The 142,323-nt window shown below is 41.7% G+C and overlaps 11 protein-coding genes and 1 long non-coding RNA gene across 18 annotated transcripts in view; 4 read left to right on the top strand and 8 right to left on the bottom strand.

The window, feature by feature from the left end:
• Window positions 1-652: 652 nt before the first annotated feature.
• LOC146522837 (tripartite motif-containing protein 16-like) lies at window positions 653-3,328 on the top strand. Its single transcript, XM_085154043.1, has one exon. It carries the CDS (start codon window positions 708-710, stop codon window positions 2,376-2,378), a length of 1,671 nt encoding a protein of 556 aa, XP_085010169.1. The 5' UTR covers window positions 653-707; the 3' UTR covers window positions 2,379-3,328.
• Window positions 3,329-10,037: 6,709 nt separating this feature from the next.
• LOC146522836 (tripartite motif-containing protein 16-like protein) lies at window positions 10,038-11,880 on the top strand. Its single transcript, XM_085154045.1, has one exon. It carries the CDS (start codon window positions 10,066-10,068, stop codon window positions 11,590-11,592), a length of 1,527 nt encoding a protein of 508 aa, XP_085010171.1. The 5' UTR covers window positions 10,038-10,065; the 3' UTR covers window positions 11,593-11,880.
• A 21,667-nt stretch (window positions 11,881-33,547) lies between these two features.
• otud4 (OTU deubiquitinase 4) lies at window positions 33,548-103,019 on the bottom strand. 2 transcript variants are annotated; one of them, XR_014872688.1, is made up of 22 exons: window positions 102,558-103,019; window positions 102,074-102,157; window positions 97,116-97,166; window positions 96,987-97,033; window positions 94,818-94,890; window positions 94,461-94,542; window positions 91,511-91,673; window positions 91,122-91,173; window positions 90,942-91,038; window positions 88,783-88,847; window positions 88,597-88,697; window positions 88,412-88,512; window positions 88,167-88,332; window positions 87,785-87,917; window positions 86,520-86,591; window positions 83,936-84,614; window positions 82,547-83,197; window positions 81,923-81,963; window positions 80,824-81,502; window positions 80,641-80,717; window positions 78,029-80,097; window positions 33,548-34,230 (listed from the first exon to the last, which is right to left on the bottom strand). XR_014872688.1 is itself a non-coding variant. In XM_085152934.1 (21 exons), the coding sequence occupies exons 1-21, from the start codon at window positions 102,696-102,698 to the stop codon at window positions 79,672-79,674; spliced, it is 3,981 nt and encodes a 1,326-aa protein (XP_085009060.1). In that variant the 5' UTR covers window positions 102,699-103,019; the 3' UTR covers window positions 77,074-79,671. The 2 variants fall into 2 exon arrangements, 1 of the variants encoding a protein (XP_085009060.1); XM_085152934.1 differs by lacking the exon at window positions 33,548-34,230 and having other exon boundaries at window positions 77,074-80,097.
• LOC146522835 (tripartite motif-containing protein 16-like) lies at window positions 36,823-41,890 on the bottom strand. 3 transcript variants are annotated; one of them, XM_085153104.1, is made up of 2 exons: window positions 40,384-41,890; window positions 36,823-37,019 (listed from the first exon to the last, which is right to left on the bottom strand). In XM_085153104.1, exons 1-2 carry the CDS (start codon window positions 41,873-41,875, stop codon window positions 36,838-36,840), a joined length of 1,674 nt encoding a protein of 557 aa, XP_085009230.1. In that variant the 5' UTR covers window positions 41,876-41,890; the 3' UTR covers window positions 36,823-36,837. The 3 variants fall into 3 exon arrangements, with proteins under 3 accessions (XP_085009230.1, XP_085009224.1, XP_085009231.1); XM_085153098.1 differs by having other exon boundaries at window positions 36,823-37,074; window positions 40,433-41,890; XM_085153105.1 differs by having other exon boundaries at window positions 36,823-37,117; window positions 40,488-41,890.
• Window positions 42,941-44,192, top strand: LOC146522834 (uncharacterized). Its single transcript, XR_014872986.1, has 2 exons — window positions 42,941-43,149; window positions 43,180-44,192. It is a non-coding gene; the product is annotated as an uncharacterized LOC146522834 (long non-coding RNA).
• Window positions 49,360-52,849, bottom strand: LOC146522833 (tripartite motif-containing protein 16-like). Its single transcript, XM_085153088.1, has one exon. It carries the CDS (start codon window positions 52,761-52,763, stop codon window positions 51,069-51,071), a length of 1,695 nt encoding a protein of 564 aa, XP_085009214.1. The 5' UTR covers window positions 52,764-52,849; the 3' UTR covers window positions 49,360-51,068.
• On the bottom strand, window positions 58,085-61,587 carry LOC146522832 (tripartite motif-containing protein 16-like). Its single transcript, XM_085153165.1, has one exon. It carries the CDS (start codon window positions 60,148-60,150, stop codon window positions 58,552-58,554), a length of 1,599 nt encoding a protein of 532 aa, XP_085009291.1. The 5' UTR covers window positions 60,151-61,587; the 3' UTR covers window positions 58,085-58,551.
• Window positions 61,706-65,765, bottom strand: anapc10 (anaphase promoting complex subunit 10). The gene is made up of 6 exons (XM_085153389.1): window positions 65,618-65,765; window positions 64,966-65,081; window positions 64,618-64,708; window positions 64,324-64,444; window positions 64,154-64,207; window positions 61,706-62,203 (listed from the first exon to the last, which is right to left on the bottom strand). Exons 2-6 carry the CDS (start codon window positions 65,078-65,080, stop codon window positions 62,024-62,026), a joined length of 561 nt encoding a protein of 186 aa, XP_085009515.1. The 5' UTR covers window position 65,081; window positions 65,618-65,765; the 3' UTR covers window positions 61,706-62,023.
• Window positions 65,792-76,511, top strand: abce1 (ATP-binding cassette, sub-family E (OABP), member 1). The gene is given in 20 exon segments (XM_085153036.1): window positions 65,792-65,944; window positions 67,017-67,158; window positions 67,242-67,327; window positions 67,448-67,545; window positions 68,983-68,998; window positions 69,000-69,101; window positions 69,865-70,002; window positions 70,091-70,160; window positions 70,571-70,667; window positions 70,790-70,879; window positions 70,953-71,074; window positions 71,201-71,325; window positions 71,710-71,806; window positions 72,221-72,280; window positions 72,355-72,413; window positions 72,681-72,791; window positions 73,057-73,199; window positions 73,636-73,758; window positions 73,838-73,949; window positions 76,125-76,511. Coding segments are annotated over 19 exon segments (1,800 nt in total). The 5' UTR covers window positions 65,792-65,944; window positions 67,017-67,055; the 3' UTR covers window positions 76,173-76,511.
• A 2,624-nt stretch (window positions 103,020-105,643) lies between the features above and the next one.
• LOC146522828 (uncharacterized) lies at window positions 105,644-107,670 on the bottom strand. Its single transcript, XM_085154162.1, has 2 exons — window positions 106,883-107,670; window positions 105,644-106,765 (listed from the first exon to the last, which is right to left on the bottom strand). Exons 1-2 carry the CDS (start codon window positions 107,186-107,188, stop codon window positions 105,644-105,646), a joined length of 1,428 nt encoding a protein of 475 aa, XP_085010288.1. The 5' UTR covers window positions 107,189-107,670.
• A 4,257-nt stretch (window positions 107,671-111,927) lies between these two features.
• On the bottom strand, window positions 111,928-134,443 carry LOC146522827 (uncharacterized). Of its 4 annotated transcripts, none has more exons than XM_085152969.1 (9): window positions 134,026-134,443; window positions 131,840-132,293; window positions 127,982-128,167; window positions 125,838-126,518; window positions 125,199-125,259; window positions 125,030-125,103; window positions 121,582-121,636; window positions 116,484-116,669; window positions 111,928-116,075 (listed from the first exon to the last, which is right to left on the bottom strand). In XM_085152969.1, the coding sequence occupies exons 2-9, from the start codon at window positions 132,036-132,038 to the stop codon at window positions 115,394-115,396; spliced, it is 2,124 nt and encodes a 707-aa protein (XP_085009095.1). In that variant the 5' UTR covers window positions 132,039-132,293; window positions 134,026-134,443; the 3' UTR covers window positions 111,928-115,393. The 4 variants fall into 4 exon arrangements, with proteins under 4 accessions (XP_085009095.1, XP_085009109.1, XP_085009120.1 ...); XM_085152983.1 differs by having other exon boundaries at window positions 131,840-132,041; XM_085152994.1 differs by lacking the exon at window positions 134,026-134,443 and adding an exon at window positions 125,414-125,493 and having other exon boundaries at window positions 125,199-125,257; window positions 131,840-133,042.
• A 7,814-nt stretch (window positions 134,444-142,257) lies between these two features.
• Window positions 142,258-142,323, bottom strand: part of LOC146522826 (uncharacterized) — a 12,269-nt gene continuing 12,203 nt past the window's right edge. Inside the window, exon 8 of the mRNA XM_085154160.1 lies at window positions 142,258-142,323. This exon is cut by the window's right edge and continues 844 nt beyond it. The gene's annotated coding sequence lies outside the window, so the exon portion shown is untranslated.

The following is a 142,323-nucleotide window of genomic DNA, read 5'->3' as shown; positions in this document are numbered from 1 at the left end:
TATTTTCACTGCTTACCGTGATTCTTCCTCCAAGTAGGCTATTACCTTCAATCCACAGTGCACGGCCATTCGTTGCTAAACATGATCCTTTTCAGTATTCCTTTTCCCAAAAAAGGAGCAAGAGGGTTTTCTGACTAAATGTAGGGTAATTTCCAATAAACCAAGTTCAAAAAAGGGGAGTCTATGGCTGACGCGTGTTCCTGGTTTCCAAAAGAAATGCTTCCAGTTGCATTATGATTTGAAGACTCTTTATTTATTACAAACTGAAGATGTAACAGTGAACTACTTCCTAAATAAGCATGAAAGTTCCAAAAAATAGCAGTTATCCAGAACTACCTGTGCACACGGTCAGAAAACCGTGAGACTCCTAACCTCTCTGTCCATGCTCCTCCCCTTCCCTCTTTTAGGTTCCAATCCCAAAACAGTTACTTAAAATTACTTTATGTAAACACATATATTTTCACATTTATTAATCCTGAAAAGATGACTTATGTAATGAATCTATGAGTTATAAAACAAACATGAACTCAATCGTAAATAAAAATATAAAGCAGACGTCTGGCGCTTACAATTGGTGTAACTAACATGTGGTGACATGTAGGATCTGATAGGCTCCATTTACTGAAGATTTTGTTCAGATCAGAGCTCAGACTAGTCTCAGTTATACGGAAGAGAAACTCACACAGTCACTGACACTGAGAGGAGAAATGGCGCAGAAAGGAGTTCAGCTGGACCGAGAAACCTTCTCTTGTTCAATCTGTTTGGATCTACTGATAAATCCGGTGACTACAGCCTGTGGACACAGCTACTGCAGGAACTGTATTGAAACTCACTTTGATGAAGAGGACAGGAAGGGAATCCACAGCTGCCCTCAGTGCAGGAAGACTTTCATACCGAGGCCTGTCCTGGAGAAAAACACCATGTTAGCTGAGTTGGTGGAGGAGCTGAAGAAGACTGGACTCCAAGCTGCTCCAGCTGATCACTGCTATGCTGGACCTGAAGATGTGGCCTGTGATGTCTGCACTGGGAGGAAGCTGAAAGCCACCAAGTCCTGTTTGGTCTGTCTGGCCTCTTACTGTGAGAAACACCTCCAACCTCACTATGATGCAGCTCCATTAAAGAAACACAAGCTGGTGGCCCCCTCCAAGAAGCTCCAGGAGAACATCTGCTCTCGTCATGATGAGGTGATGAAGATTTTCTGTCGTACTGATCAGCAGAGTATCTGTTATCTCTGCACAATGGATGAACATAAAGGCCATGAAACAGTCCCAGCTGCAGCAGAAAGGACTGAGAAGCAGAAGGAGCTCGAGGTGAGACGACTAAACATCCAGCAGAGAATCCAGGAGCGAGAGAAAGATGTGAAGCTGCTTCAACAGGAGGTGGAGGCCATCAATGGCTCTGCTGATAAAGCAGTGGAGGACAGTGAGAAGATGTTCACTGAGCTGATCCGTCTCCTCCAGAAAAGAAGCTCTGATGTGAAGCAGCAGGTCAGATCCCAGCAGGAAACTGAAGTGAGTCGAGTCAAAGAGCTTCAGGAGAAGCTGGAGCAGGAGATCGCTGAGCTGAAGAGGAAAGACGGCGAGCTGGAGCAGCTCTCACACACAGAGGATCACAACCAGTTTCTACACAACTACCCCTCACTGTCAGCACTCAGTGAGTCTACACACTCATCCAGCATCAATATTCGTCCTCTGAGCTACTTTGAGGATGTGACAGCAGCTGTGTCAGAGACCAGAGATAAACTACAGGACATTCTGAGAGAGGAATGGACAAACATCTCACTGACAGTCACTGAAGAGGATGTTTTACTGTCACCAGCAGAGCCAAAGACCAGAGCTGGATTCTTAAAATATTCATGTGAAATCACACTGGATCCAAACACAGCAAACAGACGTCTGTTATTATCTGAGGGGAACAGAAAAGTGACATTAATGAACCAACAACAGTCTTATTCTGATCATCCAGACAGATTCACTGACTATTCTCAGGTCCTGAGTAGAGAGAGTCTGACTGGACGTTGTTACTGGGAGGTGGAGTGGAGAGGGGGAATAGTTTTAGTAGCAGTCGCATACAAGAATATCAGCAGAGCAGGGACGGTCAATAAATGTGGATTTGGATGCAATGACAAATCTTGGGCATTAAACTGTAACACAAACAATTTAAAAAATTTTCACAACAATGTGAAAACTGTCCTCTTAGGTCCTCGGTCCTCCAGAGTAGGAGTGTACCTGGATCACAGAGCAGGTATTCTGTCTTTCTACAGCGTCTCTGAAACCATGACTCTCCTCCACAGAGTCCAGACCACATTCACTCAGCCGCTCTATGCTGGACTTTTTCTTGGACTTGGAGTCACTGCAGAGTTGATTAAAGTCAAATAGAGAAGACAGGTTCATGTTGATCCCTGACCATTATATGTACTTGTGTAGTTTCTAAATGAGGCTTTACATTTTAGAAGCTGAGAAGTTCAGTGGTCCATTGATGTGTGCAAATAATATTGCACTGATTCAAACTGTACTTACATTTATATACCTTACATCAATATAAATCTGAATTTGTTCTTATGGCTGATAATCATGTGAGTTTAAATGATACTACTCTTCATATTCAGCATGTTTGAAATCTTTCATTAGTCTGGTTAAGCTGGGCATACACTATGTGATTTATTATTATTATTATTTCAGTCGTGTTATTCTGCTCAAACTATACGACTGAATCACAGGGGTTAGAAGTTCGTAGGTCATAATGCAGGGTCTCACACTATACAGCCCGATGCTCTAATGCGACCTGAGTGCTCACACTGTGCGTCCATAACATGAAGCCTATAACACAAAATCTGTCTCAGCACAGTGTAGTCCATCACCAGTATTCAGTCCTCCAGCACCAGCTGGACTTGTTAAAACAGCAGAACACAGCATCCATCAGACAAGTGACTCAGAATGAGTTGGACAATGCTGCGGTCGAGGTACTGCAACTACATGACTTGGATGTGTGTGAAAAAGTACTCTGGAAATCTTCAGAGATACCTGACTCTTGAACGATGGGGGGATATGAAAAGATTGTAGTGACTTAAATGTGCCTGATGGAGTTAGTCAGGATGCAGCTGTGCCTCGAGCTGATGACAGCACCATAGAAACGGATGTGTTAGTGGAGGTTTGGACACACGTCTGCTTTAATGTGTTTTGCTATTAAAAGATGACAGAATGTTTTATTTGTACTAATAGTTGTTAATAAATAGATTTTGCTGAATCAAATTATGTTCTGATATTGTTTTTGTATCATCATTACATAACATCAATATCCACATTGTACACATGCAGCTATAGTGATGACAGACAGAAACAGGGTGTGTGTTGTTAACAAAATGACAAACCAAAGCATCATTACCAAGAAGATCAGTCCCATAAACATTAATCAGGTGTGTATAAGGTTCACCTTTTTGTATCTGGGACAAAAAAAAGCACAATTTTGTCTGCAGGTTGTTGAGAAATCACTCTGAACCTGTCTTCCAGAAAACAACATGGATGTGCAGTTTTTCACTAGAACATGTTTTTTATCTCAGATGTAAATTTATCCAGTGAATTGTTGAAACTGTGAAAAAAACAAACAAACAAACAAAAAACGTTGTTTGTGTTTAGTGATACAAAACACAACCCAGTGTTCCCAGGTAAAGTAGAGAGGTCTGTGTTCACAACACTCATGTGTGGAAATGTATCAATAGTGTGTGTTAGGAGCTGATAACAAGCAAATACAGCCAGGAAATGGGTTTCCTTGATAATTGTTCTTTTATCAGTGCAGGGGAGGGGTGGAGCAGTGGGTTCAAGGTGTGGTGTCAGGAGAGGCTCCTGACAGCAAGCATGTGCACTGCTTAGTTTTTTGTGTGTGATGGGAATGAAATAAGAAGATGTGTTAACACTTACAGTCTGTGTCTCATACACAGCAAATTCAAAAGTGTTAAATGTTTTGGTGTTAGTAGTCTTAGAGTTTTACTCTAAGTAGAGTCACATTCTTTTAATGTAACTCTGAGGTGTAAAATGATAGTAGTTAAAATCGAGTGTTTAAAATGAGTGTTTCTATTTCAAATCTGGAGGTGTTACAATGGAAACATTAACTCTTGACCTCTTAACTCTGAACTCCTAGAGGGGCTATGACATTAATAGAGTAAATTCACAGACTCCGCCCCCAGCACCATAGGCTCCAATCGAAGCTGAAGTGAAGCCGTTTCAGAACATTTTGCTCTACATATTTGAGTTGTTTGCCATGCTTGGTAAGTCATTTTTTCAAAGATTGTTTCAATTATTATTATTAGCTTTTACTTCTGTGGCTCTTTGGAGTTGAGACAAAGCTGTGTGGAAGGCATTAGCCATGTTGCTCACTGATAGCATAATATTCTGTTTTAGCTAGCTGAAAGGTATTGTTTGCGGGCAAATACCACAGCCTTGAAAAAAAGCTTGCATGTGAATTTTTAGTCAATTTTTTGGTCAAATACACCTAAAACAATGTCTAGAATGTGAAATGTTGGTATAATGGTGCTACTTGAAGCCTGAAAACGATCTCCCATAAAAAACCGAGCAAACAGCAGTAGCAGACGTCCCGACTGAGTTCTACGTTAGCACTTAGATTCCTCCAGAGTTTTGTGCACACGGTTTAGGTAAAAATGAAAAAGGTTGAGGTTTTTAATTTAGTTCAGTATTACGTGTTGTCTGTGTCCTTGTCTTTTGGGAAAATACTTTACACAAGTAATGGCTCAAAAATGATTCCTTTTTTTACTGTGCTGCAATTAATTTGTGCCATTAATTAGTGTCAACTAATTTTTATTCAATCTCCACATAGGATATGCTCGTGAAGATGGAATATGGGGGAGAGCAGAAGTGCGTTGAAGTTCCACAAAGTGATGAATGAAGGACATGCATATTGTATTGAAGAAATAAGTGATGAGAATGCTGTTATTTGCATTTACCAGCTCACCTATGTCAGACCTTTTGATAAACAAAATTCTAATGAAAGTGAGAACATGTACACTGTTACATCTTTCAGAAAATGTTTTGAAATTGTGGTGCACAGTTCAGAATAAATGTTTTTCAAAAACCATTGCATCTTTTTAGTAAATGTTTATTTCCAAAAGAAATAAGTAAGAAATAAGAAAGTTCAGAACAGTAAAATTCCCACTTTTTAGAATTAATTAGAAGATAACTCTTACGTAGTTAAACTAAAATACTCTTTGAGAGTTAATATATAAACTCTTAACACCAAGTGTTAAGTTATCAACTCCAGACAGATTTGGTGTTTAACACTAAATCAGAGTTAAGGTACCAACTCTCCAAACAGAGTTAAATTAACACTCTCTGGTGTGGACCCATATAGACACTTTAATAGTGTTGAAATCAAATCTGACAGTGTTAATTCGGACATGCTGGATTTGCTGTGTAGTGATCGTGGAAAACACATGACATAAATGAAATCATGACCCTGCTCACTTGGTGGGTTTAGGCAGTGTGAATAAGCTTTACATTGCTGCAGGGGAATCAGCAGGTGTAACGCCGCCAAACCGGAGGTGAAACATTGTTTAAAGGGGGGGACTTAGACTCTTCATAACCAGCAAGAAGACATTTTTCCAGAAATAGAGTTTTGATTAGTGGACTCGACAAACAGTTTGAGGCTGATTTGGCTGATATGGGTGAATATTGTGCAGATAATGATAATGTGAGACACTTACTGACATGTACAGATGGATTTTCTAAGTATGCATGCAGGTGTCTTCAAACCAAGGCAGGAGCATCTGTTGCATCTGCTTTTGAGGATGTTCTGAGTGAGACACGTGTACCTGTTAAACGTCCAACAGATGAAGGCGAGGAGTTTAATAATAAACATTTCCATCATCTGATGGTTTGATTTAAGACCTCTGTGAAAATCATTTACAGTATATATCACAGAATTTAAGGCCTTTAAAAATCACAGAGCACACAGAAAAGTACTAAACTGAATCAATTTCAGCTTTCATTTTTCATGATGTATATTGTATCAATAATTAAATTTCATTATCTGTGTCTTTACCACACATTTGCCACACAGATGTAGATACTATAGGTTCAGTGAATGTTTACATTGCACTGATGAGAAAATACTGGACATTCAAAGCTAACAGTCAGCACACTGTGTTAGAGGCTGGGATTTGATGAATTCATCATATATACAACCTTTGATCATCATTTATGTCCAGTTCAGAATGAATCTGTTCACTCACATATTAAATGAACTGAAATCAGTAGTGTGATCTCCAGTCTTGATATATTGAATGTGAGAACTGACAGCTGTTATTTTAATCAGCCTGTCTCAGTTGTTTTAACTCTTAAGTATCACAAAGTAATGTGGTAACATCTGGACTGACGAGTTTACTGTCAGCATTTTAATCGCTAGTTTAAAGGCTGTAGGCTGCAGCCGTTGCTCCAAAACTGTATAAATGTAACAGGGCTCAGTGCTGATTCTAACAGTCTGAGCTGCTTCCAGCTTTATTTGTGAAGAGCACAGCATCTTACAAAACTCGTAGCTAGCTCGTACAGCTGCCACGTAAAACTTTCATAAGCTAAGATGACCTTAAAATAACGGGGCTACGTGCGGTGATGCTAGCGTTAGCCACGTTACCTTCAACGGGTGGTCAGGCTGAGTAAACTGGCACTCAGTCAGAGGTTGCGCTCTCCGTTTTGCTGCAGGGTCCCTTCATTCTTCACATATCCGTGTCGAGCCGAGTGTAAATCCTGAGGCTGAACGGCCTTTGTACAAGCACACACGCTTCTTAGCAGGGCGAAGCTATGAGCTAGAAAAATCCAGGCAGACAGCCTGTATCTGACCAACCAATCAGAGAGCTCCTTACATCCCACGGTGTGGCTAATTTGAATAGCTGCAGGATTTTTAAAATGAAATTGTTTATCCAACTGCTAATGCAAATGTTAATCCCTGAGCGAACAGGAAAGGCAAATGAATTTTGAAATGCAGTTTATTAAAGTGCAATTGGAAAAAGGATTTTGAAATGAAGATTTAAAAAGCATTTTAAAAATCAGTTTATTAAATTGGAATTCAAAGATGAATTTACAAATGCAGAATTTATTCTACAATTCATTATTTAAGCACAGAATTCTTTATTTCGGTGCACGTGGCTCCTGTGGTCCTCCATAGTTACTGTCCCTCCATTTAGAAAGGCAGAGGCATCATGGTGTAATTATTTTACGTGTAGTTGTTTTTCTCTTGTGTAATAATATTCAACATTGCTATCAACACATTTTTCAAAAAATGCCTCTGTGCAAAATGGGTTCAAAAACATAAACAGCTGTGGGATACTGTTTGTCCGTGATTTGAACCGGGGGAACAAATCGTGGCAGGAACAGCCTGATATTATTTGTATCCCGCTGTAACTTTACTGTATAAAGAAGTGACATCTCCAAAAAGTAGTTAGTCATTACAAGAAGTGTTTGTGAACTAAAAATCAAGAATGTGGGATACTGTTTATCTGGGATTTGGAGAGCCCAGCGCGTGCTCCCCACGAAGGGAAAACAAATTCTTCAGGGGAGACCTACCTTGGCACTTGCGCAGGTGAAACCAGTGGAAAGATATGCTTCACCATATTTTCAAGTCTTTGGCTTAGAATGAAGTTGGTTTGGAAACGTATCCAGCGATGCTTCATCTCCTGCTTTGCGTTTGTGTGGGAGCCTGGTGCTAGCACTGTCCAAGTGTTTTGGGGTTTTTTTCCCCTTTTCATACCGCCCCCCCCCCCCCCCCCCCCCCAAGGGGGCAGGCCCCACACTTTGGGAAGCTCTGAGTTAGTCAATGATTAGAGAATTGATTGTTTTATCAAGGCCGATTACGTCACAGCGACGCAACAAACGCTGTTCCAATTCAAAGGCTGCTCGAAATGTGGCCCTCAAATTATCAATAGTTATGTTTTTCCGTTGTCTCAGCCTCAGATACTCAACAAATCACACAAAGCTCATGTAGAAACAAAAACACATGAACAAAAGATTTTCTCCTTCATTTCTGCCAAACAAAGCTGTATGAAACGTTTCCAGCTGTTAATATCATGGTTGCTAGGCAACCTGGGCAGCGCGACAGAGGCTAGACAGTCCCATTTCACAAGCCTCTCGCTTCCGGCCTTAGCGGTCTTTGAGTACGCGGCCCTTGTAGACCGTTAAGGCTGCGTACTTTAAGGCTGCAGACCCTGAATTGGGATACAGCCAACATCTCTTGGCATGTAACAGCACTACTAATGTAGCGAGTAAAAGCCACCAAGTAACCGCTAAGGGCCTCTATACTACTTGTGCAAACTTTCAGGCCCAAAGCTCTTGCTGGAGCAAGCCCAGAATAAACAGGACAAGAGGGTCAATATCAGCCAGATATGTTAAAATGTATTATTTTAAAAGAAAACACAAAGGGTTTGCAATAGGCCTAAAACATCACAATAAAAAGGTCACTAACGACCACAATATACTCATTGGTGCAACCTGCCAGCAATGCAACTATCACCTGAGGGCTTGCTCTCCCCCGGTGGTCCAAGATGCTCGTTGCTTTAAAAGAAACAAATCCACCCCAAATAAATGCGAGTCCAACAGAACACTTATCGCATGCACTAAGTGCTTTAGTTCAGGCAATAATTGGTGGCACTAAAATAAATTCATTATTTTAGTCATTAAGATAAGATGGGGCCTGTCTTAAACAATCAGGCCCCATCTTATCTTAATGACCTTGTAGTACCATATCACCCTATTAGAGCACTTCGCTCTCGCTCTGCAGGCCTACTTGTTGTTCCTAGAGTATTTAAAAGTAGAATGGGAGGGAGAGCCTTCAGTTTTCAGGCCCCTCTTCTGTGGAACCAGCTTCCAGTTTGGATTCGGGAGACAGACACTATCTCTACTTTTAAGATTAGGCTTAAAACTTTCCTTTTTGCTAAAGCATATAGTTAGGGCTGGACCAGGTGACCCTGAATCCTCTCTTAGTTATGCTGCAATAGATGTAGGCTGCCGGGGGATTCCCATGATGCATTGAGTTTTTCCTTTCCAGTCACCTTTCTCACTCACTATGTATTAACAGACCTCTCTGTATTGAATCATATCTGTTATTAATCTCTGTCTCTCTTCCACAGCATGTCTTTTATCCTGTCTTCCTTCTCTCAACCCAACCGGTCGCAGCAGATGGCCGCCCCTCCCTGAGCCTGGTTCTGCCGGAGGTTTCTTCCTGTTAAAAGGGAGTTTTTCCTTCCCACTGTCGCCAAAGTGCTTGCTCATAGGGGGTCATATGATTGTTGGGCTTTTCTCTGTATCTATGAAGCGCCTTGAGGCGACATTTGTTGTGATTTGGCGCTATATAAATAAAATTGAATTGAATTGAATTGAACTAAAATCACTCTTAATAAAACTTATTCCCCAAAAATTCACACGGAGCACCTCTAAAAGACCTAATTCCCCTAAGGTAAGAGCCCAGCTCGGGGATTGCACATTGCCCGCCTAATACTGCACCAGCCCAGTAGAAATAAAAACAAACCCAGCATTAAAAAAAAAAAAATCAGTTTTAAAAGGTGACCCTACTCTAAAACCAACTTGGGGGAAAAAAAAACAGTGACAAATTCACATGTGCAGCCTGTCTTGCAGGAGGCAATACAATTTAAATTAGATTGTAGTGCATAAATATCCTTTTTTTTTATGTCAAATATATTAAGTTAACACACCTCCAGCAGACAACTGTGTGTGCTGCACACCAGGCTTGTCTTCTGAAATCACTACTAAAAACATAAAATACAATAAACATCAAATACATTTCAATGAATTAAAAACAAAAGAAAAACAGCCCTCCCTTGGGTCCCCTGGGTCCTAAAGCCTTCCAAGTTACACTAATAAAAAAAAGAAAAAGGGTTAAACACACAGTATTGCTCTCAAACCGCTCCTCTTCCTGGAATGAAGTACACCCTGATAAACCTGACAGGCTCCCTTCACCGCAGAAAAAGAGGTTCTTGAGATCAGAGCTCAGAGTAGCTTCATTTATAAGGAAGAGAAACTCACACAGTCACTGACACTGAGAGGAGAAATGGCGCAGAAAGGAGTTCAGCTGGACAGAGAAACCATTTCTTGTTCAATCTGTTTGGATCAACTGAAGGATCCGGTGACTACAGCCTGTGGACACAGCTACTGCATGAACTGTATTAAAAGTCACTTTGATGATGAGGACAGGAAGGGAATCCACAGCTGCCCTCAGTGCAGGAAGACTTTCAGAGAGAGGCCTGTCCTGGAGAAAAATGTCCTGCTAACAGTTTTAGTGGAGCAGCTGAAGAAGTCTGGACTCCAAGCTGCTCCAGCTGATCACTGTTATGCTGGACCTGAAGATGTGGCCTGTGATGTTTGCACTGGGAGGAAGCTGAAAGCCATCAAGTCCTGTTTATCTTGTCCAGCCTCTTACTGTGAGAAACACCTCCAACATCACTATGATGCAGCTCCATTAAAGAAACACATGTTGGTCGACCCCTCAAAGCAGAAGGAGCTCGAGGTGAGACGACTAAACATCCAGCAGAGAATCCAGGAGCGAGAGAAAGATGCGAAGCTGCTTCAACAGGAGGTGGAGGCCATCAATGGCTCTGCTGATAAAGCAGTGGAGGACAGTGAGAAGATGTTCACTGAGCTGATCCGTCTCATCCAGAAAAGAAGCTCTGATGTGGAGCAGCAGGTCAGATCCCAGCAGGAAACGGAAGTGAGTCGAGTCAAAGAGCTTCAGGAGAAGCTGGAGCAGGAGATCGCTGAGCTGAAGAGGAAAGACGGCGAGCTGGAGCAGCTCTCACACACAGAGGATCACAACCAGTTTCTACACAACTACCCCTCACTGTCAGCACTCAGTGAGTCTACACACTCATCCAGCATCAATATTCGTCCTCTGAGCTACTTTGAGGATGTGACAGCAGCTGTGTCAGAGACCAGAGATAAACTACAGGACATTCTGAGAGAGGAATGGACAAACATCTCACTGACAGTCACTGAAGTGGACGTTTTACTGTCACCACCAGAGCCAAAGACCAGAGCTGGATTCTTAAAATATTCACGTGAAATCACACTGGATCCAAACACAGCACACAGACATCTGTTATTATCTGAGGGGAACAGAAAAGTAACATTTATGGAACAACAACAGCCTTATCCTGTTCATCCAGACAGATTCACTGAATATTATCAGGTCCTGAGTAGAGAGAGTCTGACTGGACGTTGTTACTGGGAGGTGGATTATGGAGAAACACCAGTTTATGTAGCAGTCGCATACAAGAATATCAGCAGAGCAGGGATAGGCAATGAATGTGGATTTGGATACACTGAGAATTCTTGGGCATTATATTGTGACAGAAACTGTTTTGAATTTGTTCAGAACACTGAGTTTAATAGCTTCTCAGGTCCTCGGTCCTCCAGAGTAGGAGTGTACCTGGATCACAGAGCAGGTATTCTGTCTTTCTACAGCATCTCTGAAACCATGACTCTCCTCCACAGAGTCCAGACCACATTCACTCAGCCGCTCTATGCTGGACTTTGTCTTTTAGCTGATGGATCCACTGCAGAGTTGATTAAAGTCAAATAGAGAAGACAGGTTCATGTTGATCTCTGACCATTATATGTACTTGTGTAGTTTCTAAATGAGGCTTTACATTTTAGAAGCTGAGAAGTTCAGTGGTCCATTGATGTGTGAAAATAATATTGCACTGATTCAAACTGTACTTACATTTATATACCTTACATCAATATAAATCTGAATTTGTTCCTATGGCTGATAATCATGTGAGTTTAAATGATACTACTCTTCATATTCAGCATGTTTGAAATCTGTCATCAGTCTGGTTAGTGGTTTTATTCTGTAGTTGCTGTAGTGGGTTGTCAAATGCAACAATATATTGGAGCTGCAGTGATTCATCAGTTAGTCAATGATTAGAGAATTGATTGTTTTATCATTATTTTAATCACATTTAAAGCTGGCCAGCATGTATTTGCATACATTATAGAGGCCACTAGTGCTGACCAAGCTGCCATCTTTCTGTCTTCCCATCTTTCAATGGCTGGTTCAATTTCAGCTTGACCCTCCAAACCGCAAGTAAGTAATCATTTTTTGTCATCTTTCCTTGCTGTCCCACTGGACTGGACATTAGTTTAGTTTTTTTAGCTACATCTGGTTAGGGTTGCCAACTCCCTGAGAAATAAATAAGGGACACCTCGTGGCCAGGGCCGGGCGACCCAGTTGTCTTCACCCTTCCCAGTGTGGTGAATTTTTTAGCTCTTTTTTTGTGTGTGAAATTATTTTTTTAACCATTTGACTTGAATTTGATTTAAGTAGATGCGTATTCTTTGTGATATCAAGACATGGGAAACAAAAATCATTTAGGCATTTATTTTTAGCTCAAAATGACAACATTAACACAATAAAACAGGTCTCTTTCTTAAACAGAAGCCTGTCATGCTTAACTTTTGAGAATAAAAGTAAATCTTTCTTTAAAAGAACTCTGTCCTGCTTAACTTAAAATTATATAAATTAATAGAAAACAATAGAAAGAAAAATATTCTTGTAACAGTGCACATTTAGTGCATTTAGTGCAATTGGCTTCAGTAGAGGCATTATTTCAGCTTCTGCTCCCGTTTGTAAACCCACTTGTTCCCATGATTACGCATCATAACTCATCATCATTATTCATCTATGTATTACTTTTATGTATTACTCATCTATTTGTTGCAATATATCCTTGCAGTTGTTTATTACACAAAATAAATTATATTATCACACTTCTGGCCACATAGCGCTGATATTCACTGCACATGCCCATTTTAACCTTAACCAGAGGGTTTAAAAACAAACAAACCAGTGTTTACCATATCTGCTTCTGCCGTGGCCTGGTGGACAAAAATTGGTTAAGGGTTCCCCGAGCTTTCATGCCCCTACTGTTCTTCATGTGCCCACCATTAGAAGCACGCCTATGGAAAAAGTGCGCCGGCACACAGTGCAGTGCGCTTTATAGGTGTTTTCCTTTTCCCATTCCTCCCTGTTCTTTTGCAGCCTTTTTTTCTTTCTCTGAGAGGAACAAACATTGCTGGGCTCACACTCTGCGATTTTTGGCCCATTTTGAGCCGATTTTTGAGTCGTGCGACCAATTTGGTGATCGGCCCGATTTTGGCCTTCATCGTGCATCGTGTAGTATACGTGGGGTAACGAGAAGCGATTAACACCTCACGACCAGCTCCCGATCATCAATCGCTCGTGAGGGTGTCACCACAGCTGCTCACACTGCGCACGCGGAAACACGTAAACGTCGGTGAAAAAGACGGAGCAGCACGGCTGTGCAGCGTGTGATCTGGACACAAGCGATGGAGGCACAACTTGTAGAACTTTGGAAAGCTCATCCGAGCCTTTTCGATGTGGCATCACCAAATTATCACGACCACAACAACCGTGAAAATAGTTGGATTTACATCGCTGCTCAATCACAGCTGATCATGTTTTTCATTAGCAATTTAGCAAAGCTGATGGTGGTGTGTGTCTGTGTGAGTGAAAGACAGAGAGGGAGAGCGAGCGACAGATTTTCTGTTATAACCTTCATTTTATGGAGGCACAGTGTGACTCAGGTCGCATCAGAGCATCGGGCAGTATAGTGTGAGACCCTGCATCGTGACCTACGAACTTCTAACCCCTGCGAGCCAATCGTGCAGTTTGAAAATCGCACAGTGTTTGCCCAGCTTCAGGTGTACTGTCGTCTGAGACTTGCACCGCAGTGTCGGCGTTTGTTTCCCTGTTGGCCATGCTTTTTGTTGTGGTCATCTGTTGTCTTCCGGTATTTTCTCCGCAAGCGACCTTTCCTCAACCAATGAGATGAGCGGTAATCTGAATTGTCATACTCGAATTGTCATAAGTGTGCTGTCAGCTCATTGGTCACAAAGCAGGAGCGGGGCTGGGAATTATGTTTTCAAACAAAGCGTTAATTACATTACAACTTATAGACTACTTTTGATTCTCACTGTATTACGGGACAAAGTGCGTCCCTTTTCAGCTCAATACGGGACGTGTACTTTTGTTTCTAAATACGGGACGATTCCGTTTTTTAAGGGACGGTTGGCAACCCTACATCTGGTGAAGTTGTGGTAAAATGCTGGTATTAGCCTATTCGTCATAGCAAGCTAGCCTGAAGCTAATATTTGCTAAATTTAGGGACACTCGTGTCTCTTTAGGAGTTGGAGGCCGGTGTTTTAGGAATGGCACAAGATCTCATCAACAGGCAGTGTTGGGCAGTAATGTAGTACATGCACCGGCGTTACGTATTTAAAATACAAAATATGAGTAAATGTATCTGTTACAGTTACCGTTCAATAGGTGATATTGAGAATACAGTTAGTTTGTTGAAATAAATGGATTACATGGCGGTATTTTCCTGTTTCATATGTTAGGCTATGGTCTCTCTATTTTTGGTAATTCCACGCCAGTGGAAACCCAAACAAAACAGGCAATAAGAGCCTCTAAAAATTATTATACAAAAATGATTTAATATGAAGGCAATAGCAGGGTGTTACAGGCATCGCCCTAAACAATGTAGCCTCATAGGCAGTGTAGTCCGTGCTGCAGGGAGAATGGACTGTCATACCCGTTATGTGTCTGTCAGCGAGGGAGGGAGAAAAAGGAAAAGTACGAGCTGTCATCGAGCAGAAACGGGAGCTGGAAGCATGTAAATATAATAATAACCACTGCAGCCAAGAAGAGTGCCTGACGAGCCCAGTTGTAAGTAAGCTGTTAAGACTCGACTGTACACCGTGTTCGTGTTTTCCTCCAAAACAATAAGTTCTGTTGGAGCAGCCTTTCAACGCCTCTCTCTGTCTCTCGCTAGCAAAGTTGACCCAGACAACAAAGTAAAGCTAGTTTTCAGCTACAAGCCCGACACGACGTATTAGCCAGAGGTCCCTTTACTACGGTTCGGAGCCGCAGACCTGTTTTATATACGCGCGGAATAGTTTTCTACACGAGTGCAGCCTTACCTAATGTCCACCTACTGTTACTCATTTATATTAAGATTTTAACATCTAGTTGGTATTGGTATGGCGAGTAGCCTTCAGTAATAGTAATAAATCACACAGCAATAGTACATTCATGTAGTTGTAAAGTATTCAGAATACATTACTTCTATAATCTTTGGTGGAATACATTTTAAAATTAACCTTCCCAACACTGTCAACAGGTTAGCACCTCATACCACAGTGCACCAAAAGCAGTCTCATGAGCGCTGGGAGGGACAAGCCCAGAGCCCAAAACAGACAGTGCAGGAGATGACAAGGTTAGTAATTGTATGGTGAAAATTATACTTCTAGTTATCTTGATTGGCAAAAGAAAAGTAAATACAAAATCTGCTTCTCACATATAGGGCATTTCCAAGATTTTTTTTTTCCAAAACTTCTTCAATTTCTTTCATTACAGCTGTCCTGTGCCAGATGTTCTGTTGACCCGCAGTGAGAGGCATCATTTCAGAAACACCAGGAAGACTGAAACTCATCGCAGGGATCAAGCAGGGCTCGTGATCTTCACCAGCAGCTCCATCACAAGAAGGATAAACCCAGCATTTCATGAACACTGATGGAGACCTTTGCTTTGTGTAATGTTAGAAGTACTCAGATAATCCTCAGAAGGTCTGGACTTTTACATAATATAGCTTTAAGTCCTGTAGAAAGTTAAATATATGTTGTGCTCTCTGGTTACTCTGGTATGAATGACTCTGAATTACTTTATGATAAATAACACACTATTGTCAAAAAACAGTGAAAGAATTCCAGATCACAAGTTTTTACTTCAAATACAAGTAACAACCTTTGACTTTAATCAGGTTTTATTTAATTGTGTCAGAGAAAACATCATATGCTCTTCATGGAGCTGAGTACATTCAGTGTTTAAAACAGAAGTTGTGCAGGTCTGAGATCAGCAGTTTTCTGAAACACCAAACTGAGGTACTGTTAATGCTGATGTATAGTGACACAGTTACATGAGTGATTAATCCTTTTGACTTTTTGTCTTTAACTTTATCAATAAAACAGCTGCAGCTTTCACTGACAGCACATGTGGTACTTTAACCTGTTTTGTACTGTTTTCTTCAGTTAATTTTGGAGTTACTACAAAGATTGAAGATATAAGATGATCTGTCTGCTGTCACTGGGTGGTGCTGAGGTCTGAATCTGAGGATGGCTCCTGTAATCACAAACAGAACAGAATCATCACAAACTTAAATATAAGGTTTATCTCTCAAATCTGAAATAGAGCTGATCCTTCTCTGTCCTCACACACTCGGGATCTGAAGTTGTTCAGTCCTACAGTTCTGCTGACAGCTGTTTATTTTTTATTTGTTTTAAAGGCCTTATATACTAACACATTTTCTAATATCATGTTTACCTTTGAGTTGTTGATGCTTTATAAATGGACATCTGCAAAGATGAGATGATGGAACAGGTTTCAGTCGAGGTTCAGTCTGCTGCTGCATCCTGGTCACAACATACGGAGGTGTTATCAGCAGTGGTTTTGAACAAGAAATATTAATGTTTCAAATTATTTGTCCTAAAGGATGCAAGCTGTATAGAGTACTGCACATGTGACTTTGTGAACCTAACTCATTAAAAATAATTCGGGCAGTTTTTTAACCTGAATATTTGTAACAAACTCAGTAAAAAAAAATGCTAAAAAAAATAATCAGAGGAAAAATGTAACATTTTAACTTAAGCTGACAAGCGGAAGTAGTTGGTTTCAGTACATAAGTATCGGGCTTTGCTATTTAATCTGTAGCTATTGACTAATGAGGGGTTACTGAAGTGCCAGGTTTTTAAAAGTTGGCGTTAATGTCGTTCCACATGTGGAAAGCGACAAAAAACATGCTGCTGTTTGCATATATTTAATAATCAGCTCTGCACAGGAGCAGAAGCAGACTCCAGCCTGTTGCTCTTACAGTATAATACTCATAATAAAAGTACAGTAACCGTGGTTAGTCACTAAGCAGCCCAGTGCGTTTCTCTTGATTTCTTTAGTCAGGGTAAATTCATTCACCTGCACGGGTTAGCTAAACGAACTTTACAAAACAAGTTTCCCCTACTGCCGAGTGCTCATCTTAGCTAGCTAGGTAGCTTAGATGCTAGGTAGCTAGCTAAGGACCTAAATTACGGATTAGCTTACAAACACATTTAACTTACCAAAAATAATGCGGTGGGGCCTCAGGTCTTCCTGTCCTGTAGTCCAATTTACTGAAGAACACCTCAGGCTGTCACTTTGAAATAGTCGGTAATGTAAACGCTGGACCTCTCAGCATCTGCCATTCCCGAACAAACACGTGCAAGTTTGTCCGTGACCGCAGCCGCGTCGTCAGTGTTTTCTGCAATCATTGGTCAGCATTATAATATATGCAAATACATGCGGGCTGGAATTCCCCCAGCGCGCCCCCGGACGCCAAAACAGTGCCAGCAGAGTGAAACTGAAAAATGGATTGAAACCGAAAAAAATGGATTAAAACTGAAAAAAAAATTGTAAGCGAAAACAAAAAAGTTACAGTTTCAATTAATTGTTTTTCACTATAAATTTTTTTTTTCAGTACATTTATTTCAGTTATTTTCGGTTTCAATATTATTTTCGGTTTCGTTTCAAGGTGGCATCGTTCTGATTCCATAATCAACCACATAACCTAGTGTCTGTAACAATCAAACCTATGTATAGTGTATAGGGTACCTAAAACTTACCTGTCCATCCTCCCACCAACACGCTCTGATTTAACATACACAGAAGCCTTCATCAAAAGTTCCCCATAAGTCAGAAGCCACCCAGCTGGCCAGGGAGCTGCTCTTTTTGTAATGATCCCTGGCAAGTCATTAGCCTACTTTGCCCAGACCAGCCGATGGACACGTGCCAAATAAACATTGAATTGGCCAATAGGTGGAGGCTTGACACCCGAAAGATAAAAGCAACAGAAAAACAAGGCAACGGCTATATCCCAATTCAGGGTCTGCAGCCTTGAAGGCCGCATTTTAAGGCTGATTACGTCACAGCGACGTGACGAACGCTGTCCCAATTCAAAGGCTGCTCGAAATGCGGCCCTCAAATAATCAATAATCATGTTTTTACAGTCCCGTGGTCTCAGCCTCAGATACTCAACAAATCACACAAAGCTCATGTAGAAACAAACAAACACATGAACAAAAGATTTTCTCCTTCATTTCTGTCAAACAAAGTTGTATGAAACGTTTCCAACTGTTAGTATCATGGTTGCTAGGCAACCAGGGCAGCGCGACGGAGGCTAGTCCGTCCCATTTCACAAGCCTCTCACTTCCGGCCTTAGCGGTCTTTGAGTACGCGGCCCTTTTGGACCGTTAAGGATGCGTACTTTAAGGCTGCAGACCCTGAATTGGGATACAGCCAACATCTCTTGGCATGTAACAGCACTACTAATAAAAAAAAGAAAAAGGGTTAAACACACTGCTCTAAAACCGCTCCTCTTCCTGGAATGAAGTACACCCTGATAAACCTGACAGGCTCCCTTCACCGCAGAAAAAGAGGTTCTTGAGATCAGAGCTCAGAGTAGCTTCATTTATAAGGAAGAGAAACTCACACAGTCACTGACACTGAGAGGAGAAATGGCGCAGAAAGGAGTTCAGCTGTACCATTGACTGTAGAAAAGATGGACGACGCGACACCGCCTCCTACCATTGTGCAAAAATGGAGCCAAAATATCCCGCTTGTGGAGGCTGCCATCCCATACGGTAAAAAAAATGTATTTTAAAATATATTTTGAAATATATTTCAAAATATACAAAAAATGGCCAAAAAATATATGTGCTAAAATACATTTTAAAATATATTTATATATTTTCAAATGTATTTTAGCACATATATTTTTTGGGCATTTTTTGTATATTTTGAAATATATTTCAAAATATATTCATAATATATTTTGAAATGTGTTTTAACGCATATATTTTTTGGCCATTTTTCTATATTTTGAAATATATTTCAAAATATATTTCAAAATACAATTTAAACTTATTTAAAATCATCCAAAAATATATAAATTTAACCCTTCATATATTTCTAAGAAAACACATTCACATGTAACAGCTGAAAGAAATCTTTATTTGATGTCTAAAACATACATATAGCATATCAATCAAGCAAGGAATATTCATTTTACAATTTTATTCTCATTACATACTTAAACATTCTAAAAGAAACACACACACACACACACAGACACATATACATACATATTGGAACCCCGACCTACGAAATTAATTCGTTCCCAAGGGTCTTTCGTAAGTCGAAAATTTTTGTAAGTCGAAGCACCCATCGCGCCTGTTGAGTGAGGCGATGCTGAACAAGAGGCTATAGGCTAATTGCTAACTAGAACAACAATACATCGTTCAAGTGGAACAGCGAAGCGCAATTATGAAAGCCAAGGGGTTGTCACATGATTCGGAAGGCATTGTGGGCTTAGGCAATCAGAGCCAGCGGAATTCGTTACACAGGCATTTTGCCATAACATGGGCAGAAATATTGCCGTTCAGTGCCTTCGTAACTTGAATTTTTTGTTAAACGGGGTATTCGTAAGCCGGGGTTCCACTGTATATATATATGTATGTGTATATGTGTGTGTGATTGTATGAACATAAGTCAACATACTTAAAATGTCATTTCTTTTCCTTTTCCAGCAGTCTCAGTTCCCCCAGCTTTCACTGCAATCCTCAAAGCCCTTCTGGACATATTGGGAAACCTCGTCCTTACTGCCACTGTAACAAACAAAGGTCACAGTTCTATTACTTTTATCAGATTTAATATAAAAATATGATTTATGTTAGCTGGCTTCATTTAGCAAACAGATAATTCTGTTTATATAGATACAGATATTAATACAGATATATTTTACGCATAATTTTACCTCTTTTTTTTTTTCCTAGATGGAAAGTCTATCCAGTTCACATTACAGTAATACTAACACCCCTTTTGGTCAATCTCCTTACCCTCCAGCATTCATAAATCGGACCTTCTTTGTCTGAGACCACCCACTACAATGTATCATCACCTACTTGTGCAATTTTTTTAGTGGTTGCAAAGTAAGTTACTTGTGCTGTATGCAATTTTAGATACACAGAAAGTCTTCACTTACTATATATGTCTGTCATAGTGTCCTTATCAAGGGCAGTTCTTCTGCGCCGATGTCCGTTTTGCTCTGTCCTCCTATAAAAAGCATGAACATTTGAGTGTCTGACTAGTTTTAGATTTCCAAAAATCTGATATTTGTACAACTAAACATTTGAACTACAATGATATGCTATTGAGAGATACTTTTATGGGTACATATTGGTAAAGAAACTGGTGACAGAGAAGTAGGCTTTTTAGAATACTATTAGCTAACCATTTGAACTGACTTTCAAAGCTGTTTACCTTTTAAATTGCTGTGGATCTACCCGGTAGGGGAGATTTATTACCCCGGTAGGGTAATAAATCTTGATCGATATATCGATTATTGTGACAGGCCTACTGTTTTGGTATCATAACAAGCTTGCCAAACATGTATGACCACTAAGCAATGTCTAAGCAGTAGTACTGGTCTGAATGACAACAAACATAGCTAGTGTTTGGGGAAATCTGTTAGAAAACAGTTATTATTTCAATAATTATGCTTAGCATGTGACACAGACACTGCATAAAAAACTACAACAACAAATACTTACTTGAGGAGGATGGGAGAGGGCAGCATGAGGTTGACACTGTTCCCTGCTCAGATGCAGTGTACAAGGACAATCAGGGCTGTCACAACAATGGGGTGGGGCCAAGTGGCTGCAACCCTAGGTACAATGTACAAGTATATATAATTACATATAATATATGTGAATAAAGCAAGAATCTGTTTAGGTTAGTTACTGTGCTGACTGATGCTTGCTAGGTTTATATGATTGTAAACTGCACAAAAACAACAACAGCAACAACATTAATGATAACGACAAACAAAATTACTTAGATTTATGTAAATCTCACATCAGGAAGATCTGCATTTGATTTCATGGGCTGAAATAAATAGGCAGAAACATTACTGCTAAACAACCAAAAAAACTCTAAAAAGCCTAAAAATGACTAAAAAAGCAAGGAAATGTGGAACATTGTAATTACTGAATATTAATAAAGCTTAACTGTGCTTTGTTTCTCACCTTGGTAAGTAAGTGCTCTGTAGCCAGAAGGAGAGGTGGGATTTCTGTAAAAGTCAAATTAAATGTGAATATTCGATATAACAAGTGTAAAAAGTTTTATTTGTAATTTTTTTCCCTTTCTTAGAAGGCAGAATAATAAGAAAAGGCAAAAGTACGTCACAATATAATTAATTAAGTTACATATTTTGATTACCAAATGATGGAAGCGTGGAGCTGCCACCCAGGCAAAAGCAAAATAGAGCTATATCACGTTATAACATGAAAGTTTATTGTTCTAACATTATGCTTTTCATGTTTGTATAGTATAGTATTACGTTATTATAATATACATAATTATCACATTCGCACAATATTGTACGAACGTGAAAATTATGTATATTGTAATAACGTGATATTACATTGTTCAAACGTGAAAAGTATATTCATCCAGAAATCCCACCAGTGGCTGGACAAAGCTGGACTGAAAGACGGCACAGAGGCACTAATCATGGCAGCACAAGAACAAGCACTGAGCACAAGATCCATAGAGGCTGGGGTCTATCACACCAGGCAGAACCCCAGGTGCAGGCTGTGTAAAGATGCCCCTGAGATAATCCAGCACATAACAGCAGGGTGCACGATGCTAGCAGAGAAGGCATACATGAAACACCATAACCAAGTGGCCGGCATAGTGTACAGAAACATCTTTGCCGAGTATAACCTGGAAGTCCCAGGATCAAAATGGGAGACGCCCCCAAGGGTTACCAGAACTCTAAACACATTCTCAAATACAAAACACTTAGCAGGGTGGTGCACTTGGTGCACACAGGCTACAGAAGTTAAACACAACTAACACACTGTTTTCATCAATAACACACTACCACTAAAAAAAGAAAACACATGTTGCACCCTCTTCTTCTGCTTTTTGCTAGACTGAATACAGCTTCATCCACGAAGAGGTATTTATGAGGCCTAACTATTGAGTCAAGCTCAAAGATTCTCCTTACACAACAAACTAATTTTAGTTCTGTAAATGAAATAGTATGATGTATACATGTGTTATTTATACAAGTATACTTAAAGCTAAATGGTATTTTGTTTAGAATTGAATGATGGCCACATGAGGGTGGAAGAACATGCATGCACTCAACACCAGGAGACACTTATTGTGGATATGGCCTGTCAGAATAATGCAATTTGAGTGGGTACAAGTGCACCACACTGCTAAGTCTGTTTTGTGTTTGAGAATATGTTTAGATTTTTTGTAAATGTGAGATTCATATTTGCAAATGGTGTCCTAACCAAATGAATAGTGTTTCAGATTTTGGCATCTGTGGGATTGATTTGATGAAAGAGTTTTCATAGTTGACAGTTTAGTTTTTACAATGGGATTTAGTGTTTTAGCTATTCAGAAAAACTGTAATTTGCAGAGAACCAAACTAGAACATCAGATTCTCAAAAAACCTCGTAAGAAATCACAAAACGGAAAATCCATTAAAAAAACAAAAACAAATCCTAGATCCAAAACCCAGTGGATCCTAATATTTTAGTTGCAGACTTTGGTAGCTAATGTAATTGGGGGAGTTGGCACGTGTACTTCTAGGTGTTAAAAGAGCCGTGCAGGGGTTAGCTCCAGCAGTTGTTTTGTTTAATGTTGTTAGTTGCAGTGGTTGAAAATATTGTTGGAGTTTCACCAGTTTGCTAGTTTCAGAAGTCAATTTTATTTGCATGTGTTGCTGTAGTTGAAAAGGCTGATTTAGGGAACTCTTCTTTAAAAACAGTTTACCCATTGGGCAGTGCAATGTTTTTAAAGGTTGTTTTCTATATGAAAAAGAGGTTAAATACAGTATCTGTTTCAAACAGCTTTTGCTCCTGGAATGAATCACAGCTTGATAACCCTCCCTCTTCTTGCTGCTCGTAAACAAAGCATATAGACAGACTCTGTCCATGTGTTTCATCGTTCCCTCTTTAGATCTGCACTTTGGAAGATGGGTGTAACCAACATGCGGTGATTTTTAAGAGCTGAAAGTTGCCATTCACTGCAGAAACAGATATTTAGATAAGAGCTTGGACTAGTTTCACTTTTCTGTGGAAACTCACAAAGTCACTGACACTGAAAGGAGAAATGGCGCAGAAAGGAGTTCAGCTGGACCGAGAAACCTTCTCTTGTTCCATCTGTTTGGATCTACTGAAGGATCCGGTGGCTATTCCCTGTGGACACAGCTACTGCATGAACTGTATTAAAGGTTTCTGGGATAACGAAGAGAAGAAGAAGGGAATCCACAGCTGCCCTCAGTGCAGGAAGACTTTCACACCGAGGCCTGTCCTGGAGAAAAACGTCATGTTAGCAGCTTTAGTGGAGCAGCTGAAGAAGACTGGACTCCAAGCTGCTCCAGCTGATCACTGCTATGCTGGACCTGAAGATGTGATCTGTGATGTCTGCACTGGGAGGAAGCTGAAAGCCATCAAGTCCTGTCTGGTGTGTCTGATCTCCTACTGTGAGAAACACCTCCAACCTCACTATGATGCAGCTCCATTAAAGAAACACAAGCTGGTGGCCCCCTCCAAGAAGCTCCAGGAGAACATCTGCTCTTGTCATGATGAGGTGATGAAGATTTTGGATTGGCTTGTAAAGAGCGAGAAAGAGAGGAAGAGAGAGAGACAATGAGTGAAAGTAAGAGAGCGAAATGGAGAAAGAGAGAGAACGACAGAGAGAAAGGCAGCGAGAGAGGTATGCTTCATGCACTTGATAACGTAATGCTGAATATTACTGCTAGCCACTCACAACTTTTACAAAACATTTTTTACCAAAAGTAGTATTTTAACCGACTGTTTTTGGATCTGAAGTTCACAGCTGTTGCACTGCAGATTCAAATCTGGATCTCTGATCATGTAAAAGGGGCGTGGTCTGCATGTAAAAACAAAGGTCAAATGAGGACAAGTGAGTTTGCCTGCAGTTAAGCTTAATGTGCATTTCTGCTGCTTTGCGTAATAAATGAACAATGTAATGATGCTATTTCTGACACCTCCCACTGTCCTGTTTCAGTCACTGTGAGTGGGTCAGTGTTTATATCTTATTAATGTACATCATCTTCACCATCATCATCCTCGTGGAAAAGCCTGGTAAATAATAATCACAGGGAAAGAAACACACACAACTAATAGGTACTATCTAACGCCAGTGCAGAAGATGCAAATTCATAGAAAATATCAATATGACTCATGTAATGTTCAGTAGAAAACTGGCGTGTCTCATGGAGTAGCCCCGAGAAAACATGAGTGAATGTTGTATATCAGTCAAACAGGAGATCTTCTGTCACCATCAGGTGACACAGTTATTAAACAGTTAATTAAACGTCATCAAAGTTGTTACTTTATCATTTCTATTAGTGTTCCCTTACCAATGTCTTTTTTTTCTGAGTATTTCTACTATGTCTACTTCTAGTTGTTATATGGCAGTCTATGATGGTACTGGAGACTGTTTTTGGTGCATATATCTGTGTTTCTCATGTCTGTTACCGGGATTTTGTTCACCTGGCTTTTATCCTGTATGTTTCAGTTGTTTGTATTAAATTACACTAGTTTTCTTTTCCTCTTTAATAAACATGTGGAACTATTTTTTTAATAAGATAGCGCTGGAGTTTTCTTCCTTTTTGAATTTTTCAATGCATTTTTGTCATGTTACAATGCACAGCTTATGGTGGAACGGGAACATGTGATATCAGATGGCGTTGATTTGTGTTATTGTCCGACGAAGATCACGAGTGCTGGAAACATTTGCAAAACAACTGGTAAAGTTGGAAACTTGCAGTGTGCGAGCTGTTGATTTTTTTTTTCATGTACATTGTTAGCTATGTTTCAGCTCAGTAACTGCCTCATTTGTTTGTTTTGCGTAGATGTGCATGTATTTAGTTTATTGTTGCTCTGTTTTGACGTTGCTAGTTTGAGATGCTGTCATCTCTGAGATGACCATTTCTGTACCTGAACCCTGGGCAGAAACAATAAACTTGACTAAACTGATATTAAAAACACTGATTTGTTCTAATCCAGATGTAGTAGCTTTATGATGGTTTCTGCAGGTTGAAGAACAGCTGGAATCATCATCTGAACATTTACATCCTGTAAGAGCAAAACAAAGATGCAGAAACAGGCTCTCTTTCAGTGTCATTTTACAAATGTTACAGCTGCAGTAAAAACAAGATGAAAATAATCAGGGTGAATTTAATTGTTACTGAAACAAAATGTGAGGTCTTCACTAAATGCCTCACCATCTACAATTTCTCTCTAATCAGTCGTGTTGATAGGCTGTAAAGCTGTAAAACCATAAAAGTCCACAAAAACACCACTGCAAGCATCACAGGGAAACATTAGTGCAGGCACACAGTGACTGTTTCGCTTTCAGCTTCTGCAGCCAAGCAGAAAATATGCAAATGAGGAACAAAATCGAAGAGATTTAACAGAAGTAATGACCTTTTCTTTCTGTCCTGCTAAAACACATCACTAATAGCAGAAACATTAGTCATGCTTGTTTAACTAAAGGAGAATCAGGACACCAGCACTTAAGCAGCTAACACATAATAAAGGGAGCTGCAAAGGAAAAACAGGGAGAATAAAAACACCATAAACAACATCCTGACTCATCTGCATGAATCACAGCAGGTTCATCTGGAGTGTGTTTGTTTTAATTGTTGCTCTGAGTTCACACTTGAGCACCTGTGCACACAGAAGCATCTCTGTTGTTTTGTACCTCTGGTCACATTAAGATGGGCAGTGGGAGACTTTGGAGGGGCTTGCTCACAAAAAAAACAAATACAGTTGACATAATCTTCCAATAGCAGACTCTTTATTTCAGGATAAATCAAAATCAAAGACTTGAACACCTACACAGCATCTGAACATGTACATACCGTCCTCACAACAGTCCCAAAGCTCATTATCTTGTTATGACTTATGGTTCCATAACAGGGTGTCAGTTCTGGAGTTTCCCCAAAATTACTGTTAACAGTACATATTCAGTCATAACCACACAGGCACTGCCTCTAAATAAAACTCAGTATCTGTACCCCAACTCTGACAGTGTATCCGCTCATTTCCTGTTGTTTTCACAGAGAGCTGGATTCTTGGTTTCCCCCCCAAAAAACACCCCATGATGTGAAGATGATAGTAATGAGTTACACACACCATCAGAGGGGGCAAAAGTACAGACGTTCTTTACTTAAGTAGAAGCACAGATACCTGTGTTTTTAAAACATATTCTCCAGTAAAAGCACTTAAGCAACTTCTTTGAGTAAAAGTGAAAAAGTACAGTTTACAGGTTACAAGGTAATTAAAGCTTGTGCTATATTAATATAAGAATATAATCATAAAATATTATTAGTGCAGCAAGAATACAAATATTATTTTAATCTAAATTCTAATTCTAATGAATGTGCTTATTTTGATTTGAAAGATTTCAAAACAAAAACTGTTTCCTGTTTCCTACTTTGTAGAGGGTGACTTTGCCTCTAAACAGGAAAATGAGCAGTCAGGGGTTAAAGTGAATTCAGCAGTTGGAGGAGCTCTTAAATTAGTAATGGCGCTCAGTGTGGGGAAAAATGATGGCCCACAATAATTTCTGATGTAAGCTTCATAAAGTTTTCTTAGTGTAAAGGCTGCAATCAGCTGACCTGCTGCTCTTTGTGGATTTACACAACTGAACTTAACAACATGTACGCAGTTTCACCAGCTATCATATCTGATGTCCATCCCCTACACTCGAAAAATGTAGTTTATGCTGTCTTCACACTAGACAGTATACAACTGGTACAAAGTTTCAATTCAGTTAAATAACCTAAGCATCATTATCTTAAATGCACATTCATTTCTGCCACACTTGATGTAATCATAAGCAGTCCAACAGTGTTTTATAGTGAATTCACCACATGAATGCAAACAAACCTGTTTTTCCAGCCCACTTTAATCCCTGAGTATAAACACTAGATGAGCTTAAAGGAACAAGTCTGCTTTGGAAATGTCAGGAGTAGAAAGTACAGATATTTATACACAGTTTAATAATGTAGGGAGTAAAACTAAAAATAAATACTCAAGTGAAGTAAACATATGTGAAAAATCTACTTAAGTATTTGTACTATGTTAACTTTCCACCTTTGTAAACCAAACCAACATCAATAAAACCTTATTAACATCCATCCGTAAATATAGATGGCACATGGAAAAACAATCAAATGATGAAATGATTTTATGTGCAGATTTTTCATTGTTTTAGTCTCATTAACATGGACTCACAGCAGCTCATAAACTGGTCACAACTATCGATCTATTAATAATTTTTCTCTCTCCCTTTGTTGTTTAGGCTTAAATAATTAAAAGACAAAAGTGTGTTTTCATCAGACTGCTCTCACATCTACAGGATAAAGTGTTTCCCCTTTTTAAATGGTAAAAGTCCAGAATGTTTCATTTGACTGTTTTTCTACACGAACGAGTACTTTTTAAAATTTCTACAGGTCTACATATATTTCAACACTAATTTTCTCTTTGCATCTCTTTGCAAGACAAACAGACAAAACCACAAATAAATCCACAAGTCAAGAAGTTTTCATTAAGAGGAAAAAGAAAATCACACCAGACAATATAAACCACATATTGTGGAATTTCTATCAACAACTAACAAACTAATGAAGTCAGCAGGGTCTCCATGATTGATAAAAAGTCCAGCACAGAGCAGCTGAGAGGCATATGGTCTGGACTCTGAAGAGTCGTGGTTCAGCTGTAGAAAGACAAAATACCTGCCAAGTATTTTATGAATGTAAGCAGTTTGAGACATTATGTGAGAAAAGCATATCCATCCATCCACTTCTCCTTTCCAGGGTCGCAGGGGGCACTGGAGCCTATCCCAGCTGTCATAGGACAATAGGCGGGCTAACACATAGAGACAAAGACAACCATTCACACTCACATTCACACCTATGGGCAATCTATGGGCCTGATGGTGGAATTGAACTCAGGACTTTCTTGCTGTGCAGCAACAGTGCTAACCACCATGCCACCGTGCTGACCGCATAACAATTGTTTATTTAATAATCATTAATCAATTTAATTCAATTTTTTAATAAGCAAATGACCACAACAACAGTTGCGTCATGGTGCTTTATGCAGGCCTGGGGATCTGAAGACCATTTAAAGGTTCCTGGATGAACACTTCTTGTTTTTTAGGAATTTAACTGAATTTTTAGGATTTTACTGTACTAATAAATTATGTTCGTGTGTTTTTGTAGATTTTTATTATTTTTATTAAAAAACTTGTGGTGAAAGCACCATGAGGCTCCTCGGTAGCAGAGTGTGAAATGCTTCCTGTTTCCCAGTTATTGATTGTAAATCTCTAAAATGGTCAGTACACTGTGTTTAAAGAAGAGATTTAAGAAAGTTCAACAAATCAACCAAGTGAAAAATTCCACTTTAATTACCACAAGTCAAAGTGGACACAACACTATCCCCAGAGACGAAAACAAGTGTTATACCAGGCAGTAAGCATGTTTATTTAACCTTCAGACCGTATTATCATCAAACATTATATAGTGTTATTTACAGTGATTCATTTCCATGTACATTATTTTCCAGTCCCCTTCAGCCTCACCACCGTTATTATGGAGGAGCAGTGGTGATGAGCTTCTGGGTCTGCTGAGCTCTAAAACTAAAACTGGTACTCGGAACCTGAAGTTTGAACAGTGGGGCAGCCACACAGCTTGTTATGTCCAGGTTAACAGTCCTCACAGCTGCAGAAAAACCAGCGAACATGTTCCCCTTGTGTGAATCTGTTGGACTGTTGCTAGTAAGTGAATTAAGTGCCTGAAGATGAACACTAACAGCTAAGTGTGATTGAATTAAGACAAACACTTACTGACTTCAGTAGATTCAGTTACTACGGCAACAGTCCCTCCTCCTCCCCCTCTGCCTGTTAGTGTTGAATTCAAAACAGCTTCTCTGGCTCCCTCTGCTGGTTAAACTGTTGAACTGCCACATTAACTTGTTACCAAAAAGTTGATTCTGTGACCTGTGAGGTCAGTTCCTTCATCATTAATATGCAATAATACTAATAATACCAACAATAACAACTTTTTCTAATGATTTTTCTTATCTCTATATTTAAAATATAGATATAATATGTATAATACAATATATATTAAAAGTAAATAAAATAAATAAAATAAAATCATTTAAAGTAATTAAATATTTAGAATAATGATCATCTGAACCTTTGCATTAAGAAGTAAGAAGTCTTTTCATTTTTGTCGAATATCCCCGATTTAAAGCAACACTTACTGTTGGCTTCATCATAAATTCCAGGGCATTCCTAATATTTTGGCCAGTGTATCACCATACATGAAGGGGAAATCAAAAAATACAAAATATGAGTAACTGTATTCCGTTACAGTTACCGTTTAAAAAGGTGGTATTTAGAATACAGTTACTTTGTTGAAATAAATGGATTACACGGCGGTACTTCCCTGTTTCATATTGTGGCGGGTCAGGCCTGTTTGGGTTTTGTTTGACAGCTACGTTCTGTTGTTCCAGGCGGCAGCGTTACGGTTACCATGGTTACAGGGTGACGCTCTCTCTCTGCGTGTTTCCTGGGTGAGAGAGCGACTTTTTGTTGTTGTTGTGCTAAGCTAATAGGCAGAATGCTACAGGCATAGCTCTAAAGAATGTAGCATCATAGGCAGTGTAGTCCGTGCTGCAGGGAGAATGGACTGCCATACACGTTATGTGTCTGTGAGCGAGGGAGGGAGAAAAGGAAAAGTACCAGCTGTCATCGAGCAAAAACGGGAGCTGGAAGCATGTAAATATAATAATAACCACTGCAGCCAAGAAGAGTGCCTGACGAGCCCAGTTGTAAGTAAGCTATTAAGACTCGACTGTACACCGTGTTCGTGTTTTCCTCCAAAAACAATAAGTTCAGTTGGAGCAGCCGTTCAACGCCTCTCTCTGCTAGCAAAGTTGACTCAGACAACAAAGTAAAGCTAGTTTTCGGCTATGAGCCCGACATGGAACCCGCTGTATTAGCCAGAGGTCCCTTTACTACGGTTCGGAGCCGCGGACCTTCAGTAACAGTAATAAATCACAGCAATAGTACATTCACTTAGTTGTAAACAGCATGATAATATATTAAGTAATCCAAAGTATTCAGAATACGTTACTCTCATTGAGTAACGTAACGGAATACATTACAGAATACATTTCGGGGCATGTATTCTGTAATGGAATACATTTTAAAAGTAACCTTGCCAACACTGCATTTAAGGTACAAGTTTCTGTTGGCCAGCAAAGTGTTGGTGGAAACTGTGCTACTGTAGTCCAAAGATGAAGCAAGATGAGAGGGGGAAGTTTGTTAGGAGGCAGAGAGAGATGTTAAAGGAGCCTCCAGGCAGGCGGAAAGGAAGATGAGTCAATCAACATGCTTAAGTTATCAGTTTAAAACAACAATCATTTGACCTTAATCCTTGATTTGCTTTGTGACTGTAAGGTCTGGCTAATAGTTGTAGTTTGTTTGTTTTAGCTCAGCTTTTCAGCTCAATCTTTTCACCACTTCTTTCACACTGAACTTTTCCTATAAGCTGGGGATGGGCTGGTCAAGTTAAGAGATTTGATTGGGCAATCCAGTCTCAGTAATGAAAATGAATGAATGGGCTGCTGTGAGTGGTTGTACAGCTGGTGCAAGCCTTTCAGGCTTCCTCTGATAATTTCAATGACAGATGACAAATTATATGAGACATCAAACATCAATGTCGTTTAATAATTACCACTGTGATCCAACTTTCCTGTCACTGGTTTAAAGGATTTCTCAAACCAGTTAATGAAGATTTATATACACAACAGGTTACAATTGCACAAGTGCTGCTGATTGGCTGAGGAAGAATAAAGTAGTCATGGTAAACTAATCACATGGCCAAGTTAAGATGACATAGCAACAAGATGCTACCCAAGACAACCCTGAGTGTCCGGACGATCTGATATCCTCGTGTTGGTGTTGTTCCCTCGTCATCATAAATAATGTTGTTCCAGGTTCAACATTGCAAGTGACCAATCACCTTCTCCTGACGTCATCCGCGACCTCGAAAAAAACAAACGCCTTCAAAAAATCTACTTCACTTGCAAGAAGAGAAACCACCTCTGTAAGGACAATATGTATAATGCTTACCGTTTATTAAAGTATCCTGAAATTCAAAGAATTCAAGTTCCTGGATCAGCGGACAGAAGCGGTTTCTCCATTTCTGTGTTAAAAGTGTGGACTTCAAACTACCAGTTTTTAAATTGTGTTGATAGGTAACATAAAACCAGAGTTATGATTAAAAATATGCGCAATGTTTTTTTCCCTGAATACTAACGTTGTGTTTACAGCGGGAAGGGAAGCACTTGCAAGTATTCTCTGCTTGTGACAAAAAAAACAAAACAAAACAAAACAGAAAGAAAAAACCTTGGTTTTCTATTAGTGGAAAAAAAATTCTACTTTTTTATACTCGAGTTTTATGTTTTTTGTCTGATTTGAGATCAATTGTTTTAATATAGTATTTCAAAATGAAAAAATAGCTGTAAATTTTGACATGTTAAGGTGTGCTGAAAAGAATGATACCAAACAAGACAAGATAAACGGTTTTTAAAGGTGAAATGTAGAAGTAAAATCCAAAGCAGACAAAAATACCTATTATACCTAGTATTCAGTCACTTTTATAAAGGTTTTATGAACCCATAAATTGAGGGAAAAAATACTGGGCCAAGAATGGACCCCTGAGTCATTCCCCATAAGAGCAGGGTTTATATGAGGAAATTTGTACCCCAGCCTAACAGTAAAGTTAACTACTGTGACATTTCAGTTCTATGCTGTGCTTTATAACTTTAAATAATTTGTAATATTTTTTCTAATACAAGTTTCAACAGGACTTAAGTAAAATGGAGTTTAGAAATCTGTCTACAGTTGGATAAAACTTTTGGAACAATATTTATGGTTAGCAGGAACAGTGTGAAGCCTTCTATAAATAACACTGCGTGAAATATCTTTCAATTTGCGAGAAGGAACAATGTCCTGGATTGATTGTGCATCGATCGTAATTCCTCAGGGCTCCACTAGAGGGATTCGCGCCTCTTGTCCTTCACTCTGTAGACGAGTGAAAGCGAGCGCTTTGTGTCAGTATCATCATCTCTCCTCACCGTTTCCCATGTTTAAGGTAACTGCACGCACAGAACTCTGTGAACTCTGTGTATTACAGTTGACTGTTAGCCCATCATCATTGTTTATTGTAAGGAAAGAGGTGAATTGTGGACAGTTTTTGCTGAGAAGTTTCAGCTGAACTTGCCGTTGCTGTTTAAGCTAGCTTTAACTGGTGTCCCGCCTTATTGAATGACAGTTTTTCTGCCACTATCTGTATTTAAGTTAACTACTGAAATACATATACAGCGCATAAAGTATTATTTCATTACTGTTGAAAGTCAGCGAATGTGTCAGCTAACATATGTGAGTTAAAAAGATGTATTTACCTTATGTTACAGTTCAAGTTGTGCACTGTCTAAATACTCTCATCAGTTAAAACAGGGCAACTTACTTTGGAAACTGTGGTCCTGAGACTGAGTGTATCCATGCAGAGAGAATATGGTTTGGGTTGTGTTGTTTTTGTAACACTCAATTAGAGATGGACCGATCCGATATTACGTATCGGTATCGGTCCGATACTGACCCAAATTACTGGATCGGATATCGGCGAGAAATAAAAAATGTAATCCGATCCATTAAATATCAAAAAAGCACCTCACAAAACTTGCTACACGGAGTAACTCGGCTCATAACTGTAGCACGTTGCAGCAGTGTGCATCACGTGATAGAGCCGCTGTGTGTATTTGTAGCTTTGCTAGCAAACCAGCATTTCATCTCCGAGGAAGTTTTCCCAGAGAGAAGTAAAGCAAGTGTGTAAGTTCATCTCTGAATGTTTGTAAAGCATTCCCATGTTAAGCTTAACAACAGATATATGGAGCGACTGCCTCTCTCTCTCTCTCTCTCTCTCTCCTGCTGCTACTTCAATCGTGAAACTGCTTAATGATCAGCTGATCAGCTTTTCTGTCGCGAGTCTGTCTCTCTTCTTTGTTTTTGGCCCACTTTGCACCAGAAAGAGGAAACCAGCGGCTGAACAACAGCAGCACGTTTAACCTTGATAAGCTGTTGTTAGAATTTATTTAATATTACTTTCTAGACCAGGATCTTTTTCTACGTAGCTGACGGCTGGTAACTGTGCAGGGGCGGATCTAGCAAAGTTTAGCCAGGGGGGCCGATAGGGCATGAACAGGGAAAAGGGGGCACAAAGACATACTTTTCTTTCTTGTTCTCATTTAAAATGTCTAGCTTTTAATAAATAATTATCTGACTCTTACACCCAAAGTTTTAATCTGATGTAAAATACATAGAAGTCCATTACTGTATATAGTAACTGTTAAGTCTAATATACCCTAGTAAGCTATAGTACTTTTTCCTTTGGGAAGATACCATCTGTGCAGTCTGCAATTCTGTTGAAGAAAGATGTTGAATCTATTTAATTATTCTTGAAAAATAATTTCTTTCTGTGCATTTTCCCCCTGCATCAAATTTAATTTGATTACATCGATTAAGCATCATGAGCTGGAGGGTGGGGGGTGGTTCCCTATTTTTTTTTTGCTGGGAGTTTGCAACCCTATTAGTTAGGTTGCTTGATATTTCTGCTAAGTACTCTTTAAAATACCAGAATAGGGAGGATGGAGCAGGTTTACGTTTATTAGATTGATCAGTGTTGCTGAACTATGAAATATTTTGGGCGCAGTGTATTTTTTACATACAGGTATAACAGAATAGCTTTAGTGTTGTTATTTATTTAAACTTGAGTATAAACTTATACAAAATGCAGCAAGATATTAAAAAAAAACGTTTATTGATTAAAAAACACTATATCGGATTCATATCGGTATCGGCAGATATCCAAATTTATGATATCGGTATCGGTATCGGACATAAAAAAGTGGTATCGTGCCATCTCTACACTCAATACAGACGAGTGAAAATGAGATCTGCGTGTCACTATCATTCATTCAGCTCTCATCATTATTTCCACTTTTTAAGGGCACAAAAATACCAGCAATCTTTACAAAATGTTTTGTAAATTCGCACTAATGGGAATAATGGCGTTAAATGTTTTTCAGTAACTTGTAATCTAACTAATTAGTATTTCTGTCGTTACAATGGTGTTGCTATTACTAACAAGCAGTGTTGGGACAGTAACTACGTTATTATTGTGGTAACGAGCACGGTAACTAGTTATTATGCCAAAACCGGGAACGCGTTACTCGTTACTGGGATTTAGATAGGCTCGTTATTCGTTACTTCGTGTGGTGGCTATCGTGGAGCTTCCACAGATTCAATAACATTAGCAAGTGGTGGAAGCCAGCAGGTGGATGAAGGAAAAGGGAGGCAAGAGGAGAGACCCGAAGCAGCCGCTGGTCCGAGAGCGTCAGGTGAACTGAACTTCAGGTAAGAAGTTATAACCTGCAGTCCATCTGGGTCAGATATGAACCAAGTTTAGGTGGAGTTTATTTTCATTATGCTGACTTTTTCGTACTGCGTGCTAGCTAGCATGACGGAGTTTCTATACAGCTGGGTGAGTGCTATGAAGTTACTGATGTTGAACTTTATTTTGTTCATACGGTTAGTTATTAGAGTTGCCAACCGTCCCGTAAAAAACGGAATCGTCTCGTATTCAGAGAAAATATTACGCGTTTCGTATTGAGGTGAAAAGGGACAGTTTGTCCTGGACTTCAGCTACAATAAAAAAAGACACAAAGCTGGAGTTATTCTGTCTTTGCTGCACAGCTGTCTCTTCTTCTCTCATTCTCTTCCCCCTCCCTCTCCTGTTTCTACTTCAATCATGAAACTGATCAATGATCAGCTGATCGGCTTTTCTCTCTTGTTTGTTTATCGCCCACTTTGCGCCAGAAAGAGGAAACCAGCAGATGTTGCGTTAAACAACAGCAGCACTTTTAAGCTTGATCAGCTGTTGTTAGAATTTATTTAATATTAATTTCTAGTATCAGCTGATGTTTGCTGGAGCCACAGCTGTAAACCTGCTGGTCATGATATCGGTTTGGTTATCTGGTGAGAGGGAAACATGAAGATGAAACCAGGAGATGTCCTTACTGAATCATCAGAGCTGAACAGGTGATGGAGAAACAGGTTTACCTTTTAGGTGACATGAATGAGTTGAAGGGAAGTTATGAACTGTTTCTGAGAGACAGATAACACCAGGATCCTTTTCTGAGTAGCTGACAGCTGGTAACTGTGCAGGGGCGGGTCTAGCAAAGTGTTGCCAGGGGTCCATGTAGGACATTAAAAGGGAAAGGGGGGCACAAGGAAATACTTTTCTTATTCTCATTTAAAATGTCTCAAAAAATAATTATCTGAGTCTTACAACAAACAATTGATAGATTGATACATATATACCATCAGAAAAGTGAACATCACTGTCACAACAGCGTTTGTTTTCATTCAAAGGCTTTATGATTTTTCCTATAATGGTGGGCCGGTCTCTAGTCAAAATGCCCGGGCCGATTTTTTGTCCCTGTCCAGCCCTGTATGCAGCTCATCTGCAGTCTGGTGTTACCTACATCTTCCTATTCAGAAGGCAGAATTTCCGAGTTCTGAGTACAATCAAAGCACCACGACTGCAGTTTTTGTGTTGGATGTAAAAAGCAGGCTAGGATAGAATCAGGCGTGGGATTTCTTTCGTGGAAATGTGCACATTATCTTTTCCTTTCTATTGGTAGGTGGCACAGTGCACTTGTGGCAAGTAAGCAAGCTAGAAGACTGGCAAAGTTATGGAAGCAACACATTAACAAGAGCATTCTGAGTAAAACCAAAGTTACTTTCCCTAGTAACTAGTTACTCTGAAAATAACAAGTAACTTGAAGTAACTGAGTTACTTTTGATAGAAGTAACTAGTAATGTAACTAAGTTACTAATTTAAAGTAACTTACCCAACACTGCTAACAAGAAAATGCAGTGCGGTCAACACACAGAGGGTTGAAGCTGTCTTTAGTTCACAAATATTTAAGAGAAACCGGCTAAATTATAAGCCTGAAGACAAGACGTTATTGAAGAACACAGATGTAAGAGCGGTCAGACTCAGGACAGATAACTGGCAAATTTTTATTATAACTCTGTATGTTGGAAAGACTGAAATAATGTTTCAGTATCTAGCATTTGATCTGTGAGTTTATTCTCCCAAAACAATACTTTTATTGTTTTGACATTTACACACTGAGGTTATTTTTTATTATGAATATGACCTTCTGAATTTACTGTTAAATAACTTTTTGGTGCCACTTTGACTTCTTTCTGATATATTTAACATTTAATTAGTACAAGAACAACATTTAAATTGCATATAAACGTAATGTTAGGAAAATATAGAAAACGGATAACAAAAGGTCAAAGGAGCATCTATTCAGTGTGACTGACAGGTGATCTCCGTGCAAAGTAAAAACAGCACAACTGTGAGCTCTCGGCAACTCCCTTCTCAGCAATGATGGAGACAAAAAAAGTGGAAAATAAAACACACATTTTAACCAATTGTCCATCAGTGGCTTCTGTCTATTTCAGTGTAATGAACTCTGCAGTATCTTCATGATCCAAAAAATCAAGTCCAGCATAGAGCGGCTGAGTGAATGTGGTCTGGACTCTGTGGAGGAGAGTCATGGTTTCAGAGACGCTGTAGAAAGACAGAATACCTGCTCTGTGATCCAGGTACACTCCTACTCTGGAGGACCGAGGACCTGAGAGGGGAGTTTTCACATTGTTGTGCCAAAATATATAACTGTTTGTGTCACAACAAAATGACGAAGATTTATCATTTAATCCAAATATACATTCACTGAGGCCGTCGCTGTTAGCCTCTATCTATAGAGAACTATCAAGGACTATGAAATTAAAGACTCAAGAGACAAAAGAGCAGAGCTAACTCAGTAGGTAAAGTGTTCGCCTCATGATTGGAAGGTCAGGGGTTCAAAACCACCAATTTTGGTACCTTGAGGTACCCCTGAGCAATGTACCGTCTCTACACAGTACTCCCGGGGTGCTGGATTGGTGGCTGCCCACTTCATCACTGAGTGAATGGGTTAAATAAGAGAAGTAATATTACGGGATTAATAAAGTATACATTATTATTATTAGGAGACTTGACACAGAGACGTGGAACCAAAAATACATGAACAACAATAATCAAGGAAAATAATTACAATGACTGACAAGGCTTTTTGCGTCAGGATCTGTGCTCGCTCACATAACAGTGAGCATTTACTGGTTTGTGCCTGCATAGGACTGCTTTGTTCACATAGCGGAGGTAAACTGTGGACATTGTGACAAGACTGAGCAGGTGGATGGCAGTGCCTTTACTCTGCTCATTATTCCTTACGTTTTACAGGACTGTGATTTGTATTCACGACCAGCGTAACAAGGCCTTTTCTACTTGTTCCTGTCAGAGAAAATTTAGAGGAATGGGTGATAGAGATCTACAAATAAAAAGCAAAAACAAAATCTTTTTGCTTTCAATAATATAAGAGAATAATGCTGCAGAGGTTTGTTCATTTAATCATCACAGTGCATAAAATGGTAGAATACGCCTAAACATATGAATGTATCTACAGGGTGGGCCATTTATATGGATACACTGTAATAACATGGGAATGGTTGGTGATATTAAAGTCCTGTTTGTGGCACATTAGTATATGTGAGGGGGCAAACTCCTGAAGATGGGTGGTGACCATGGTGGCCATTTAGAAGTCGGCCATCTTGGATACAACTTTTGTTTTTCCAATAGGAAGAGGGCCATGTGACACATCAAACTTATTGGTAATGTCACAAGAAAAACAATGGTGTGCTTGGTTTCAACGTAACTTTATTCTTTCATGAGTTATTTACAAGTTTCTCTTTGTTCACAGCCATTGACATGTCGAAGAAGTTAACACGTGAGGAGCGGATCGAAATTGTGTTGATATCTGGTGAACGCAGTAACCGGGTCATTGCAGCAGATTTCAATGCAAGACACCCTACGACACCACCCATCTCCCATGCTACAGTTAACAAACTGCTTGCTAAGTTTCGTGAAACTGGTTCAGTGTTGGATTTGCTAAAATGTGGACGCAATAAAACTGTCACTAATGAAGAAACATCAGTGGCTGTCCTAGCTTCATTCAGCAAGAGCCCACAGCGTAGCACTCACCGCATGTCACTGGAGAGTGGCATTAGTCAAACATCACTTCGGCGGATATTAGCTACACACAAATGGCACCCTTACAAACTCCAGCTACTGCACCATTTCAACGAGGATGACCCAGATCGGCGCACAGAATTTGCAGAATGGGCAAAACAAAAATTGGAACAGGACCCTCAGTTCACGCAGAAGATTTTGTTCAGTAATGAGGCAAACTTTTAACAAACATGAAGTTAACAAACAAAACCACCGCTATTGGTCTGACACTAACCCACATTGGATGGATCCCTCCAAGACTGTTGGACCAACAAAAGTGATGGTTTGGTGTGATATATGGGGTACAACGATAGTGGGTCCATTCTTCATCAATGGAAACCTCAAGGCCACTGGATATTTGAAATTGCTACATGATGATGTGTTTCCCTCTTTATGCACTGAAGCTGGCACGTTCCCTGAGTTTTCCAGCAAGATGGTGCACCACCTCATTATGGGTGCCAGGTCCGAGCATTCCTAGATGAACAGTTTCCTGGAAAGTGCATTGGTCGTCGTGGGCCAGTTGAATGGCCCCCAAGGTCTCCCAATCTGACCCCCTTAGACTTTTATCTTTGGGGTCATCTGAAGGCAATTGTCTATGGTGTGAAGATACGAGATGTGCAGCACCTGAAACTACGGATACTGGATGCCTGTGTTGGCATTTCTCCTGCGGTGTTGCTATCAGTGTGTGAAGAGTGGGAGAAGAGGGTTGCATTGACAATCCAACACAATGGGCAGCACACTGAACACATTTTATAAGTGGTCAGAAACTTGTAAATAACTCATGAAAGCTGATACACATGATATAATGACAGGATGGAGGAAGTAAAACTAGATACAATGAACTAGGAACAAAAGTCTCTTTCAAAATAAAACAGGAAACATGGAGACACAAAGACAACAGAAGCTTGACAGACCTAAATTACAAACAAAAGGTGCCAAATAACCCAAAACCTCTGGGTCAGAGACCCAGTGACACATGCTGGGGTTAACTGGAATAAAGCCAAAGCAATTACCTCTGATCATGGAAAGCATTGGCTGCTCGATGCACCGCAGAGATTACGAGGAAATAAGTGCTAAGTTATCAAAACACTGTTGTTTTTCTTGAACTAAATCAGTTTTCAATTAAAAAGCTTTTCATTGTTATTTTACCTAACAAATGCATATGATTTATCTTTAAACTGTCTCTTAACCATGACCTCTAAGTCACATAAATGAGGCTTCCATGTTTAGATGACAGCAAATACCTGGTTCATATCTACTCTCATCTGTCTCATTTCATTGTCCTATTAATCATAGGAATGCAAATGTACTCAAATCAATCCTCTCAAAGGAAATAAAACAAGAATCAAACGTAAAATGATTTTATTTACATATTCCTCATAGTAAAACACTTTGACACAGTCAGAACATTGATTGAATTTTCTTTCTTTAAAACAGAGAAAACAGTTCCTTTAATTTGAACAAAATTTCAGATGAATGTAAATATAATTTAGACATTTCTCGGTTAAAATCAATTAATTTATTAACTAGACAACAAACAATATGATGTCAATGTAGCACCAACAAAGTGTGACTGACAAGTGACGTCTGTGCAGAGAAGAAACAGAACAACATTGAGCTCTGAGAAACAATGTTGGAGAAAAAAGACACTGAAAAGTAATCCAAACCAACTGTTCTTAAGTAATTTTTTGTCTATTTCCGTTTTGTGAACTCTGCGGTGTCTCCACCAGAGTACAATATAATACTGCGAAAAAACCAAAGTCCAGCATAGAGCGGCTGAGTGAATGTGGTCTGGACTCTGTGGAGGAGAGTCATGGTTTCAGAGATGCTGTAGAAAGACAGAATACCTGCTCTGTGATCCAGGTACACTCCTACTCTGGAGGACCGAGGACCTGAGAGGACAGTTTGGACTTTGTTGTGCCAAAATATGTAACCGTTTTTCTCACAACGTAATGACCAAGACTTGTCATTTCCACCAAGTGCACATTCATTTGACCTCCCTACTCCGCTGATATTCTTGTATGTGACTGCTACTTCAACTCCTCTCCCTCTCCACTCCACCTCCCAGTAACAACGTCCAGTCAGACTCTCTCTACTCAGAACCTGACACATTACAGTGAATCTGTCTGGATGATCAGAATAAGACTGTTGTTGTTTCATTAAAGTTGCTTTTCTGTTTCCCTCAGATAATAACAGATATTTGTTTGCTGTGTTTGGATCCAATGTGATTTGACATGAATATTTTAAGAATCCAGCTCTGGTCTTTGGCTCTGGTGGTGACAGTAAAACATCCACTTCAGTGACTGTCAGTGAGACGTTTGTCCATTCCTCTCTCAGAATGTCCTGTAGTTTATCTCTGGTCTCTGACACAGCTGCTGTCACATCCTCAAAGTACCTCAGAGGACGAATATTGATGCTGGATGAGTGTGTAGACTCACTGAGTGCTGACAGTGAGGGGTAGTTGTGTAGAAACTGGTTGTGATCCTCTGTGTGTGAGAGCTGCTCCAGCTCGCCGTCTTTCCTCTTCAGCTCAGCGATCTCCTGCTCCAGCTTCTCCTGAAGCTCTTTGACTCGACTCACTTCAGTTTCCTGCTGGGATCTGACCTGCTGCTTCACATCAGAGCTTCTTTTCTGGATGAGACAGATCAGCTCAGTGAACATCTTCTCACTGTCCTCCACTGCTTTATCAGCAGAGCCATTGATGGCCTCCACCTCCTGTTGAAGCAGCTTCACATCTTTCTCTCGCTCCTGGATTCTCTGCTGGATGTTTAGTCGTCTCACCTCGAGCTCCTTCTGCTTCTCAGTCCTTTCTGCTGCAGCTGGGACTGTTTCATAGCCTTTATGTTCATCCATTGTGCAGAGATAACAGATACTCTGCTGATCAGTACGACAGAAAATCTTCATCACCTCATCATAACGAGAGCAGATGTTCTCCTGGAGCTTCTTGGAGGGGGCCACCAGCTTGTGTTTCTTTAATGGAGCTGCATCATAGTGAGGTTGGAGGTGTTCCTCACAGTAGGAGGCCAGACAGACTAAACAGGACTTGATGGCTTTCAGCTTCCTCCCAGTGCAGACATCACAGGCCACATCTTCAGGTCCAGCATAGCAGTGATCAGCTGGAGCAGCTTGGAGTCCAGTCTTCTTCAGCTGCTCCACTAAAGCTGCAAACATGATGTTTTTCTCCAGGACAGGCCTCGGTATGAAAGTCTTCCTGCACTGAGGGCAGCTGTGGATTCCCTTCCTGTCCTCTTCATCAAAGTGGGTTTTAATACAGTTCATGCAGTAGTTGTGTCCACAGGTTGTAGTCACCGGATCCTTCAGTAGATCCAAACAGATCGAACAAGAGAAGGTTTCTTGATTCAGCTGCACTGCTTTTTGTGCCATTTCTCCTCTCAGTGTCAGTGACTGTGTGAATTTCAGTTCCTTACAACAGAAACCAGTCTGACCTCTGATTTCTGCAGTGAATGGAGCCTTTCAGCTCTTACACGTCACCACATGTTGGTTACACCCATCTTTAAACTGCAGATCTGAAGGTAAGGGAACGAGGAAACGTGTGAACAGAGAGGAGGTGCTTTGTTTCGGTCAGAAAGAGGAGGATTATCAGGTCTGACTTCTTCCAGTGGTGCCTTATCCTTTACTGCACCATTAAGTTACCTTTCAAAGGCTTCAGCAAATCTGGAGAGGAGAGTGGTGCAAGTTAAATAAGACAACTGGTTTCTGAGATGTAGAGAGAGGAGTGAATGGAGGAGATAATGTTAAAGAATATATATACACATTAACATAACAGAGAGACATATCTCAACATTTTCTCTATTTTCAGGCACCAGTTCTGCTTTTAAATTTAAAAGCTAAAGTTATTTAGCTACATCTTCTTCATTTGCGGAGCTGCTTTTATCAAAGCTCTCCAAGAGATAATGCGTCTGTGATGCATATATGTAAAAAAAGTTATAGATGAAATCAAGGCTGGATGTTAGGACACCTGTAGGTGCAGGTTTGAGTTCCTGTTCAGATACTGACAGCTCTGAGGTGACTGCTTTTTTACATTCCTAACAAAAATAAGAATAATGCACAAAAACCTGACAAGTTAATAAAAAAAAACACTCATTCGTACTGGTCCATATATAGCATCTGCAAGATGGCTTCTACAGGCTGAAGAACAACTGGAATCAACATGTGAGTGTTTACAGTTTTTTCTGAATGCTTAAACCCTAACTGTGATTCTTATAGCACAATTCCTAAAACTATTAATACTTATAGCAAAACCACTCACTGAGTTTGCAAAACTAAAAGCACAAACACTGCTTTGCACTCAATTTGCAATTTTGTAACACACACTTTGCAAAACTGTAGGCACAATTCACTGCACAACACTCTTTTTGCAGAACTTTAAACACAACTCACTGCTTACACTCAATTACCAAATTTCCAACACACTCCTAGCAAAATTATACAAATGTATGGGTATCATTAAAACTATTTTGCCAACTGTCTGGCACACTTTCACATGTGAAAACTGTTTTAGATAATTAGTCCACTTTGCAATCAGCCTAAGCACTATAAACAGGCCACAGGTAAGCTGTCTATGTGGAGTACAATGGAAGGAGCAGTAAGAGTGAGAAGAGTGAGAATCAGAGGAGGCCGAGGGAGAGGACGTGGAGGTGAAGAAGTTGGAGGAAGAGGATGTGGAGGTGAAGAAGTTGGAGGAAGAGGACGTGGAGGTGAAGAAGCAAGAGGGTTAGAGGAAGTTAGAGGAAGAGGACAAGGAGGAGCAAGAAGAGGACGAGGAGGGGGAAAAGGAAGGGTAAGAAGAGTAAGAAACAGAATAACTGATGACATCAGAGCTACAATAGTGGACCATGTCATCAACCATGGGATGACCCTGAGGGAAGCTGGCCAACGGGTTCAGCCTAAACTGAGCCGCTACACTGTGGCAAGCATCATTAGGACATTTCGAAATGAGAATCGGTAAGTACTTTGTAGCACTGCCATACTCTAATGAGAAACACAACAGTACCATACATGCAAAAATACTGAAATTGTTACTTTACAGAATTGCTAGACGTCCAGATGTTGGGGGCAGAGGCAGAATGTTCACTCCAGAGCAAGAGACCCATATAGTGAACATGGTGATTGCCAATAATGCAATAAGACTGCGCGAAATACAGCAGCGCATAATTGATAATGACACCATCTTTCAAAATATACACAGTGCAAGCATTTCTGCACTAAGTCGTGTACTTGCGCGCCACAGAATAAGAATGAAGCAAATTTACAGAGTTCCTTTCAAGAGAAACACAGAACGTGTAAAGCAACTGCGATATGACTATGTGCAGGTAAGCTAGTGTCATTGGTTCTGAATTTGGAAGTGCATACTGTAGTGCTGTGCATGGGCCTGATGTGTTGCATTTGTTTTGTCTTGTCCAGAGAGTGATGGAACTAGAAGCAGATGCAACGGGACATGAGCTACTTTTTGTAGATGAGGCTGGTTTTAACCTCAGTAAAACCAGGAGACGTGGCAGGAACATTATTGGACACCGTGCCATCATCAATGTCCCAGGACAATGTGGTGGTAACATAACCATGTGTGCAGCTATAAGCCAAAATGGTGTTGTTCACCATCATGCAACCATAGGCCCATACAACACTGCACACATTATTGCATTCCTGGACACCTTGCATGACATGCTCACTGTTCAGAGACCAGAGCAGACCCGATATGTCATCATATGGGACAATGTTAGTTTCCATAGGGCTGCTTTGGTCCACAACTGTTTACAGACCACCCATCCTTCATGGCACTCAACCTCCCTCCATACTCTCCATTCTTAATCCCATCGAGGAGTTCTTCTCTGCCTGGCGCTGGAAAGTGTACGACCGTCATCCTCATCAACAGGTAGCCCTTTTACAGGCAATGGAGGAGGCATGTGGAGATATTGACCAGGCATCATGTCAGGCCTGGATACGGCATTCAAGGAGATATTTTCCCTGGTGCCTTGGACTGGAGGATATCGCGTGCGATGTGGACGAAATTTTGGGGCCGGACCCAGAAAGACGACATGATGTAGGCTGATTGTCTTTTTTTCCCCTTTTTTTTGTGAAATTCCTATTTTGTGTTCTGACTTTGTCTTGGTTTTGATGAGTGTGAATAAACACCAATACTTGAAGTTTGGATCCTTGTATGTTTACATGACACTATGACAAAAGTGTGACCTCAAATTGACATCTGTACACAGAGAAAGCAAAAGCCAGATGTGTTTTGTATTCATACCATCAGTGTGCAGTTGGCGCATTGTGTGCTTAGTAGATGATGGCTTGTGTGTACTGTTTGATACGAAAACACCATTTTTACGAAGGTGTGAAGAGTTAATCTAGCTGTGTTCGCTTTTGCAAGAGAACTACAATGTTTTGATAATTGGGTGACAGGTTTTCTTATTTGTGTGTAGAGTTTTGCAAAAATAGCCAATAGTTACAAAAAATGTGCTTAAGCAATCAGAAAAAACTGTATTTCCTTTGAGAGCGCCACAGATAACAAACAAAAAGACAGACACTCTGTAAGCCATCAGAAGAGCTGCTCAGTTTTTTAGTGTATATAGAAATGTTTTTATAAATACTGCTGCAATTAATTAATTCTGCCAGAATTGCAGTCAAAGCAAGATGAAAACAATCAGGGTTAGGGCTGTGCGATATGACCATAATCTCATACCCCGATATAAGACATCTATCATCCCGATAACGATATAAATCATAAAAAAAAAAAATTCTATAAATTCTGTGAATCTCGGGCAGCTCGACTTGCGTGAAGTGTTTCCAGCTGGGCGTCATGTAGCTGGAGTCGATGCATGAAACTATACATTTTTAGACATAAGTTGTAACGGCCGCCGTTTTCTTTGTGAGTATTGCGCGGAAAAGCCTGTTCTAACGTTTGAGTCTAAGGTTTATTTTTTAGCACCCAACAGCTCTTTTTTGCTTCTCATCCATAAATACTCAGCACACTCTTTCACGTGGTTCAGTTTATTTTGAAAAGTCTCAACAGGATCTTGAGCTTTATTGTGAAAGGTTTATGTGGAAAACAAACAAGCGGACACACGATGGTTTTACCGTCACGACAACGACAACGCATAAAAACAGCCGCTTGTCCGTCCGTAGTGTGGTTATATAAAATATAAGAGAAAGAGAGAACTTTAAGAAATGAATATAGCCGGTACAGTGACCATCAAAACCATGAATAAATATTGCCGTAAACTGTTTATTTTGCGACAATAGCATAAAATGAAACGATAGACGTTTTTATATCGTCATCCAATATATATCGTTATATCGAACAGCCCTAATCAAGGTGAAGTTAATTTTCACTGAAACCGTCATGGTCTGGGTGAGTGGCTGGAAATTTCCTGAACTTCCCTGGTATCTGCCAGTGGGCAGGGCTGTCACACCCTCTTCTCTTAAGGGCTCTAGAGTGCGATCAAATTTTTCAATGGTGCGACTAAAAAAAATCCTAGGTGGCATCGGTGCGACCAACTTTTCGATAAAATAAAATTCTCTGCAACTCTGAAAGTCTCCATGTGGTCAACAACTGACACACATTATGCCTATATCATGGTCTAAACCAATCAGAGATAGCCAGGGGCGGGCTCTCTCTGATTGGCCGTGGTCCAGATATTCGTGGAGTTCTATGCATGTGTACGTTTGAAAGTGTAGGCAGATAGAGGGAGGTGAGTAGCTTGAATAAAGCGATATCTTTTAAATATAAATGTATTTTGCCAGAAACGCCAGAATCTCAGGTTAAAGCTCACAAAACTATTTCAGCAACCACCAAATGTATCCAGATAGAGCAGGTAAACAGATTCCACACAAAGACATAAACACAGAGCGCAGACCCGACACATCAGAATCAGCTTTCTCTTTCTCAACTTTCTCACCCGACGGCACATACACGGACACGCCATCAGGGCTGAAAGCCGACAGCTCACTGATTGTGATGCTTTGGCGGGTCCGGGCTTTTTGTTTAGGTCTTTTTTGCACTGATTCTGAGCTGCAGGTTTTGTCTCTCTCCATCCAAAATTCACTGAACCAGCAGCAAAAGAAGATCCAAACTACGATTCACATTTGATAAATGTCGTCATTAATTCCCTCTGACTTTTGCTGTTTTGCTTCCAACACAATAAAATCACACTTCATGCACAGCTCTCTCTCTCTGTACTTCAAGAACAGTTTCCCATTTCAAATCTCTGTTTTCTGCAATATTCATTTGCTACTTACCCACCAGTCTACCGTTGTTTACAGCGCTGTCGGCTGCTGTATTTTTTCTTTTTTTTAACTTAAATGACCTCGGGCAAGAAAGCCTAATTTCTGCTGTTCAATAATGAAGAAATTTAAACTTTTTAAAATTATGCAAAATTGCAGAATATTTTTAAGGTTATCTGCTATAAAAAGCCAGGCCAGGAAAATCTCCTTCATGTTTTTCTGTGTTTTATTCTCAGTTACTTTGACACAAAGGCATCTGCTGTGATGTTCACACCTCTGATAAAGTCTCATAGTAAGTCTCAGTACTGATAAATCATCAGAATTATAATATTTCTGACGGTCTGAGGCAAAATTGAATCGAATCAAATTGGGACCTTGTGAATCAGAATCGAATGGATTATAGAAATCAGTGATGATACCCAGCCCTTGTGAGTAGCCTTGGCCCGACAGAAGTGGATGTAGCTGTGAGTAATAAGAAAAGATAAAAAGAACTATTGATAACTTTTTTGCCAAGTTAAGGCCTGATCCATCTGAAATTCATAGCCAGCTCTGACACGGAGCCGTCAGTCTCTGAATGCTGAAAAAACACAGTGTATCGAGAAAACACATTATATGCTGCAATAAATGCACTGCCCAAGTGTCCCCTCTCCCCACTGCCTTTCAGCGGCAGGCAGCAGCAACCAGGTCGTCAGAGGGGGCCGAGATGATGATTAAGTTTAACATTTTCTACAATATTGGCAATATTTCTACAATATTGCCAAAGAGTGCCAAAGCACTTTAAGCACAAGCAGTTTTCAGCAACTTATCTTTCTTGTGGAAATGTGCTCCAAATAAAGAACTTTGTGTTGTCAAGATTGTTAGTTAATCATTTACAAATCAATATTGTCTGTATGGACAGCAATTTCCCCCCCAAAAAAAGTGCACATATAAAACTGCGGTTTTAAGCGATGCGGTTGAAAAATTTGGGTGCGCTTAAGTGCAAACGTGGCAAAGAGTTAGTCTACGACCCTGCACCTGGAGCTGGTTGAGGCAATTAGGCTGGGAGATTTAACCTCTTAAGCCCCAAGCCTACCTGATCTCCTGCCTTTTGCCCCCGTATCAGGGGGCGTTGGGGCTTAAGAGGTTAAGCTCCACACTGACATCCCTTCTCTGCCAGGTATGGACTACTATACGTTGGTAACCAGGTCTTATGGGTCATGTTTCTTACCTTAGGTGCTTTACTTTAGGTGCTTACCTTGTTGTTTTGTGCTTCAGTTGCTCCCTGACGCGCCACGGTTCTGAACAACGAATCCTTTTGGATTGTGGATTTACCTCTCTGTTTTCTGGGATTCACTCCTTGCCTCACCTGCCTGCCCTCCTGCTGTCCCTCGGCCTTGGAACCAAAGGTCCTCAGGTCAGCCAAATCCACATCGTCAAAGTCACCCGCACCTACGCAGCCTCTCCTTCATTTAATCCATTTCCCTCCATTAAATGTGACCTTATGTACCAGTCCCACTCCAGTAATCTTCTCAGTCCTGCCTCTTTGTTTTGCCTCAGCCACATTGCCATGCCACATTTACCAAGCCCCTGTGTTGTTTGTCATTGCTGATCAATAAAACGCTGTTGGGACTTTCCCTCAGCCTCTGCTCTTGGTTTTCTGTGCTTGGGTTCAGTTTCAGTTACCAGCCTTCGGCCACCTGTGACAGAAACAAGACATCATGTAAAGTAGATAAAATTTTATGCATTCAGTGCCATAAAGCACATCAAAGGGAAAAGTTGATGCATGCACAGACACAGTGACAGCTTCTCTCTCATTGAGAAATCATGCAAATAACATTAAAGCTCGAATGAATTTAAGAAAATGACCAACATTTTAAATCACTTTCTTTTCCTTTACATTTACAGGAATCATTGTCTTAGGTTAAAGTCACCTGTACCCAACTGAGCCTGTCAAACTCGACTGATGAAAGCAGGTTGGAGAACTCGTGTAGGAGATCAGTCAAGGATTCAGGAGGCTGGTAGATACACACACCAACCTGGATTTTCACAAATGTAATTTTAGACAATAATAAGTCAAACTGGCTGTAATACAGTTTAAATTACATTTGAAAACAACTGCTATTCCCCCACCACAGCCCGAGGACCTCTGGGCATTCAAGAATTTATAATCAGCAGCCCTATGGTTTCAGCTAAGTCTCTGTAACACAGAAGATTTCTAATTTCTTATAATTATAGGGATTGGAAAACTGTTGTATCAGGAGAATAAGTGATTTGGAACTAGGCATAGCACGACTGTGACAGTGGTCATACATGTCAGTAGGTGAAAGGCTGTTTGATAATAATGGTAGGAAAACAGCTAGACCTGTACTGGAGAGACAATGGGTGGGAATTTCAACATGTCACACTGTGGTGGTCTCACCTGAATCAGTAAAATCATCAGTAAACACAATCAGAAAGGACTCCCAGATAAGAGTTTATTTAAAAGGAGCTTCAGAAGAGTTTAATTACTATGTTAGTGCAGGCAGCTAGCTAATAAATGGGCAGCTAATGGGAACACAGGAGGTAGGAGCAGCTGACTAGTTGCTGGTTTGAGTCCCTCGGGTTGAGGAACTTAGTGTTCACCCTCTATAATCCCTATATACCTTATTTCCATCTTGTTAGGCTGCTCATTTAAAACAGTAGAAAAGTCCACAAAAACACTGTAAATAACAGCTCAACACCATAACGCACGCACAATGGAAAAGTTAATAAAGGCACCCAGTGACGGGTTCTGTATCAACATCCTGCAACCAAACAGACAACATGCAAATCAGGGGAAATCTTCAACTGAAATAACGGGAATCTAAAAAGCCAGAAGCAACAACGACAAATGAACAGCAATATGAAAGAAACCACAATCAATATACTGAGTCATCTGCACGAGTCAGAACAGGTGTGTGTGTGTGTGTGTGTGTGTGTGTGTGTGTGTGTGTGTGTGTGTTTCTCTGAGTTTATAGTTGAACATACACACAGCAGACTTCAGAGACAGGCTCTAAGCTGATGACTCAGTTAGATGTTAGAAAATGTACTCGTGTTTTCTGAGCTGAATTTTCATCCACTGGCTGAAAAAAAGAAATTATTATTTTTCTGCACTTTTGATTAGATTGTAAAGATTATGAGAAGTAGCTTAGCAACAGGTTTTTGTGACTGAAAGTCATGTGTACCAGACACAATCTTCCACAAACAAATTTTTATTTCAGCGTAAATCAAAAGAAAATCAAGAGGACTTTTTTAATACAAGCCTCATATCACATTAAAGTTGTTCCATAACACACCGTCCAGGTCTGTAATTTCCCCCAAATTACCGTAAAGCATACATATTCCTGATACCCATTCACAGCCACACCTGACTTAATTAAATCCTTATAAATGATGATTAATACACACTTTAGAAAAAAGTCTGTTATACCACACATGATATAAAAATACAAGAGTAATGAGTTACATAACCACACCAACATCAATAAAATACACAAAAATCCCCCAAATTTTAAAAAAATCCCCAAAAACATTTTCTCAAAGAAAATCAGCATGCATCCGTTCAGAATATGTAACAAACTCCACAAAGCAGGATTTACATTTAATAACTCTTCAGACTGACTCTCTATAAAATCCTTTACAAAGAAACAACAAACACTGAAATTTTTTCCATCACTATACGTGTAACTCTGTGTGAAATCATTTGTCTTACTCAGTGTGTAACATGATCTGAGCTTCATGTGTTTTAGTTTTCACAAAACAATGTTTAAAAAACAACAACAACAAAAATCCCCCGAAGGCCAAGGTTCATTTAATAACATTATGATCTTCTGCAGAGTACAAATACTCTTTGGTTTGGCAGAATTTACTTTCTGGTGTCACTTTGACGTCATTCTACAATGTCTTACAATTTCATTTAGTACAATAAGAAAATTTTTTAAAGAATGTGATTGTAATTATAGATTTATGTGATCAAGCGCAACAACAAAAAATGAGCTATGAAACACAGCAGGTGCAGTGTGACTGACAGGTGATCTGCAGAGAGGAAACAACAATGAGCTCTCAGTGACAATGAGTGGTACCGTGCACCTCGCTTCTACTGGAGCTAAAATCTGTGGACACTGTTGATATTGTTAAAAAGAAACTTAAAATTTGCCTGTGCTGGTTTGGTTTTATATAGTTTCATCTGTTTATGCTGTTTTAATTTGGTCTATACCTATTTCTGTATTGTAAAGCACTTTGTGAATTTTGTTCTTCACATGAGATAAATAAATCTTACCAAGAAACTGGAAAGTCAGACACATATTTTAACGAATTGTCCAATACTGACTTCTGACTATTTCACTTTAATGAACGCTGCAGTGTCTCCATGATCTAAAAGCCGAACTCCAGCATAGAGCGGCTGAGTGAATGTGGTCTGGACTCTGTGGAGGAGAGTCATGGTTTCAGAGACGCTGTAGAAAGACAGAATACCTGCTCTGTGATCCAGGTACACTCCTACTCTGGAGGACCGAGGACCTGAGAGGTCAGTGTGGATATTGTTGTGCCAAAGAACATAGCTGTTTGTCTCACAACATAATGACCAAGATTTGTCATTTCCACCAAATGCACACTCATTTGAGCTCCCTGCTCTGCTGATATTCTTGTATGCGACTGCTACATCAACTCCTCTCCACTCCACCTCCCAGTAACAACGTCCAGTCAGACTCTCTCTACTCAGGACCCTCTCCCATTCAGAAAATCTGTCTGGATGATCAGAATAAGATTGTTTTTGTTTCATAAATGTTGTTTTTTTGTTCCTGTCCGATAATAACAGACGTCTGTGTGCTGTGTTTGGATCCAATGTGATTTGATGTGAAAATTTTAAGAATCCAGCTCTGGTCTTTGGCTCTGGTGGTGACAGTAAAACATCCACTTCAGTGACTGTCAGTGAGATGTTTGTCCATTCCTCTCTCAGAATGTCCTGTAGTTTATCTCTGGTCTCTGACACAGCTGCTGTCACATCCTCAAAGTACCTCAGAGGACGAATATTGATGCTGGATGAGTGTGTAGACTCACTGAGTGCTGACAGTGAGGGGTAGTTGTGTAGAAACTGGTTGTGATCCTCTGTGTGTGAGAGCTGCTCCAGCTCGCCGTCTTTCCTCTTCAGCTCAGCGATCTCCTGCTCCAGCTTCTCCTGAAGCTCTTTGACTCGACTCACTTCAGTTTCCTGCTGGGATCTGACCTGCTGCTTCACATCAGAGCTTCTTTTCTGGATGAGATGGATCAGCTCAGTGAACATCTTCTCACTGTCCTCCACTGCTTTATCAGCAGAGCCATTGATGGCCTCCACCTCCTGTTGAAGCAGCTTCACATCTTTCTCTCGCTCCTGGATTCTCTGCTGGATGTTTAGTCGTCTCACCTCGAGCTCCTTCTGCTTCTCAGTCCTTTCTGCTGCAGCTGGGACTGTTTCATGGCCTTTATGTTCATCCATTTTACAGAGATAACAGATACTCTGCTGATCAGTACGACAGAAAATCTTCATCACCTCATCATGACGAGAGCAGATGTTCTCCTGGAGCTTCTTGGAGGGGGCCACCAGCTTGTGTTTCTTTAATGGAGCTGCATCATAGTGAGGTTGGAGGTGTTTCTCACAGTAAGAGGCTGGACAAGATAAACAGGACTTGATGGCTTTCAGTTTCCTCCCAGTGCAGACATCACAGGCCACATCTTCAGGTCCAGCATAGCAGTGATCAGCTGGAGCAGCTTGGAGTCCAGTCTTCTTCAGCTGCTCCACTACAGCTGCTAACATGGTGCTTTTTTCAAGTGCAGGCCTCGGTCTGAAGGTTTTGTGGCATTGAGGGCAGCTGTGAATTTTCTGCTTCTCATCCTCTTCATCAAAGTGTGTTTTAATACAGTTCATGCAGTAGCTGTGTCCACAGGGAATAGTCACCGGATCCTTCAGTAAATCAAAGCAGATTGAACAAGAAAAGGTTTCTCGATCCAGCTGAGAGAAGGCGTCCAAGTCCAGCTTAATCCTTTTTTGTTCCATTTCACCTCTCAGTAACTATGGCTGTGTGACTTTTTCTTACAGAGAAATGAAAGTAGTCTGAACGGGAAAAAAAGTTTTCACACGTCACCACATGTTCGTTACACCCATCTTAAAATGGCAGGTGTGTGTGTGTGTGTGTGTGTGTGTGTGTGTGTGTGTGTGTGTGTGTGTGTGTGTTGGGGGGGGGGGGTGCAATGAAGTGTGTGGAAAGAGAGGAGGTGCTGTGTTTCAAGACAGGAAGCTAATAGAGTGGTTATGGTTAATATTTTCTTACACATATATATATATATATATATCAATGAAGGGAAGCAAACACTGCAAGTATAAAAATCTGTAAATCAACACCTGGAGCTAAACCAACAACTAGATTACAGCAACATTTGCAATAAAACATGGTAACATTTGTTCCATCTACTAACCAGTGAAACCATAGAACTACCAACAGCTAAATATGGTAACTATGGCAACCGAACAAACTGCATCATCTGTTAATAGACATGACAACTTCTTCATCTCAATTTCTTCAGCTAAGCAAACAAGGTAAACTACAGCAACATCTGCAGTAACACATGGCAAATTCTGCAACTGAGCTAATGACGAAAACAAAAGCATCAGCTTCTAGTAAATTTGGCAACAACTTCAACTGTTAGCCAGCATGACCAAGCATGACAGCCACGGCAACTAAACAAACCTCAAATCACATCAACATATGCTTTAAGACATAGCTACTTCTGCACTGATGCAACAACAATAAAAAGTAAGAACTGCTGCAACTAAACAAACTTCAAACTACAGTATCTCCCATAACACAAAGACACTTAAGTTAGTAAATGAATGACTGAAACTACAGCTAGATCTGCTACTAGACATGGCAACCTCTGCAACTCAGTCAGTGACTGAAACTATAACAGCATCTGCAAAAAACAAAAAAGAAAAACAAACAAAAACGTGCCAATTTCTGTTTGGTTTAGCTGATGCAAAAAAAAATTGACAATTGAAACTACTACTACTGAAACTTTAGCAACATCCACGACATGGCATGGGAACTTCTACAACTAAATAAATGACTGTAAAATAGCAACATCCACCACTACTAATAACCCTTCAACTACTGCAACTACCACTAGAACCACTAGAACCACTACAACTACAACGATGTCTGCTAGAAGATGTGGCAACTACTGCAACAAAATGAAAGCCTAAAAATACACTAACAACTGCTACTGTGCACGGCAAGTTTTGCAACCAAATTGGCATATGAAAATAAACCAGCATCTGGTAGAAGATATGACGAGAACTGAAACCACAACACCCCTCTGTGAATTGCTACCTTATAGTGGCTTGAGGGGTTTGTGTGTCCTAGGGATGTCAGAGGCTATGCTGTCCAGGGGCATTTGCCCCCTGGTAGGGTCTCCCATGGCAAATTGGTCCTGGGTGAGGGATCAAACAAAGAGCAATTCAAAAGACTCTTATGAGTACATGATCAAGGGAACTGTTCTGGTCTCAGAATCTCATCTTTGCTGGAACCAGCACTCCTGGAGAGGAGCTGGACTCTGTCTCTGTCTGGAGTTGCCCTTGGTGAGAGACGACGGGCTGGGGTGGGTATCCTAGTATCCCCTTGGCTTGCTGCCTGTAGGTTGGGGTTTTTCCCAGTGGACAAGAGGGTTTGTTCCCTCCATCTTTGGGTTGGGGAATTAGTCCTGACTGCCGTTTGCCATTATGCGCCGAACGACGGTTCTGAGTAGCCAGCCTTCCTGGAGTCCCTTCTTGGAGCCTCCCGGATCTGAACTCCAGTGGTGTTTTGTCGTTGACCATTACCATGCGGAAGGACCCATGGGAGAACAAATCAGGGAGCGCTAAGTCTAAACCATGGCATTTCCCCATTAATAGCCAATCACACATTACCTGTTTCCATGTGTCCAATATTTACTTTGAATTATGAACTGTCTGGGAGTTTTCCATGCGCAAACTGCCTGACATAGAGAAGTCCACAGCTTTGCAAGCCGAAAATTTAACTGCCTGATAATAAAATAATGTGAACTGCTAGATTGTCTAGATTGTCTCTTGAACCTTTTTTAGCAAAAAAGAACTCCACAGTAGCCAAGTGGTCGAAGGCTTTGACTTTGGGTGGTCTCAGAATCTCATCTCTGCTTTTCGCAGAAGATATGGTTTTGGTGGGTTCAACAGGTGATGGCCTCCAGCTTGCACTGGAACAGTTGTACCCGAGTGTAAAATGGGGGGAATGAGAATCAGCACCTCCAAATCTGAGGCCGTGGTTGTCAGCCAGATCTGGCTGTAGTGTCCACTCCGGATGAAGGACAAGTTCATGCCCCAAGTGGAGGAGTTTAAGTATCTTGGGGTCTTGTTCACGGGTGATGGAAGACGGGAGTGGGTGATCGACAGACAGATTGGTGCTGTGGCTGAAGTGATGCGGACGCGTACTGGTCTGTTGCGGTCAAGAGAGAGCTGAGTGTAAAAGTGAAGCTCTCCATTAACCGGTCAATCTACACCCATACCCTCACCTATGGTCACGAGCTGTGGGTAGTGACTGAATAAACAAGATTATGTGGGGCTTCCTCTGAAGGGTGGCTGGCCTCTCCCTTAGAGAGAGGGTGAGGAGTTTGGCCATCCGGCTGGGGCTCAGAGTAGAGCCGCTGCTCCTCCGCATCGAAACGAGCCAGTTGAGGTGGTTTGGGTATCTGACAAGGATGCCTCCTGGGTGCCTCCTGGGTGAGGTGTTCCCAGCATGTCCTATCGGGAGGAGGCCCTGGGGCAGACCCAGGACACACTGGAGAGATTATATCTCTCGGCTGGCCTGGGAACGCCTTGGTGTCCCCCTGGACAATTTGGAGGAGGTGGTTAGGGAGAAGGAGGTCTGGGTTTCTCTGTTTAGGCCTAGATAAGCGGAAGAGGAAGGAAGGAAGGAAGGAAGGAAGGACGGAAGGACGGAAGGACGGACGGACGGACAGACAGATACCACAACATCTGCAGAATGGCTACTTCTGCAACTCAACCAGTGACTAAAACTATAAGAACATCAGCAGAAAACAATGAAGAATTCTGTAACTTAACGGATCAATGAAACAATAGCTGCTATAAGTATTGTCTACTTTTGCAACTAAACAAACCTCAGACTACAACATCTCCTGTAATGAATGACTGAAACTACAGTATCATCTGCAGGAAAGCATGGTGACTTCAGGAATTAAATCAGTGGCTGAAAATATAACATCTACAGGAAAGCATGGATAATTCTGTAACAAATGAATGAAGGAGACTACAGCGATATCTGCTATTAGTCATGGCAATGTCTGCAACTCTGCTACTCCAAGTATAACAACATCTGCTATATGACACAAGAACTCCTGCAACTAAATTTAAAACTAAAACTACAGCCACACCAGCAGCAAAGAGTGATTTTAACTAAACAAGCCTAAAACCACAGCAACTTCTGCAACTAAGTTAATAATTTCTTTCTTTTTTTTCTTTTTTTTTTCTTTTTGCCTGTCCCATTTGGTTCTTTTGCCATCAAAATTATTATCTAAAGGCAAAGAAAGATGCCCAATGGATTTACTTTACCAAATGGACCATCCCGGCCCTGCCGTATTGGTCTATTTGATTCACCTTTGCTTTTATTGTTTATTTTATTTTATTTTGTTTTGTTTTATTTTCACTTGCTAAATACGGGACAGACTTGACTGGGGGAAAGAAAGAGGGAAAGAAAAACAACAGGGAAGAGGAACGGTGATAAAGGGCAAAAAACAAAAACCAACAAAACAAACAGACAAAAAATACATATATCAATCACCTGGATCACCTGTTGAGAAAGAAAAAAGAGAAAACAAGCAAAAAAAGAGAGCAATATAATAAACAACAACATCACAATGATCTATGTGAATATAACAGTAAATACTAAATATTGAATATTATTGTGCAGCACGTAGGATCGACAGCGCACAGTGTGCTTTGAGGTAGCAGCCAAAAAGGGTGTAGTTTGTGTGTGTGAGCACCCGTGTGTACACCTGTGAGCATGGACGCGCTTGTATTTAACAGGTTCCTTCATGTAATGATCTGCTAGAGGGTGTGGGGGGCCACTGCCCCGTCCTCCAGGGCATGAAGCAGGTATGGAGGAGATCAAAACTCCAGACATCCAGAGGCCCTCAGAGCACAAGAGACCAAGGAAGACCAACGGAGGGGCAACCGCGCCACTATCCCAGAAAGAGCTGAAGAGAGCCCCAGATGAGGGGTCACTCAGCAGCCGCGGAGCAGAAGCAGACCGCCCCGACTCCGCAGCAGCAGGGAGGCCCCACATATACTTTGTTACTATATTTGAATTTAAGTTAATAATTTCAAATATAGTAACATCTGCTACTACTGTTGACACTGGAACTACAACCAAACAAATCTATCTATGATAGGATACAGCAACTACTGTAACCATAAAAGTCCTGGATATAACAGTCAGGTGGTGGAAAAAAAAAAATCATACAAGCACGCAGTGACAGTCTCTCCTTCAACTTCTGCAGCCAGAGGAAATTTGTAAATGAGAGACAGTCTCCAACAACATATTTTTGTTTGTTTGTTTTTTGCTAAACACGTCACTCATGACCAACGAATCAAACCTGTTTGCTTAACCAAAGCAGAGAAAGAGAATCAGGATTCGTCCAAAAGCAGCTAAACAGGAAGGACACAGAAAGATACTGAATCATCTGCATGAGTCAGATCAGGATTTAGAGTGTGTGTGTGTGTGTGTTTCACTTGTTGTGTTAAGTTCATGGTTGAACACCTTTGTACTCTCGGACAAACACATCAGTTTCCTCATCTGCGTAATCACTGGGAGACTTTGGAGGCGGGCTGTAGGCTGCTCACCCAATCACATGTCAGAAACACTACATTGTGCCTTCTGCTGGTTTTTCCAACATGTTCTCATCCCAAAACGTAACATACTACGCTATGAGACAAATTTTTGGTATGTTACGCTTTCGGCCACTCAACACGTCTCTATATTATGCGTTCAGAAACAGGAGAGAACATGAGAACCGTTTGGACTGAATCTACACATGTACATTTATTTTACTTTTTTTTTTTTTTTTATCATGAATCGCTTTGGAAAACACTATCTAACATGATTACGGTTGTGGTTAAGGTTAGGGATAAGAACACAGAAAACAGACCAGCAGAAAGTCTGATATAAAAAAAAATACCAGTAATGAGTTACATACGCCACAGCAGCAGATGATTCAAATCAAGATTTTAATTTCAATATGTCTTCAAATAACCAAATAACTCCTCTGTGTTAAAACACAAAAATCAACAACAAAAAAAGAAAGAAAATCAGCATGTATCAGTTCAAACATGTAACAAACTTCACACAGGAGGGTTTACATTAAGCAAGTCTTCAGATTGAGTCTCTATAAAATCCACATCTTCTCTAGTAGAATACGTGTGACTTTGTGTGCTGGAAGGACTGAAATTAAAAGTCTTATTCAAAGTGTAACATTTGATCTGTGAGCTTAGACAATACTATTCATAATAAAACAATGATATTTATAATACTAGTGTCTTCTTGATAAAAACTGAGGTTCATTAATGTTTGTTCATTTTTATTAGATTTTATGATCTTCTCCATACAAGTTAATTAGAAATTGTTTTCGGTCTAGCAGAATTTACTTTCAAAGAACTTTCTGGTGCCACTCTGACCTCTTTTCAAAATCTCCATCACTGTTGACAACAATGATGGAGACCAAAGAAACAGGAACTAGCTGTCCCTCAGTGACTTCTGTCTATTTCAGTTTAATATCTCTGCAGTGTCTCCATGATCAATAAAAAGACAAAGTCCAGCATAGAGCGGCTGAGTGAATGTGGTCTGGACTCTGTGGAGGAGAGTCATGGTTTCAGAGACGCTGTAGAAAGACAGAATACCTGCTCTGTGATCCAGGTACACTCCTACTCTGGAGGACCGAGGACCTGAGAGGACAGTTTGGACTTTCTTGTGCAAAAATTTGCAACTTTTTCTGTCACAGCTCAATAACCAAGACTTGTCATTAAATCCAAATCCACATTCATCTGACTCTCCTGCTCTGCTGATAGCCTTGTATGTGACTGCTGCATCAACTCCACCCCCTCTCCACTCCACCTCCCAGTAACAACGTCCAGTCAGACTCTCTCTACTCAGGACTTGATAATAATCAGTGAATCTGTCTGCATGATTAGAGTAAGTCTGTTTTTGTCTCATTAATGTCACTTTTCTGTTCCCTTCAGATAATAACAATTCTCTGTGTGCTGTGTTTGGATCCAGTGTGATTTCACATGAATATTTTAAGAATCCAGCTCTGGTCTTTGGCTCTGGTGGTGACAGTAAAACATCCTCTTCAGTGACTGTCAGTGAGATGTTTGTCCATTCCTCTCTCAGAATGTCCTGTAGTTTATCTCTGGTCTCTGACACAGCTGTTGCCACATCCTCAAAGTAGCTCAGAGGACGAATATTGATGCTGGATGTGTGTGTAGACTCACTGAGTGCTGACAGTGAGGGGTAGTTGTGTAGAAACTGGTTGTGATCCTCTGTGTGTGAGAGCTGCTCCAGCTCGCCGTCTTTCCTCTTCAGCTCAGCGATCTCCTGCTCCAGCTTCTTCTGAAGCTCTTTGACTCGACTCACTTCAGTTTCCTGCTGGGATCTGACCTGCTGCTTCACATCAGAGCTTCTTTTCTGGAGGAGACGGATCAGCTCAGTGAACATCTTCTCACTGTCCTCCACTGCTTTATCAGCAGAGCCATTGATGGCCTCCACCTCCTGTTGAAGCAGCTTCACATCTTTCTCTCGCTCCTGGATTCTCTGCTGGATGTTTAGTCGTCTCACCTCGAGCTCCTTCTGCTTCTCAGTCCTTTCTGCTGCAGCTGGGACTGTTTCATGGCCTTTATGACGAGAGCAGATGTGCTCCTGGAGCTTCTTGGAGGGGGCCACCAGCTTGTGTTTCTTTAATGGAGCTGCATCATAGTGAGGTTGGAGGTGTTTCTCACAGTAAGAGGCCAGACAGACTAAACAGGACTTGATGGCTTTCAGCTTCCTCCCAGTGCAGACATCACAGGCCACATCTTCAGGTCCAGCATAGCAGTGATCAGCTGGAGCAGCTTGGAGTCCAGTCTTCTTCAGTAACTCCATCAACTCTGCTAACATGATGTTTTTCTCCAGGACAGGCCTCGGTGTGAAAGTCTTCCTGCACTGAGGGCAGCTGTGGATTCCCTTCCTGTCCTCTTCATCAAAGTGGGTTTCGATACAGTTCATACAGTAGCTGTGTCCACAGGGAATAGTCACAGTATCCTTCAGTAGATCCAAACAGATCCAACAAGAGAACATTTCTCGATCTAGCTGATCTCTTTTCTGCGCCATTTCTCCTTCACAGTAAGAGTGACTCTGTGAGTTTCTGTTACATAGTGGTGAAACTATTCCAGAAAATATGTGGACAGACTGGAGCTGCTGTGCTTCAGGTAGAAGAGGGAGGAGTTAACAGACTTTAGCTTTTACCAGGAAGAACAGTTTGAAGTAGAGACTGTTTAGTAACTTTAAACATTATAGGTCTGTTTGTAGTTTGCATTTTTATCCGTTACCTCTTAATCAGTTAAAAATCTGTAAATACATAATCAGCAAATGCAAACAACACTTGCAAATAAATATATATTCAGCACCCAATGAGGCCACAGCAATATGTACCACTGCAACTCCTGCAAATGAGTCAGCCTCTGAAACTACAGGAATTATAAAACTGTATCTACAGTAATAGCTAAAACTAAACATGGCAAGTATCTCAAGATTTGCACCTACACTAACGGGTGAAAGTACCACTGCAATGAAGCAACCATTGACACTATGCCTGCAACTAACAACACCGACATTGTCAAGTTAGTGAAACTGAAATGACAAACTGGTGCAACTAAATGAAATACCCAAGCTACATCACCATCTGGTGGTAGTTATGGAAACTTCCACAACTGAACATCTGAAACTACAGATGGAAGGTTAGGCAGCTAAACTGCAGCAAGATCTAGTAAAAGTAAAGCTAGAGCAACTACTGTGACTACAAACTGCAGCAACATGTGACTCAGGCAACCACTTATGTGACAATAAAAAACAGAGATTTTAAGTTTATGCCTTGCTGCAGAGTTTTGTTCCAATGAGTTTTTGTTTAGACATATGAACAGTGAGTTACAATAGTCCAAACATGATGAAACAAATGCATGTATGACCACCTCCACTTCAGTGTGTGACACTACAGGACTTAATGTAGCAGTGATAAGTGATAAAAGAAAGACCGAACCAGAGATCTGAACATCCAAAGTGAGAGCAAAGTCAAAAGTTACCCCAAGGGTCCTGATAGACAATTTCACAAATGTCGAAAGGGGACATAGAGCTTTCATCATCGTAAGTGCATGTCTGTCAGGAACACATACAAGGACTTCGGTTTTTCCTTCATTAAGTTGGAGGAAGTTGTCAGTCATCCGACCTTTAATGGAGTCTAAGCCCTTATTCAGAATCTTCAGCTTAGAAACATCTTGGGGCTAAAAAGAAATGTATAACTGAATTTCATCTGCATAGCAGTGATCGCAAATTTCCTCAAAGGGGCTCAAAATATGCTGAAAAGGAAGTAGATATGTTAGAAACAATAAGGGCCCCAATACAGAACCTTGTGGCACACCATAGGTAAGGGAAGTGAAGGATGACTTGCACTTAGGAACCGCCACAGAAAAGTGGTGGTCAACCATATCAAAGGCCGACGTGAGGTCCAACATCAGCAGAATAGAACATTTTCCTGCATCATCAATGTATTACCGTTTTCAAACCTCATTTTCTTCAACTAAAGCAACAACATCTGTGACTAAACCAAGAAGCATAAGACTGAGCACAGCTACAGAATAAAGTTATAGTTTTCTACACGAACACAGTCACATTCTGGATTTTTGAAACATTTATTTTTACCTTTTTATTAACAATCCACAACAGGAAACAATGTGTAGGCACAAAAGTTTTTTTTTTATACTGCGAGAGACAAAAAGGTTAAATTTAGGAACCAAATTCATATCAAAGCATTCACTCTGTGTGGAAACTCATTGTTAAAGCATGTAAACCAACACTGACTGGGTCAATGACTCTGACTGAACATCTTTAAATATTTGACACTGGCAGCTTCACTGGTGTTCCTCTCATTGATAATGATCTGCAGCAGCTCCAGATATAAGTCTGTTGGGGTTCCTGGGTCACGTCCAGATCACCTGATGGTCCGGTACATCATAAAGTCGACCGTGGTGCATCGTGGAAACTTGCCGATCGAGCTCTCCTCCACGGGTGTGTAAACTTTGATCTGCCTCATGTGCGTATCTCTCCCGTTCTGGTGGTTGGCCAGCACGGCGATCTGGATCATGAATGTGCTGATGGGCTCGTTTGTGCGCTGAAAAACACACAAACGCACACACACAGAGTGACCGATCATCAAGCCACTTCTTTAAAGATACTTATAATCTGCCAATTTTAACTACAACTTTAACCACCGGAAGGCAGCGTTTTACCAGCAGCTGCTGTTCTGTTTAAGTTCAATGTTTCTGTTTTAGGTGCTCCCATTGAGAAGAATGTGCTGCTTAAATAAATATTACAGCAGCAGTCCCCAACCTTTTCTATGCCACGGACTGGTTTATGTCCGGCAATATTTTCACGGACCGGCCTTTAAGGTGTCGCGGATAAATACAACAAAATAAAAGCAGTACCATTACCAAAAAAAAGAAAAAAGAAGATTTATACATAACACATGGGAAAAGACCCAGAGAAACAGAGTTAACCATAAAAACGATGAAAACCATAAATTTCACACCTGAGCCTCAACTCTCGTGGCCCGGTGCCAGTCGGTGGCCCAGAGGTTGGGGACCGCTGCATTCATTAGACTGACTCACTGCTCCATCTTGTGGTACAAACTGGTATTACATCACAACAACACTTGCTTTTCTTTTACATTCTGTTAATGTTGTAATGACATTTTAAACATTTTAACCATATTTAAACACAAGAATTTACAAAAACTTATCTCTAGCTCCCCTGAGTTGAAAAAAACAAACAAACAAAACACTCAAGTTTATATTCACTGTCCAATCATAAGAGCTGTAGGTTACTGCACTTGGTGGTATGTAAAGACCCCTACAAGTCTTAGGTGGAGAAGCGCTGCCTTATTTTTCTGCATTACGTCTATTTTTGCAGGAACAGTGATTCACAAATTTATCAGACCACCGGCCAGAGTAAGGTTTATGCCACCCTAAATGAACAGTATTTATAATTATCAAATTCACTTTTTATGTTTCTGTAATGGTTAAGTCACCAATGTGTACAAGCAGAAGCACCCAGTGCTCATAAAATGTTCATTTTATTGCTAAAAAATAATTTTTGCTGCTATCCATGCATTTTTTTAAATTTACTGTCTTACCAAAAACAAAGAATAAAAGTGTAAAGCACAATATTATTTTTGAATCAAGATTCCAAACTACATTTATTTGCTTGCATTCATAAAAACCTTTTTATAGTGCTCGAATGTTATGTCTGAGTTCCGGCTCAAGTTTAGGTACAAAAACATGAATTCAGTCATTTTTAGTTTTGTTTGTTTGTTTGTTTACATATTTTTACAGAACTTCTTTGTTCTCTTGATTTTAAGATAAGATAACTCTTATTGTCATCGCACAGTCACGCTTTGTACAAAAATACAGTGAAATTAGAAAACTGTTGCCTTTCAGCACTAAACACAACACAAACTTTAAAGTGGATAAAAAGTGCAAAGAAGGTATGAATTAACGAATGAATGTTGATTGCACAATGAAGGAATAATTTTGTTATCCGCTGTACATCATCATAACCACAAACCCTTCTGAAAGCCTACTTCTACAACCTGCACCTCCCTTGAATGCCAACTACACGTCGGCTCAGCACAGACAATGAAGGCAGCGATTAAACAGTTCAGTACTGTTGTTTTCTTCTATAGAAACACTGAACAGTCGCCTGCGGCGGGAAATCTGTACACTTTCTAATCAGTAGGTGTAGTAGTTAACTGCACAGCGACTTTAGTTCCCTGACTTATGGGAAAGAGTCAAAATAAGGGAACAAATGTCTCTCTCCGTCTTTCAGTCACTGTGGCTGGTTGTCAGTATTTACAAATACACGTTTATACAGATGGTAAGCCTGCAAATGTTCCACAGTGAGTAAATGACTGGATTCTGTCCCCTGACCGAAGGCTTTACATTCAGTTACAACCTGTCGACCAGAGACAATCAGAAATGCAAACAGAGACCACAGAGCAGGATGTTACAGAGTCCTGTTTTGGTAAAATTCAGCATTTAAAGGTTGGAAAAATATTAATTCTTACCGGATTCATGAGAGAGATGTGAATCCATCCACTGGGCTCCACCATCTCTAGCTGCTGCAGAGGGGAAGACGAGGAAGAGGGGGTTCTGAGTGGTTTTGAAACCTCCGGATGAAAATCAGATTATTTTTATTAATTATTCATTTTATTGAGATATATACACTAAGCTTTACCCTGATTTCTTGAAGATTGTGGAAGTTGTTGCCGACTCGCACCGAGATCTTACTCGGGGTGTAGCTCTCGTCTGACTTATAATCAGCATAAATGCACAACATCTTCACTGTCGTCCTCCTTCTTTACTCCACAGGTCACATATTAAAGAAAGTGAATTAATGACAAAGCAAAAGAGTAAGGTTCTGTCAGCAGCAGCACACACAAATAAAATTAACAACACCTTCCAGTTAAAGATAATGTACATTTTCCAGGTTTACTTTAACTTCTCTTGTACAGAAGCTGGAAAACGTTACCTGAACTGTATGTTGACCAGGTGAGGCTGCGACCCATCCGACTGCCAGTAGGTCTCCAGGTTGTCATCCCTTAGCTGATCCACTCCAAAACCTGGACACGTAGAGGGCAAACACATCAGACTAGAATTGATCCCAACGGCCACTGAAATTGATCCAAACGTGGCAATCGTGCAGTAAGGCAAACTGCTTACTGCGCTGTGAAAATGTGGATATGCATATGAACAGCTCCAAGGAGAAAGATAACACAATTTCTGAGATTGTGTCCACTTCTGAAAGATGTTTACAGTCATCTGTTCACACAGCAGACTGTATGCAGGGGTGGGGGTGGGGGGCTGAGGGAGTAGTTACCAGGTTTACAGGAAGAGAGGGACCACACCGCCTGGGAGCCGATCTCCCGAACCGTCCCGGTCCGCTCCAGCTGCTTTGGGTCAGCTCCAGGTGGTGTCTTGCTCGGTGTCGCCATACTTTAAAACAAAAAAACACAAGTTCAGCACACTCTGATGGAAAATCTGACGCGTTTTTCTCAAAAGGTTCATGGAGATCAGTAACCTAACACCAACGTCTATTCATGTTTTCGATATTTTAAGGTTTATTCACACTTAGTAAATACAACTTAATCAACGAAGCAAATATAACTGTATTTTAGTAATAAGCTGACCATTAGGTAAAGTTCGGCTTATAAATATCACTACTGGTACCATCTATTTTAACTAGATTATAACCAGACGCAAACCTTTATGCATATTTTAAACATTTTGAGCTCTAGTTCCATTTAATAGAAAATACAGAAAATGTAAGTCCTGTTTAGGAATAAGGGGACCTTTTGGTAAACTTCTTCGTATAAATGACAAAGCTAGAGCATCCATTTCAGCTAAAAGGTGACTTATTTGGGAGTTATTTATGACACTAGCTAGTCGCCAGCAGCTGACACTTCTCAACTCTAAACGCTCTCAAAACCACTAAAACTCAATCTACGCCACAGTTATTGAAGCCGACTCACAGACGAGTTAGTACAGGTCTCCGGGGTGTCGTGTCAGTGCATCAGAAATACGGCTGCACGTCCAAAATAGTTTAAATCCGTTTCTATTTACACACTTCGAATCTCCCACTTTTTTGCGCGAAGCGTCGCTTCTTATACACGTCACCAGCGCTGAGCAAGCAGTCGCATGCTATCTGCGATACTCCCGCCATCTTTCCTGCCGGCTTCCAGCCCGTGAGAGGAACACGTTGCTGGAAAAAAAACAGAAGTTTCACCCCACAGTTTTTGTCTCTAAACGTGTCTTCTCTTCTAATCCCTTCTTAACCGGGTAGCTGGAGCCGGATAAGGGTGAGTTTGCGTACTCATCGCCCTGGAATTTATTGCTTTTGACGTTTTTATTGCCACAGAAACGAGCAGATGTCGGGCTGCTGGGCCTCCGCTGCTAATATCGTGAAGCTAGCCGTTAGCATTCTCCAATGAACATCCTAAACTTCGCTTCCACCGGACAAGCGTCTCTTTATAATTGGTCCGTTATCCAGTGTAAGTGTATGGTTACAGCTTGTTGGGAGTCAGTTAGTGTGGTCTCCCCTGTTTGCTTGTATTGCTGAGAGACGGGCCCTGAAAATATTGCGTTTTCCTTTAACGACAGGATCATGCGCCAAATTCCATTCGTAAATCTCCCAAGTTATGATGTTTCACATCACTCACCGTAGCAGACAGTCATGGGATTGTAATTCCAAGACATTTTTAAGGTGTTTATGGGTAGTTTATTAATTCGGCATATGTATGCACCACAAATCAGCACGTTATCTGAGGAGAAATCCCTAGTTTGATGCTCATCGCCACCGCCCGTCATGGTAGAATACAGCTAGTTAAAATAATTAATATTATGAGTTAAATTAATGCCGAACTAAAAAGAAAGTTGGGCACAGATTCTTTAAATGAGTTGAAGCGGGTGTTTCCAGACACATGCGTACAAACGTGACGCAACGATGAAAGGGCAGAATTTTAAATGAACACTGGTGTGGCTCGCTCTTTCTTTACAAAAGACTGCAAAGCTCAAATGGGCCCGACTCCTGGGGGCCTAGATACGCACACACCAGACCAGGATCAGAATTAAAGACTGCAGGTATTAAATGCAGCCAGAGGCTGGTTTAGGCAGGAGATCTGCAGCACTCTATTGTTGGATAAAAAGAGCGTTTGTTCAGAACCGAATGTGTTGTTTCAGCAGAGTTAACATTGTGCATGTGGACGCAGGTTTGACCCCGACTGCTGCACTCTACATTTAGAGACTTTTTGGATGGTTTTGGGCAGCTGCATGCTAATCATGACTCAGTTTATAAATTGTTCCTGTTTCTCTTTGTATGTTTAATCACATTTTCCCAAAACCAGCTCCTCAGATATCAATTTGTTTCTCCAGCTCCACAGGTGCTAACGTCCATCATTCCCGCCCTCAATCATGGCAGATAAGAACACCAGGATCGCCATCGTCAACCATGACAAATGCAAACCTAAGAAATGCCGTCAGGAGTGCAAGAAGAGCTGCCCGGTCGTCCGTATGGGTGAGTGTGGAGATGATCGCACAGACGGCACAAACTAGAGTGAAAGAGAAATGTGTCTAAATGTGAACCGTGTGTGTCTTCAGGTAAACTGTGTATTGAGGTGACTCCACAGAGTAAGATAGCGTGGATCTCAGAGTCTCTGTGCATAGGCTGTGGCATCTGCATCAAGGTAATCTTAGCGCCTGAATATCTAGCAGGAAATGATCTTTTCAGACTGCTTTTAGTCACAGTGCTTAAACTATTAAGAGTGTGTTTTTGAAGTTTGTTTTGTGACTTTTTCTCCTTGCAGAAATGTCCGTTTGGAGCACTGTCGATCGTCAACCTTCCCAGCAACTTGGAGAAGGAAACCACACACAGATACTGCGCCAACTCCTTCAAACTGCACCGGTATGGCGATAAACCTCCAGTCTGTTTACCTTCACTTCACAGCTGAGCAGTGTTTCCTCTGATATGTTACAAAGGCCTCGGGAAACAGGTCGGAATTAAGTTCCAGCGTAGCTGTTATTCTTGGATCGCTCCTTTAGTTCTGATCACCTCCACCATGTGCTATGATTTTAATTTTAGTTATTACTGGTTAATAGATAGTGCTTTCAGTTTTTGTTTGGAGGGTCCACAGATTCTTAGCCTGGAGGCTACACATCAGGTCAGGTGTGGTTTTGCAGCACTGTCCAACACGGACTTCTGTTGGAACATCTCGCGGGATCTGAGGAGGAGAAACAAGTTGTTTTGTTCACACAAATAAAAGAATCTCCTTGACTTTACTACTCCATGGAGTTGAAATCAAAAGTGAAGATCGCTCTTTTGATTTCCTGGAGGAGATTTAGGATCCGTGAAAGGGGCTCAAGCTCCACGTGATGATCTCAACAGTAAACAGAAGTTTACATCCACTCAGGTCTACAACCCTGTGAGTGTTCTCCTCACTTGATGCCCTCTGGGTGGAAGCTGGACTCCTCAACTGAGAACCTGCTACTGCTCATAGCTGGAGAGCCAGCTCTGATGATCCAGACAAGTTGATGCTCATTCTCTGTACAACAAGAGGACCTTTAAAAAGTGAGAGGTTGACCTTGGAGGGGAGAATAATAAAAATAATGTTTCAACTGTTAATGATTTTTATGCTTTAAATAAAAGCAATAATCAGCTGCCTCTCCACTGAGGTCCTAACCCAGGGCTGTGATGGTGCTGTCCGAGTCGGTACGACCACCATACTCTGCATATACTCTGTTGCAGACGCGAACAGCTGGAGAGCCGCTGTCCATGTAGTCATTCCTGAGAAGTTGCTGCGCTGTCATGTCAAGTTCTCTGCTGACAGGTCTGCGTGGTCACTGAAACAGAGCGGCATTCAAACGTCCGCACAGACCCTCGTCTTAACCGTCTGATGATGACATTTACGTCATTTTACGTAAGCGGACCCTAACGGGCTCATGGAGCTGGACAGAGTAATTCCTGATTAAAGAGAGGCAGCTGAATGACATCGAGGATCGTCACATCATGACAGGAAGCACAGCTCTAGTTCAATACCAGCAACTGGACTTTCAAAATAAAAGCATGGGAAGTGACAAATCAGTCTTTAAGTCTCTGAAGTACACAAACATACCCAGGTAGCCCATCTATGTAAAGAAACACTGCTAAGACTTTGGGTTTAAGTAAGAGCTTATTATTATTGCTCAGCAATGAAGTCATTTTAGAACCATGGCAGCAAAGAAAAGCCGTCAAACCAAAGCAGAAACACCTGAAAGGAAAGCTGATGAAATTATTTGATTATTAGCTTATGTTAAAGTCTGTTATGGTGGGTCAAGATGTTTATAGTGTGTGTGTGTGGTGCAGGCTGCCTATCCCCCGGCCCTGGTGAGGTTTTGGGGCTGGTGGGGACCAATGGTATCGGCAAGTCCACAGCTCTGAAAATTCTGGCCGGAAAACAGAAACCAAACCTGGGGAAGTTTGATGTGAGTGTTCACACATGACACACACACAGGCCAGCAGTCATGTTGCTGCTGGCCTGAGAAGATAATGTTTGGGTGGAGTTGCCATTGTTGGTTTGCTGGCCATCAGTTTAGCAACAGGAAAAGATTAAGGTGTGGCTCGACCGACCGGTCGGGTAACTTTATCAAATGCTCTTCTCACTCCTAATGATGGTTGAAATCTTTAGCCAAAGCCAAAATTCTTGATTAGGTTCTAAAGTTCCATTTAAAAACAAAACTCCTCGCTTGTAATTCAGTTTGACTCATTTACTCATGTTGTTCAGCTCATTCATTGTAAACCCACAACTTACTGATACTTACTATAGCTTTTCTTGAATTTTTGTACTTTTGTTATTAATTTTCTTTAAGTATCCTTACAAATCCCATATTTCCTGTTAGTAAAGTAGAACAGATGTGCAACTGTTCCATATGACAGATGTGTTGCAAGGAACAGACTTCAGGGACATTTACATGATAAACCTTTTTGCTTGAAAAGCTACGAACAAATTAACTTGTGCAGGACAACACACCAAGTTATGGTTACATGGACTCTGTCAGCCCAGCTTTGCATGATTCACATTCAAAGTAATGCTTCTTTTTCTTATACTAGGCCTCATTGCAGACACTCAGTTCATCATCCTGGATCTGATACAGATCCTGGAGTTTTTCGCCCTCAGGGATCATTTCCACACATTGACCTCGTTGTCAGAAGTTTTGTGTTTTAATGATCCGTACTTTGAAATCCCAGAATCCTCCAGACTGGCAGGAGATCCTGACCTACTTCAGAGGGTCCGAGCTGCAGAACTACTTCACCAAAATCCTGGAGGACGATCTGCGGGCCATCGTGAAGCCGCAGTACGTCGACCAGATCCCAAAGACCGTCAAGGTTCCCGACTTTTCCTTGAATATATCGTTCCTGTTGGTATGGGCGTTCACGCTGATGGCCGGTTGTAATTCTTCATCTCCACCTACAGGGGTCAGTAGGGGCCATCCTGAGCAGGAAAGATGACACAGACACGCAGGACCTTGTCTGCGAACAACTTGGTACACACACACACACACACACACACACACACACTCTTAATTACAAGCTGAAGAACCTTCATGTGGAAGCGTTTACACGCCGACTGTAAACAGTTTAGTGCCGTTATGAACAAACACAGTCGTGTGTTAGTATTTTTAGGTTGATACACACTATTTACTCTTGTGAGGACCATGTGACACATCACAGGACCATTCATTGGAACAGACTTATTTCATGGGTCATATTTAAAGAAAGCGTGTGTCTCCGTGTGGAGCTGATAAACCAGTTTGTGTGCAGAAACTATTCCTATTCTTAAAATAATCCCACAAAAGCAGCGTTTAATCCCAGGGATCTTCCCCCTGTTTTGGATTTTTTTTTAAAAGCTGCGTATAAACAACATTTCTAATTGTGTCTCTGTGTTTGTCTGCAGATCTGAGTCACCTGCGGGAGAGGAACGTGGAGGATCTGTCCGGAGGAGAGCTGCAGAGGTTCGCCTGTGCTGTCGTCTGCATCCAGAGAGCTGACATGTGAGGAAACAGCTCGAAAGCTTATTTATTTAATATTTAACAAACGTATTGTTTTGTCTGTGAGCTGAGAGCCGAGCTCGCAGACTGACCGCCGTCTTCTTGTTTCTGCTCTTCTGCTGCAGTTTCATGTTTGACGAGCCGTCCAGTTACCTGGATGTTAAACAGAGGCTGAAGGCCGCCATCACCATCCGCTCACTCATCACCCCCGACAGGTTTGTCACTTCAAAGCTTCGGTTTGATCCCTGGAGGTGCACCGCCGCTCTTAAACATGATGTTGCGTTGCAGGTACATCATCGTAGTGGAGCACGATCTGAGCGTGCTGGACTACCTGTCGGACTTCATCTGCTGTCTGTACGGAGTCCCGAGCGCCTATGGAGTCGTTACCATGCCCTTCAGCGTCAGAGAGGGTAAAAACATTATTGCACCACACCTCTGTAAAAGTGTGAAGAAACAAGTGGTGGTATTTGTCCTTAATATCACCGTCGCTAAGTGGACCCAAAGCATGTCCTGATCTTCCTGCATCCTTCCTCCAGGTATCAACATCTTCCTGGACGGTTACGTCCCCACGGAGAATCTCAGGTTTCGCGAGACGTCTCTGGTCTTTAAGGTGGCCGAGACGGCCAATGAGGAGGAGGTGAAGAGACTCAGGCATTACCAGGTCAGTTTATGTGCCTAATCTCTGAATCACTGCTCATTTGCTTTGGCTCGTTGTTTTCTTTTTGTCTTTCCTCCCCTACCACTTTCATTTCCTGTCATGTTTTTCTTTTCAAAATAAAAGCTTCATCACACGGGGCTGTAGTTCTATCTGCCGATTCCTTTTCTTTCTTGAGCTTTTCTGGTCTTGTGGGTTTAGAAATGTCGTCATTAACCCTTTAAAGCTCACCACAGGACCAACTCCGTTCATTATTGAGATACACAAATTTTTATGAAGTGCAAGAAAAATGAAAATAAATATTATTGTGCAGAATTTGCAAAAAAGCAGCATAAGAAAATGAGCCGAGTTGCTTCTTTGTTCAGTGTTTGATTGTTTGTTGTCGTTCAGTATCCGGACATGTCGAAGACGATGGGCGAGTTCACGCTGGACATCAAAGGAGGAGAGTTTACAGACTCTGAGATCATGGTGATGCTGGGAGAGAACGGTGAGCTGCGCTGAGGGTTTTAGTCTAAATCTCTGTGGTCAAGGTTTAAAAATGTTTTTAAATTTAACTTTTTAGATGTTTCATTTAGAAGCAGCTTTGGAGGCCGTCACACATTTGATCATTTCCAAGCCAATTTTAAAAAATCTAATTTAAAGGGTGTGAACCTGTAATTTTTCTTATTCAGTTAATTTAATCTCAGAGAAGAAAAGTTGCAAAATATGAAAAATCTCGTAGCTCAGACGAGCTCATTTAAAGTGGCACTAAAAGAAAATAATGAAAATATGAAATATAATAAAAATATGGATCATCTTGTTTCCTCTGACTGTTTCTCTCTAACGTCAGAACAACTGCATTTCTCACAAAAATGAAAACGCTGACATGTGCACGTCTGAAAGTGTGTATGTGTGTTTCCAGGCACAGGGAAGACGACCTTCATCAGGATGTTGGCCGGTGGGCTCAGACCTGACGGAGGAGGTGAGTCTCTCTCTCTCTCAGATGAAGCCGGATTAAACCGGACGCACCCACTGACCCTGAGCTCTGTCTTTCAGGCGAGATTCCCATCCTGAACGTCAGCTACAAGCCTCAGACCATCAGCCCCAAGTTCAAGGTCAGCTCTCGTTTTCTAACCGCAGACCCATGACAGGATCATCCATCCGCCTGTTTCACAGCTTTCAGCCTGCTGATTATTTTAGTCAGCAAACTGAATTTACAGAAATCCAGGGTTCAGAGTCCAAAAAGTTTAAATAAAGTCGAAGCAGACTTTGACCATTGTTCATATCATGAAAAACAAACTAAAATTTGATACATCAGATTAAACGTCTGTAGCGACCAAGGTCCGGACTCTGATGGAGTCAAGTGTGTTTTACGTTTTCAGGGCAGCGTCCGAGCTCTGCTGCACGAGAAGATCAGAGACGCCTACACACACCCGCAGTTCATCACCGACGTCATGAAGCCGATGCAGATCGAGAGCATCATCGACCAGGATGTAAGAGAGACACAAACATTCTCGTTTGGATATCTTAGTGAGGACATCTAATTAACCTAATGCTTTCCCGAGCCGCTTACCCTAACCATCAGCCTCACTGTAACCCTGACACTAAAACCACATCAATCTTTTTCCGTTTTATTTTGTTACTTGCGTGTCATCAGACTCAATTTAAACGTAATTAAAATAAAATGTAATGAGAAAGCGTTTTCTAATGAGATACGATGAGGACGGGGTAATGAAGCTGCCTCTGCTCCGCCCACAGGTGCAGAACCTGTCTGGAGGTGAGCTGCAGAGAGTCGCCCTCACGCTCTGTTTGGGAAAACCGGCCGACGTGTACCTCATCGACGAGCCCTCTGCCTACCTGGACTCCGAGCAGCGATTGATGGCCGCCAGAGTCATCAAGAGGTATGCGCTCCTCACCCTGCTCCTCAAGCAGCTCCCCTTCCTCATGTTTATCCTCGAACACAAGCGTCAACGAATCCACAGCGAGCGGCTTAAAACTCAGGATTTCTTTTCAGTTTTAGTTTGATACAAAGTCAGACGAGAGCGCGTCTTAATAATCATATTTCAGGTAATCTCCTCGTTTCAGCTTCATTCTTGGAGTCTGTGAGTAGCTTTGCATGATTTACAGCTCAACAGTATTTTTGTTCTTTGTTATTTGAATGGTTAATCTTTGCAGCAGTGGAAGATGGTAAGAAGTGTTTGTCATGTCTCAAAATACGTAACTAAGGAGGAAAACTTCCACATTTGATGACCTGAAACGGTCTAATTAGAAGGCCTCGTTGTTGTCGCGTGTCTCTGCCCGTGTGTGGCGCTGTTGTGACATGTCTTTTATTCGCAGGTACATCCTCCACGCCAAGAAGACAGCCTTCGTGGTGGAGCACGACTTCATCATGGCGACCTACCTGGCCGACAGAGTCATCGTGTTTGACGGGATTCCCTCCAAGAAGACTTCAGCCAACACGTAAGATGAACCGCCGAGTCTAAGCTGCTTCGTCAGCTCGCCGGCCGCCGCCACAGTAACGTGATGTTTGTTTTTTCAGGCCTCAGAGTCTGCTGGCTGGGATGAATCGCTTCCTGTCGCTGCTGGAGATCACATTCAGGAGAGATCCGAACAACTTCAGGCCGAGGATCAACAAACTCAACTCCATCAAGGTAACGCCACGACCCGACCTCCATGTTTATTTGAACCTTTATTTAAACACACTGACCATCACACACGGACGGACTCTTGACACGAAAACGCAGCACTGAACTAATAATATTAAAAAGTAACTTTAATGACACATTAACACTTTATTTTCCATCACACTTCAAACGTAGTAGAATTGTCGAACGAGGTTTAATTGAAACATTAAACTTAATTTTAAAGGTTTTTCCAACAACAGCAGAGGAAATCTGTCTTTGAGCTTCTTCAGCCGGGTTTTTGAGTCTGTGTGAACATCAGAGTATAAACAAGTGTCCATGATGACACAGACAGATGGCATGTAAGATTTCACGGTCAAAAATGTATGTAATGTATGTAACATGAGATGAAATGTGAAATTATGAACAACCCACCATCAGCGCAGTCGCGGCGAGACTCGTGGGACATGAACAAATAAAACGTGTAACGGCCTCGTTAGAGCCTGTTTACACTCGCCGCACAACAAAAATGACATCTTGTCCATCTGGATGTCGTTTCAGCCAGTCCTGCATTTCCTGATCTTTGTAACCTGTCACAGGTGCCGCTGCAGCCAGTTTGCTGACGCAGTTTATGATTGTAGTTGTTTTTATCGGCGCTTTAGTGACGTCAGTGCAGACGCTCAATGATCGTACTGAGGGGCACCAGTGTGAGGCTTCTCCGCCTCCTCCGGGGTGATGTGGAGGTTTTATGTCAGTGGTGACACATGACGAGTCCTCGCCCGTCAACACCGGTATAAATGATACAGAGCTGTGGTGATTTCACCGTGACCTGTGCCCTGCCTCATAGGTGTCAGGGATGCACAGAGCTACACACAGCAGAGTCCAGCTGTGATTGGTGCCGTGCTTCAGCCAGGCGGAAATCAGTTTTCTTCAGATCTGAGAGTCTTACATGACAAAGATGCAGCGGGTCGATCCATAAACTCGATTTATTTTGATTTACAACATTTCTGATTCAACCCAAAGGACGTTTCTTTAAAGCTGATCTAACAAATAAAACCCATTTGTTAAAAAATAAATCAAAGAAACTAAAATACAAATCTAAACCAGTACACTATAGAGAGGGAAAGCATTATTATATATTATAAATATATTTTTAATAAATATATTTAAGTTCAGGCTCATTTCCAGCTCCGTGTTTTTATTTCTTGGAGACCATTAGCTTTGCAGGTCAAAATAATCCTAATTTATCTTGGTCGCACATGCTCATGCTGCAGTGTGATTTGCTGTGTTTTAGTCCATTGTTGCCAGGCAACATGATGACATCATATGTCATGCATAACAAGTTTTGTATCAACAAGTTTTGTTGAAATTGAACCGATGCGATGCTGTTATAAAGTGTTGCCGGTGCATAAATACTCCAAATGGGTCATTTTAGCCCACTGGAAGGTGGTTGCTAGGCAACAAGATGACATAACAGCTGCATACACGCTGGAAGCGACAGGGCGACCAGAGACCATAAAGTCAGTGACTTTCGACGAAATAACAGCTGGTGACATGAGAGGGGTGGGAACCAAAATAGACTTGACTCAACTTACAGGTGAACCAATGAGAGCGAAGAACACAGCTGACCGACATACAACCTGGTAGTAAAAGTGTTAGAGTTACCTAGGCAACTGGACCCTGGAATGTTCTCGGGCAATCGGTTGCCGGCTTCAAGGCGACGTGCGACTGGCTGCCAGCATGAAAGCAGCTGAAGAACCTCGTCTTGAACGCGAGTTTGCAGAGACTGAGCACTTTTAGCTCCGCCCCTTTAAGCAAACGTTTTTTACGATTCACTGTTTTTGCCCAAAGCCTTGGATTTGAGCAGACGGTTCTAATCTCTTGACCCGCTCAGAGGCATTTAGCATTTTCTCTTAATCTGTTCAAACCCGAGGAAGCATCACAGTGCTCCTCCGGTTTAACTGAAGACTCTTCTACCGTTACATGTGATCACTTTAGAGCTTTTACTGTGCTGAGCTGCAGTCGTCCACTCAGCTGTGGGGTTATTTAGAGATAATAATTAGAAAATGTAGCCCTCCCAGCATTATATATGCTGCTGCACTACATGGAAGTCTTTATGTAGGGGGGTAGACAGAAAAATGGGAACGGTGATGTCAGTGAGGAGGAATCAGTCCGACCTTTGACCTCTGCCTCATCTCTCTGCAGGACACGGAACAGAAGAAGAGTGGGAACTATTTCTTCCTGGACGACTAAGACCCACCTGACCAATGGCGACTACCCAGCCGCATCTTGGAGCCGGCGCACGCTCAAGCGTTATAACCTCACCATTTCATGGCCGGCCTGCCAAACAGCAGACATATTAAAACTTTAAATAAAAAAAACATTTAAGAAAAACAAAGAAACATCAGCCTATATGTACCGGACTGCGTTCAATAGCCAGCAATGTTGTGAAGTGTTTAAAAATAAAGTGCATTGCGTTGTGTGTGTGCGTGCGTCAGGCTGAAAACGCTTGGCTGAATTCAGAGGCGGCGAGAATATTTTAACACCCGTACATTTACAATCAGAATAAACTGATGCTTCCTGAACCAGGAATGCTCCGTGTGTGTCTTTGTTTGTAAACACCTTACAGACTCGAGGCTAACACAACTCAATTCAGTTTTTTTTACAAAAAAGATAAAGACCCTACAACAATACAGAGGAAACCCCCACAAACGCTTTGTGACAATGGGAAGGAAAAACTCCCTTTTAACAGGAAGAGACCAGCAGGCTTGGGGAGGGACAGCCATCTGCTGTGACCATTTGGGGGTGAGGAGAGGAACAGAGAGTGACAACTATTCAGACTGTGCTTGACACCTACACGCAATTTAGATTCACTAGTTAATCAAACCAGTCACTGCAAGTCTTTAGACTGGAAGTAAACCAGAGTACCCAGACACACCCCAGGATTTGAACCTTGTTGGTGTGAGGCAGCAGTGCTAACTGTGGAGACACCTAGGAGCTGAAATATGGTTTAAAAGCATTTTCATGAACTCTACACCCTTTAGAGCAGAGGTGATCAATCAATTCTACAAAGGGGCCACATGAGAAACTGGGACTGTTGTGGAGGGCCTCACCAATAAGCTGGACTGTTTTTTTTTTTTTTTGGGGGGGGGGGTTTATAGTTGCAATTTACGGACGTTCCCTAAACACGTCACGTTTTAGTCATGGAGAAAGGGCAGCTATAAACAAACAACTAGTGTATGCCTGTTACCAGTTATCATTTCCTGAGCCCACTAGTTAAGTCATGTTGCCGCACATGGTGTGCAGAGACCGTCACGTTTGTTTCATGTTAACTGGATGATGTGACTGTGACCTGTTATTGGCATGTTGAGGTCTCCAGAGTAGAGATTAAACAATGTGTGGGGTTATTTCAGCGTTTATTGTGACAGCATGCAGTCATTGGCCTCAGGTTGGATTCAAAGCAGGCCTCTGAGTTAGCCTTGTGGCAGACAGAGAAAAGGAAATGGTAATGTTTGCGATGACTTCCTCCTTGACTTCAAGGAGGGTCCTTGGGCAAGACACTTCACCTACCGCCTACTGGTGTTGGCCAGAGGGGCCGATGGCGCGATATGGCAGCCTTGCTTCTGTCAGTCTGCCCCAACTGTAGGGGCAGACTGGCCTCCACCAGTGTGTGAATGTGAGAGTGAATGAATAGTGGCATTGTAAAGCGCTTTGAGTGCCTTGAAAAGCGCTATATAAAATCCAATCCATTATTATTATTATCACTGTCACAAGAATTTCAGAAAACTTGGCATTGAGGTTATGGTCACTGAGATTTTTAGTATGAAACTCCTACGTTCCCTTGTTCTCAAGTTGAGCCTGCCCAAAAGTGACATTGAGCTAAGCTTTTCAAAACAAGGTAGTTAATCAGAGATTTCATTGCATCATTTAAAAACTGCACATTGTACTTACTTATGTTATCTTTGTCTAATAATAAAGTTTGATGGCCTGAATCAGTTCTTCACGGCACTGCAGGCGATGATCAAAACCCACGAAACCTCTGTGGTGATTACCCCCCCTTCCCCAATATTTTTGTAAAGAAGTTTGTTATGCATTGCAATAGTTACTACGATATGCTAATAATATGCTAAAAGATTCTTTAATTTTATTCACCCAAAAACCAACCAACAGCTCCAGAGGCAGCATCTGAGCCAAAGGTTTATTTATTTAACCACATAGAAAATCAAATCCAAACAGCACGTTTTTGTTCTATACAGCAGTGTTTCTCCGAGCACAGAGAAGTAAACTCAGCAAACATAAGGCACTGGATCTGAGGTTAGACGACCAGAAACCAGCAGACGGACCTGAAAGAAAAATGTCCAAGCACAACTCACAGTGACCAACAGCCTGATGGGCGCTAACAGCAGCAGCAGTTCTTACACTCCTTTCCAGCCCGCTCCCCTTGGCTTTTTGCTTCCCCGCCCCCGCACTGATCCACTGAGCTCCCAGTATTTATAACGACATAAAAAACAAACACGACAAATTTATCTTTGACTCATCAGAGGAAGACTTCTGCAAATAATTTTAGAGAGAGGAGCAGACAGAGCGCTTTGTGTCTGTGCTTACCTTAGCATAGAGACATGGGCACAAACAGCTAGCCGAGCACGCCCATTTAAAGCTTGTTACTGTATGCAAAAACTGAATCTGGGGATTGACGGGCTCACCTGTGCTAAGCTAGCTAACTTATTAGATGTTATTTATATACAAAAATGCTAACTTTCTCCCGACAGTCATGGCTTTTCCCACTGCTTTGTGCTCAACTAACTAGCATAATGTAAAAATAGGAGTGGAAATATTTTTTTTAAAAAACATATGGTTTTAAGAGAGTTACTAAAAGATTGATTTATATAGGAAATAGGAAAATGCTACTTTATACCTCAAGGGTTTTTTGCTAAGCTAGCTAACAAGCTTTGCTAAGCTGTGCTAAATAACTATATGTACAAGTGAAAGAGTATGGTTTTATGCAATTTTTTTATGGATCATATAGAAAATTATACTTTACAGTCATAACTGATTTCCCGCTGCTAGCATTAAACCGTGATAATAGAAATAGAGGGGAGAGTATGGTTTTAAGAGAGTTACTAAAATGTATTTATATAGCAATTGTAATTTATGCCTTACTGATCCTTTTTTACTATATATCTTTATGAAATGAGTATTGTTCTATGCCAGTGTCATTAGATTGTTTTTTTTAATGCAGCAAAATGCTACTCAAAGTCTTCGCTGATTTTACCTTGCTTTATGCTAAGCTAAGCTAAACTGCCACAGACATGAAAGCGTTTCCTCTCAGGCAAGAAAGCTAATAAACATATTTCCCAAAATCTCAAACACAACCAGTAAAGAAACCCATACATTCATCATGTCAACACAGTGGGTAACTTTTTTAAATCATTCACAATCCTCGTAAACAAACTTTGAGCTCGACATTCATTGAATCCATTCGTCTGAGTGATAAGAAATAGTGCTAACATGCTATGCTAATGCACTTAAAAGAAAACAAGAGGATAGTGTTTATGTTTTGATACAAAGCAATAAGCTTGTTGATTTAGAGGCAGCAAAACACAAATGGAGTTATAGATTTTCCGACTCGGGTCCACACTGCATTTCCATGGCTGCCGGTCTACACCAATCAGATCTCCAGAAAAAAGCAAAAGAAAGAAAGAAAGAAAGAAAAAAATCACCACCTGTGTCCTCTTCTCTCATTGGCTCAGAGCTAATACCTTTTCTCACGAGCCCATCCCATGTGGGCAGGGTTAGGCTGAATATAGTTAAACCCCACCCCCATATCTCTTTCCTGTCTACTCCTGTACACGTCCCTGGTTGGATCGTAGCCACCCCTTCCTCTGCCTCCTCTCCCTCCTCTTCCTCTGTAGGGCCTCCTCTGCCCTCTGTAGTTTGGCACCATCGTTTTAAACCCCTCCACCTCCTCCCAGTCATCCTCCGTGCTGCAGCCCACAGAATGATTGTCCGTCATGGTGACAGGTTTCATGTAGCTGCCCCTCGGGCTCTGTTCATACACGTTGGTGGCATGGACCGGTTTCCGGGGACGGTATTGCGACGGAGAGCCGGGGCTGCTGCTGCTGCCTTTCATGGCTCCCATGGAGACGTCCTTAAAGTGCGGATCAGAAAGCAGAGCAACCTGAGAGCGAGACAGAAGGAGGTCCTGTTACAAGAGGATAAGATGCAGCATGACTTTCAAAATAAAACACCTAGTAATAAAAAGCTACCAGGAACGCTCTGGAATGTCAGACTTTCTAAATAAAAGCCACAAGATAGAGAAATTTAACTGGTTTCTTTAAACACTCAGATTTACATACTAAGAGCCAGTTAGTTACCAGGATGTTAAAGGATGGGTTTTAGTGTGTGTGTGGGGGGGATCTCAATTTCTTAAGATCTCATCAAGATGAGTTGTAACAATTTTTACGTTGTAACAATTTTTAAAACAAATCACTTTGTTATGAAAAGCTACCAGGGAGTTCAGAAATGTGACACTCTTCACATTATGGAAACTGTCAGATTTCCATAATAAAAGCCAACACCTGCTTACAGGAAATTGAAGGATGCCTTTCAGTGATCTTTTAAAGATAAAAGCCACTTCTAACTACTTATTAAATATTAGTTTCAAAATCAAAACTCAAAGTTAATTTGATTACGTTATCAAGTTGCTCAGAAATATACGTACTATGGGCATGTCGTTAAGTGGTGGATCCACCAGGAGCACTGCTCGTGGCAAACTCTCCCCCGGATCTCTCTTGAAGCCTATCAGGAAAACAAAATTAATTTAAAAATTTTTCCACGTGACAGTTAAAAGAAAGCCATAACACCTTGAAATGTAAGGACTTCATCTCCCAGAATTCCTGCTTACTATAATTGGATGGGACCATCACTGATCGGTTACTGTTGGTAGTGGGAATGTTGGGCGCAGCGGCGCTCTCCAGAGGACTGGAGATGTGGATGTTCCCGTGGCCAGGCATTGTGTCCCCGTTGATTGCCTGAAGCTGGTGCTGCTGCATCGCCCCCTGGCTCACCTGGAGCTCCTGGTGGGTGGATGCAGTTTGGTATGCCAGAGAGGAGGGGCTGTACGGACCCATGGCTGTGGGGTACACCGGGACCCCCGCGCCCTGATTTGGGTGGTAACCCTGAGATGAAGGCGGGGGACCCGGGTACGGCGGAGGTGGGGAAAGATACCCAACTGAGTAGCTTGGGTTTCGTGGAGGCATCTGTTGCCATGGCATCCTGGGGGGTTGTGGCTGGGTGATGGGGTACCTGGCCTGGTTGAAGGAGGGTTCAGCCGGACCGGGGGGCTCATCGAGCGCAGCCTGGTTGTCATACTGAGAGGGCACCGGTGCTACAGTGGGAGGGTACTGGTGAGGCGGATAGCCCTCCTGCGGGTTGGTGGGGGTGTGGCTGGGGGTGTTGCTGGGGGTGTTAGAGGGAAGGCACTGTGGGGACGGGGAACGGGAAGATGGCTTGGGCTGCATGGCATGGGCCTGCTGCAGGGGGACGAGGTACAGGTATGGTGGGTATATGGGCATGGAGTAGGCCTGTAGAGGAAGAGAGCAGAGGCAGGACTCAGCATCAGCCACTCGTTACTTTACTTAAAAGTGCATCAAAAATAACTTTTAGCTCTTAAAAAAAGTTTTATTATTTTAATAAAATTAAAGTACATCTTGTAGTGCTTAGCATTATTTTTACATAATTTACCACATTAAAATCTGTGTAAACAATACCTGTTGCTAAGCAACTGGGCATGCTGCTTCAGAAGTCATTGTTTACGTGGTTGCATTTTTTTGTTTTTATTCCAAATGTTCCCAAAATACAGCACACGATGAATCAACTTGTTAACAGGAAATGTGAGATGATGGGCTTTTATTTTAACACAACCCTCCATCCTCTTCTCCAAACCTGGTCTGTGTCTTGTGGGTGTGCGTTTGTGTGTCTGTTGGTCCAGGCTTACGTCTTACCTTAACGCCCAAGTTAAAGAAAAACCTCAAGATGTTGACATCTGGGGAGAAAAAAAAACAAAAAACACACAAGGATACAAAATCCTGATCAGATCTCTCTTTCATGGTGTTGCTCACTGCGCTGACACATCGCAGCCTCTACCTTTGCTCCATGAAAACACTGACCATTAACATACAAAACTAATCTCTAGTCTATTTCAGCTGCTTCGTCTCACAGGGAAGCACCAGCCTGTTCTTTATGTCTAACCCTGCCTGTATGGTGGCCTTCGTGCACATCTGTGATCAGAACAGAGTATTTTCTTTGCCTAAATGGTTCAAAAGCAGTTTTTGTGGAAGGACAGGTGTTTCCCGCTGAGGGAGTCCGTGTAGGACGTCCAGTGCTGATTAAATTAAAGCATGTGGATATTTTCTCATGTTTTCAAATCTGCTGAAACACTTCTGTCATGCCTAATTTTTTTCATTATTTCGTTTTACTTTGACAGTCAGCACCGTCTTTGAATATAGAGCTGTGAGTCTCAGAGTACGACACAGGCATGGCTCTGATGGCTGATCTGATTGTTCAGTTTTCTATGGCGACAGTTGACGTGGTTATTTATAATCTTAGGACTCTTTGGTGTGGCTCACCTGTGGGCAGGTCGTCCCCGGACTTGTTGGAAGAAAGGTTTGGAGTCGCGGCTATCTCGCCTCTCTCTCCCTGGGGGAATCCGGGATAAAGGAGGTCCTGGTAGAGCTGGGACATCTGCTGCAGGGGGACGGGTCCGGGGAGGGGCTGAGGAGGAGCAGTATGAGAGGGGTGAGGTGGGGATGGCTTCTCGGAGGCAGGTGGAGCTTGAGACTCGGGTGCAGACTGGTGCTGTTGTGGTGGGGTTTCGGTTTGAGTCTGGGGAACAATGGTGGAGGCAGAGAGAGAAAGGGAGGGATGTGGGACCTCAGAGGGGTGAGGAGCCTGGGCGGGGGGGTGGGGAAGGGAGGCCTGGGGGTAGGAAGCCACAGGAGTGGGATAAGAGGTCTGAATGTGGGGCTGGAGGTCAGTCTGAGGCGGGACAGGCGCCTCTGTGCCAGACTGCAGCTGATCCTGGGGCTCGTTCAGCATCATGGGTGGGCCCGTGATTTGTGGTAGAGAAGCCTGACTTTCAGTCTGGATTTGGGGTAAAGAAGACTCTGCTTGTTCCTCAGCTGAGGGCACAGAGACCTGGGTCTGGACCTCAGGTGGAGGAATTTCACTTTGGAAAGCCTGAGATGCCATCAGAGGGCCTCCAGATTTTGGTAAAGAATCTGAAAGAAAGAGAGAAGACATGAAGACCAAAGTAAATTACTGACGTGCCAGCTGCTGATACATTTACCAATCTGCCTAAAAAATACAAAACAGTCAAAATTAAGCACAAACTAAAGGGTGAGAACAAATATCTTTCAATTAAACTTCAAATATGTTTGTTATCTGTTAATCACATTACTGATTTTCACTTTGTTTATTAAAATCTCGCTGAAAACTGAAAAACAATCTTCAAGTTCCCAACAACAGAAATAAACCTGTTACAGCACAGTACAAAAATCCAATTCAGCTTCTTTGGATCATTTCACCCTTCAGAACAACTCTACCTGTATTTTCTTCTTTCATACGTCACCTGCTGGAGTTTTATAAAGGCTTAAAGTTGAGAATTATAAGGGGTGTGGCCACTTTCACTGTTAGCTGGGTGGGTACAAGCCCCAAAAAGCCTAGTCACACTGGCTATAGCCATCATTTAAATTGTTTACTACCAAACACCCAGAGCCTGAAACACCTGGGCAACCCTAAAAATGCTGGAATGGTAATAAACAAAGCTCTTATTTTGAAAGGCACATATGATTCAAAAGGATTTTAACCCCCAAAATAAACTTAAAAACAGTTTTTACTGGTTTAAACTGAAAATCGGCTACTCAGTGTCAGTCTGGGAATATCTGTGTATTTACTTCTGTGGACAGCCTGCGGTCTAAACTGTGACACGAGCCTGAAACTGTGAACAGATTTCTTACTTGTGGTTGGAGGTGGAGCAGGTGGAGCCTCCAGGACTTCAGCTGAAGGATGAATTAAGGAGGAGGAAGAGGGTGGAGTCTGAGAGCGGAGGAGAGAAGTGATAGGTGGAGAGGAGCGGGCAGCGGGGAAGCCTGGTGCAGCTGTGGGTGGGGAAGCGATGGGAGTGATGAAAGTGGGAGGAGGAACTGAGGAGGAAGGAGGAGGAGAGGTGGTTGGCTTAGGAGGAAGAACAGATGCAGGGGGGAGTTTAGAGGAGGAGGAGGAGGTGGGTGAAGCTGCGGGGAGAACGGGTGTGCTGTAGGAGAAGGCGGATGATGGGACAGAGGGAGGCAGCGGTGCTTCGCCTTTTGGAGAAGGTTTAGCAGCAGGAGGAGTAGCAGGAGGAGGAGGAGAGCCCGGCGCAGCAGTGGCTGAGGCGTAGGAAGGTGTGTTTGTTTTAGCAGCCGGAGCTACAGAAGTGAGTGGCAGGCTCACAGAGGGGCTCGCATTTGGCATCAAGGCCTTGACAAAATTCAGCCCCGAGGGGGTGGAGTCAGAAGGTTTAGCAGCAGGAAGGGCGGGGCTGGTCATAGTGTCAGGTGTAGTGGTTGTAGAGGTTGCTGTAAGAGGTGGGGTGGAGGATTTGGGTTTGTCCCCGGCAGAAGGAGACGGAGCTCTGACATCTTCAACGGGGCTCTTCTGTAAAAGGACAGAGCAGCAGCGATCAGACTCCAGGTTTTAAATTCCAGACGGTCCCTGAAGGTCTCAGGTAACACTTCAACGACCAAATGCACAGAAAAAACAGCTGCTCAGCTTCAGATTTGATAGATCATATATGGAGTGACCACATTCTTCATAGAGCTTCCTTACTGAAGTCCCAGGTATGAAGCAAACTAGTTCTGGAGAATTTGTGCACTCATAGGCTTTTTCTCCTTTTCAGAGGTTTTTTATTGATTTAAAAATCACCTCATGGTCTCACTCTCACATCATTTCTCGTTGGAACGATTGCCGTCTCTCTTAAAGAGCATGGCAGCACAGCTTATGTCACATCTGAACAAAGTCAGCGCGGTGGTGGAGGGATGATGATTTGGGCACCAGTCATTGAGTCATACATGAAGCCATCTTTATACAGAAGTGTTCTGGTGTAAATGTAGGACCCCCTGTCAGGTGTCTGACACACAAACACTGTCATGCAACAGGACGATGATCCAAGCCAAATTACAACCAAATGGCTAAAAAAACAAAGCAACCATGAAGTCCATGGAGGGCTGTGGTGAAAACTTAAGAGCTTTGCATAAATTACCGTCTGCAAACCTCAATGACTGGAAGCAACGTTGTAAAGAAAATCAGGTCAAAACTGCTGCACAGTGATGCGAGAGAAGGACAGTGTCAAAGAAAGTTTGTCCTACAAGCTCCTGAATGCTGTGGTGTACGTAGTTTTCGGAGGACTGCGAACGCCTCACGAGCTGACAGCATGTGATTAGTTATTTTAATTTATTTTCTTTATTTTAACTTATATTTTGTATTTATCTTCTATTTTATTGTTTTTAGTTTCTAAGTATTTTAGTTTTTATTCAGCAATCTAATTTTCTTACAAAGCTTCCCAATAGGCTTTTTAATTTGATTTTCTTTATTAGCATTTCATCTCATTTTCTTATTGTTCTCAATTTAATTTCATGTACTCTAATTCTACTTGCAGGCTTTTAAATTTTAATTTAATTTCTTTGATGTTTTGTGTTTTTAATTTGAGTTTCGTGTCACTGCTAATTATTTTGTTTCATCACTTTTTCTTCTGTCAGCCGTCTGTGTGAAAAGTGCTTTACAAATACAGTTAGCATCTGTGTATCACTGAGCCTCGGCACCAGGATGCTTTTAAACCTCTTAAATGAAGACACGAATGTTCACCGGCTGCTCCCATTAGCAGTCATATACGCACTAACTGAGCAGGCGAAATCATTCACAGCTGAATGTGAACAATGTCACATACCATGCGGTGCCTTTTTGTGCTGGTGATTAATGTTAGGGTGTTTTAGCACCTCTGCGGTGTTTAGTCTGTTTAAATCAAACTCTGGTTAGTTTTCCCCTTTTGACGAGGCTGTGCAGATGTGAACAGTGTACAGAGAATACCACCTCCAAAGTACAGTTCAAAACGAACAGAGCAGTTCGTTTATGGTGTGAACGCGATCCAACCCCGATCCAAACCAACTACTATAAGCTTGAGCTACAGCACGCCCCATAAGCTTGTGTTCTTTTGTATTCTCTGCTGGAAGGTCCTACAGATGTGCAGCGGTCTGTGCGAGATACCAACTAGCTGGGAAATGAATCAATCCTCCATTTTCTCACACAGCATCTTCTTCCTGTATTTACTTTAGTTGCTTCCACACCAGACGCATCAGGCCAATAAGCAGACTGAAATGCTCTCACGTAGTTTGTAGTGATGCATTCTGGTCCGCTTGGACTTCACTGTGTGCAAACAAACTAAACTGCGAGGGAAAAGCTGTTTACAAACTCATCAGCTGATTCGGACCAGAGGAAATGGCCCTGAGAGCGTTTCTGCATCATAACATGTCTCCCTGTTTGTGTCCGTTTGTGGTCTGAACTCACCGTCTTGTTCCTCTGAGATCGTTTCTTCTCTCCTTTCCTCTTCCCTCCCTCTCCCTGCGTCCCCAGCTGAGACTGAGGGGAGAAAAACAAACAGAAACATTAAAACCTAAAAAACATCTGCTGAACAAGAAACCGCGTGAGCATGATGAATTAAATCTAAACTCTCATCCTTCCCGGAGCGTCGTGTATCAGCCTCTGAGGAACATTTTCAGATTTTGTCACCGATACGCAGCCAACAGCAGCTCTGATTCACCGGCTTTTACATGTCCTAACAGCGAGCCTGGAGCTCATTAAACATTTTTACCATATGGGCCACTTGCTGTGTGTTTTCTCTGTATCCCATCAATGCACTATTCCCCAAGTCCACATCAATACCTTGACAAAGAAACACAACACCGAGGAAAATGAAGGAAAGGAAACAAAGCAGTGAAACAGTGAAAATAGTGTCTGTAAATGTGAGTAACACTCCTGTCTGGCAGAGAGGTGAGCGAGGTAGAAAATAAACATAAAACTCTCAGTAAACTACGACACGGCGCCTGTTGCTCCACGACAGGTCAGAATCCATGTCGGCTTCTGTTTCTCCAGCTTACAGATGAGTTTCCACGTCTTCTGTTGACCTTGCTTCTGTAGGAGACTTTGATTTGTTCTGCTTTAACTTAATGTTGAAGTTTTCAGTAACCACCAGCGGCCATGCTTAGTAACACGCTGCATCAGCGCAAACAAAAACAAGACACTGCTGGTATTTACAAAGAGAGCACAGTGACACGATCACGTGTTAGAGGCACTGACCCCGTTTCATATGCATGTCTGGGTGTGCTTTTCTCTGTAGGCTCCTCTTGTTGGTGTTTTTAATATTATTCACATGTGTAAGACAGCAAAGCCAGAGCTGACAGGAGGAGCAGAAGCAGTGAAGAAAAGAAAAAACAGGAGAAAAATAAAATAAAAGTGTGGAGGAGAATATTTAAATCACATTTGCGACACACATTTTTTTCTGCTACTATTAATGTAATTAAAACAAAGAAAGAAAAAAGTCTCATCTTTTTGTTCTCGATATTAAAATGAACCGCCCGCGTCTGCATTCAGCCGTAAAACTGAACACACCTCTCTGCGCTGTCTGGGAATCATCAGTGAATCTGGCCCAGATGTTTAAACATCAGCTCGCTGCCTTTCTAAAAGGGTTAAGTGATCAAACCGGGCGACCCAGCCTCAGCAGGACGTTCAGGTTTATCTGGATCTATCATGAAATCAGCCTCATGTGAACTCACGCCGAGTGCGGGGAAGCTGTGCTCGTCTCTGAGCTGGATCTCCACCAACGCCACGTTCCTCTCCTCCTCCTCTTTAGCCAATCGCTGCTCCTCTGTCAGGCCGAACGCCACCTCCGCCGTACCCATGGACTTCCTGTAGAAAGACACAGAAACGCAGAAGAACTTTATTTAATCTAAAGAGCAACAACAGCAGCGTAAAATGAAAAGAACTACAAAATAAATAAATAAACTAATAATCGAGCTCAAAAACAGTCAATGATAAATTGAAAATGATATTTATGCTTTATATAAACCATAGAGGAAGATTATGAAGGAGGGGTTCAGTGATCCAGCACTGATGTATACAAACAGAGATGACACACACGTGATGACGCACACTGACCTGCTGGTTTTGGCCCCGCCCTGCTCCTCTACATTGGCCTGCGGGGGCCAGGAGTGCTGCTTCAGCATGCGGCCACCTGAGCCCGGCGCCGCTGCCTGAGAACCAGAGGACGATGATGGCCCGACGGACTTCCCCCTTCCTCGGCCTCTCCCCCGCTCCTCCCACTCTGAAGGAGAAAGAGAGTTTCCACAGACTGCACTCATGCAATAAACCTGTAACATACGTGTGCGCGCGCACGTCTTCACCTCCTCCGTGCCCGTTGCTGAGCCTCTTGTCACGGTTGCCCACCTTGCTCCACCCGCTGTCATCACTGGGAGGACGGACACTCCACAAAGGCACCACCTGCCTTAAAACACACATAACAAGATTTGTCACGTCTGTGCAACCTCCACGACACTGAGCGTGTGCGCGCGCTGTTAGTGCGACCTACTTCCTGCCCAGATCTTCTATGTAAACGGTCACTGGCTGGTTATTGGCCGGCACCTCCTTGATGACGGCGCTGTAGAGCCGATTGGTTCCCTCGAGACGAACCTGCAGGTGACGCACAAACAGCGTGAAACATGCACTCGAGGAGGATCGATCCCACACACACACGCACACACACACGCACACACACCTGGCAGCGGTCTCCTACAGTGAACTGCATCCCAGCAGCGATGCAGTAATCCATCTTCTGTTGGGCTAAAAGAAAAAAATAAAGAAAATAAAACGTGAAACATTCACTTTTAACTTTTGTTTAAAAAAAATTATTTTCTGATCACTCTGAGTCCAAAAAGTGTTCAAAGTTCCCCTTCAGATCTTTTATCCCCATCCTGACGTCTGTTTTCAATCTTCCTACAAAATCCAAAAACACAGCTGATTGTCACACTTTCTGCTTCTGCACCACCTGCTACACTGCCGCTGTTTTGCATATTTAAACACAGGTTATCACATCCAGCTGCTGCTGCCTGCCAGCAACAGCTGTGTCCAGCTAAGTGGAGCAGTGGTCCTCCGCTTTAACGATCAGTCTGAGCACAGACGTCCCGCCTCATCGACAAGCCGGGACGGCGCTCAGAGCCAGTACCAGTCATTCTCTTAGTAGATGTTAAAATTGTACACAGCCTCAACACTTCTGCCCTCTGACCTCATCAGGATTCATGCCTTGTTCTCGCGTTATTGCATTCAGAAACTCAGGTGTCCACCTTACTTGCAGGTCCACTGGGGTTGTGACTACACCTGATCAGTTACGGCGAAGAGGTAAAAATGTAGTCGACATCGAGCCCCGACGTGCCGTGAGGAAGTTTGAACTCTTGTTGGCAAAGAAATAATTTCAGAGAGCCGGCTGACCCGGACTTGTTGCCAAATGCAGCGCTCTGATTGGTCAGATCTGTTTATTCTTGTGTGAAAAAAGGATTAAAAAATGGTTTGAAAAAATAAATGCCTCAAATCTGTCCAGTGAAGTGACGCAGTCAGCGTTAACAGCTGTAGTTAAGATCAGGCGAGTCTGAAAATGATTTTAACGCATGAAACATTCACACTAATTTTACATGTTCGGCATGTGAAGGAGTTTAGTTTATATTATATAATCACTGATGTACGAAGGACGCAATCCAAAAGTCAGTAGAGGATTTTCAAAGCAGTGAATGACAGCTTTGATAAACCGTGTCAGCATAACTGGCGCTTCACAGCAGGTTTATAGCCTCAGGTGTTTTCCCGTCTTTTGGAATTCTCAGGAATCTGGAACATCCCAACAGAATTCCATTGGTGTGCAGAGAGTTAAATACAAAGTCCATAACTGAAAGTTGTCCCAAACGTTCAACTCTGTAATAAAGTGTCCACATTGAACATTACAGTCTGACGATCAGCAGGCAGCAGCAGCCCTGAAAGAAAACCAAGCCGACCTCGTGAATTAGAAGACGACAAATCTCAATAGTGAGTCTGCGCTGCTATTTTCAGTCTGAGTTAGTTTAATGAATATAAAACTGTCTCCTTTTGAGTCTATATTTATACGTAATGTGATTGTGACCTCTGCAGCTGACAGGGTTTCCCAGCATTTATCCAGCACCACAGTAACACCTGAGAAACCTGAAACACTTCCTGCAGACAGCTTTCTGTGGTTTCAGTGGGAGCTTCCCACACATTACCAGCACTCACTCAGGTGTGATGCACCAGCACAGATACACATCATGCACTCCCAGCATATTTCTAACAGTGGCGTCCCTGCAACACCACAGGAACCAGTGTCTGTCGGCTTCTCTCCTCTCTCTGCTCACATCGGTTTGCTTTCAGCTCAGCCAAATTCCCAACTAAACTATCCTCGCGTTTGCTTTTGTCAGACCACTGTAGGAAATAGTACCACCAACATGGCCGGTTATAGCCGATGCAAACCAGCCTGTACTTTTAAGCAGTCTTCCGGTCTGCTTGTCTTCAATCACCCCTCCAAGGTTCCTGTTCTTGACCCATACGTGACCATCAGACTCCTGACTGCTGCTTACACCACTCACATTTTTAATGTGCTGCATACCACACATCCCTCCAACCCACGCACATGTGTAAACACAAGAATGTGTATTTAATTTTTACTTAGTTTTTAAACTCATGTTGCTCTAGTTATTTTTATCGTGTGAAAATGTTCAACAAACATGTTTCATCGCAACGTTGACCTCGCGTGAACTTACACACGACAAAACTGATAGTGAAGCAGGTCGTTTCTTTGGACATCGCCCTGGGATCTGACTACTTTTAGACGCATGCTTTGTTTTTCTGTGTGTGTGTGTCTGTCTCTGGGTGTGTCACCTCTCTTGGACTTGTGCCAGACATCGTACTCCACATTTCTGAGCAATGTCGGGTTCAAAGATCGCCTCACCCTCTGAGGCAGCCCACGCCCACGGCCCTGTTACACACACATACACACACAATTCAGTGACAGTACTACCCTGTGTGGTTGTTATAAAACATGTGTTTTATGAATGTTACCCTGTAGCTTTGGTTGTGTTTTGTGGAAGTAGAGCTGGTTCCATTTTCCACCCTGAGCCACAAAAACAGACATCATGAGATTATTAAAGCCTTAAAGTTTTACTGTGTTTGATAAAAGGAGCTGAGAACACTTACAAAGGAAATAAAGTGTCAATATGTCCAAATAAGTAGGTAATCAGTTTTTAGTATACAAAAGTAAATCAATAACGATGAGGAAATTAAGTAAACAAAACCAGCAGCCTGTGAATTCACTGCCAGTAAATAAAAATGAAGTTTGAGTGCTCGTTTACTAAAAATCAGGCACAAGCTGCTGGATTCTGACTCATTTCCCTTCACAGTAAAAGTTATCATGCAGGTGAATAAACCGTTGCTTGATGCCAGTTTCCTACCACAGCGCCTCGTCTACATCCAGGTCGGAGTCGTCGCTGCTGGCGCAGGCGGGCATGCAGTCGTCGCTCAGGAGGTCGGCGGGTCGGCCGATCCGCTGACAGGAACCCAAATAGCTGCGGTCCACCTTAAACACGCCTTCGTACAGCAGCTCGTACAGGACGGCTGCAGGAGAATCACAGGAGGTCTAATTGTAGACTGAAGTCCAACTTTTGATAAGAGGCGAGACAGAAATTCAATATTTGAACTAAGAAAAAAAATGAGTGAATGGGTAACCCACGCTCTGTGGGCTCATTCAGTTTCATTAAACTGTAATCACTGACTTACTGTCTTTGTAGGCTGCATTTAAGTGGATGGATTGATTATGATGAACAATCACATAATAATAAAAGACTGTCATGTTGGGCGAGCCTCTACTTTGACTGCCACCTTTTTAACAAAGCATCAGACCCCTGCTGTGGGCCTATATGAAGAATAGCCTGTAGCAGAGATGGGCAGTAACGCGTTACTGTAATCCGATTACTTTTTTCAGGTAACGAGTAAAGTAAGGGATTACTATTGCAAAAACAGTAATTAGATTACCGTTACTTTCCCGTAGGAACGCTGCGTTACTGCGTTACTAAAACCGTGATTTTTTGCGAGAATGTCTCATGACAGTGACGTAAGCCAGTGCGACGTTCGTGACAACAGCTGTGTGCAGATCAACAATGGATCATATATCGAGTGCAGAGAGAGTATGAGCGTGCAGCGTTTAAAGCGTGGAAGTACTGACCTTACTTTGAGTTTGATTCCATAAAAAGTGACAAAAACATTAGTGTCCGTTGTGCGTGGGAAGAAAACTTCTTTTTACAGCGAAAAAACCCCTAAACTTCCAAGCAAGCACCGAGTGCGCTATGATGTAATGGGAAACTCACAGAGAAACTCGCGGATTCTTCCACTGACTGCTGCGGCACACCTGCACCAGGGTAAACCTCCGCCTACCCCACTCCTGCTTTACAGGTGAAAATAGAGCAACAGGACCACTGAGTCTTTGACTTTATTTATTTTCTGCTGTGTTTTACTTGCATCTATTTGAAAGACTGAGTGTAAACACACAAAATATTTTATTTTATGTGCTGGAATGTGCAGAAAATAGGTTTAAATGTTAAACTAATTTCTTCCAGTCAGAGAATGTTGCAGATAATTAAATTTTTGCTTGATGCATAAAGTTAAAAGATTAAAACTAATAAAACAAGTTTTAAAAAGAGACTTTTCCATTTGATTACATTTTGTATGATGATTATGCAGAAAAAGTAGAATTGGGCTGAAAGATCTATCACTTTATCACCTATTCAGGTTGTAAATCGTGTTTTTAAAAAGTAACTAAGTAACTAAGTAGTTAATTACTTTTGAAAATAAGTAATCAGTAAAGTAACAGGATTACTTTTTGGGGGAAGTAATCAGTAATTAGTTACTGATTACTTTTTTCAAGTAACTTGACCAACACTGGCCTGTAGTCTCTTTTCCACTGGCATCTACTTGGCTTCACTCTACTTTGTTTCAGTCGTTTTCTATTACAACTGAGCGAAACCTCAATGTAGGCGAAGCAGTTATAGCAAGGCAGCCCGAAAGCCCCACAAGCTCTTTGTACGCGACACAAACACAACAATGGAGGGCATCGGGGTGTCGGTATACCTGCTGCTCGGTCCATGTGGCGATTAGCTGGTATTATCCGGTACCTACTCATGTGACATCAAAAGACGGAACGTCACTGATTGGCCAAGAAGTGAAAACACCATACGGGTCATGAGCGTAACGCCTTCACAAGAATTTTTGAAAGCCGACGATGTGGAAGACGGCTGCACCACAACATCGTGGTCCAGCAACAAGGTGGATTTTAGCAGCAGGTGTACCATCACCCTGATGTCCTCCATTGCTGTGTTGTGTTTCTGTCGCACACAAATGACGTCCGGGGAGTTTCGGGTTGCCATGTTGAACTATCTTTGAGCTGGTACTCAGTGTGACACGCTGGGTGGATGTGGGCCATGACCCAACTCTATACCCCTACAAGGTCTCACAACTTTTAGAGATATCGTGTTCACAGACAGAACGCTACATAAAAAACTTGACCTTCACGTCAGAGGTAACAAATACGTTTGATAGATGATCCCGAGGTGAAGATTTAAGGGGGAAAGTGATACGAGGGCTCATCTAAAGCATCTACCAACCAGAAGATCGAAAGATCAATCTGTTCCTTTGGTCCAAGTATCCTGAACCCCCACGTTTTGACTGTGTTGTAATGTTAGATAGTGCTGCATGAATGTGTGTCTGTGACAGGGTGAGTGAAGTGAATCAAGTTTGTAGTACAGAAAACGTTCGAGTCAGCAGACACCTGCGAGCTGTTCACACACTGAGTTTAACTTCTGTGTTTATGCTGCAAAGCGTCAGTTTAGTCGGGTCGCTGGACTTCAGAAACTTACACTACAGGAAACACTACAAGCTTCTGTTACATCAAATTAACGGCCAGTAATTAGACGACAGCTACTGTTAGAGATGTCAAACAGAGACATCAGTGTTAAACGCTGGACACACAGCAGCATGAATCTCAGAGGCTTTCCAGCCTCTCCTGTGATTGTTCACCTTTAGCAGAGTTAAGACAAAACCAGTTTGTGCAGCGTGGTTAATGACTCACGCTGCTCCTCTCGCACACTGACTAAGGGAAGTGTTATGAAGATTTGAGCTGAAAGGGTTTCCTCGGAGTGCCGCAGCCTTACACTGACTATGTGGTGTTTGGTTTATAATGTGGTCTCTGTTCTCTCATTTTCTCTGCTGAGTGCCCGCATTTTGATTGATGTTCTCATCTGTTTGTTATGAATTCACTGAGACTTCTCTTCAGTGATGATTATCCTCCCTGAGAGGATCTGCAGGATCGGTCTTCTTGTTTTACAAACAAATGAAATCACAGACACTCACACTGGCAGAGTGCGGTGTTCTTGATCCGGCTGATGGGATAAACGCTGTCATAGTGATTCCCGTTCAGGAAGCACAGCTGCACCTGTAGAGGCAAACAAACGGTTCGGCTTCAGTAAATAAAAGAGTGGAAATTGAAGTGAGAAGAGCCCGAAAGGCTTCGGGATGTACCGATCTTTCTTTTTCCTGCTTTAAAATGTCCGGTAAAGACAAAATAACAAGCTGTGTCATTTGAAAAATCGCCGTTAGCGTCTCAAAGCTTCCGCCTGACAGCTTGTTGTATTTTCTGAAAGTTTTCCTCCGACAGGAAATGCAAATCGTGTCTCTAACTAAACGCTCGGCCGAACGCGTCCATCTCACCTTGTCCTGGAAGTTGTTGCCTGTGATGTTGACGGCTGGCTTGCCGGGCTCCTGGAAGATCAGAAAATCCCTCCTGCAGGAAGAGATCAAAAGAGACGAAGAGAGAGAGAGAGGAGAGGATGAAATGAGATGACGAAGCTTTGGTGACTCATCGTTTTCACCATGTGATGCTAAACTCGGGGGCAGGAACGCAGATTCCTCCAACTATAAATGAGGACGAGCTTCCACACGTTTGGACCCAGAGAGTCAAAGCTGTCACACCTCGGATGAGTTCACCGCCACCTCGGGATGCTGCTTCATATCTGACTGAGATGAGCATTCCCGACGGGCTGCCCTTTAAAGCCTAACTCAGGGTTTAAGTGTTGCCGTGTCGACAGACTGATGGTCGCTCCCGACCTGTTAAGACCCCCGAGCCTCATTCACAAACATTTCACAAGCAGATCATCGTCAAACTCCGTGAACGTCTCAGACTGTGCGTCCAAACAAAAGGTGAAGGTCTGGGTGTCTTAGAAAACTTAAATGCACATCTTTAAACTAAATAAAAATAAACGTTATTTGTCTCATTACGTGCAGTTTCCCAAAACAGCTGGCAGCGCTGCCCCTCAGCCTCCGTTTAGATGCTAGTGTCATTTGAAAGTGAAAATCTTTGGTGACTTCCTTCTTCAGTTATCGCAAGATTTTCAGAAAACCTGACCTTTGACCTTGAGGTCGAGGTCACCAAGATACAAACTCGTCCAAGACTTGTCATGACAACAATATCCCATCAGTCTTTTACAGCTAAGGGGTAAAAACCCAAATATAATCCATCTATTCTCTTCTGCTCATTTGCGTCCAGGTCATGGGGGCAAAAGATTTTCATCAAGTTTAGCTTCAAAACCTTCTAAAAGTAAATGTGGCGCCTCTTTACAGCCACAGACAACGAGTTACGACCATTTTCATCAAAATCATCGGAGCTGTGGCAGTACAGTGTCACTAGGATCATTGCACACATCGTTATCGGAGTTTAGAAACTGCACTGCCATATTATCAAAAACACCTCACACGGCATTGGTCCTCTGTTCAACACCTGCACCAATGAAACTGGAGGAAGAAAGCTCGGAGCAGCACACACTCAAAAACACTAGTTTGAAACCTGGATGCTGACAGAGGTGATTTTAGCTTTTAATAACAAAACAAAACATAAATGTCTCATAAATTAGTGATTATTGTTACTATGTGAATAAAATATCCAAGTATCACATTTGCACTGGCCACTATATTAGATACACCTTGTTAGTGCCAGACTGGACCCTGTTTGCCTTAATTCTTCGTGGCAGAGGTTTAAAAGGCTGCTGGAAACAATCCTGTGGCTTCAGTGACACAACAGCATCACACAGTTACTGCAGAGGTTTCAGCTGCGCGTGTAAATCTCTGCTTCTACCACGTCCTAAAGGTCCTCTGTTGGATGTCTGGTGACTGTGGAGGCCAGTAAGTATAATAAACTGATTCAAGAAACCAGTACCATCTGGAGGGGAAATTGAGACTCATCAGGCCAGACAATCGTCTACTGTCCAATTTTGTTCAGCTTGTGTGAATTTCAGCCTCACCTTCCTGTTGTTAGCTGGGAGGAGTGACACCCAGTGTGGGCCTCTGCTGCTTCATGGTTTAATGTGTTGATGCTCTTCTGCATACCTTGGTTGGAATATGAGTGCTTATTTGGGTTACTGTTGCCTTCCTATCAGCATTTTCCTCTTAAATCTGACATAAACAAGGCGTTCTCTGCATATTCTGTCAGTTTTGAATTATTCTCTGTAAACCACAGAGATGGTTGTCGGGGAAAATCCCAGCAGATCAGCAGTTTCTGAACTACTCTGACGAACGACCACGCCACGCTCAAAGTCACTTAAATCACCGTTCTTCCTCATTCTGATGCTCAGTCTGAACTTCAGCAGGTCGTCCTCACCATTTCTCCACACAAACAGACAGAGCTGCTTTCATGTGATTGGCTGATTAGACATTTGTGTTAACGAGCATTTAAATAGGTATACTTAATGAAGTGGCCAGTGAGCGTAAAGCTTTATTATCCACAGTGAATACTTAAATAAATCTCAAACACTGTGGGAACTCCCACTAGGCTTTCTGTCGAGTTAAAGTGCAGCTCTCTGTTCGGAGACCTCTGATCTCACTCACTTGTACATGGCGGCCAGCGCGTTGATCTCCACCTCTCCCACCCATTGCTGGAAAACAGAGAAACTTTATGAGCTTTCATATTAAAATGACCCAGCATGTGAGAACAATAAGAGCGTGTGGTGTTTTTACCTGTGGATCCTGAAGCTTGCACAGGTAATCCTCAAAGTCACCTTCAATAAACTGCAAAACAAAAACAACAGTGACTTTTTAGGCAATTTTATTCCTCAGTTCTCCCAGTTATAAAAAAAAAAACCCAAACATGATGTGTGAGGCTGAAAACAAAGCCAAAATAAAAACGCCAATTCCTCTAAAGGATACGCGAGTCTGTCCCCACAGACTCCAGTGTTACCATGTTTAACTCTGCAGCAGAAATAAACATGTTTACAGCCGACCAGCCCACACAAAACCTAAAACACCGCAGTCAGAGGTAACTAAATTTACCCGTTTAGCCAATGACATGCTGTCGAAAGATATTTTTAACCTCCTAGGACAGGGGTCGGCAACCTGCGGTTTCAGAGCCGCATGCGGCTCTTTTGTCCTTATACTGCGGCTCCAGGTGGTTTGGGAAAATAAATGAGAAGTATTTAGCTGAAGTGTATTTTATTTGTGTTTAGTTCTTTTTTTTAACTTGTAGTTCTAAATTGGAAGATTTTGATATTAAATATAAATAATAAAATTATATTTTATTATTTTTCATCGCTCAAAATAAGCTTCACACTCGCGGAAGTCGGTATACCTGCCGAAACGCCGTGTATTTATCGAGACGTTCAACCCCAGATAGGCCAATATGTTAAAAACAAGCACTGCTCACGCCTCACAGATAACAGCTTACAGTGCTGCGTAAAGATGAAAGCGACTTCGTAGAGGCCTGATTTGCAGATGCTATGCTCAGAGGTTGAGGAGCAGAAGTTCCATTGTAAACATACCACGGCAGACCCGCTGCTTTTCAGCATGTCTTTATTGACCACTTTTCACACACGGTTGCTGTACGCATACAGCCGGCTGTAGCTTTTCAGCTCACAGTCCGACACACACCAACACAACAGCAGAGAGAGCACAGACTTTAAGGCGGCGAGGCGTGATTGCGGGTGCCGCTCAGGTGCGTCCGCCTCCCCTGCAGCGGCGCTGCAGACCACGCCCCGCCACACACATTAACCAGGTAAAATACATATTTAGGCAGAATTTTGCAAATATCTAATTTTCCTTTTTTAGCAGCATAGTGCTTTTTTTCCAGTTATTTTTTAAAAGTCAGGTCAAGGCTCCAAAAGCCCAAAGGCGATATAAGGGCGGCTCACAACAGTTTTTGTTTGCTGGATCATTGTAGTTCAGCTGGGTGTCTTTCCTTTTGTTATATTTCTTTAAGAGTTCAAAATGTGTTAATTACATAAATAAAATGTAATTTTCTCTGTAGCACTTTATGGATTTCATAAGCAACACACTTTAGTTGCTCTGTGGATTCTTTTAAAAAGCAGTTAAAAACTTTTCTGTTCAAACAAGCCTTTTGTTGATCTACGTATTTTATATTCTTTACATTATTTACATTTGATCTTTTACATTGTGTATAATGTCTATTGATTGTATTGTTTATTTTAATATTTGTGTACAGCGCTTTGCGACTGCCTGTCTGTGAAAAGCGCTTAATAAATAAACTTTACTTACTTACTTTAGTTGTTCACACAAAGCATGAAGGTAAAAAAACAAACAAAAAAACAATATATACAGTGTCATCTTCAATTTAAATGTAAAAAAGTATTTGTGGCTCCAAGTGTTTTCTTTTGGGCGGAAACCAGGTCTAAGTGGCTCTTTGGGTGTTAAAGGTTGCTGACCCCTGTCCTAGGACCTGCTGTCCACATATGTGGACATCACATTTTGGGTTATTGAGACCAAAATACTCAATATTGCTCTACAAGGACCTGATATCCACTTACGAGGACTTTATACTGCCACTGTCCTATAGAAATTTTAAATGAATATCCTCATATGTGGATCTAATTTTTCTTAGAAACAAATTTTGGTAAAAAAAAAAAAAAAAAAAAAAAAAAGGTAATTCTTTGTTTTTACATTCATTGGGCCCCAATGTGCCCAAATATCAAAGAGAAATTAAAAATGCATGCTGTGGAAGAGTTCGGGTCTTAGGAGGTTAGGCATGAATTTAGAAAAAAAAAATCTATCAGACTGTACTCCCTCCATCAAGATATTTAAGAAGTAAACGTGAAAAACAAACAAACACACGCACACAAGAAATTATTTTAAAGTTTTTACATGAAAAGGGACCTAAAACATTTCCACTCCTTCAGGAAGTGAAGACAGCAACATGACAGGTGGAGCTTTAATGTTGTTGATCCACCTCTATGCCCCATTCTGACAGCAGCTCGCAGCTCCTGCTCTGCCAGCTGCCCAAAAGGCACCCTGGGAAATGTAGTAAAGCCCTGCAGCAGAGCGAGTTTGATAACCACTATTAAAAAAAACACCAGCAGCAGCTTTTGCTTTCATTTTCTCCTCATGTGTCACTCAGGGAGTGAAAACCCGCAGAGTCACTCAACCGTGATCTGTGATTCACAGAAGAGTAAATCGACTCCTCGACAGCAGTTTGAGGGTCCAAAAACAGCCAAAAATCTGCTCTCAGACAGGAAACGTTTGAGCCTTTTCTGTCTCACATGTGGTGTGAACTCACTAACTTTCAGTTCTCAGCTGTTGAAAACAAAAACATGACATTTAAAAAAAAAAAAAAACTTGGTAATTTATATTATTTATCGACTTAACTAAGCACCGATTAGTGTGAAAAATAACGAGCAGGATCATGATTACGTGCAGCTCATGCATTAAAACAAGACCGAAAGCTCGAGCTTTCACACGTTTTCTGCTATAAATAGAGAAGTTGCAGCTTGTGTGAGAGGCAAAAGCAGCTTCTTTTCTCAATGTTAGGCCACAGGGTGACGTCATTATAGAGAATAAAGCTAAACTAAAGAAACAAAAAGAAAAAAAAGTTAAATTCTCTCATGTTTTTACTTGTCTTACTTTACAGACTTATGATTAACTCGACTGCAATTGAATAACAGCTCGGTCCGGCTCTTTAAGAGGAAAAACAAACCCTAAAAATACCAGAAATATTAACTTTGCTCAGCGTCGTCACATTTGTCAAGACAAACAGTGTCGGGAGGCTTCGGTACATCTGCTTATTGAGACTCGGGACGCATTTGTTTTGATTTATTGTGAAGTCCCCGACAACCACCAGCCACACCATCATGAAGATAAATTACAACTGAACGTCTCTGAATAGTGAAAAAAACGTTATTAACTAAACTTAGATACATTAAAACAATATAACAACCTCTCAGTTACAATAACAGGTTACAGATGGAGAATGCAATCACATGCTTAGTGAAAATTACTTCTAAATATAAGTTCAAATTCTCAGTGCTGAGCAAACATGGTGTAAGCACCTGTTACATCTACATTTATTATTCATGTAATTTATTAGTTCGAAGTCTAATGTTTACACCTCCCAGGATTAATTATAACACACGGGTGGGACAAAACCGAGCCGCCTCATTGAAGTATATATATAATGTTTAACAATCACGTTTGTTTGAATGCTGTGTGTAATCAGTATGAACGGGTCACCAGCTGAATTTATACTCACTGGCCACTTCATTAGGTACACCTGTTTCCTGCTTGTTAACACAATTATCTAGTCAGCCGGTCACATGACAGCAGCTCAGTGCATTCAGGCATGTACACTGGTCAAGATGACCTGCTGAAGTTCAGTCTGAGCCCAGGGATAGGGAGGAAAGTGGATTCAAGTGACTTTGAACACAGCATGGTTGTTGGTCTGAGTATTTTAGAAGCTGCTGATCTGCTGGGATTTTTCAGCACAACCATCTCTGTGGTTTCAAGGTCCGAAAAAACAAAAACAACAAAAACGCAAAATATCCAGTGAGCGGCAGGTCTCTTGGTAAAAATGCCTTGGTGATGTCATGGACAGCCTGCTTCATATTGATAGGAAGGCAACAGCAACTCAAATGACACCCTTAATACCAAGACATGCAGAAGAGCATCTCTGTATGCAGAACACATGAAACCATACCGAGCACACTGGGTGCCACTCCTGTCAGCTAAGAGCAGGAAACTGAGGCTACAATTAACACAGGCTTGCCAAAAACGGTAAACAGAGGACTGGAAAAATATCACCTGATCTAATGCGAGTCTTGATTTCTGCTGCAACATTTAGATAGTGGGTTCAGAATATTTTCTCAACACTTTTCCTCCACAGATCTCAATCCAGTAGAGCACCTTTGTGATGCGGTTAAGCAGGAAATCAGCATGATGCCATCATATCAACATGAACCAAAATCTCTGAAGAATGTTTCCTGCTCCTTGTTGAATCTGTGCCACAAAGTATTAAAGCAGGTCTGACGGCAAAAGGGCAAAACCCTGTACTACCAAATAAAGCAGCCGGTAAGTGTATACATGGGTAAATGTACAGATAAAGAACTGAAATTGTCCGTAATGTACAAAAATATACACAGTGTCCAACCTATATGATATACTGACTCTAAATTCTGTGGTTTTTGGTGTCTTTTCATAGGTATGAGTGCAGTTATTGAAGTTTTACCCTTTGACTTTCACTTTAGTTTCCAGGGCATTTGCATGTTTCAGTTTAGTTTGACTAGTTTCAGTGTTCGTTGTAGTCGTTTTTTAACATCATCGTGTGAGTGTCATTTTCCAGGAGCAGATTTAAGAAGTTTACAAAAGATATTACAATGAAAATAGATTATCTCACGACACATGGACATTCCAGTGTCAATAAACATCAACACCAAAACCTCCCGATGACTACTGGGTTGACAAATTTGCTTAAACCAATAAACCTGTTTATTATTTTCCTTTAGTTACTTTTCAAACCACACAATATGGTTTCAGTTTCTTTTTAATACAATTTTCTCCTCCTTCCTATGAATTCTAATTCAGTAAATAAAAAATACTCCCTGGCAGCTATTTTTACCACAAATCTACTTTCTAGTTCGAAAAGTAAAACCACTTTGCTCTCCCATGATGTTGTTTTATTTTGGTGACACTGTACATACCGCCTCATAGGTGTCTCTGTTCTGCTTCAGAAACTCCACACACTTCGCCCTGACTTTAGTATGAAGGCTTTGGCAATGCAGCACCTACACAGGTGGGGTCAAAGTTCAACAATAAACACAAACAGACAAACTTAATATCAATATTCTCACATATATTGTGGAAATATTACATTTACAATTCGTTAAGAAGTTGTAAACAGCTGACCTTTGCAGTCAAAAGCCTAGCAGAGACACTTTTGGGTAAACAAGCCGGAAGTACGATTTTAAAAAGCCGCAATTAATTTTTTTTTCATCATTTAAAGTTTATTCATTTGTACATGTAGGTCTGAGTCTAAGCTGAAACCAGAGTTTGTGGGCATAACTTTTGTTCGGCTAACATTAGGACATCGCAGCTGCACACCAAACAGACCAAGCCCAGCTTCTCACCTGTGCTAAGCTAAAAACTTACTTAACGTTAGCATTTTCTGTAGTTTTCCCGTTTTACCTGCTCGGCGACAGCCCGAAACAAACAGGACCCGTCTTTGGCTATCTTCTTCCGATGCAAACCGATCGATTTCAAGTAGTCATCCATTAATTTCTCGACACCCCTTTCGTCAATACTCTGCATGCTTCCGCCGCCGTCCATGCTAGCAGAGCGCTAGCCGCTAAAGATACCTGCGTGTTTTGGACGTCAAGCGGGGCGAAACTTTGCGCTAAAAGTTGTCAATATCGCCACCAAAAAGAGTTACATAACGACATCTACGAGCTAAAATGAGTTAGCGTCAGCGGTGACAGCGTCCAGTTTCGTTTTCCTGGAAGCCCGGTTCATCCCGCTGACAGAATCCCAGCTTCAGAAAGTGAAAGTCAACTTTAGCTCTCACGGTTAGCACGCAGGCTAACAGCTAACAACACGCCCCCTGCACTGTCAAATTTGAACGGAACAGACTCTACAAAGTAAAAGCCTCCATTTGTCAATAACACTCGATTTATTCATCGTGAAATTAACTCTAAGACTCCTCGGTGTATAAAATTCGTTACTGAAGTGATGAATTTAATAATAGTACATTAGTACAACATAATAAAAAGTTCTGTTCGCAGGTTTTCTGACATAATTCATCATAAAACAAAGACTTCCACAGTTGATATCAAAATAAAAGGATACAGGATACATTTGTGGAAACATAAAAAAATAATAAAAAAAAACAAACTCAATAAATACCAATGAAATGAAATAAAAATGTATAATAATAATAATAATAATAATAATAATAATAATAATAATAATAACAACAACAATACATTTAATTAAATCGTTAAAAGTTAAATATAAATAAAACCTCTTTTTTATAAATTCAAAGGAAAACGGAGTCTTTCAGAGTCACGTTTTATTTTATTACTGGACTAGGTTCAGCTTACTTATGTCTTAAGTACTTGAGTCATCTATCCTAGGTGCATTCACTGACTGTATACAAAACGCAGAATTAAGAACACACAAAGGCTTCACATCGTCTTGCGTATAATTTAATTAAACTTTGATCAATTAGGTGATAAAATTACTTAATTAAAAAAAAAACAAAAAAAAAACGTGAAGGTATTTTTTTAATGTAATTTCTGAACTGAGACGGGTGGGTATGATTATGACAAAGTTTTAGAGCCTTTAATTGATTTATCGTTTTTACAAAGAAAGATATATAAAAGCCTAAAATTATTTAGTTTCAAACTCTTCTTATGAAAAAATAGAAAGCTATTAGCAATAAATAAATAAATAAACAAAATACTCATATGAAAATGATTTATTTCATCCTGTTCGATTTAATTTAAAACCTGTCTTTTCCTTTATAGAACCATTTTTGTTGTGTTGTATTCAGCTTTCTCCAGGGCGTTTTACTGTCATATTTTATCTATGTATTTATCTATGACCTGGACCAAATGTAAAATGTGCAGATCTCAGCAGTTCAGCATAGTCTTAATAAAGTATATAGAAATAGCAGGAAGCGCCTCAGTCACTTGACTCTTTCTTTTCTTTCTCTCAGTCCTTTTGAGTCCCCCTTTCACTTTTTCAACCCTCAGCGGTTCTTCATCTCTTCCTGTGACTCGCTGTGGTATCGATTTCACTCCAGTAGAGTGCTCAGAGAGAGGCTGCATGTTGACTGGCACTCTGTTCATGACTGTGCCTGCAGATTGCCATTCCAGCCCACGGATGCCTCTTATTTAGGCATGCGTTAATTTAAAAGCCATGTTAACAATAAGCATTCTAGTTAATGCTAACCACAGTGCATGCTGTAGGTGCTCAACTCCACCAGCCAGCGGGGAACACCATATCTCCAACCTCTCACGCTTAGCAGGAATCCCAGTTAGTACATTAAAGCCTTGCATATTTACCGTTAGGAGTCTATCCCAGCAACCACAGGGTGAGAGGCAGGATACAAACTGGTCAAGTGTAACTCAGAAATACAGACAACCATTCACACCTATCGGCAATCTAGAATCACCATTTAAACTAAACCCACTAACTGCATGTCTTTGGACTGTGGGAAGAAGCCGGAGTAGGGGAGACCGGGGATAGTTGTAACATTTTTGACATTTCTGTCTGTAGCTTGGAGCTCTTTTAAGGTAGTGGATTCAAAATGTAATGCAAAGTATTTACATATCTTGGCTATTAAATAGTGCAGCTATTTTCTCTGCAGCACAATTACCCATTGCATGGTATGCTCTCAAACACAAAGAGTGAAATGTTACAATTAACCCCATAGTCTGGGTTAGTTGTAACATACCCTGGGGTGAGATGTAACACAATGAAATACTGACAAAATCTTAAGATGTAATCTTTTTTTATTCAACACCTGAATGCACTTATAAACATTTATGTAGCTATTTATGTGTTTGTGAGTGTGTGTAGGAGTGTGTGACAGAGTGCAGAAATATAAATTTTGAACATATTGTAACAAAAAAAGACAACTTTTCACCAACTGAATTTTTCAATAATTTTGGTTGACCTTCATTGAGTCTTCATTGGCTAGGTGGGGATTATCACCGACAACTCTTGCCACATTTGAACATAATAATTAACCTGAAAAAATGTAGCTGTGCACCAGCTTCATGAAATGAACTGTATGTGTTTTTGTCAAGTTTTTAATCACCATCAGAATCACAGTGGTGACAGATGTATGGCTGTCCTGGAGTGCAGGCCTCATGAGCCCACAGTGCACAGGTCAGGCACTTAACCCAAGCTTCTTTTGGCTTTGAGTTATTGAAGTTTTCCATGCACACAATACAGAAATTCTCATCAGCATCTGAGGAATCTGTGTTGTCCTGTTCAGTGTTATTCATTTTCTGATTTTTCTTTCGTGATGTGGAAAGCTTGGATTGTTTTAGGTTTGTGGGAGTGGATTTGCCTTGTTTCTGGCACAGCCTCTTCTTTGGAAAACTTATTTTCCTGCTTCTCTGGTCTGCTTCAAGGGCCATCTTAACTGGTGTATCAGTGAGTATTGCTGTTTGTTTCCTTTTTCTTCCCGTTGAAGGGGTTTTTCTAGGTCCAGCTTTTGGTAAGGGTCGCACATCTTCTGGGTTAAAGCCCAGAAGATGTGGTCTTTAAAAGGAGGTCTGTGGGTTTTCATCACAGTCTGATGAGGGAGCAGCTTGGAGGTCAGTTGGGAGACTGGAGATGTGAGCATCTGGAGGAGTGGTCATGTCGTCAGCTGTAGGACTGGTGAGATGAGCAGCAAGAGGAGCGGACTGTTGGTCAGCTGGAGAAATGTCCATCTGGACTGCTGGAGAAGGACGATCTGTGACCTGTGATGGAGCATAGTCACTGTCCTCAAATATGTTTGGATTGTATGGCCAAATTCCACAGCACTGGAATCCAGCCTGTATATTCTTTGGTGTAGCTGCTGCTGGAAGTGCCGTCCTGACAAGACCTGGTATTTCATATATTGTCATGGTCTTTCCTGGATTCATTCTCATCCAGGAATCACTTGCACTGTTCACCATCTTTTTCAGTGGGCCATAAACACTCCTGTCAAGTGGTTGGAGTTTGTGACTGCAGTGAGGGGGAAATGTGAGCATCACAATTCCATTGCTCTTGCAGAAGTCAATGGCTGCAATTGACAGGTGTGAACTGTGGTTATCCATGAGAAGAATCACTTTTTTTTCATTGCTGACCTTGGTGTGGTTTGCAAAGTGCTTTAGAAAGATGAGGAACTCTGTTTCTTGCATCCATCCTGACTTATTTCCACTGCCAATACTTCCAACTGGCCCATCTCTGACAAAGTGGTCTGCATAACGTATGCATGGGAACACAAACATTGGAGGAATTGTGTTGCCAATGGCATTAACTGCACATGCAAGGGTGACCAGTGAACCTCTCTCTGCTGATGTCATTGCTCCAACTTGTTTAGTGCCACGTTTTGCAATCACTCTGTCTGGGGTTTGCACAGTTGTTATGCCAGTCTCATCAATATTCCATATGTCATTTGCTGTTAAGGTGTGTCTCTTTAGCACTTCATCATATTTTTTGAAAAACATTGCTACATTGTGTTGATTAAAACTGGTGGCCCGTGCCAGACTTGTAGCCTCAGCACTTCTAATGGACAAAGTTGGGTTTCGTTTCATGTAGGCTGAGAACCAGTCTGGTCCAGCCCTTGAGAATGTGTCCCATGACTTTGGATATTTGCATCCATGTTTCACTGCAAGCTGATATGCCAGTTCCTTTACCTGTAATTTTAATCACGAAATATGTTAGTATTTCTGATATACTATATTTTAAATTGCTACCATTACAAATTGCTAACTTTCCCTTGTCTTATCCTTTATTGCTTCCTATCTGCTTACCTCACGTGGACATAGTCCATAAAATGCATCTGCAGCTCTCATCAGGTATTCTGTTAATTCCTTCTCTTGTTTATCAGTGAAGACCTTCTTTCCACTATGGTATCCTACAAGTGGGAGTTCCATTGATCCCTGCTCTTCCAGCTTCTTCCTCTCTTTACAAAAGCGGTGCAAAGTGACATGGCAAATGCCATACAATTTTGCCACAGATCTGGTGGACTTTCCCTGATTTCTAACATCATTTGATGCTCTCTCCAAAATACTGAGAGGCACCCCTCGGTCAGTCTGTCTTTTCCATGACCTAGGCATACTGTAATTCAAAGAAAACAAAAAAATATGAGTTAAAGTAATAGTGGGGTAAGTTGTAACATTTGCATGGTTGTTACAACTAACCCAGGCTGTTGCTGTTACAACTGACCCAGACTCCTATAGCCACGATCTAGCTCGCATTACAGCTAACACCTAAAACATTAGCACTAAAGACATGCACAGAATATATCCCCATAGACATACAAATAACATAATTTAAGTTTGATGAGTTTAACTGCAAAGCAGTTAGTGCTATTAGAAAATGAAATAAAGTCAAAAAACTTACTTTTTGGCTTAGAAATTAGTTTTTTTCTTCTAAAATTGTCTGTGTTTGTCGAATGGTGTTGATTTTTCACCAGTGATAGAAGAACTGAATTGCGCATGTACAGAGTGAATCACATGATTTGAAACTTAGCCTTGATTGGAGAAATTAGAAGTGTTACAACTGACCCACGTTACAACTATCCCCGGTCTCCCCTACTTGGAGAGAACCCACGCAAACACGGGGAGAACATGCGAACTCCACACGGAAAGGCCACATGGTCAAGTGGAACTCACAACCTTCTTGCTGTGAGGCAAAAGTACTTCTGAAAATATACATTTTTGAAAAATGGTCCATCAACCCACTTTCCACAGTGAAATGGTCAAACTTTGTACCATAAAACTTTCATGCAAAGAAAAAGGAAATGATCAAGCAGAAAACTAGCTGGTTTGAAACAAAAAATGGGACCAGAGCCAAGACTTTACTACCAAAAACAGCAGTTCAGTTCACCTAACAGCCACTTGAGGCTGCCTGCAACAGTGAGTCACTCCCCACTGACTCCCATGTTAGGATGTGTAACTTTAGAGCAGAAATAAACATGTTTGCAGCCTGACACGAACAACAGTTTTGGTCTCTGTGGATACTTCATAAAACTGTGCAGGTGATTCATGTTTTTATAGCACTTCTAATGCATTATGTGACTAATATTATGGCATGTCAGAAAGCAGAGTCTTTATCTGTGACATTTCCTGAATGGCTTGATGTTATTTTTTATGTGTTTTCTCAGCATATTTAAGTCAGACATTAATTTAGTTATAGGCAACTACAATAACCTTAGAATAAATGTAAAGTTACTTTTTGTATTTGCACAATTTAACTATATTTCACCAGCAGGGTGCAGCATTTCACTGCTGTGCTGCTTTTTTAAACTTTAAAACTAATTTTTATTAGACACAGACTTTATCAAAACCCCAAATTGGGAAATTTACTTTTTCCAGCAGCACAAGGGTCATCGTTTACTCTTAAACAAATAAAAAATGTCAGCAACTGAAAAAACAAAGCAAACAAACATCTGTAAGAATATCTGGGCCTATAATGACGCCGACATATCCTGTAACTGTGAAGCCAGCTATTTATGATATTTAGTATTTTTGTTGCACTAATAACATGTTTTTGTTGCATTTATGAAGTTATAGAAGTGAAATAAAGTAAATTGTTTACCTTTAATTAAATTTTAATTTTAAATATCAACACAACAATGGTGAAGTGAAGGGAAAATAAGCATCTGTTTGCATGTTTAAGCAGACAACTTATCCAGGCCAGAATCTGTGTCCACCTTCTTTGCTTTCACTTCACCTTTGACCCCTGATGTTGTGATACATGAAAGGTACAGCCTGGCTTTGGCTCAGCTTTAGCTGATGTCTCTACAGCACCAACCACAGACACCTTGGAGTTATTTCTTCACATTCTGCTGACAGATTTAGTCAATTTAAAAGATCTCAAGTCATTTTAAACACATTCATTGGCACTAAGTGCCTTTAAATGATTATTCAGTGCTCGTATTCGTCCACGTGTGAACATTTTCTGCCTCTGTGAACGCGTGAGGCGTCCTTGGCAGCCTGAATGCACCTCTAACTGACACGCTTCTCCTCCTCCTCTTCTTCCTCGCCTCTAATGCCATTTACTCAAATCTAATAATGACCTCTGTGTGAGTGCGGCCTTCACGCTTCTCCGCGATTCGCCGAAGCCAGAGCGGCTCCCAGCCAATAGAAGGGCCGCCCGCTCGCCGCCATGGGGACTTACAACATGCCAGGTAACTGTGGCAACCGGCGAGGAGGGACAGGACCTGTGGCGATTGACACTTATCCTCCCACTCGCCTAGTGAGTGTGGTGTGTGACCTTCATCCCTGGTTTCTGTGTAAAAACTCTGCCCCTCCCTCTCTGCGCAGCCAATCTGACAGAGTTTATATTTCAGCTCCATGAAATTTTATTTATTTATTTTTAATTTGATCCAGGCGCCACGCTGAATCCCTGCCCCAGTTAACAGGTTCAGCTTCCTCTGTAACATGATCTTCCTCTCACGTGAGGGAGGAAGACACGAGGGCAAAGGCGAGTCAGATGAAATTAAGCTTCATTGATCATGGCAGCAAACAGTGACAGGATGCGGCAGAGAAAAAGGAAAAAAGAGGCAAAGATGAGCTCAGGGTGTCGTTGTATTTTACACTGCTTTGTGTGAAATTCAACTGTTGAAGCAGACCCAATCTGAGTGATGAGGTCTCGGCCCCGTTTCTGGGTCCAAGCGTCCCCTGATGAGGTTCCTGCCTTGTTGACGTGCTGCAGTGCTTTACAAACACATTATATAACACTAGTGTAGGTGAATGTTCCTCACTGGGAAGCGCTGGTGAACGTGATCTTAGACCTGACCTCCCCTCAACAAGCTGCCGGATCAGAGCTCAATTATAAAGGACACCTGTTGGCCTTCATTCACTCACTAAAGATTTCTGAGGGAAGAGAGCCCAACATGTATGCATGGCATCTGTAATGAGCGCTGGTCACATGCTCTAGATACCGAGGATAGATGTTTCGCTGCTTCCTTTATTTCCTCCTTTAGGATACACTGCATCACTGTGGAGGTCAGTGAGTGCAGTGACTCATTGTCATGTTCGAGATATCGCTTTTAAATGATTTGCCACATGGTGTGTTACCCTGCTGGCAGCAGCCATCAGAAGATGAGTACACTATGGCCATAAAGGGATGGACACAGTCAGCAACAATACTCAGGTAGGCTGTGGTGTTTAAATGATGCTCAGTTCGCGCTAAGGAGCACACAGTGTATCCAGAAAATTGTTTATTTGTATTACATCACCATCGTCTTAACTGTCGATACCAGACAGGATGGATCCATGATTTTATGGCGTTTAAATCAAATTATGGCCGAATGCTAAAGCAGAAATTGAGACTCAGACCAGGCAACACTTTTGCAGTTTTGTATTGTTCAATTTGAATTGTAGCCTCACTTTCCTGCTCTTATCTTGCAGACACCTGGTGTGGTCTTCTGCTGCTGTATCCCATCTGCTTCATGTTTGACATGTTGTGCCCAAAGCGACTTCCACCGTGGTTCTACTATAAAAACATGAACAGACACAAATGGAGAATATAGTCCAGACTGCTCATTACTGACTCTGTTGAAGTTCAGGCTCTGGCTGCTGGACTGAAGTCTGCATGCACTAAGGTTTGTCGTCACTCTGGGTTGCTTGCTAACTTTGTGTTAGCATGCTGTCTGTGCTGATGTTTGCAAAGAGCCAAAGTGTGTTAGCAGCATAATGTGATTGTTTCTGTCCTGGGTGCAGTTTGCACTTCACCATTGTGCTCTCGTTCTTTCGTGCAATAAAAATAAAGGTAATGTCGATGTCTCTGCTGCAGACCGGCCCACTATTTTCCTCCTCCCACACATGAACTGAAATCACCTCAATGTAGCTCAAGTTTGCAGTTGTTTTTTCTTTCCGTCCACCCAACCTGCAGATAATTGAAAAACCTTAACGCAAGTAACAACATCACTGCCAACATATTATTGAATTTTGTGCAGTAATACACCGCATTGCTGAAAAATGTAGTGTGATTACAGTAGCCACTGTTCTTCTGCATACCTTAGTTGTAATGAGTGATTCTTTGACTTACTGTTGCCTTCAAATCAGCTCAAAGCAGTCTGACCCTTCACCCCTGATGTCTGACATCAACAAGACATTTTCATGCAGAAAACTGAGGCTCACTGGATATTTTCTCTTTTCCATCTGTAAACCGTAGTTTAGAGATGGGCGTGAAGGAAAATCCCAGCAGATTGGCGGTTTGTAAAATAGTCCTAGTAAAGTGTCTGGCAAGTGTATATTATTCTTTTCAAACTTTGTCTTGTTGTGACCAGGACAATCACTTTTGTGAATTTAATTGTTTCCTAAAGATAAATGGCACGGTGAGTGCTTCCACCAGGTCATAAAAATAATCAAAACAGTGGAAAATATAATAAAAACATCATGTGCAATGAAATTTGGCTCTGATTTGGAGTATAAAGAAGTCATTGTGTGCCCAGACAATCTACAGGAAAGTCTTAAATTTTAAGCAAAATGTTATGTTTTATGAATAAAATAAGCTTTTGTTGTCATAACTAATAAAAATCACGGATAAGATTTTGATTGAATCCTGTAATCTGCAAGACATTTCACCCACTGTGAGGCCGCTGTGGCTATGCTATTATCAAAGTAGGAACAGATAGAAGGGACAATCACCAAATAATCATAGTGGGCATTATTCTTCCTTTTAACCTCCTAGGACCTGGCGTCCACATATGTGGACATCACATTTTGGGTTATTTAGACCAAAATACTCAATTTTGCTCTACAAGGGCCTGATATCCGCTTACGAGGACATTATACTGCTACTGTTCTATTGAAATTTTAAACGAATATCCTCATATGTGGCTCTTATTTTTCTTAGAAACAAAAAATAGGTAAAAAAAAAAAAAAAGGTAATTCTTTGTTTTTACATTCATCAGGTCCCAATCAGCCCAAATAGCAAAGAGAAATTAAAAATGCATGAGAGCATGAAGAGTTCAGGTCTTAGGAGGTTAAAATAATTTTTAAGTTAGCTTAGGTTGTGTTGTGCGTTTGGTAATACAACTTCAGGTTTTTACTGTCTTCAAACTAAAGCCATTCCCTGCCTCAGGAAAGAAAGATGCTCTTCGGCTTTAAACTTTAATAAATAATACTCATTGAAAAAACATGTTTTCGACACTTTATTGAGCAGCTATCCCTGCCCCATACCAGTCGTGGATCAGCTGTTAGTACTGGATAATTTAACAAAAACTGGATCCCCGGGACTGAATCTGCAGAGTAATTATTTGGCTGTGGGTTTCGACTTTTCCTTCGGCGACATTACAAAACAAACCAACACTTAAAGTGTTTTTGCAAAAGGCTAAAGTGTTCTAAACTGACTTTTCTTCTGTCTACATGTAGTGCAACCTTAAATTAAGACATTTCAGACTCCCAGGAGCCCCATGTAGTCATGTAAACACAAATACATTATCAATATACAACACAAATATTAGAAGTATCATCACTGTCCTCCAGAAACCACGAATAACCCCAAAAATCCTCCAATATTGAAGTGGAAGCAGCAGACTGAAGGATGGTAACTTTAAATAATTCATGCAACCAGTCAAATAAAATAAAGTGTTCTCATCAAATGTGAGTATTTGTGAGCTTTCTGCAGTAATACAATACCAAAGTCAGACACAACAAGTGAAGATGGTCTCTCAGAAAATATAGACTTTACGATTAGAATGGCTAAGACAATAAGCAGCAGATTATGAAAAGTATACTGCGGCTGCAGCATCTGGTTTAAAATGCTTTCACTCACAGTTGTAGATGAACTCAGACAGTAAAACACCAATGATTTAAACCTTGAGTGGTTCTCTGAATTGGTCTGTTGGAAATATCTCCACATTTGTTGGCTGGGTGGATTTACATGGAGCATTAAAAACTTGACACAAACATCCTGATGACTTTAACCAAATTCAGGATAAAATAATAATAAAGCTAGTAACGTTTTCATCAGCTCAGCTAGATGCTCTGTTTAATGCTAAATGGCAAATGTTAGCATGTTTGCGCAATAAGCTGAGGACTGTTAGCCTTGCTGTGTGTTTTTTTTGCTTTCATTAGCCAGTGTTAGCATGCTAATACCCTAAGGTAATGTCCCATTCCAGTTAATTCAGAACTCTGGAGTGAAGTTATTCCGGAGTTAGTGTATTTCAGTACTAAAGTCAGAAAAGCACGACAAACAGGATTTGTTTTGTTTCTTAGCAAAGCAGAGTCATTCATGTCATCACTAGGAACACAGCATAATGTTTGGTTTTTGTGCTTAAAAATGTAGCTGCAGCACGTTCACGGACAGAGCGTTCTCACTGCTCTGTATATGGCTTATTTAGCAAGTCAGTAGTGGCACAGATAGAAAGTATTACAGTTTCACTACTTTTTCCATTCACTGCCACCATTTTCGATTTCTATATAGGGGTTTCTCCCACTTTATCAGGAGGAACACCAGGTTCAGGGGGTGTTTGAGACAAACATTCCAACAAGGAATTCTGAAAGTTTGACTTAATCTGGAATGCACCATAATTATATTTTCATTAGCTTCAGTGGAAATCATCATGTTAGCACCCTAAAGTAATGCAATTTCAAACCCCCTCAGGAATATTGCGTGTGAATAGTACTAACTTAGAAAGTTTAAGATACTAACATGCTACAGACATCCCTTTGAGCCTATACAAAACTGAAAGGTTAGCACGTAACACACAAAACTAATGTATTCCAGTACTAAAGTCAGAAAAGCAAGGGATACCAGGATTAGTTTTGCTTCTAAGCAAAGTAGAGCCATTCGTGCTTGTGCTTGTGTTTTTGCACTTAAAACTCCCCTGCAACACATTTGAGGCTAGAGTCAGTCACAGATACACAACACTGGCAGCACGAATGAAAGTTTTACGGAGCCATTCGGAGCCACCATTTGGGATTGAGAAGTCGGGTTGGTGGGGCTGGTCTCACTTTCTATTGGAAATCCAACTTGAGAGGGGGGTCCAATTCCAACTGGGAACTTGGAAATTCCAACTTCAACTGGAATGCATAATTCGTGCAAATTAGCATGATAAACTGATAATATCCCATCAGCCTAAGTGGTGATTTCTTTTAGTGCAAATTAGCAAAGGTTAGCATGTTCACATGCCACAGCAAGATATGGCCAACATTATCAATGCTAAAAATCAGCACAAGGCATTCCCATCAGCCTCAAGCCTCACTTGTATATTGTGTTTAGTGCTAAACAGCATGTTAAACTAACACCCTTCTCATCAATTTAAGCAGCATTGTTTGTTGTGATAAATTGCAAATATTAGCGCAGTAACAATCTAAGTTAAAGACATATATATATAACCCTTAGCTGAACTGCATTTTTTTAGTATTAAATCGCCATCATTACCATGCTAAAAAGCTAGACTAAAGACATTTATACCAAGTAAAAAAGTTCGAAGTCTCAGCAGCAATAAGCAAATAATACAACAATAAAACTAAAGACATTCCCATTAGCCTCAGCGGTTAATTAGCAAAAATTAACATATAAGCATACCAAACTAAGGACAATCTCAGTAGTAGCAGTAGTTTGTTCTCACTGCCGATAATTAGCAAAAGTTAGCATGTTCACATAACAAAATAAGAACATAGAATATGATTAGCATCATACCTGCTATATTAGCATTGTACTGTGGAACAGTTAGCATGCTGAACTCAAAGTAAACAGTTAAGTAAACCTTCATATAGATATTGCCTTAAAGAGCTGCTAGAAATGCTGTCAACTCTTATTTTCTTCCTTTAATCATATTTTTTTGAAGTCAGCTGCTTTTAAAAAAAAAAGTCTAAAAAACACGTTGTGTTTTAAAAGAAAAACAAACTAGCTCACCCTCAACATTATCTCATCATCTCAATAAATGACCCTTACTTCACAGCATCTCGTGTTTCTGATTAGAACAATTTATAATAAAATGAGACTTTTTAAGTTCAAGGTTTCTGGAGGACAAGAGAGACAGGCAATAAATATGTCACACGGTTAAATAGCTAAGAGTTCAGTGATTATATGACGGGCTAAAGCAGGCAGGAATGCAGCAAAAATCACGAGCATGATGCAAAAGTTGAATAAATTCAAAAACGTTCCTTATCGGTGTGTTTTCAGTGCTGTTTGACATTCTCATACATAGTGCTGAGTGACAGTACCTTGGATACATTACAGAGCTTTACATCCATCGCTTTAAGAGTCCAGAGGATGGATAGAAGAGAAAAGGAAGAAGAGGAAGAGGAGAAATTAGAAGAGAAGGAGACGAAGAGAGGAGGACCTAAAGCAGGGAGGCTTTACAAAGAAGTTGTCAGGCCGAGGTAACCAAGCAAAGAGTGTTTGGTAGAGAAAGATGAAGAGGAGGAGGAGGAAGATGAAGAAGAGCGCTGTTTCAGAGAGATGAGGGTCGTGATCGGGAGGAGAGGAGACAAATCCCTCCATCCAGCGCGGTCGGACAGCGATGGGTGAAGAAGAAGAGGAGGAGGAGGAACAGAGGAGGAGGATGCAGCAGTGTGAGCGCTTGGCGGTGTGTGCAGCCGCTGGACGTGCTTGTTCGAGCGCTGATTGTCTGCATGCACGTATGACCGGTGCGTATGCACGTCGGCGGGTGCGTCCGTCGCGCCCCCGTTGAAGAAGTGCGCAGCGTGTTTGACCTTGCAGTGCAGGCGCAGACTGTCCCGCCGCTTGGCGCTGTAGGGGCAGAGGTCACAGGTGAACGGTCGCTCCCCCGTGTGCACGCGCACGTGCTCCACCAGCTTGTTGGCTGTCCGGGTCAGGTGGCCACACCGGTCGCAGCGGTACTGGTTGCCCTGGCGATGACCCTGGAAGTGAACCAGCAGCTCCTGTTGCCCTGGAAACGACCTCTGGCAGATGCGGCAGCGATGCTCTGAGGTGCTTGTCTCCGGCTGGGTTGCCGTGGCAACTGAACGAGCACCGCTGCTGGAGGTGGAGGCTGTAGCAGGAAGGGTAACAGGGCATCTGGGAGTCAGGAAAGGTAGAGGAGTTAATGACCCACACATTACACGAGGATGCTGACAGAAAGCACACTCACCTGCATGTAACATCAACAAATTAGTTTTGAATCCATTCAATCCATTTTTTAAGTCATACACAGAAAACCTTTTGTAAGGTCGTATTAATGCCTCAAAGGAGTACTGCAGACATGATTATTTTTACTATTGACATGATAGATTGTTGTAAAAAGATTGTCCAAAAGATAAAATATCATTATCGTCATTTGTCATATAAGATTTGGGGTTGTTTCGCTTAAAAACAACTCAAAAATCTAAGTAAATTTAAATTTAACGATGTAATCATGTGCTGACACTTGGATGTGTGGTCACGTATCCGGGGGGGAGGGGGGTCGTTAGGGATCCCTACACCTACCTCACTTCTACTGCGTCGCCCTGAATGTGCGTGCAGACGTGAGCCCTCATCTCTGCCTCCTGATTGGTCGAGTGGTCGCACACGCAGCAGTGCAGCGAGAAGGATCTGTGCTCCCATTGGCGGTGTTCGGTCATGTGACTCTGGAAAAGGGCCTGTCCTTCGGTCTCAAAACCGCACACGTGACACCTGGAAGGCAAGGACGTGACAAAAGCTTGTAACACATAAATGACGGTAACAGATATTTGTCTATGAATCTCCAAGCGGTCAAAGCGGGACTCACTGTGGGAGAGGACAGCAACCAATCAGGTGCAGGTTTTGGTTTTTCTAGCATGCGCTTTGAACTTGTCTGAACTGGGAGGGTTGGTGCTTTATATTCTTCTTCACTGTCCATTTTTAAGTCACCTCTTAAAACCCAGCTCTTCATCGGTTATGTATGTGTCCCCAACCTTTTTTTGCGCCACAGACCAGCTTAATGTTAGACAATACTTTCAGGGAACGGCCTTTAAGGTGTCGCAGACAAATACAACAAAATAAAATGATACGACCAAGACAAAAACGGTGGTATTTTGTAAATATGATATTAAACGCGAATTCACTGTGTAATTGTGTAACTTTATTAGCAGCGTCCTCCTGAAATGCGCCAACAACATTCAGAGTAACATCCTCCTCTCTGCCCCTTAATGCTCTCAGGTCGCTATGGTAACACGTAAATATTTCTTTCAAAGTAAGATACACAACTACAACACAGGTAAAGATCCAGGGAAACCGAGTTAACGATAAAAACCCTGAAAACCATAAATTTCACACCCGAACCTCAACCCTCGCGGCCCGGTACCAAACGACTCATGGACCAATACCGGTCCATGGCCCGGGGGTTGGGAACCGCTTATGTATGGTATGAGAGTTGGTTTTAACTTGTTATTATTTTGTTGTAATTATGCTTGAAATGCACTTTTGTTTTCAAATATATATGTATTATTATTAGTTTATTTATTTTTGTATTTTATTATATTTTTGTATTTTTATCTTTAACCTCAAGCACTTTGTTCAGCTGTTGTTTAAAGTGTTTTATGGATAAAGCTGGTTTGGCTTCATATACAGGCTTCAGATCTGAGAGGGTTTAAGAAATGAGACATAACACCAGGAAATGATTTCATTTCTCTTTTAGCATGAAGAGAAGGTGAAATACATGACAGCTGGAGATAATCAGATCATAGTGAACCTCGTTTATGTAACAATAAGTGATTAGCGTGATTAGAGGGCACAGGTAGACAAACATCAGGTGAGTATTAACAGTTTCATGGTTCTTCAATTCCTTAAACAAACTCAAAAAAATGGAGCCAGAAAAAACGCTTTCACTACAAGCGGTGACAACTTCCGCTTGACCTTGTTCGTTTTTCCATGTCCTCTTAAAACTCACCTCTTCATCAGTGTTTCATGTGTGGAATTAGTTCTGGGAGACAGGTGCTCCTGGTTTTGGACGTTTTATGATGGTTCTCTATGAGAGAGGCGCTCAAAACCACGAGTCCCATCATGAAAAGAGTAACGGGAGGACAAAAGTGTTTGGGCCTGAAACGATGGGAAACTCTCCAGGCTTACAGTGGCCGGTGTCTTTAATGTGGAAAGCTGAGAGAAAAACTACATTTCTCATTAAACGTAAACTGCAACTGTGAAAAAATGACCATAAAAACCCCATCGAGGATGTCAAAGTGCTGATTCAGTCCACCGCCATGAAGCATGGCTGAGAGCTGGCGCTCAAAAATAGGCTCGGGTTTAACTCTGTCAGATGCACTGTAGTTTAAAAGTTTTGTAAAAACTATGCAATAAATCGCTCCCAAAAGTGCAGCACGCTAATCCTGATCGAGTCACACATCCTGATGTAAGAGTTCACGCAAAATTGTGGAGCCCGATTCACAGATAAAAATCACAACAGAAGAAGAAGGAGCGGGATGCCGAGTACAATAGCATTCAATGCTTTTCACACTCTCAGTAACGGCTTTGTTAGTTTATAATGAAGCCATTTTTTATATTAAAAGCATCTTTTTGAGTTGTTAGTGTGAGTGTAAGGTTTATAGATGAAGTCAGCCCACTCTCACCAAAAACACTTTTATGGGCAATTTTTTATTTGAATTTGGATTTCTTCAAATTGCAATTTTATTTTTAAAGTGCCAAATCACAACACTTCAAAAAAAGGTGCTTTATATTGTGAAGTAAAGGCCCTAGAATAATACAAAAGGACTCAATTAGTTTAACACATTATAAATAGTATATGTGTTAGCCTGCTTACAGTATACAGAGTGTACTTCATTCCTGCGTCACTTTCTGATCAAAGCCTTATTGCACACCACCATCACGTACACTCACTAAGAAGTTTTTGTGTCGTTTTATACACTTGAGTTCCTGCAGATCACAGACACACTCCATTTTAATCCACCATAATTTTCTTTGGTTGTGTCTCCAAAATCGAGCCGAGCATGGATAAAAACTTTTTTAAAAATCCAGAGCTTTGACATCTTTGTACTAATTTCTTCCTGCTAATGAAAAAAAAAATCTCCCACCGGTTTGTTAAACATCTCCAGAAAGTTAATGTTCAAAGACGCCTTCGCTGGTAGATTACACTGAGATGGAGAATCCGGCAGAGCTGCAGCTATGCAGGAAGATAAGCGGGGACTTCAGTCTCTCCAGAAGGCCAGAAAACAACAGCTCGAAAGCTTTACTGCTGGATAAAATGCTGTGACATTTAGGATCACCGTTCACAGAGCTATAAACAAGAGTGAGTCCCAAAACAGGCTGAAACTCAAAGATTAGAGATAGCTATGTGCCTACTGGGGTCAGCGGGGGAGCTGGCCCCAGGGAGGGGTCACTTGCCCCTCCCTTCCTTCCCTCCCCATCTCCAGCTGCCTCCCTCTTCCCGCTCCACCACAACCAACCACACATGCAGGGCCTTGGAGTAGGGGTGTGTCACCAGGGTGCAGAGGAGGTAACCCCCCCCCCCCCCCCCCCCCCTCTGTCCCCTTCTGGCTGCCTCTGCCTCAATTTTATCCCACAACTTAGACATTCACATTACTCACACTCTCATTACACATACATATAGGATCTTGGGGGTGGGCACGCTACACGGAATCCCAATTACCATCAGGGTGTACAACCTCACCCCTGGCGTCGTTGCCAACCTCTCAATTTTAAATACACGTAGACATTGAGGGCTAGCAGGAGGGACTATGCGCTTACCTGCTGCTCTCTGGCAGGTAGCTCCATGCCCTCCTGGGTTTTAAATGCACCTTAGAACACACATACATCAACACTACAATGAGCGGGTGGAGGGAGGTTAGGAGTCTTCTCTCACCCTCGTTCTCTGCGGCCTGCTGGAGCAGGGGGGCCAGGAGGAGGAGTTGGCCGTCTGACTGGGGTCCGGAATGTGGGGCCTCCCTGCTGCTGCGGAGTCGGGGCGGTCTGCTTCTCCCCACCGCAGGGAAAAGGGTAACACAACCTGTGTCTGGGTGCAGTTCCCCCCTCCAGGGGCAAGGGTACCTAGACCCGGTTCGTAGAGTACGCTTGGGGAGTGTGATTGTGTGTACAACATCTCTTTATGTCTGTCTCCACGTTGGTTGAGTGTGGAGTAATTGCATATGAGAGCATGAGGGTGGGAATGGATGTTTGTATCTGTGTGTGCCTGTATGTCTGTGTATATATGTCAAGTTGGGTATCAGACGCCACCTCTCTGAGGACATCTCAGGCCCTCCAAGGTTTGGAGGCCTATCTCCCCCCACCACTTCCCCTGCCGGGGGCGGAATCCCTCAGACATCGGTGCGTTGGTGGTTCTTTGTGTCAGGGGGTGGGCGTCCAGGTTACGCACCGGCTCACTCCTTGGAGGCTGCTTATCGGGGCCTGGAGCCTGGGGCTCGCTTGGGCCACTTCGGAGGTGGGGTACCCTCGGCCTCTCGGCCTGGGGCTCGGTCACTCAGGCACAGCTGGCTGCCGGCGGAGCTCACGGGCACGTCACTGCAGCCCCCCCTGGCTTCTGTTGCACGGCTGCTGAGTGACCCCTCATCTGGGACTCTCTCAGCTCTTTCTGGGACAGTGGCTCGGCTGCCCCTCTGTTGGTCTTCCTTGGTCTCTTGTGTTCTGGGGGCCTCTGGATGTCTGGAGTTTTGATCTCCTCCATACCTGCTTCATGCCCTGGAGGACGGGGCAGTGGCCCCCCACACCCTCTAGCAGATCATTACATGAAGGAACCTTTTAAAAAAACAAGCGCGTCCATGCTCACAGGTGTACACACGGGTGATCACACACACAAACTACACCCTTTGTGGCTCCTACCTCAATGCACACTGTGCTGTCGATCTTACGTGCTGCACAATAATGTTTAATATTTAGTATTTACTGTCATATTCTCATATATCATTGTGATGTTGTTTATTATATTACTCTCGTTTTCTTCTGCTTGTTTTCTTTTTTCTTTCTCAACAGGTGATCCAGGTGATTGATATATGTATTTTTTTTTCTTCTTATTCTGTTGGTTTTTGTTCTTTGCCCTTCTCCCCCGTCCCTCTTCTCAACTGTTTTTCTTTCCCTCTTTCTTTCTCCCTTTTCTTTCCCCCAGTCAAGTCTGTCCCGTATTCAGCAAGTGAAAATAAAATAAAGAATAAAAGGTGAATCAAATGGACCATTACGGCAAAGCTGGGATGGTCAATTTGGTAAAGAAAATCCGTTGGGCATCTTTCTTCGCCTTTAGACAATAATTCTGATGGCAAAAGAGCCAAACGGGACAGACAAAAAAAAAAAAAAGAGATAGCTATGTAGAGTCAGCGAGGAAGTGCACTATCTTAAAGGGGGTCCTCACAGATATAGGAGCAAAGGTGTATGTGTGTGTGTACTTGTTTAAGCATCTTTGTGAGGACCAAAAGATACCACTATACCTGTGGGGACCAAGCGCCTGTCCTCAAAAATTTGAAGGCATTTTTGAGGCTCAAAAATGTGGTTTTAGAGTGAGGTTACAATAAGGGTATGGTTAGAGTAAGGGGCTAGGTAAAGCATTATGTCAATTCAATGTCCTCACTAAGATGTGAAAACACGCATGTGTGTGTGTGTGTGTTACCTGAAAAAGTAAGAGCAACCTGTGGTTTGGTGTCTGCTGAGGCTGGTTTGGGTTTCTGTGAGGAAAAAGAAGAGCATTCGTTTATTATTCTGCGTGATTTTTGCTTTTTATACACAGCAGAACTTCTTAATGATGAGCCCCTCTGGAAGCTATTATTGCTAAACTTCTGTGTGACTGTAGCCTCTGTCAGCGCACTTCACCACCATCTTTATTATTATAGACCCAAAGGGCACTCCAGTAGCAGCATGCATCCATAACACAGACAAAGGCAGCATGCAGTCATTAAAAAGTAATAATAATAGCAATAATAATAATAATAATGATACAGAGACAATGCAGGCAAACTGAACACACACATTCGGTGAGAGTGTTTGCTGAGAGCTGTCAGTGGAGGAGATCAAAAGTGTTTGTGGTGGCTAAGAGCCAGCCAGGCAGAACACAGAGGGTGATAATCAGATCCAAATAAAGTCACGAGCTCAGACTTCATTTTTGGTCGAGCACCTTAAAAAGTTGAAGTTTTAAACTTTTGTTATGATGGTCATAAAAAAACCATTTAAAAACAAAAAAACTCTGAGAGGTTGCAGTTCCTCAAATGGCCACTTGAGGCTGCCTCTAGAAGTGAGTAGCTTCTCACAGATTTGTGTTAGAAACAAACACGTTTATTGCATCAAAATTTGCTTCTTATTAAGGCTTAAAGTTAAATACCTGACCTGATGCAAGCAGCTAGCTGTTTGCAATGACTTGTGATTTTTATAAATTGTTAGCCAATGAGCACACACTTTAAGCGCTATATAAGAATCGGTCCATTTAATGGTTTTATAATCTTGCATTTTGGTATTACAGGGTTTACCAAAAAACCTCTTCTATTCTTCTATTAAACACAACCCAAAATAAGAGAAAAGCTTTGACAGAGGTCAGATCGGAGAACCAGTTTTGAAACCACTGCTGGCCTTCAGGCACAATGCAGGTTTATTTTTCCAACCCCAGAGCTACGTCTATCCCCTTAAACAGTCTCTGCTTCACCCCCACTAACCTTAATAACTGAACTGGATTCTGGTTTCTAAATGGACTTATCTGACAAAGAATATGGCCGGCTCTGTGGTTACTTGTAACCCATGGTTACATTTTTTATGAAATTCTAGGTTTTTTTTGTCTGGATTTTAGCACTAACGAGCAGGGAATATGAATCGAGCTCTTGGTGGCTCTTGGTGACCCCAAAACGCCAAACTCAAGGTTTCAAAACAGGTCCACAAACCAGCATGAGACAGAATTAGCTATGATGATACTTAAAATCCAGTCTGTCTAACAGAGAAACCATGAACAGGTGGTCTACAAAAGACTTTCTCAGTAGTTTATGGCTTACTCCAAGCGATGGACTACCTTCATATTTTTACAATTAATACTGCAAGACTAGTGCCACAGCTCCACGTCCCAGTCATTAGAAGTTTGAAGTTGTTACAGACTATTAGATAAACTTTATCATTCTCAACCTCTGAAGTAGAAATTCAGGTAAACAGGTTTTTGCACAAAACAGTGTTTTACATCTGGACTCAAGATTTCAAATTAAATGAAAATAAAAATCTGTTACTAATAATACTGATGCACAAATAAAAGCATGAACACTTTTTATCCTGATATGTAACCAAACGCGTCACCAGCTAACCCCAAAATAAACACCTTTCATCGTTAAATTTCATCGCTTTTGATTTGAATGGTGAATAATTGATCGTCGGCTCATTATCAGCAGCTCCAATTCAAATTCTCACAAAATCTGACTTCAAATATAAAATCTGGTGATGGTCTCTATAACCAACCAACCAACAATATTCACTTAGTCTGTCAGAAACACTGAATAAGTGCGTATCAAACGCATGCAGATGTTTCCCCTTGTTTCATTAATCTTTAATAGAAACAACAGTGACCATCACTTAAAAGTGACACTTTATATTTGGAAGCTTTGTTTTTAGAGTCATGCCTCATACTCTCTGACTAGGGAAGGTATTTAGAGTCAGACTAATGCATTAAAAATTCATAACATCACCGGGCTTATCTGTAAATGCTGAAGTGTGTGCTGTTAAAAAGGCAGCTGGAGGTTTGGGAGCTCGCATCCTTGTACCTGACATCCTTCCTGCTGCGCCAGTGTTCATTGTAAATTTAGCTGGATCACTATTTCAGCCGTCAGCTCCTTTAATCCTTCCACTCTGACTGACAGTGTCAGTTTCCATCACTGCAAATTACCCCGAGACTGGCAAGCAAACACATCAATGACAACAACCCATAACGCCGTGACTCATTAATAAAAAAAAGAAAAACACCACCAGGAGACGGTTAATAATCAAGGAGCTACACCTCCTCCAGCTGCAGAGCATCCTCGCAGAGTTCCTGTATTTTCATGTAGACACTGTGACACTCATGTAAATCTTAACCTGTGTGTGCAAACCAGGTTATTATGTCAGTGTGATTAATTAACAGAAAACTACAAAATAAAGTGTCAAAAACATGTAATTCTTAAATGATGTCATTAAACTTGTTTTAGTGCCTTAAATTTACCAGGTAGTTGTAGTGTGTAACTTAACCAAGCTGTGTTTTTAGTAGCTAAGCCTGACCAAGATGCAAGTTTTCAATTTTCTACGTCAGCTCTCCAAATAAAGAGACTTTACATCCATGCACTATATCATGGGTAGGCAACTCCAGGCCTCGAGGGCCGGTGTCCTGCAGGTTTTAGATCTCACCCTGGGTCAGCACACCTGAATCAAATGTTTAGGTCATTACCAGGCCTCTGGAGAACTTCAAAGCATGTTCAGGAGGTCATTTAGCCATTTAAATCAGCTGTGTTGGATCAAGGACACATCTAAAACCTGGACTTTGCCCACCCCTGCACTATATAAAAACAGCTGGGCTGTGGTTACATTCAGGATCTTTATCAGAGGTCAACTAGCTTCTGGAAACTTCACCTAGACTAAAGCCATGATCATAATTTCTCTATCCCTGAGTCCGCTAAGGGACTGCAGTTCTACTGGAGCCAAGTTTTTGTGACTGCATGGACTCATCTGTGGATAATTTGCATTACAATGCACCAACTACGCCAGCAGCCTTCAAGCCGCTCTGGTGTGTCTCCTGGTTTTTGTGTCTGCGTCAAGAGCGGGGTATAATCAAGGTTCAAACTTTTCTCTGGCCTCTACGAATAGTGAGACCTTGATAGCGGAGAGGCTAACCCCCAAAAATCGATTACACTGCACACAAACGTAAAACTCTGTTTCTTCACAGCTCTAAAAGTAAGACCGTTTCGCCTTGTTTCTGATCCCTTTCCCAGCTGAGCCTGCAGAAGTCATCTGCAGCATTTAGAAGCCTGAATGGTATGCATGTGCTGCAGTGCGTGGATACAAATGTCTGGGTTGGTTGTTAAACGCTGTTGGAAATGAAAAGTGAAAAATTGAAAGTCCATTACCAAGTGGAGGAGTTTGGGAGCTGATCACTGCCTGATCACAGCGGCGCTGGTCGTCGTTACCCTTCAAAACAGGACTACACAGAAAGCAACACGCACACATACAGGATACTGTCATGACTGAGGGTCAGAGGTCAAAATATGGCGCTGATGGATTGAAGTGTGCACTTACCTGCTTCTGATGGGTGGAGTCATCCTATCCACCAGCTGACTGTTGGACTTACTGACCCTCTCTGCAGAAGAGCGACAGAAAAACAAACGCATTCGAGTACAAACCGAAAAAAAATGATGCAACCTGTGTGTTTGGCTAAAACCCAAACAGTGGACAATGTGCATTTTTCTCTCTGCAGCTACCTCCACCTCTGAGGCTGCATGTCTCTGATACGCAGGGTTTCTTATCTGTTGTTTCCTAAAGTCTCGGTCTGTTCTCTCTGCACCAGCCCGTCGGCTCACACAGCTGCTTCTTCCTGTTTAAAGGAAGTCAGCTGATTCCATGTGCTCGCTTACAGGCAATCATTGGGGTTTTCACTATATTACTAGTGAAAAAACCTCCAAAGACCTGCACAAAACTGAGCATATAAATATTTTCAAGGAAAAAAAAAGAATATCTCTGAAATTCAACTCACAAATATTCAAGAAAGATTGTGTTTTTCTGTTTATTTGTTTTTTTGACAGCTTTATGTATTCTTAGATTTGACGTTTCGGCATCAAGGAGCAACTCTGACCAGTAAAAACACGACAATCAACTTTAGATTTAATCTAGGTTAATCTTAAAGCTCCTGTAGTTTAGCGTGAAAAATTGTGTCTTTACCTGACAGTTGGTGCAGCAGTGTGGACGCCAGGTTCACTGACATGTCCTGCCACAGCACTGCTCTGAGACACTGGTCCGCCATCTTGGCTCCAGAGGTAAATTGGTCTTCCATCTTGGCTCCAAAGAAGAGCTGCTCCTCCATCTTCACCCCAGAGAAAACCTGGTTCTCCATCTTGGCCCCTGAAGCAAACTTGTCCTCCGTTTTGACTCCAGAGAGAAATTTGTTGGTCACCTTGACTCCAGAGAAAGGCCGCTCGGCAAACTTTGCTTTAAAGAGAAGCTGGTCCTCCATCTTGGCTCCAGTTAGAAGGTGGTCCGACATCTTAGTTCCAGAGACATCCTCCATGTTCACTTGAAAGTGAAACTGTTTGGCTCCAGAGACTGCACTGTCTGCCATTGCGGAGACAGGAGGGCATCCTTCAGCACAGAACTTGCCTTCTACTTTAAGGCCAAAGAGACACCGGTCCGCCATTTTGGCTCTGGGGTGCAACTCCTCAGCCACCTTGTTCCCAGTGAGGCCCCGATCTTCTGTTTTAACACTGAAGATGTGATGATTGACCATTTTCGGGGCAGGCAGAGTAACGTCTTCTGTTACTATTTGACTCTGGGCTACTGTGTCGACTTCCATTGGCTCTTCTTCTTCTTTGAGTCTCACCACATGGCCATTCACTTCCTGACGCTCTGTGATTGGGAAGAAATAATAATAAATGATTAGAAGCAGTGTGTGAAAGTTCATTCAAAGCTAGAGAAGGAAACATGTTTTTGACCTCAACCAACAAAAAAAACAAAACAGACAGTTCAGTTGGACTCTGGTACCTGAGTTCTGGTTCCAAGCTATAGAACCTCTACTTTGTGTTGTTCACCAATACAAGTGAGTAAGACGTCCACACCAGAAGGCTTATAACTGGGAGCACAGGGCTGGAATCCAGCGCAAAGCCAACAGTCAGAAATGACTTACAGTACTGTGCAAAAGTCTTGAACCACCACTCTTTTCTCTCTATATTTGCCTCAAAGTCAGACTTTCTTATATTTTGTGGTGCTGAACAGTAGTTCTCCAGGCTGTCGGAAGGTCTTTCAAAGTGTTTCTTTGTACACTGCCACTTAACGCAGACCTGTGAATCATTCAAGCATAAAAAGGCACCTAACTCAAGGGATGAACCAGTGTTGTGCCCATACAAAACAGACAACGTGGATATTACCATTTTTAATCAGTGTCTTTAGGCACTTTGCTACCAGCAGCCTGTTGCAAGAACACACAATTATTTGTTCCTATTTTTTAGCTGAATCTATAAAAAATGTTAAAAAAATAACACCGTTTGACAGGCGTAACATAGCACTTTTGCACTAACAAGATCATACCCAAAGGTTTTTTAGCTAAAACCTTGGCATGTCTAGACATGGTGTGCAGTGTATCCTTAAACAAATTTGGGAAATCGGGAAAAGTGGAGGACAAAAAAAGAAATGGCAGGCTTATCTGAAAGTCATGTCCTTAAGAAACAGCAAAGACCTGACACAGGAGTCGAGAGATGCACTTGGACCTTCAGTTGATTGATCTACTGTTCACTGAAGCCCCATCAGAAATTGTGTGAGTGTTAGCGTGGCTCTCAAGAAGAAATTCTTGAGAAACAGTGAGAAAAGCTGGGGCATGCCAAACTACATAAGAACTGCACTAAAAATCAGTGGCACTGTGTGTAATGAGATAATTAATCAAAATTTAGCAGCTTCATTTGTCAGCAACAATCCCAAAACACTTCCAATGCATTCAAAGTATACTTGGATATAAAAACACAAAATGGAACATTATCAGTCATGGATTGGCCTCCTCAGAGCTCAGACCAGAAGAAAACAGAACAGAACAAAAAGAAAGATCCAAAGGAGAGCTTTGAATGTCCTGGAGAACTATTCCTGAAGACTACTTCAAGAAATGACAAGAAAGGTGCCTAAAAGAAAAACTGTGGTCATTCCAAAGTTCTTAGAGCTGTACAAACTCTGTTATTGCCTTATATACTGTATTGCTGTGTATGTTTGCACATGTTCCAGTAAATCACTGCATCCATTTCCCTACATAACATGAAAAAATAAGGACTGGCTCAAGACTTTTACACAGTGCTGTATCTCTCATCACAGTTTTGGCGAACTCGTACCTGCTAGCTTCCGGAGCAGATCTGAAGCTAGCGTGTCCGTAGCGGTATTGCCGTCAGGCGTGTGCGTGAGGGACGGTGGCTCGGGACTCGCCCCGGGGCTGTCCGGTGAGAGAGCGACGCCTGGCTCATCCTGCTGCTCCGCTTCCTCTCGGCTCCCAGGATGCATCTGGGCCTTCTGGGTGGCCTCTGTAGACAGAGAGTGATTTGATTCAAGTTAACTGTAAACAGATTACTGCAGAGGTCAAATTGCAGCCTGATAACCGCACTCAAGCCTTCATGAGAGCGCACAGGCTCCTTCAACACATGCCCGAAGTCTGCGGACACCTACACGCTCACGTCTCTTCATTTCCAGCAGATAAAACCTGCAGCAGGAATTTACTGCAATGGGAGTTAAACCCAGAGTAATAGTATTCAACCGGAGAGTGAATTATCACCCTGTTTTAAAGACCTGATATTGGATGCTTGTTTTTTTATTGATTTAAAAAATCTTGTACTTCATGTTCTTGCAGCCGCCCACTTGCTTCAGATCTGTGAATGACGATGGTCTCTGAGGTCTTCTGGGCTTTCAGTTGCTCCAAAGAGCAGGACAAAAACCTGAGGTGAAGCAGCTGTTTACTCCTCAGTCTGCCTGAGGAGAGCCGTGAAAGAAACTTAAAACCTGACTGTTTATTCTGCTTATGTTGCCTTTTACTGATTTTATTTGTCTTTATTACTGTCATTATCGTTATTCTTTTTCCACCATTTTCATTTCCCGGGTGCCTTGGCATAGGCTTTTAGCCATCACTCCTTGGATGTTGAATGCTACCGTTCTGTCAAGGCCAAAATGTTTTCCTTTGCCTCACAGCTGTTTTATTTTTTTGTATTAAATAAAATGAAGGCAAAATCATCTTCATTATTTTAGTTCTATGATTTCATAAGTGCAACATAACATGCTGTTATTGTATTAAAAAGGCAAAGTTAAAGTAGCAAATAATCGTAAAAAGTCTGCAGGGTACTCACATGTGGTAAAAGAATATAATTATTTGCACCTATTAGAGATGCTGATGGGCTAATTTATACCTTACAGGCTGTGCCACCACTGTTATAAGGCTCAGATATGTTCTGCGGCTGAATACGTATTCAGCCGCAGAACAGGTCAAAAATTCCTTTTTAATAATAACATTTTCTGATCTCTGAAGTGGCTCTACATCAGTATGCTCTGATTGGTGTGTTTGAGTATGCACCAATAGCCTTAGTAGACCTTGAAAACTCGGGGTGAGACGGCCTCGTGCTTCTTTTTATTTTTTATGTTAAACCTGAGCTGAGTGGAAGATAGCGAAAATGCATTCAGTCTTAGGTGGAGGCACAGTATACCGCTTTGTACTGAAAATTACTGAAACATCCTGTGGAATAACCCATGTATTATAGCCATAATTACATGTGTTTCATGGATGTGGAGAAGGCATCCAACCGTGGCCCTCATTATTTCCCGTAGGGGGGTGTTTCAGGAGTATGGGATATCACGTGTTGTTGTTGCAGGCTAGTCTGTCCCTGTACAAACACAGTGGAAGGTGGGTTTGCATCCAGATCACCTCTCTGCTCAGTTGGGCTCATCGAACGAGCTGAACCAGCTGGGTGATTTGCACCCAGATGTGAAGTGGAGGGAATGAGAGTAGCACCTCCAAGTTTGAGGATATGATTCCCAGCAGGAATGGGATGACTGCCCCATGAGCGTAACTTTGTGCTGAACATTGGGGGAGGGGGGGAAGGGAGGGTGTCTGTCTAAATAAATAAATAAATCTGGGTAAATTCCCAGATGATTAAACATGCAACTATTTTGCTGGTAATAACTGAAATGAGTAAAGAAAAGTAAAGAGGTTATATTAGCTGGGTCTGATTATTGGAGGGGTCATAACCCTCCTAAACCCCCTGGAAATTATACCCCTGGACTGCCCAATCCCAGTGAATACAGTGTGAAAGGGAAGATTGATTGAGTTAGGCTTCAACTCTCACGTATGGCCACAGGCTGTGTGGAGTGACCAACAGAATGAGCTATCTGCATGAGGAGTCTGGGCACTCCCTTAAAGACAGGGTGAGGAGCTCAGTCATTTGGGAGCTCCTCCACATCAACATCTGACAAGGATGCCTCCTGGGTGCCTTAAGGGTGAGGTGTTTCGGGTATGTCTATAGAGAGGGGACACGTGGAGATCATCCACTAAATTGCCAGAAGTATTTGCTCGACTTCCTTCACACACACATGAACTTGAGTCAAATCCCATTCTTAATCCACAGGGTTTAACATGAAGTCTGCCCACGGTCTAATTCATCCCAAAGGCGTTCTGTCATGTTGAGGGCAGGGCTCAGTGCAGGCCAGTCAAGTTCTTCCAAAACCAAAACCGCTCATCCATGTTTTTATGGATCCTGCTTTGTGCACGGGTATGCAGTCATGTTGGAACAGGAAGGGGTCATGCCCAAAACTGTTCCCACAAAGTTGGGAGCATTAAATTGTCCAATATGTCTTGGTGTGCTGAAGCATTAAGAATTCCTTTCACTTGAAATAAGGGTTCAACTCATTATACATGTACCGTTCTCCTGGCAACTGCCAAACCCAAACTCGCCTATCGGATTGCCAGACGGAGACGCGCGGATCGTCACCCCAGGGAACACGTTTCAGCTGCTCTCTGCACACTGCTCTTGAGCTTAAATGAAGGGCACGTGAAGTTTGGAGGTCAGTACTGATACCTTCTGCAGAAAGTTGGTGATCTCCATGCACTAGGCACCTCAGCACGTTCCCACTCCCAAAGCATAACATATCACTGTATGTGACAAATCGTCGGTATATTATGCTTTCTGCCACAACCTGTTCCTTTGTTATGCGTTCGGAAACAGGAGGAAACATGAGAACCGTTTGGACTCAATCTGCACATGTACATTTATTTTACTTTAATCGCTTTGGAAAACACTATCTAACACCATTAAGGTTATGGCTAGAGTTAGGATTAAGGTTAGGGTTAGGGCTGGAATACACAGCTGGAACGTCAGTTACCGCCGGGAGCGTCATTCTATTGAATTTCATCCACAATCCAGAAGGTAACTTTTTGTATTCCCATGAGACATGACAAGTTGTCGGTATTTCACACATTGGGAATGAGAACGGGCTGCACATTACCACCATGGAGTCCACTGAGCTCCTGAGAGCGACCCATTCTTTCACAAATGTTTGTAGAAACAATATCCATGCCTCGGTGCTTGTCTTTATACACCTGTGGCCATGGACGTGACTGGAACACCTGAATTCAATGATTTGGATTGAATACATTTGGTGATATAGTATATGAGCTGGTTTTGCTTGTGAGCACGTCTGTGTCCCACCAGAACAGGTGGAGCAGGTGGCCAGGAAGAAGGAGGTCAGTTTACTTACTAACCTTGTATTATGTTTAGATTTTTCTTTATAAAGTGTTTCACTTTGGGATAAACACCATGCAAGTTATCATATATATTCTTTTATTTTTGGCCATTCTTTGCCTTCCTTAGGTAAGACAGTATAGGGAGTGACAGGAACGTGGACGACACACGCGGAAAATGGGCTTGTTGTTTATTTATTCTTGTATTACTGTATTATTCTTGTGTAATAAATTATTGTTTCAGTCCACCCACGCAACTCCATTTCCCACGACAGGACAGTAGAAAAATCTGTCCACATACTTTTGTAGTGTTTGTGAGCACAAATTAGCATCCACAAAAATGACATAAACAAGATGCAATTCTGGACATTAGGGGTGGAGCTAACCATCCTTTTCATTATTACATAATCTGCAAATCAATTGATTGATTAGTCATTAGGCAGCAGCTCTAGTGCCCACTGTGTGTGTGTGTTACCTGACAGCCTAATGAGGAGGTCAGACGCCATCTTGGTGCTGACATCAGGGCTGAACAGAGAGGTGGCTGCTGGGAAGGGGCTCGAACCTGCGGCTTGTGCGTCATCGCCTGTGTGTGTCTTTGTGTGTGTGTTTGCAGGGTGTGCATGTCGTTTGGCTGCATCAGAGTGAGGCTGCAACACACTCGACCCACGCTTCATTTTCTTTTTCCGTGTGTGAAAAAAATAAGAAAGAGAGAGAGAGAGACAAAGAGAGAGAGAGAGTGAAAAGGGGAGTCAAAACTCAGAAGAGAGGAGGGCAAGAGAGGAGGAAGAGGAGGAGGAGGAGGAAGGTAGTGGTGCTAAAATAAGACGAGTGTGTTCTTCAACATATGGACGTGAGCAGAGCATCGTAGAGAGAGAGGAAACGAGGGTGGATTTGATCTTCAGAGCGAGCTGTTGCTGGCTCTCGGTGACCTGAAAGACAGAGGAGGGAAGACGAACGGAGGGGAACGGGACGAGAGAGGGGGAGGAAGAGGAAGCAGCGAGGACGCAGGGCGAGAGAGAACAGGGGAGAGGAAGATAAAGGGAGGAGGAGGAGGAGAAGAAAAGGAACAAAGTGAATCTGTGAATAATAAATTATTGAATGGATAAGGCCCAATAACGGGATAAATCATCATCTGTTATCACCATGGTAACGGACCCTGCCTCGTCACCTCCTGCCCTGACCTTCCTGTTGAAAAACAATAATCGTCACTTGTGATCAGTGATCATCAATAACTACTCCACCTGTCACCGCCTGTTAGCCTTGGTCACTTTTTGCCCCTGAAAGGAAAAAAATTGACTGCATCCTAGGAAAATACTTTAATTTGAAGGCTAACAATAAAGAGATAAACAAATAAAAAAGTAAATACAAATGTAATGAATAAATAAATAATAATCTATCAGCGTCCTATTGTAGGAATGTAATTTAAATAAAGAAAAAGTAAAATAAATTATTTAAAAATTAACATGCCTGTGTCTGTAGGAATATCTAAGAAATTTAAATGTGCAAAAAAAAAGAAAAAAGAATGAACACATGAACAAATGAACACCGGCTTTCTGCAAGAACACACTTAAATCTTAAAATAAAATGAACATGATTGTTGTTGAAAAAACTATTTTAAACAATAAATCACATTTCATTTTAAAAATGTAAAAAAAAAAACTCATCAAAATATAAAATATACAAAATATTTTAGCGCCATGATGACTCAAAACTACACCAAAAAAGTCAATAATCGAGTTAGACAGAGACACAAAAATATTGTGGAAATAATATATATATATATATATATATATATATATATATATATATATATATATATATATATATATATATATATATATATTTGTGTGTGCGTGTGTGTGTGTATAAAAATCTTATTTTCTATAGCAATTAAATAATAATAGTAAATTTTAATAAAACAAATCCTGCTAAATTCACTGCTTCATCTTTTTAACATTTAGGTCCTTGTTAATTAAAACATTGCACTAAATAATTTTATTTAATAAATCAAATGCGGCTGGCAGGCTCTTCATTGCCTCGGTTCACTCACTACCCCCGTCGACCCCGTTTCGCTCTGCCTCCTGCCTCCGTCTCTAAGCGACACCGCGCGGGGTGCTGCTGCCGCCGCATCCGGCAGGGAGGCGACAATCATCGGGCACCAGCTTCTCCACAACACCCCCTCCCCTTCCCCTCACGTCCCTCTCGGTGTCGGTCGGTCGGTCGGAGTCAGAGCCCCCGGAGCCCCGCTGTTAGCTAGTTACCTCCCTCCTCCTCCTGTACAGCCCCCCACACCCCCCGCAACATGGCTGAACGGCACTCCGACTCCCCGCCACACCGAGTCAGAAAGTCATCACGCCATTTAGAGCCGCCTAACTGCCAATTTACACATTTTTAACGGTTTTCCCTCGCGCTGCCTTCAGTTATGGGGAACAAGGGCAGGTGTCAAGAGTCCAACGGCCCCCCCACACACACCTCTTCCCTCCCTCCCTCGCCTATCGATCTCCTGCAACATGGCTGAACGGTAACCCGACCTCACGAGACCTCAAAAGTCATTTTCACGGGTCAGTTACCAACGATACCCAGGCACGGCTAGCACCAACCCGCCCCGGGACACCACGGTTCTCTCCCAGCTTCCCACCTCTTCTTCCCTCCGTGACTTACCGGCACCAGGGGGGGCAGGTGGTGGTGGTGGTGCAGTCCGGGGCATAGCCTATATATAGACTGAAGATCTGCTCCGTGTTAAATCCCCTCTCCGTTTTCCCGTGGTCACATCATCCCCCCCGCGGTTTCCTCATCCAGAGATGTGAAAGTTAAAATTAAAAAAATGACAACAGCGAGGAGACGATCCGTCTGTTCCCCGAGCCCGAGGATGACGGGTCGGTCACCGAGCAGGGCAGATGGAGGTTTCCGCCTCCTCCTCCTGCTCTCTCTCTCCCTCTCTCTTTCTCTGTGTGTGTGTCTGTGTGAGGGAGATGCAGCGTGTGTCTGCACAGGGCACATAACATGTTAACAGCCTCCATCAGCACGAACCATGAGGAGGAACCTGCATGTTGGATACTCTTAAGGGGGACATGATGCTGCAACTGCTCCACTGTCTCACTGAATACTGATCTAACAGACCTGTTTCCACATACTGCATCAGGTTGGCTGCATGCAGTATTATAGCAGTAACTTTTCCCAGCTCAGATTTCACACTGATACCTAAACTGCTGGCACCAATACAAATAGTGATGTTTGCAAAAGAAGATGAACTTTTAGGTTGTTATTATTCATCTTATTATTTAAAATGTTTTAGTTTTCATTTATTATCTCAGCATTTCAAGATTTTAGTTAGGTGTGTCCAACTTTAGACGTTTTTTTTTTTTTTTTTGCATACCTAACCTAAAATTTTGGCAAGTTTACGTGGCCATAACTGTTTAGCCACATGTTTTTGCAGCAACCTGACTACTAACCATGTGACATTAACTTATGCATCATTTTGGACCTGTGACACTGGGCTGCCATAGACCACCGCTGGTTGCTAGAGAGAAAAATTTGCACTCCCTGACTGGTTGGTGAGTGGTTGATGCCAGCTGCTGTGAAACTGACTGCTAAAGCTCCAGAGTGGTCAGTGACCCTTCTGGAAACTGCTGGTCACAAGGAAAATAGCTGACTGCTTTGGTCGGAAGCAGATCGCTGCTGGTGCGTGTAGTTTGCATGTCTGCAAACACTTGGCAACTCCTCTCCAAGCAGTGGTGAAACTGTGAAGTCCATTTTTTGTTTGTTTAAGATAAGATAAGATAAGATAAGATATTTATTGTCACTGTTACCAGACAATGAAACACAGTTTGGCAGTGTTTTGAGTGTCCAAGGTGCAAGGGGTCTTTGATGATGATGCTAGCTTTCTGCTGAAGTCTGCCAGTATAAATGTCTCTGAGGGGGGTTAGTGAAATGCCAATTGCCCGCTCTGCTGCACTCACCACCCATTGCAGTTTCCTCTTGTCCTCCACAGTACAGCAGTTGAACCAGAGTGTGGAGCAGTAGGTCAGAAGGCTCTTAATAGTGGAGCGGTAGAAGTTAATTAGCAGTCTCTGGGGTAATTGGGCCTGACGCAGCTTCCTGAGGAAGTACATCCTTTGTTGTGCTTTTCCTACCTGGTGGAAAATGTTTGTGGACCAGTTAAGGTTGGTCGAGATGTGGAAGGAACGTAAAGCCTTCTATCCTTTCTACAGGGTGGGCCATTTATATGGATAAACCGTAATAACATGGGAATGGTTGGTAATATTAAAGTCCTGTTTGTGGCACATTAGTATATGTGAGGGAGTAAACTCCTCAAGATGGGTGGTGACCATGGTGACCATTTAGAAGTCGGCCATCTTGGATACAACTTTTGTTTTTTTCAATAGGAAGAGGGCCATGTGACACATCAAACTTATTGGTAATGTCACAAGAAAAACAATGGTGTGCTTGGTTTCAACGTAACTTTATTCTTTCATGAGTTATTTACAAATTTCTCTTTGTTCACAGCCATTGACATGTCGAAGAGATTAACACGTGAGGAGCGGATCGAAATTGTGCTGATATCTGGTGAACGCAGTAACCGGGTCATTGCAGCAGATTTCAATGCTAGACACCTTACGAGACCACCCATCTCCCATGCTACAGTTAGCAAACTGCTTGCTAAGTTTCGTGAAACTGGTTCAGTGTTGGATTTGCCAAAATGTGGATGCAAGAAAACTGTCACTAATGAAGAAACATCATAGCTTCATTCAGCAAGAGCCCACAGCGTAGCACTCACCGCATGTCACTGGAGAGTGGCATTAGTTGAACATCCCTTCAGCAGATATTAGCTACTCACAAATGGCACCCTTACAAACTCCAGCTACTGCAGCATCTCAACGAGGATGACCCAGATCGGCCCACAGAATTTGCAGAATGGGCAAAACAAAAATTGGAACAGGACCCTCAGTTCACGCAGAAGATTTTGTTCAGTGATGAGGCAAACTTTTATGTGAATGGTGAAGTTAACAAACAAAACCACCGCTATTGGTCTGACACTAACCCACATTGGATGGATCCCTCCAAGATTGTTGGAACAACAAAAGTGATGGTTTGGTGTGGTATATGGGGTACAATGATAGTGGGTCCATTCTTCATCAATGGAAACTTCAAGGCCACTGGATATTTGCAATTGCTACATGATGATGTGTTTCCCTCTTTATGCACTGAAGCTGGCACATTCCCTGAGATTTTCCAGCAAGATGGTGCACCACCACATTATGGTGCCAGGTCCGAGCATTCCTAGATGAACAGTTTCCTGGAAAGTGGATTGGTCATCGTGGGCCAGTTGAATGGCCCCCAAGGTCTCCCGATCTGACCCCCTTAGACTTTTATCTTTGAGGTCATCTGAAGGCAATTGTCTATGGTGTGAAGATACCACCTGTGCAGCACCTGAAACTACGGATACTGGATGCCTGTGCTGGCATTTCTCCTGCGGTGTTGCTATCAGTGTGTGAAGAGTGGGAGAAGAGGGTTGCATTGACAATCCAACACAATGGGCAGCACACTGAACACATTTTATAAGTGGTTAGAAACTTGTAAATAACCCATGAAAGAATAAAGTTACGTTGAAACCAAGCACACCATTGTTTTTTTTGTGACATTACCAATAAGTTTGATGTGTCACATGGCCCTCTTCCTATTGAAAAAACAAAAGTTGTATCCAAAATGGCTAACTTCTAAATGGCCACCATGGTCACCACCCATCTTGAGGAGTTTGCCCCCTCACATATACTAATGTGCCACAAACAGGACTTTAATATCACCAACCATTCCCATTTTATTTTGGTGTATCCATATAAATGGCCCACCCTGTACTTCCTCAGGCGGAGTGCTCTGATCGCTTTGTTCTTCTGAAGTCGATTATCATCTCCTTGGTCTTGGCTGTGTTCAGATGCAGGTTGTTGTTGTCACACCATTGTTTTGGATGCTGAACCTCGTCTCTGTAGGCTGATTCATTGTTCTTGTCAATCAGTCCTATGATGGTGGTGTCGCCTGCAAATTTTATAATGGTGTTACTGGTGTGAATTGAAGAACAGTCATGGGTGAAGAGTATATTAAGGGATGGAGGATACACCCCTGTGGGACACCTACGTTCAGAATGAGGGTGGAGGAGGTGTGCTCTCCCATGGTGATGTTCTGGGGTCTATCGCTCCGGAAGTCCAATATCCAGGTACACAGTGAGCTGCTGAGTCCTAAGTAGCTTACTTTATTAACCAGTTTGTGGGGTTGAACTGTATTGAAGGCAGAGCTTAAGTCAAAAAACAGCGCATAAGTGTTACTACTGTCCAGATGTGTGAGGGTTGTGTGAAGAGCTGTTATCATGGCGTCCTCTGTCGACCTGTTTGCCTTGTTTGCAAATTAGTATGGATCGAGGTTTGCAGGGATAGCATCTTTGATGTGCAACATGATGAGTTTCTCAAAACATTTAGCAATTACGGATGTTAAAGCAACTGGACGGTAGTCAAGCAGCTCCCCATGCTCTTCTTGGGCACTGGAACGATGGTAGTTGACTTAAAGCAGGATGGTACTACAGACTAACAGTGAGAGGTTGAAGATGGTGGTGAAAACCTCTGCTGGTTGGTCTGCACATGCTTTAAGCACTCTTCCTGCCACACTGTCTGGACCAGCTGCCTTCCTCGCGTTGACTCTGCGGTGTGGCTCTGAGCTGATGCTGCTCCAGCTGGATGGGGGCGTTGTCTGTCTCTGAAACAACAGGATGGGTGATGGTGTCCCTGTTTTGTTGGTCAAAGCGGGTGAAGAACTGGTTTAGGGTGTCAGGTAAGGTGATGTCCGTGGTGATTGTTTGTATGTGACTGTCTTTGTAGCCAGTAAGTGTCTTGATCCCCTGCCACATGTTTCTGAAGTTGTTTGTGTTAAAGTGTTCCTCCATGCACTGTTTGTATTTGCGCTTGGCTTCTGTTATGCCCTTTAAGCAGAGATTGGCGTGCCTCTTTGTAGACTTGTTGGTCTACTGATTTGAAGGCACTGTCCCATGCTCTTAGTAGAGCTCGCACCTCGCTGTTGAGCCATGGCTTCTGGTTCAGGAACACTTTACCCGTATTTGTTGTTGTTACACTCTCCTGCCCGGTCTGAATGTAGTGGGACCCGCTAGCTCAATTGCAGTGTCTGGGGTAAAAGAGTCCAGCCAAGTCTCTGCTGTGACCATAGCACAGTAATCCAAACAACGTGAGGCGGTCCACAGTCGTAGCTCATCCATCTTGTTGTTTAGTGACTGTGAGTTGATGAGGAAGAGTCTCGGAATACAGGGCTCGCAAAATCGCTAGCCCGACGTCCCGGGGCTAGCGATTTTTCCTGTCGGGCTACCAAAATCTAACTCAGCCCTGCCCGTCGGGCTATCATAGGAAGGAAAATATATGTCTATGCTTTTGCATTCTTTCGCCAATGTAGCTGAGTAATTATGTCATTGGCATCGATGAGCCACTGTCAATATGTGACATATTGAAATCGCGTTTGAATTTGCGCTTGTTTCTTTTGCTTTCACTTTCATTTTGCGATCGCGCGAACGGTGTGTAGAGAGCAGCAGCACTGATTGGTAAGTGACGATTAATTGCGCACCAATTCCTCTGACTTCATCTTATCACTCATTAGCTTACTATTCAAACATGACAAGTGAAATCTCTCGCAGCAAGCTTAAACATGTGAGAGGTTGAGTGCGCAAAGAATCGCTGACCATTATGTAAGTACGTGTGTAAAAGCAGCAGGATTTATGCTGGTATTTTAGTTCTGCTCAGCCAAATAAGACAGGTCAGGGTGAAGAAGGGGCAGCCAAAGAAAAGCCTACCACAAAACGGAAAAGTTATGACAAATCAGACAATGAGGCAAAAAGATAAGCGCAGCTTTTTTGGTTTCATGGACAAAATAATTTCTGTGGCTGGAATATGACGAGCTAAATAACATGATGTTCTGCCAGGTGTGTTTTAAGTTTCATTTGATTTCTGAGTCGACAAGCGCCTTTGTTACTGGGACCAGTAATTTTAAGAAAGACCCCGTCAGAACCCATGAGAAATGCAAGAAATGCATTATTGCCCAGTCTGCAGTATCTTTCCCAGAACAAACAGCAATTGCAAAAAACATACTAAAAATAAACCAAGCACAACAAGAACTCCTGAAAAATCTGTTTAGAACAGCGTGCTATGTTGCAAAGAGTGAACTACCATTGGCAAAATTTAGCAGTCTTTGCAACCTTCAAAAAGCAAATGGCCTAGATCTTGGTTCCACTTGCCTCTTACCCGTGACTTCAGTGGAAATTTCAGATTCAGTATCTGACACAGACTGATTCATGTTCTACACAGTTCTTACAAGTTCATAGAAATTTCTGTTCAATTTGAACCAAGTATTTGAGTTGATGATTGTAATTTTTATACAGTTGTTGTAATTTTTATTTTAACAATTTTTTTTGATTAATTTTTGTTTCCATTACAATATTATAATATTGTAATGGAAACAAAACATTAAAAAAAATGCTTTCTTTTTTATTCGGGCTACTTAAATTTATTTTGGGCTACCAAAAACTGAAGAATGCCTGCCCGAAGGGCTACCAGAGATTTTGAAATTTTGCGAGCCTTGGAATAGCAGGTCTGTGTGGGTTAGCACTTAGCTTAGCTCTTAGCCCCGTTCTCTTCCCCATCTTCTGTTTCCTATGCCTCCGTCGCCTGTGCCACTTCAGCAGTTGTATGGTGAAGTTGGAGTCCGCATTCCTTCGGATATCAGGGGGGACTGAGTCCCAGTCATTGTCGTCGAAAGTGTGCAGGTTTGTGTGGTCTAGAACCATGAGCTGTTCAGTTTTACTGTACTGCACATGTGCTCTTGCTAATCAGAGGAGAAGTGAAATAAAAATACTCAAAATAAAAAAGAAAGCTGCTAAATTGTGCAGCGCACGGGCCACTGCGACAGCTCATGTCACCATCTTGCGGTAGTTAACTTTTCTAGTTTTCTACCACTTGGCTTGCAGTTAGTTTTGCAAGCAAGTTACCATCTTCCATCCAAACACAGAAAACCATGTCACCATAGCCATGAGGTTTTTGGTGCAGCAGCCTCTTAGCTTTCACTTTCGCCCTGGGACAACCTCCATAAACTAGTCGCTAACCAGTCGGGGAACGCACATTTTCCTCTTACGACCTGTAGTTCTATCACGTTCAGTGACAATGATGTCTCACAAGAAACTTATACAAACATTCATTGCACCATACTTGGTTGTTGATGGTTGTATTAATACTACTTAGTATGAAACTTTAAATTGACACCACACACCAACAGAGGATGCCCATGGAAATAACATTTGCTTGGGGTCCCTAATGTAATGTAATGTCTCTGACATCTTCAAATTACGTAAAAACATCAGAAGGGGGCCCTATCGCAATAACGTTACAAAATGGCCATGAATACATTTTATTTTTGTTGTCGTACGTATCATAATCAATACGTATAACTAAGGCTTCCGCTTTAAGTAAACAGTTGCAAATAACTGGTTCAAACAGAGCAATTATGTCAAAGTTATCTTATGTTATTAATAATAACGTATTCACAATGTTCTTTTTAAATCTTTGCTATGACAGTACGATGGTTTAATGTTAGTATTGCATGAAGTGAAGTAGATATAGAAATCAATAAAGGCCATTACCACTATGCTGCCTCAACCACATCTAAATTGTAATGATTAGCTTGAAGAACAACAGCTTCATCTAATGAAGCTCATCTGCCCTAACTGGAATATGTCCATCAGTGGAAAGTATGATCAACATTAGCAAAAAGGATAATTTAATTTAGGTAATCTAACCCTAAATTGTGTTTTTTCTATTCAATGTTAGGTAATGCTAGCTTGTCTGTTAACGTAAGCCTGTCATCCAATAGAAAAAACCCTGACTTCTGTGTTTAATATTAAGCAATTTCACGCAAATATCCAGGGTTTGTCCATTTTTAAACTGCTTTAACAGCCAGCGCTGCAAGTAGCTATTGCCAAATAATTGTATTCTAAATCACACTATGTTATTGCCAACAAAATCTGTGAAGCAGAATGCTAATTAGCTATCGAGTATTTCCCTACAGTAGAGAACGGCGATAATCCTCTGGTGTTCTGTAACACCTGCTCGATGTTTCAAATTCTATAACTCTAAATAAAAAATGTTAGGCCAGGACCTGATCACATCGATGATAAAAACAAAACAAAAAAAACAACAACATTGTGAATATATTAAAAACATCAAGCAGAGTTAGGTTGAAAGTTATCTCAAAATGCAATGTTATTCTGATAAACTTTCAACTTATTTTCAACTTTAGTTATTGTTTAGTTATAGTTAAGTTGAAAATTCGAGATACCGAACTCCAAATTTTGAGTCAAGTGGAAATTTTGGCATACACATATCAGAAAAAAGAAAATTATTTAATTCATAGGTTGCAGTTCAAACTAAAAATATGCATCAAATTCAACAGTCTTGAATACTCTTGAAGAGATTCAAAGTTGTTTCTTTTGTGTCCTCTTCTGTCTGTAAGTGTTTGCTCAAACATTTTTGCAAATGTAGAGTAGAAGCAGTAGCAGTATTAGAAATGAAAGCAATGAAGGTATTCCTAAATAGTAGCATTGGTAATAATGTAAGGTAGTAGTAAAGTTGGATAAGTGTAGTACTAATAGTAGTACTCAATTACTTTGCACAGGTCTTTAAAATGGTGCAATGTCCTATTTGAGCCTGTAGGGGGAGACAAAGACAGCCGTTTGAAATGGTCTGTTATTACTATGCAGGGTTCTTTAAACATAAACACACATAAATACAGAGTTTCAATGGTTTTTCTCCCTTTGGATTAAAATGGCAACACAACGCTTTGCACAAATTCAGAATTTGAGGGTTTTATTTTCATTTTATTTATTTAGGGTTTCTGTTAGAATAGGTTTACATGCTTTAA

The sequence above is a fragment of the Neolamprologus multifasciatus genome, chromosome 3 (assembly GCF_963576455.1).
Source record: "Neolamprologus multifasciatus chromosome 3, fNeoMul1.2, whole genome shotgun sequence".
NCBI classification, from domain to species: domain Eukaryota; kingdom Metazoa; phylum Chordata; class Actinopteri; order Cichliformes; family Cichlidae; genus Neolamprologus; species Neolamprologus multifasciatus.
The sequence above is the reverse complement of the archived record's forward strand: the minus strand, read 5'-3'. Positions and strand labels throughout refer to the sequence as shown.

What these genes read in the sequence shown, in the direction of transcription:
- LOC146522827 (XM_085152994.1), bottom strand. Translation starts at nt 132,038, where the DNA reads ATGAAGCGTGGGTCGAGTGTGTTGCAGCCTCACTCTGATGCAGCCAAA. An exon ending in ACTCCACCCATCAGAAGCAG is followed by an intron (nt 125,104 to 125,198) that starts GTAAGTGCACAC and finishes CTTTCTGTGTAG; the next exon opens with TCCTGTTTTGAAGGGTAACG. An exon ending in GGTTGCTCTTACTTTTTCAG is followed by an intron (nt 116,670 to 121,581) that starts GTAACACACACA and finishes CTTGCCTTCCAG; the next exon opens with GTGTCACGTGTGCGGTTTTG.
- otud4 (XM_085152934.1), bottom strand. Translation starts at nt 102,698, where the DNA reads ATGGACGGCGGCGGAAGCATGCAGAGTATTGACGAAAGGGGTGTCGAG. An exon ending in GCAACAACTTCCAGGACAAG is followed by an intron (nt 94,543 to 94,817) that starts GTGAGATGGACG and finishes TTGCCTCTACAG; the next exon opens with GTGCAGCTGTGCTTCCTGAA. An exon ending in CTGGCACAAGTCCAAGAGAG is followed by an intron (nt 88,848 to 90,941) that starts GTGACACACCCA and finishes TTTTTCTTTTAG; the next exon opens with CCCAACAGAAGATGGATTAC.
- LOC146522835 (XM_085153098.1), bottom strand. Translation starts at nt 41,875, where the DNA reads ATGGCACAAAAAGCAGTGCAGCTGAATCAAGAAACCTTCTCTTGTTCG. An exon ending in CTTGGTCATTACGTTGTGAG is followed by an intron (nt 37,075 to 40,432) that starts AAAAACGGTTAC and finishes TCGTCATTTTGT; the next exon opens with TGTGACACAAACAGTTATAT.
- LOC146522832 (XM_085153165.1), bottom strand. Translation starts at nt 60,150, where the DNA reads ATGGCGCAGAAAAGAGATCAGCTAGATCGAGAAATGTTCTCTTGTTGG.
- LOC146522837 (XM_085154043.1), top strand. Translation starts at nt 708, where the DNA reads ATGGCGCAGAAAGGAGTTCAGCTGGACCGAGAAACCTTCTCTTGTTCA.
- LOC146522836 (XM_085154045.1), top strand. Translation starts at nt 10,066, where the DNA reads ATGGCGCAGAAAGGAGTTCAGCTGGACAGAGAAACCATTTCTTGTTCA.
- anapc10 (XM_085153389.1), bottom strand. Translation starts at nt 65,080, where the DNA reads ATGGCGACACCGAGCAAGACACCACCTGGAGCTGACCCAAAGCAGCTG. An exon ending in CCTCTCTTCCTGTAAACCTG is followed by an intron (nt 64,709 to 64,965) that starts GTAACTACTCCC and finishes CTACGTGTCCAG; the next exon opens with GTTTTGGAGTGGATCAGCTA. An exon ending in ACATCTCTCTCATGAATCCG is followed by an intron (nt 62,204 to 64,153) that starts GTAAGAATTAAT and finishes TGTGTTTTTCAG; the next exon opens with CGCACAAACGAGCCCATCAG.
- LOC146522828 (XM_085154162.1), bottom strand. Translation starts at nt 107,188, where the DNA reads ATGCCTAGGTCATGGAAAAGACAGACTGACCGAGGGGTGCCTCTCAGT. An exon ending in ATGGACTATGTCCACGTGAG is followed by an intron (nt 106,766 to 106,882) that starts GTAAGCAGATAG and finishes TTAAAATTACAG; the next exon opens with GTAAAGGAACTGGCATATCA.
- LOC146522833 (XM_085153088.1), bottom strand. Translation starts at nt 52,763, where the DNA reads ATGGAACAAAAAAGGATTAAGCTGGACTTGGACGCCTTCTCTCAGCTG.